This window comes from Myotis daubentonii, chromosome 9, assembly GCF_963259705.1.
Source record: "Myotis daubentonii chromosome 9, mMyoDau2.1, whole genome shotgun sequence".
Lineage (NCBI taxonomy): Eukaryota > Metazoa > Chordata > Mammalia > Chiroptera > Vespertilionidae > Myotis > Myotis daubentonii.
The window spans coordinates 44,619,297-44,763,475 of NC_081848.1; the positions used below are offsets into that span (position 1 = coordinate 44,619,297).

Here is a 144,179-nt window from a genome sequence, read left to right on the forward strand (position 1 = left end):
TATTGTGAATAATGCTGCAATGAATACTGGAGCACAGATGTGTCTTTGATATCCTTTTATATATCTCTTTTAGATATATACCCAGAAATGAAATCACTGGGTCATATTATAGCTCTATTTTTAATTTTTTGAGGAACTTCCATACTGTTTTCCATAGTGGCTTCATCAATTTATATTCCCACAAACAGTGCACAAGGATTCCCTTTTTTCCCACATCTTTGCCAGCACCTGCTCTCTCTTAATTTTTTATGACAGTCATTCTAACAGGTATAAGATTATATCTCATTGTTTTTATTTCCCTAACCAGGCCTGGTGCACAAAATTCATGCATGGGTAGGGTCCCTAGGCATGGCCGGTGATCAGGGCTGATCAGGGCCTTTCGGCTGTTGGCCAGGGCCTTCCTTTCCTAGCTGCCTCCTTCCTTTGATCCACACCTCCCCCTGGTGGTCAGCACATATCATAGTGAGTGATCGAACTCCCGAGGGAACAATTTGCATATTACCCTTTTTATACAGTGGGGCCTTGACTTACGAGTTTTTCCAGATACGAGCAATCTCTCGGACGATTTTTTGCTTTGAGTTGTGAGCTAAAATTCGGGTTATGAGCCAGCTTCAGATACCCCACCGCTAGTTGGCGCAGCGAAAGTCACATTGAATGCCACAGCATCAGCCCAGCATCACGTGTCTCACTCGTTCACTTTTGATTTGACATACGAGTAATCTGAGTTACGAGCTCCGTCACGGAACGAATTAAACTCGTAAGTCAAGGTCCCACTGTATGTAGATGATTGGTGATGTTGAACATCTTTTCATGACCTTTTGGCCATTTGTTTTTTGTTTTGTATTATCTTTTTAAAATATTGTTGAAAGTATTGCATATGACTTCCATTTCCCCTCATTGACTCCTTCTAGCTCGCCCTGGCCCCCTACCTCAGGCCTTTACCACTCAATTGTCTGTGTCCACGGGTTATGCATATATGCAGACAAGTTCTTTGGTTGGTCTCTTCCCACCCACCCACTCACCCACTCCTGCCTTCCCTCTGAGATTTTGCATATCTTCTTGGAAAATTATTATGCAGCTCCTCTGCCCATTTTTAAAAGCAGGTCATTTGGCTTTTGTTATAGAGTTGTACGTATTTTAGATATTAACATTGTATCAGATATATAGTTTGGAAATATTTTCTCTCATTAGGTAGGCTGCCTTCTCATTATGCTACTTGTTTCTTTTGTTGAGCAGAAGCTTTTTGGCTTGATCATTTCTTAATTTTTGCTTTTGTTGTCATTGATTCTGCAAGTGATGCTTTCCTATTGGCTCATGGGAGGACTTCCTGATGAAATTCACAACACAGTCCACAATGTCCCTTAATGCCCTCTGAGAATTTAATCTTCCCCTCTACTGATCCCTTCCCTCTCTCCAGTCATGGAGATTCTGATTCAGTCTTTGAAATCCTTTTATATATCTCTTTTAGATATATACCCAGAAATGAAATCACTGGGTCACTCTGGTTGCTGTAAGATAAATTAGTCTCTTTGGCAGCATGCTGCGCAGTTGTGAAAGTGTAGCACTCATCACCTGATCTTCCTTTCACTTGCAGGAGAAATCAAGGGCTAAGAAGTTCTTGTTATGCCCTAGCCTGTTTGGCTCAGTGGACAGAGTGTCGGCCTGTAGACTGAAGGGTCCCAGGTTTGATTCTGTTCAAGGGACAGTACCTTGGTTGCAGGTGCAGGAGGCAACCAATCCATGTGTTCTTTCTCTCACATCGATGTTTCTCTCTCTCCCTTCCACTCTCTCTAAAAGTCAATGGGAAAATGTTCTCAGGTGAGGATTAAACAACAAAAAAGAAGTCCTTGCTTAGCCCTGGACTTTGCTGCCGTGGGGAAGGGTGATGCAGACACAGTCAAGCTGTTCCTCTAACTTCCATTCATCTAAACTCATTTTATTTTTTTGCTCTAGTGGAGTGTTGGAGCATCTCCTCTGGAAATATAAACTTCTCTTGTCTGTGGGTGACTGCCCCAGCCAGTGTTTTCCAGAAAGTAGCTGACCAAGGCCAAGAGAGGCTGGAGCTGGAGCATAGGCTTTTGTGGAGACCACAGCCGGCACTGAGGTCTATCTGCCTCTTACCCAAAGCACAGGTGGGCGTGACCTCTCCCGAGTCCCTCGGCATGTGGTGCTGGATCCCACAACTACCATAGAGGCATGTTTGTTCATGGATGAATGCTTCATTTTGGGGGAGAAGGACAAATGAGAAACAGTTTCTGTCACCATGATGCTGATGTCACTCCAAAAATCAATTAGTTATATAAGATAATTATTTATTCCAATGTATGACTCAAATTAAAGCTTTTAAACATTTATTTTGTCCAGATTTCATTCTGTAAAATATCTGGCCTTGTTGTGAATGCTATTTTGAGTTCAGCTAAGAAGTTCAACAATAGAAATACATCTTTTAAATGTAGAGATGATATAAATGCATATTTTATCACAGTACAATAATGTGGTAAAAACAATGTTCTTATGAAATCAATAAACTTTTTCTACTTGGAATTGGTTATAGTTTAAACATAATTAATGATTATAGTCAGGCAATTCTTCTAGTCTCTTTTCTTTGCATATATATTTAGAGTAACTGGACTAGGAAAGTTTGAGACAAAGCTGATATTTAATTTAAAAATGTAAAAACTTTAGCATTATGCTACAAACTTTCTCTTCTGCTCATTACCTTCAATCAGGTTTTAAAGAAATGTGAGCTTCTGCAGGAATGCTTGGTAAACCAGACTAATTTGGTGACTGAAGTGAACACATATTTTGCAGATCCCACTTGAAGAATAATTTCTTGGGGTGACCCAATAATCAGTGAGCAAACAGTGGTATAAGTATTCGGCCCTTTCTGATCAGCAGGGGACTCCTCCGTAAAGCATTGTTTGCTCTTGAGTCCCCATTTGGCCTGGCAGAGACTTCATTATCTGTTAACATGGTCCAATGTTTCCCCTTATGCAGTGGTTTTTGCCTCTTTTACAAATTTAAATTCTTCACATACTAACTCTGTCTTACCATCTGCTTCCCAGAAAAACCAATCTCTACATTTTAAATGTGTTTTGTTCAAAGTAGGTTAGATAACTTTAATCAAACTATCTAAACATTGGAATACCAAATATTTAGTTTTGATGTTTTTAGCAAATGTAAATTATTTGCTAACCCAAAGCTTGAAAACAGAGCTTATATATGGCCTATAGATTGCTTTATTTTTAGAGGAAATTTTATATTTGAAAATATATTTTGTTTAAAACTGTTTTACTAACCAATCAATAAGCTAAAACATTTTGCCAATTAATATATATTTTATGTATATGTTACATAAATGCATGTATAATTATGAAATATGTATACATTGAATTATGAAATATGTACAATTATGAATATGTTACTATAATTACATTCATTTTTGTAGCCCTATTAATTCTCAAAAGTGTCTAATTGTTACCTTTAAATGTTTTAATTAAATAAAAGTTAATGTGTTTTAAGAAATTAGAAAAAGTAACAAAATATTTTTAGACAAAATTAAAGATGGTTAGTAGAGTTGAAACTGATTGTTATTTAAAAAATGTGTAGTAGAAAGATAAATGCATACATGTTTGCCAAAGAGAGAGATTACTGCACATTTGAGTTGTTTGAGAAATGCAAATGTTGTTCAGTAACATAAATTCCATCAACATATCTGCCGTTCTGTGATTGTATGAGCATGGACAGAATATGAGACAAGGTTTGAAAAGGGTTCCTACCATTGCCAAGAGTCTGGGTGAACTACTGAAATTTTGTTCATGGGTCACGAAACATCCTACAATAAGCAGAACATTCCAATCTGGTATTTTCCTGACTCAAATGCAAGTTGTGCATCTTTTCAGAAACACTATTAGCTGTTAATATTAGTTGCCTGAAGGGTTAGTATGATTTGGCCATTTTGGGGAGTAAATAGAGAAATAAAAAAGAAGAGCCAAGAAACAAAAGAATAGAAAAATATGTAACATGCATTCATGTTAAGTGTATATGTGATATATCAACACTAATAAAAGAGAAAAATGGTAATTGGCGTACGAGCTACGCTTTTCATTGGCTAATCAGGGCTATATGCAAATTAACTGCCAACTGAGATGGCAGTTAACTGCCAACAAGATGGCGGTTAATTTGCATATGTAGGCACAATGCAGGGAGGCCAAAGGGAAAGCAGGAAGAAGCCCCCTGCCACTGACAGTGATCGGAAACCCAGTGGGGAGCCTTTGCCCTGCCCCCCAGGCATGATCGGAGAATCAGGTGCCTTTTCCGCCCTGGCCAGTGATAGCAGGAAGTAGGGGTGGAGCCAGTGATGGGAGCTGGGCACGGTCGAAGCTGGCAGTCCCAGGAGCTAGGGGTCCCTTGCCTGGGCCTAAAGCGAAGCCCACGATCGTGGGGCCGCTGCAGCTGCGAGTCCCCGCTGCCCGGGCCGAACACCTAGGCCAGAGGCATCAGGCCTGGGCAAGGGGCCGATCCTGCTATTGGAGGGTGATGGGGGTCAACGCCTGAGGGCTCCCAGTATGTGAGAGGGGGCAGGCTGGGCTGAGGGACACTCCCCCCCCACACACACCCAGTGCACGGGGATCCCGGCACCGGCATCAGTGTGACAGGGGGCAGTGCCCAAACCCCCTGAACCCCCTGATCGCCCTGTGGCTCTGTGTGTGACAGGGGGCGGGGCCACAACCTCCCTATCCGCCCTGCTCTGTTCGGGACAGGGGAAGGCGCCCCAACCCCCTGATCAGCCCTGCTCTGTGCCTGATAGGGTGGAGCTCCCCAACCCCCTGATCGCTCTGCGGCTCTGTGTGTGACAGGGTGCAGTGCCCCAACCCCCTGATCGGCCCTGTTCTGTGTGTGACAGGGTGTGGTGCCCCGCCCCCCCCCCCCGCCCCCCCCAACGGGTCCTGCTCTGTGTGTGACGGGGTAGAGCCATAACCTCCCCTTCGGCCCTGCCCTGAGTGTGAGAGTGGTGGCGCCCCAACCCCTCTGATGGGCTCTGCTCTGTGAGTGACAGGGGCCAGCGCCCCAACCCCCTGATTGGCCCTGCTCTGTGTGTGACAGGGGGTTGCGCCGCAACCTCCCCATCGACCCTGCCTTGAGTGTGACAGGGGGCAGTGCCCCAACCCCCCAATCGGCCCTACCCTGAGCATGACTGAGGGTGGCATCGCAACCTCCTGATCCTCCCTGCTCTGTGCATGACATGGGGTGGTGCCCCAACTCCCCAAATGGCCCTGCTCTGAGCCCGACCAGGGGCTGCACCTAGGGATTGGGCCTGCCCTCTGCCACCCGGCAGCAGGTCTAAGCCAGCAGGTCGTTATCTCCCGAGGGGTCCCAGACTGGGAGAGGGCACAGGCCAGGCTGAGGGACCCCCCCCCTCCCCGAGTGCACAAATTTTTGTGCACCGGGCCTCTAGTATGTATATATAGCACTATCCATAAATACATTAAAATAATAAATTCATGAGAACTGGGAAAGTTGAGGAAGCAAAGTTATGTATCTCTTAAAATGTTTTTCTTTTACAACAAACATGCTTATAGACCGAGAAAGGATAGCTAAATAGTAGGAAGATTGAAAAAAATGGAAACATACAGAAGGTGCAGCAAGATCTCTGAAAAGGCAGGGAGGTATGGAATTTACCTTTTAGGGGTTATGATTAAATTTTGATAGGGAGGAGTGGAAGAATGGAATACATTGGTAGAATAGATATAAAAGACAACGTCAGATGGTAAAAAAAAAAAAAAAAAGGAGTAATTCATGTTTCACTGCCTTTAAAGGAAGCATGCAGGTAAGGACTAGAGTAGAGATAATAAAGAACCTGACAAATGCTTGGTGTGATCTTTGTGAGAAATAGATGTGGGAGCTGAACAGGAGAGTAAAATAACAACACTCCAAGTGATATCCGATGATCAGCTGAGATAGTAGATGTTGTGGCACCAATGTGAACAACCCCATGCTTGTCTCCATCAGTGCTCAACAGGGTAAAAGGGTATTGAGTATCAACAGCCATTCACTCTATGAGCTCTGTCTGATTATAAAACCCAAGGACATTCTACTACACTATGCTTTATGCCAGCCACACATTCAACGTTTACTTAATTATCACTTACTAACGTATTTCCTTTCTCATTCCTTTAATCATTTTCTTTTTGGACAAAGTTTTTCCACAACCTTTTCTCGGATTTGATGGGTCTTCACACAGTACACAATGGGATTCATCAGGGGCGGCACTAGTAGGAAAACATCAGCCATGAGGATGTGGATCAGAGGTGACAAATCCCGGGCAAAACGGTGGAGCATGGCTGCACTCAGCATGGGTGCATAGAAGATAAGCACAGCACAGATATGAGAAATGCAAGTGTTGAGGGCTTTGAACTGCTCTCTGGAGGTTGCAATGCTCAGGACTGTCTTTAGGATCATTATGTAGGAAAAAGTAATAAACAACAGATCCAGAATGGTAGAAAGAGCAGCAAAGAGTCCATAGACAACATTGACTTTGTTGTCAGAGCATGCCAGCTTCATGACATCCTGGTGGAGACAGTAGGAGTGTGAAAGCAGGTTTTGATGACAGTATATCAGCCGTTGCAACAGAAAGGGCAGTGGAAAGATCAGAAGAACATTTTTCGAAGTCAGTAAGGCCCCTGTTTTGATGACTCGGGAGCTGGTTAAGATTGTACCATATCTCAGAGGGTTGTGGATGGCCACATACCAGTCGAATGCCATTACAGATAGCACAGAAGCTTCAGTGACTGTGAATAAATGGATAAAGAACTCCTGGGCAAAGCAGGCAGCTGCATGAATTTCATGGACACTGAACAGGAATAGTCCCAAAGTGGTGGGTAAGGAAGAGAGGGACAACCCTAGGTCAGAGATGGAGAGCATGGAAAGGAAATAGTACATGGGTTCGTGGAGGCTTGGCTCTGTCTAGATGAAAAAGAGAATGGTAACGTTTCCCAGGAGAGAAAGAAGGTACATGGATGAGAAGGGAATGGCTATCCAGATGTGACTCTTCTCCAATCCAGGGATTCCAGTAAGGAGGAATTTAAGAACTTTAATGTTTGTGCCATTAAGCGGAGACATGACACACGAAAAGATAACTAACCAGATGCTTACTCAGGGCAGTTGAAGATTTCTTCAATGAAGTTTGACAAAAGATGTCCGTTTCTGGTACAATGTAGGTCATAGATACTAAGGCAATAATCAGAGACTTCTTATAAGGTAGTATATGTTTCTACTGTCAGTTTCGACTGTCAAAAAAGTCAAACACAGTAACAAATGAGAAGAATCTGACTTGCTTCCTCATCCAGTAATTTGTTTTAATTTTGTAAAAGTGTCTGCCAATTTGGACTTTGCACATTTAAGAATCCCAGGCAATCCTTTGACCACATGCAGCTACCCATGGCTAGATCTTATAAAACCAGGTCTCCAATTTGATGATTTTCTTATTTCAATTTTATAAAAACAAAATCTTAAATGGAACAGTAATGTTTACTGTGAATTGTGGTGGGGGAGGTAGAATTCATAAATTGTTCCATACCTATGTTCAAACCTGTATATCTCTAATAGGATAACATATGAAGTAATGACAGAACTGAAAGTTCATAATGATACAGTCTTAGAGTTAAAGGGGCCCTTAAAAACATGTTGTTTTACTCTCTTGCTTGTACAAAACTATTCTAAATCAATAGGTTAACTTTAGTTAACATATTATACCTTATTCCCAGTATTATCATATCAACTACTACCTAAAGCTTTCTACTTCACGACTGAACACTCAGATGGTTTTTCTTTCTTGAATTGATTAATGTTTCTAGAAGTTTCCATCTTTTCTCTGAAGGTGCAGAATCGAATCTTATTTACACAAAATAGCTTCTTTTTTCTTTTTTTACATAGATTCCTTATTTTTACTTGATTGATTTCTGTCTTCTCTCTTTACTAGACATTCAGGGTAGGGAATCATGCTTACACTGTTCACTACTAGGCATTGACTGTGCCTAGTATAGTAACTGGAACATAGTTGTAGCTTAATAATTCTTTATTTCATTAAGTATAATATCTCAAAGTTGAAGACAGTAATACTTTCTTCCATTAGTTATCTCCTTTTCAGAATAAACTTCCTATATTCTGTCAAACAACTGTGTGAATTTTGGTTGTTTGTTTTTCTTTAGATTCTTCATTTGGTACTCCTCAAACAATGACAAACTATTGATGCCTCTTAACATATAACTACAGTTCCTCAAAAGAGTGTTTATCTCTTCCAAATTCATCCCATTACAGGTTCTTTCCACCATTTTCTTCATGATCTAAAAATTAATGACTCACTATTCAATCATCCAAACAATCTCCATCATTTCAATTACCTGTCAGGTTGACTCTTTGACTTTTTCCAAGAATATTGGGAGTATGGAAGAACCTTGATTTTTAAAAAAGTATAATTACTCTTAGTGTTTCTCTATCACATTGTCTGCTGTTTTGCTGGATTTTGCTCTTTACCCAACCTCTAAATGGGTGAGTACCCAGAGTACTGTCCAAGGACCTGACTTCTTTGGAAACCTATAGCTTATTTAGGATAAGTGTTCAGAATTTAAGCGAAAGGCCTAGGCTACAGATAAGGACATGATATCCATCAGCTTATTAAATTACCAGTCTTCTGAAACTCCTTATCTGAGCCATAGAATTTGCTTTCCTAATTATGCTAGATATAGCTAAAATTATTTTACGTCAATAGACTGTGGTCATTTGTGTTCTGGCCTTTGCCTCATCATTGTTTTTAAAACTGCATTGTTCTTTAGAAGTAGGCACTATTGAGATTTAAATGTATAAGATAAGCATCCATAAATTTAATTATTTTATTATCTAGTGATTATTAATTTAACTTTATTATAAATATGACACCCTCTGAATGATGTATATAGATTTTCTCATTTATATTCTTATGCTTTAACCATTTTATAGATAAGAAAACAAGTCTTAGAGAGGTATAGTAACTTGTCCAAGGTCATGTATCTACTTGTCAGGAGACATGAAGAAGAATCATGTAATACTTGAAATATACACCATTCTCACACATATCATCCAGACTGAGCATTTCTAAAACTTGCCTGGACACATATTCCCACCAACACGTGCATTTGTCTCTCCTTGGTAGTTTTGTAAAATTCTAAAACTCCATAGAGACCTGTTGATTTGCTTTTGTTTCAACATCTAGCCCATTTCTTCAGGATCAAAGAGCAATGCAAATTTTGTCAAATAAAACAAGAGTAGAATTATATCTTACCTTGTTTGTATTTTTTTTTTTTTTTTTTTTACAGTATGATTCTCCACCTTAAAGTCAATGGTAGGAAAAAGATTAGAAGCATAGAAGAATCTCTTAGACTCCCTTTTCCTGCTCAGTAAGCACTGTTTTATAAAGTCCAAAGAGCCCTTGGGTTTGACTCAAGGGACATTTATCTAGCAGTGAGCTCATAATGCAGGTTCAGACTGAGGAAATTGAGTTTGATAAGATCTTGGGGGGCCATATTAAAATTCAACAGAAACACTTAGTGCTCTGATCTGATTGATAGAATTTTCTATACTAAGAAAACATCGTGGAAACAGATGCAATCCCTGATGTGAAAGCTAAAATGTAGTCAAGAGAGATAATTTTAGGGTATAAAAGAGAAGGTTTAACTCAGAGTTAAGTTAAACCTTTTCTTTGTGGAATTCATTGAGCCAATCTCTCAGAATCTCAATCTTTTCAACTGAAAAAAATTTTTTTACGAGAGAGAACCAAGATGGCGGCATAGGTTAACGCCGGAGTTTGCTGCTTTGAACAACTACTTCAAAAGTGAAACCAAAAAACGGAAGGGACATCACCCAAAACCACAGGAACGCTGGCTGAGTGGAAGTCCTACAACTAGGAGGAAAGAGAAACGCTTACGGACACTCAGAGGAGGCGCAGTGCTGAAGTCAAATTCTGAGGTGCGGAGTGCACGGAGCGGGCTGGCGGCGGAGGGCGCGGTTGGCGTTTTCAATCGGGAGGGAGTCCCAGACTCTGAGCTCCAGATCCGGGAGAGTCTTTAGGGACCCAGACTCAAACGGGAGAAGCGGGACTGTCTGGCTTCGGTCAGAGCGAGTGCAGCTTTCTCTCTGAGCTTTGCAGCGGGTGCTGGGACTCAGAGAGGCAGAGCCCCTGGGGACAGGACTGAGAGCCGCCATAACTGCTCTCTCCGGCCCACGCTGTTGATCCTGTTCCACCCCCCCTGCCCAAGCCCTGCACAGAGGCATTTGCCGGATAGCCTCAGGCAAAGGCTAGATTAGCACCTCCCTAGAGGACAGAAGTTCTCTCACTGCTGACACAGCTGATTCTCATAGCCACTTGGCCTGGAGGTCAAACCCTCCCTGGAATTAGCTACAACAATCAAGATTTAACTATAAGACTGTGAACAAAGACCACTAGGGGGTGCACCAAGGAAGCATAACAAAATGCGGAGACAAAGAAACAGGACAAAATTGTCAATGGAAGATATAGAGTTCAGAACCACATTTTTAAGGTCTCTCAAGAACTGTTTAGAAGCCGCCGATAAACTTAATGAGATCTACAAGAAAACTAATGAGACCCTCGATCTTATATTGGGGAACCAACCAGAAATTAAGCATACACGGACTGAAATAACGAATATTATACAGACTCCCGACAGCAGACCAGAGGAGCGCAAGAATCAAGTCAATGATTTGAAATGCAAGGAAGCAAAAAACATCCAACCAGAAAAGCAAAATGAAAAAAGAATCCAAAAATGCGAGGATAGTGTAAGGAGCCTCTGGGACAGCTTCAAGCGTACCAACATCAGAATTATAGGGGTGCCAGAAGATGAGAGAGACCAAGATATTGAAAACCTATTTGAAGAAATAATGACAGAAAACTTCCCCCACCTGGTGAAAGAAATGGACTTACAGGTCCAAGAAGCACGGAGAACCCCAAACAAAAGGAATCCAAAGAGGACCACACCAAGACACATCATAATTAAAATGCCAAGAGCAAAAGACAATGAGAGAATCCTAAAAGCAGCAAGAGAAAGAAGCTCAGTTACCTACAAGGGAGTACCCATACGACTGTCAGCTGATTTCTCAACAGAAACCATGCAAGCCAGAAGAGAGTGGCAAGAAATATTCAAAGTGATGAATACCAAGAACCTACAACCAAGATTACTTTATCCAGCAAAGCTATCATTCAGAATTGAAGGTCAGATAAAGAGCTTCACAGATAAGGGAAAGCTAAAGGAGTTCATCACCACCAAACCAGGATTATATGAAATGCTGAAAGGTTTCCTTTAAGAAGAGGAAGAGGAAGAAAAAGGTAAAGATACAAATTATGAACAACAAATATGCATCTATCAACAAGTGAATCTAAAAATCAAGTGAATAAATAATCTGATGAACAGAATGAACTGTTGATTATAATAGAATCAGGGACATAGAAAGGGAATGGACTGACTATTCTTGGGGGGGAAAGGGGTGTGGGAGATGCGGGAAGAGACTGGACAAAAATCGTGCACCTATGGATGAGGACAGTGGGTGGGGAGTGAGGGCGGAGGGTGGGGCGGGAACTGGGAGGAGGGGAGTTATGGGGGGGAAAAAAAGAGGAACAAATGTAATAATCTGAACAATAAAGATTTAATTAAAAAAAATTTTTTTTTAAAAGTCTTATAAAAATGGGTTATTGTGAGAATCAAAAGAGAAAATATGCCTAAAAATTCCCAGAAGTGAAAGAATTTTAGAGACAGGAGAGAGAGTCAGTTAGGACAAGGGAGGTCCAGGGGAGAGGAATGCACAAGTGATGGGCAGAGATAGCTCCAAGCCACCAGACTGTTTACAAGAATGTTACAAGATAAGGGGAAGAAGAAGAGGGAAGCACTGGATGGGCTTTGAAACCTTGAAACTGACACTATGCAGGGAAAAGGGGGGAAATGACCAATTAGGAAAGAATGGGGGACATACAATAAGGAAGGTTCCAATTAGAAAGTGGAATGAACAGACAAAGAAACTATGAGCATTTATAAACTTGTAGACAAAAGAGATTCTCAGGACCAGGTTTTTTCCCATTCTGAAAGAGAGCTGGGCTCTCCCATTTTGGGGGACCCCTCCTGAGTGGGTTACCCACTTGGAAACCCCTCCCTGCATGGGAGTTTGTATATGCTTACAATAAATTTCCACACTTTTGCCTAAAATATTTTAGTCCGTTGATTTATTCTTCAAACTTCGTGAGACAAGAACCTTCAAGGAGAGTCCCAGCTTGCCATTCGGGGTATCAGAATAACCTACAAAACTTATGTGTCATAGGACAAATTTGTAGCTTTTTCTTGGGTCCACGTATTGACCTAAGTCCTCTTCACATACCACACCAATTCTAGTCTCCTCCGGTCAATCAAGAGACAATAGCTGAGACAAATGCTTAAAGAGCAATAATCAGCCAGGAACTAGAAAGTACCTCACAATCAATAAAATTTTTTACAGGGATAAGCACTGTTTTTAAATCTCTTATATAGGCAAAATATGCTTCTGATAACAATTTCCCACTCCCCAAACATAGCCTAATTTTTACCTTCAATTGTTAACAATTATTTATTGGAGATCTACTCTGCATTAGAAACATTCTAGATTAGGCACAAGGGCATAAAAATATAGATATGTTCTCTCCCTTCATTGATAGCATACTTTATTTAGGAAGTTGAAACAAATAGAATAAACACAAGCAACTGTATCCATAATTAAAGATTATAATAGAAAGTATAAGACAGAATAAATGGTAATCAATTTAAGAGATTTTTTTTAAAAAGAGAGGGTCATAATTTGTATTGAGGGATTAGATAATCTATAATGAAATTAAGTTGAAATTTAAAAGAAGTGACAGATATGAAATATAAAATTGAAATCAAGAGTATTCTAAAACAATGGGTCAGATATGAAAACTCACCAAAAATAGAAAAGTTGTAAATGTAACAAATTTTCAGAAGGCCAATGTACCTGAAATTTGATAATGTGATATTGTTGGTGAGGTAGAGGGGGTCAAGGCCATGAATAGTCTTATAGTATGTACTTTATTGCTTTAATTTTATTCCCAAAGAAATAAAAGCTCATATTTTTAAAAGACATTACACCATTCAATTTGTCTTTTAAAAATATCACTCTTAACTTGCGTAGATAGTTAGAAAGCAGCAGGAGTAGTCATTTAGAAACCAAAGATGCTAATGCAATGTTTCCCTAAAAAATTCTTGTAACACATTAGGATGATTAAAGCAGAGGAGACAAAATGAAGATGTAACTTGTGTCTCGATTCAAGAGAACTTAGTATAGATAAATTGAATATAGGGATAAGGAATCTATTTCTGTTAGAGGGATAGACACTACCACTTGTCTGTCTGAATTTGAATTTGTTCCTTTAAAAAGAGATGACATAAGCTATCTATTTTATTTTTTGTTAACTAGCTTGGAAACCCCAGGAAATGTATTTCCTGTTATGGTTTTATGCTTATGTTCAGTATCTGGCCTAAAGAAAACAAAGCTTATGATATTAACAAGAAAAGCATATTGATGATTATTTGTGTCAAATACTAGGTTTTCTCAAACTCACCTTTAATCTCTTACCTAAGATATTCACCCAATTAGGTTTATACTATACATGACTGCTATATCTGCTTCTGACATAATTTTGCTGCAACTCTTATTCTAATCTGCCTAGTTTTTATACAGTACACAATCGGGTTCATCAGTGGAGGCACAAGAAAGAGAACATTTGCCATGAGAACACTGAAGAGAGGAGAGGCATGCCGGACAAAGCGATGGACAATGGCAAGGTTGATTATAGGCATATAGAAGATGATCACTGCACAGATATGTGAAGTACAAGTATTGAGAGCCTTGAGCTGTTCTTTCTGGGATGCAATTCCCAGCACAGTCTTAAGAATCAGAATGTAAGATACAACAATCAGCATAAAGTCTACCATACCACAAAGTGCTGCAAAAAAGCCATAGATGACATTAATTTGGTTGTCAGAGCAGGCCAACTTCATTACATCTTGGTGGAGACAGTAGGAATGGGATAATTGGCTTTTGTTACAATATTTCAACTTTCCCAAAGTGATGGGGAAGGGAAGAACCAGGAGGAAGCTCTTAAAGAGGAGCACTCCTCCTATTTGGGCAACTCTGACAGTAGTAAGGATGGAGCTGTATCTCAGAGGGTTGTGGATGGCCTGGAATCGGTCAAATGACATGATCAGGAGCACTGAGGACTCACATGCTGTGAATCCATGGATGAAGAATTCCTGGGCAAAGCAGGTATTGGCAGAAATTGTAGGAGCATTGAACAATAAGGTCCTCAACATGGTGGGCAGAGAAGATAAGGATAAACCCAAGTCAGACAGGGCCAACATGGACAGGAAATAGTACATGGGCTCATGCAAGGAGGGTTCTGTCTTGATGACAAAAAGGATGGTGCAGTTTCCTAGAATAGCAACAAAATACATGCAACAGATGGGGATAGAGATCCAGATGTGTGCATATTCCAGCCCTGGAATTCCAACCAAGAAGAATGTGGTGATTTCAACATGTGATGTGTTGATATTGTCATGATGCATTGAGAGGGCTCTGCAATGAAAGATTTTTGAGTTAGTAAAATATGAATATCTGAAAATTTGTTAGAAAAAAAGCCATTGTTGAAGGTTCCGGCTTATTTCCAGCTCCCTTTTGACAGAACAAAGCATTTATACGACTTACTATATAGTGTGAAGTTTATGCTATTTTAGACTAAAATCTACCTAAATCATAGATTAAAAAAATTACTTTCGGCATATGTTTTCTATAGAGAAACTAGAAATGTATTTTTTAAAATTTGTCTTTATTGTTGAAATTATTACAGATGTCCCCCCCTTTTTCCCCATGGACCCCCTCCACCCATCCACCCCCACCTTTTCCACACTATTTTCTGTGTCCATGGCTTATGCATATATGCATACAAAGTTCTATGGTTAATCTCTCCCCACCCACCCACTCACCCCTGCCTTCCCTCTGAGATTAATCAGTCTGTTCCATGTTTCTGTGTGTCTGTATCTCTTTTGTACATCTGTTTATTTTGTTCATTAGATTCCATATATGAGTGAGATCATGAAATACTTGTCTTTCTCTGACTGCCTCATTTTGTTTAATACTCTCCAGGTCCCTCCATGTTGTCTCAAAGGGTAAGTGATCCTTCCTTTTTACTGTTGCATAGTGTTCCCTGGTGTAAATGTACCACAGCTTTTTAATTTACTCATCTGTTGCTGGGCACTTGGCTGTTTCCAGATCTCAGCTATTGTACATTGCACTGCTATGAACATAGGGGTGCATATATTCTTTCTGATTGATTTTTCAGGTTTCTTAGAATATATTTCTAGAAGTAGGATCACTAGGTCAAATGGCAGTTTCACTTGAAAGAAAAAAAGAAAAACAAAATAACAAAATACATTTCTAGTTTCTCTATAGAAAACACATGCTAAAAGTAGACTCTAGTCTAAAATAGCATCCTGATTTAATTTTCCCTGTGAAATATTGTTAAACCCTAGTCAATGAATCTAGAATCCTTTACAACTTGCTTTCACATCTTAGATAAGATGTTAGGTAGAATATATGATTACTAGAATAACACTACATGAAAGCAAAGGAATCTGACAACTCAATTTCTTCCTACCTCCTGTAACTCCCACAAAAGTAAGATCGTCTCAAAATCAAACCACCCTTTGTTTTATTCCCTATCTTCTAAAAATTATTGATTATTTAAATACTCTTTTAAAAATGTCCACTATCTTCAAAACATGTAGCTATTTGTAAGGGCAGTCAGTGCAGCAATGTCTGATAGAATATGTTTCATTTCTCCTGGCCAGAAATTTGTGATCAATTGCATCATGCTGATAGGAGAATAATAACCTGAAGTGGTCAATATCACAAATTAGAAAAATTTTAATTCTGCTAAAGGCCAATTTCTGGAAAGGTGAATAGTCCATTTACATAATCTCTGAAGGAAACAATTTTCCTAAAGATATGACTTTTGGAGGCATGATGTTGTATATGGTTGACTGTCAAAAGAGAGAAATACAGGGAAAGTCAGATAGATAAGAATATCTGAGTACTTACCAGAGAGTGTATATTTTGAGAGCACTTTTGATACTGGCTAAAAGATTTCAGCATAAAATTTCAGAAGTCATCCAATTCACCTGATACCAAAGGCTCCACCTTATATAAGAGGGCATGTCTCTTTCTTCTTCCTTAATCATCTGCTCAAGGAGCACTGAGGTCTCTAGGGATTGCACCCAGTTTGTATCTGCTCTGAGAATAAGAATAAACATGTGCAGATGCAGTGAATCCACAGAGATTGTTAATACTTTGGCATAAGTACACCCAGAATTAGGGACTGTTTTGGTTAGAGAGGTTCTTATTTACCAAGTATGGGAGAAATACAGTAAATGCTATGCAAAATCTCTGACACTTCTGTTGGGTATTTGGCTCAGATATTACTCCTCTGCCCTGAACATAGTTAACGCACAGATACTAAGAGTAGAACCTGTGCATTAAAGGAAGTGATGTAGGAGAGACACCTATGACATGTTTTTTGGTCAAGGCTTTACTCCTGAAGCCTAGATTGATTCTTCTAAACACTCCTGGGCATCTCTAACTAATACAGAATAATATTGAAAATTTTACAAAAGAAATAGCATCAATATTATAATACTCTTTCAGACACTAGAAAACTTTCCAACTGGTATTACCAGTGATATCTAAACCAGACAATCTATAATAATAAAAGCATAATATGCTAATTAGACCTGACAGCTGAACAACCTTCCGATGTCATTCCGGACATCCTTCTGGATGAAGCCGAGGCAGTGGGGGCCAAGGCAGAGGCAGTTAGGGGTAATCAGACAGGCAGATGTGGTTAGGGGCAATCAGGCAGGCAGGCAGGCAGAGTGGTTAGGGGAAATCAGGCAGGCAGGCGAGTGGTTAGGGGCCATCAGGCAGGCAGGCAGGCAAGCAGTTAGGAGCCAGCGGTCCTGAATTGTGAGTTGGACATCCCCCAAGGGGACCTGGATTGTGAGAGGGTGAAGGCTGGGCTGAAGGACCCCTCTCCCCTGTGCACAAATTTCATGCCCTGGGCCTCTAAGATATTATAAAAAAGTAATTAATGGGTAATCCTATATAATAAAAGGCTAATATGCAAATAGACCAAACATTGGAACAATCGGAACAACCGAACAACCTGTCACTATGATGTGCACTGACCACCAGGGGGTGTGCGCGGAACATGGCGGGCATCAGCTTTGGTGGGATGGTGGAGCAGGTGAGTGGGGGCACCAGACCAAGGCAGGGTGCCAGTCGCTGTCAATGGGGCGAGCCTCTGGTGGTCACTTAAAATTCTTTGCTCTTGCGTGATGCAGTCTAGCCCGGTGCTAGCACCTGCAGCTAGCACCAGAGCCGCCACTTGCACTTGCTGCTGGTGCCTGGCACCAGTACTGATCACTCAGTGCCATCAGGGGGTGTGAGCTGCAGCTGCTGCCCTGATCGCCCCTGAGGGCTTCTCCACTTCCCCCTGCTCCTGAGGTGTGATGGGGGCAGCAGCCGCTGCTCAAACCTAGTGATGGTGCTAGCCCTGCTCGTACCCACTGCTGATGCTGTCTCTAATCACTCCATGCCATCTGTGGGTGTGAGCAGGGCTGGCGCTGTTAGTGTGTAGGAGCGACAGCAGCAGGAATGGGGTTGCTGGCAGACAGAAGACTGGGGGCCGCAGTGGGAGGGGCTGGGCGGGGGGTGTGGAGGATGGGCTGAGACCCACTCCTGTGCCTACTGCAGCCATGGGGCCCACAGTTCCTTTCAAGGTGCATGAATTCGTGCACTGGTCCCCTAGTATATCTTGTAAACATAGATACAAACATTTAAAAATCAGCAAATGCTGTATAGTGGTATATAAAAAGGATACTATATCTTGACAAAGTAAAGTTTATCCCAAGAATACAGTTTCAAAAATCATGACTATACTTCAAACTGACAGAAAAATAGGGATAAAACCATATAATAATCATAGTAAATAAAATTCAAACACTTTCTCATGACAAAATCTTTGAGCAAATTGAAATAGAAAGGTACTACCTTAATTTGAAAAAGACATATGTAAGAAATACAACACCTAACATTATTTTAATAAAAAAAATTAAACATTTTCCTATTGCCCTAACTGGTTTGCTCAGTGGATAGAGCGTCAGCCTGTGGACTGAAGGGTCCCAGGTTCTATTCTGGTCAAGGGCATGTACCTTGGTTGCAGGCACATCCCAAGGAGGGGGTGTGCAAGAGGCAGCTGATCAATGTTTCTTTCTCATCGATGTTTCTAACTCTCTATCCCTCTCCTTTCCTCTCTGTAAAAAATCAATAAAATATATTAAAACAACAACAACAAAAACAAAAAAACATTTTCCTATTGATGTCAGGAAAAGTCAAGATTGTCTCTATTAGTATTCTGCTCAAAACAGTATGAGATGTCCAAGGTACAATACAAACAAAAAAAAAGAAAATGGAAATATAAAAATTGGAAAGGATAAAATAAAAATGTTTCTATTGGTGATAAAATTTTATATATAAAATTAATAAACATTAAACATAAGTGAAATTTAAAAAGCTGGCCAAATATAAAAACAATGTACAAAATTGAAGTTCTGCATAATTAAGATGGCAATCTTCCCAAATTAATTATATTGGCTCAGCACAATTCTAGTCAAATTCTAGTAGATTTTATTGTGGAAATTTACAAGTTGATTATCAAATTTATATTGTCATTTTGCCATTTTTGGGTAGCTCCAGTAGACAGCTACTGGTTTTGTTTAGTTTCATTTTCACTTATTTATTTATTTTTTGGTTGAATCTTGTCCAAAGCCACGTCTTCAATCTCTCTGGAAAAGGAATTATCTATTATAATAAAAGGCTAATATGCAAATTGACCGAACAGCCAGTTTTGTCAATCAAATAAAATTCATATCCATGGGTATAGTGATCAGTTCTGCTTTAGGATATTAAGAAAGCTATATTCAATTCTTTCCCTATATCTTTAAGTAGAGCTGAAGTTGTAAAAAGTGTCCTCTCCGCCTATTTATCCAACTTGTGACCATTCACCACACCATGTGAGTTGGCTTCATTCAGAATACTAATAACAGCAGAGAAGAGAGTGAGAGTAATGCTAATGACCTATTTCCATCATTTAAGTATGCTAGAAATACTCAATCTAATTGACTTTATTAAGCAATTCATGAATCAGGCAGCCATTATGACAATATCTTAGCTAAAAATGTTTGTTTTTTAAGAAAATATATTAGCTTTGTTGTCACTTGAAATGGAATATGTATCTTACTAAATCAGGCTTTTTGGTTTTCAGAGTGAGTTTGAATTAACTTCAGTCAAGGAACTTTTTAGTGAGGAGCTGATTATACTCTCTATATACATGAGATTAATCTTTTTTAAGTGATTTCCAAGCACTATTTTCACTTGCTTTTATTTTTTCCTGTCCCAAGTAATTAATTTGTAGAATAAGTGAGCTCTATATTAATGAATTTTCCCAGACATAGTTTAATTGCTTCTTTGATTTCTTATCAGATATTTTATTCATATCTTCAAAATTGATTAAAACCATACAGTTTTAATAAACATACAATTAACAACTAGGATGTTACAGATACTTTGATGGATACTGACAAAGACAGAAGTTAATATCTGTTTCTTAAATCATTTGCACATTGAAGATATAGACAATAAAGATAATACTATTTTTTAAGATTATAACAGCAGCAAATAAAAAGTAATGTACAGACTTGGATAAAAAATAACTATCCCAATATACATTTAAAGGAAGGTATTCATGCCCCAGCCAGTTTAGCTCAGAAGATAAAGTGTTGGCCTGCAGACTGAAGGGTGCTGGGTTTGATTCTGGTCCAGGGCGCATGCCCAGGTTGCAGACTCGATGCCTAGTAGGGGGTGTGTAGGAGGCAGCTGATCAATGATTCTCTCTTATCATTGATGTTTCTATCTCTCTCTCCCTCTCCCTTCCCCTCTCTCTAAAAATCAATAAAAACATATTTAAAAGAAAAGGGATTCATGTAACCTATTGCAAGTATTTGAAAATGTAAATAAGAAAGTATTTTCTAATCTATTATTTTTAATTTTAATTATTTTATGTGTGTGAGCCTTATATCTCCAAATATATTTCACAGCACTTTAGGATAGGGGGATTTTTAATAGTTTATATAAATTGTTGATGACTAACACCCATACACATACACACAATAAGTATTTAGGGGCTTTTGAGTGTGTGTGGTTGAACGTGTGTTTTATCTTTCAGTATTCTTCAGAACTGCTGATTATGTCTGAGTTAATTAGAGCAATGTTTCTTTTTCTCCTATACAAACATATTATTTTACTTTTAAAGTTTTTTGTTTAAAAATACTTTAAAAATAATACTTAAAATTATCTTTAATTCAAATTAAGACTTGATTGCTATAGCTAAGGTTGCCATATAGCTAATTGTGTAGAGAGAAAAATCAGTAAAGAGGTGGGCAACTTATGTAAAAAACAAAATTCAGCTGAGTAAATTTGAAAAAGTAATTGACTTTATTAAGCAATTAATGAATTTGAATCCAGCAGCCTTTCATCTAGCTACTAGAAGGGCACTGGCTATTGTACAAATGGGAGGTTTTTATAGGAAGAAGGATTTGGCAAGGGACACATTAACAAAGAAAATAAAAGATTATGTTTAGGCCGAAACTGGTTTGGCTCAGTGGATAGAGCGTTGGCCTGCGGACTGAAAGGTCCCAGGTTCGATTCCAGTCAAGGGCGTGTACCTTGGTTGCGGGCACATCCCTGGTGGGAGATGTGCAGGAGGCAGCTGATCGATGTTTCTCTCATCGATATTTCTAACTCTCTATCTCTCTTCCTTCCTCTCTGTAAAAAATCAATAAAATATATTTAAAAAAAAAAAAGATTATGTTTAGACCAGGACATTTGCTTTTGTGGAGAAGGAAAGAACAAGGGTTGGTATCATGAAGACTGCCTCTTTTTTCTATGGAGCATGGGGGTGGAAGGGATGAAGAGGGCCCATGTGACAGATTACCTTACTGATGCTCAACCAGAAAATTCCAGAGTGGTTGATTAACTTATATTTCTAGGAAAGTTGAAACTGCAATTAAATTGGGCATTAAGTCTACAATGGGTATCATGGGCTTTTAGCATGAGTGATGCCATTTTGACTCTGTGGTTTTCTTTTTTACATTTAGTTATAAAGTTTAACCCTAAGCCTCACTCCAAAAATCACATACTCTAGATTGTTCTTGCTGCTGCATTAAACCAATAGCTTTGCATTTTATGGGCCTTACTAAGTATATGCAGTGTATCATTTTTTATTACCATTTTCAGATTCCCACATTGTTCAGAAATTTCTTACTGATCTGGATTATCATATAGCCAAAATTTCCCATCAACCTTGTTTGTCACATAATTTCACCAGGATCCGATTTCTAATCTGCTGACTCTTTACAGAGTACACAATGGGATTCATTAGTGGGGGAACCAGAAGGAAGATATCAGCTATGATGACCGTAATAACTGGCGAAACCCTTTTGGCAAAGCGAGGAAGGGCAGCCAAGGTGACAATGGGCACATAGAAGATGAGCACCGCACAAATGTGGGAGATGCAAGTGTTGAGGACCTTGAGGCGGCCTTTGTGTGAAGCAATGCCCAATACTATTTTCAAGATCAGCATATAAGACACAGAAATGCACACCAACACTAACATAGCTGTTTGAGCCACAAAGAGCCCATAGATTACATTGACCCTGTTGTCAGAACAGGCCAGCTTCATGACATCCTGGTGAAGGCAGTAGGAGTGAGATAGAAGGTTTTTCTTACAGAATCTCAGCCTCTTTAGAATAAAGGGGAAAGGGAGGACAAGTGAAATACTTATTGAGGCAAATATAAGGCTGATTTTAATGACTCTGACACTGGTCAAAATGGAGGTGTATTTCAGAGGGTTGTAGATAGCTATGAAGCGGTCCACAGACATGATAAGAAGAACTGATGACTCCATAGCTGAGAATACATGAATGAAGAACTCTTGGGCAAAGCAGGCATCAGGGGAAATTCCAGTGGCATTGAACAGGAAGATTCTCAGCATGGTTGGAAGCGAGGAAATGGACAGTCCGAGGTCAGAGAAGGCCAGCATGGAGAGGAAATAGTACATAGGCTCATGCAGAGAGGTCTCTGTTTTTATGAGAAAGAGGATGGTACAGTTCCCCAGGATGGCAATGAGGTACATGAGGCAAATGGGGATGGCGAACCAAATGTGAGCATGTTCCATCCCTGGGATCCCAATGAGGAAGAAGGTAGAGATTTCCACTTCAGAGGTATTAAAGACTGACATTACAGGGCTGTGAAAGAATCAGGATACCGGTCTCAGAAGAGCCTTCCTGCAATGGCATAAGTAGATTAGCTAAAGTGTGTATGCTTTAATCATATGGTTGATACAAATCTTGAGATTGCAGCTATTTTCTTACAATAATTCTTTGAACTAAAACACTGCTGTATTATATGTAAATAAGAGCAATATCAGGAACAATATAAGTAGGATATTAAGAGAAACATGAAATTATATTACTCTGTACAATTAATCACCAACACAATATTTCAAATGCTTTTCTTAGACTTAACATACAGAAAGAAAATAATAAATTTCACAGCTTCTATTTTTTTGGATAATGGTGCCATTAAATTTGACAACTATATAGATAAATATAGGATCAAATAAGGGCATCACTTAAAACAATTGCATTTGTAGTTATCGAATAACATTAATTTTTAAGAAACATGATTCTTTCAAAAATGGGGGCTAGAACAGTTGAATAACCACATTCAAGAAAATAGATCCCTATCTCACTCTTTGCACAAAAATTATCTTACGATATATTATAGACATAAGTTAAAGAGCTAAAACAACAAAGGGAAATATCGGTTGTAAATTTTTGTTACCAGGAAGGAGTTAGATATGGCAGCAAAAGCACAAACAGAAAAAAAACATATAAATTGGACTTCATAAAAATTAAACACTTTTGTGATTCAAATGACATCATCACAAAAGTGATGACAGCCAACAGAATGAAACTCTTTGTAAAGCATATATCTGGACTTGTATGAAGAGTGCAAGAAGGACTACTACAACTCTAAAATAAGATGAAAAGATCCTTAACATCATTAGTCATTAGGAAATTGCAAGTCAAAATTAAAATGTCATACAGCTTCATACATGTAGAATAGCTAAAATTAAAAAGAACAACAATTACAATTGTTGGTAAGGATGTGGAGAAATTGGAACTCTCCTACATCATTGGTGGGGTTTTAAAATATTTACCAACTTTGGAACCCATTTTGGTAGGTTTTCAAAATTTTAAACATAGAGTTACAATATGACCCAGGAATTCCATTTCTAGGTATGTATCCAACAGTAATGAAAGCATATATTTACAAAAATACTTGTACACAGGTCCAATATTCAATCAAGTGATGAATGGATAAACAGTTGTATATTCCTACAATGGACTATAATTTGCCAATAAAAAATAGTGCTGACATATGCTACAATTCAGTTGAACCTTGAAAACATTAGGCTAAGTGAAAGAAACCAGTCACAATAGATAATTATTGCATTATCCCATATGTATGAAATTTCCAAAATAGGCAAATCTATAGAGACAGAGAGTATATTAATGGTTTTCAGGGACTGAGGAAAAGGATAAATGAGGAGGGACTTCTAGTTGATATAAAATATCTTCTTGCATTGAAAAAATATTATAAGATAGTGCCAACAATTGTGTAACACCATGAATATAGTAAAAAACATTGTATTGTACACTTAAAAATATGAACTGTATGGTATGGCAATAATATCTCAATAAAGCTGATATATAATAAAATGAAACTGCATTCAAAAATACTTACCTTTTTATTTATCACTAGACTCTTTATAAGGTTATGATAAACATATCCACAGCAAAATAAAGTTTGAAGTAGATGGACAAAAATCATAGTATAAAATAGTAAAGACTATATAGAAATTTCTGAATACAATTAGAGGAGTATAAAAAGCTACAGGCAATTGGTTGAATAGTTTTACATTTAAGTTTGCAAGTTACTCACTATTGGTATCAAAGGAGGCCCTATGTGAACACAGTTGTTACAAAATGCCTTTGTGCCAAGTGCAAGATTTGTCTTCCTCTAATGTTAGTCTGTTCATTGTCTTCTCTTAACAGATCTTAGAAAGATCTCCACTGTCAAACACTTTGATCCAAATGCAATACCTGCCTTCTCCTCTGTTAAGGACTATTCACAGTTCCAGCATCTAGAACATTTTTACTCCCTCATTTACATCCCCTGTTTCTAAACGATGGCTCCATTATTTCCTAAACACACACACACACACACACACACACACACACACACACACACACACACACACACACCAGAAAGCTTCCTGCTTTCTTATTCTGACTCCAAAAGATAATCTAAAATGAAGTGTTCAGTGATCAATGCAAAGCAGTGATTTGTTTGAAGGACATATATTTTTTAAAATAAAAAGTATGAATTATTTTCCTTTCATAAAAAAGAACCTAGGACAGATTTGACATTTTCAATACTACAAAACTTGTGCAACATCGGTTGTTTCTGCTTTTTTTGCAATACTGTGGGTTTTCTGTTTGTTTTAGTAACTGTTGTTTGTTTCTACCCTGTCTACATAGTAAACACAAATTAATCTCAAATACTTGGTCAAGATTTAACTCAAAATCTAAGTAATGAGTGTAAGAGTAACTCCATGTATGGTGTGTTCTCCTTGATATTTTTGCTTCTTTTCACTCTCTCTCTACTGGCATAGTATTTCATTAGTTAGAAAGGTTGCTTTCTTATTTATCAAGAGAGGAAAAATATAAAGCAAAAATATAAACCTAATAAAAAGCATGCCAACTTAGGACAGACTATGGAGAAAGAAACTCCTAGTGGACACTATTGTCTTCTCACTGCAAACTCAGTGGTGTTGAATATCTGAACCCCGAAACAATTTACATTAACAAGTAAGGCAATACATTCAACATTCAGAAAGTATGTCACTCAAGAGACAAGGTACCTGGCTTTGAATTTCTCTCTGTGCTCAGTCAGTGATTCTGGCTTAGCACTTGGTTGATTGGCATTATTTGGCAGGACTCTAGGCTTCTACCATGTAGTAACAGAATCGTTGGACTTTTTAGAGGGTCAGGGTGATGATATTCATTTTTATCACTTGGCAACCACAGTCAGAAAGATACTATGTAGATTTTTTGCTTGAGCTGCTTCAAAGGTAAATGGTAGCTCTGAATATCAGGAAACTTACCAGTAAGTTGTTGGAACCATATGTCAGAGTGAAGAGAAAGTGCAGGTGGCATGTAGTCACCAGAACTTCAATGCTGTGTGGGCACAACATTTATTCTGACCTTAGAGATTGAGTCCTGCCCCCTGATGCTCTCCTATTGGTCCAGAAAACTTAAGAAATTTCCAGCTCAGCAGACTCTATGTAGAGAAAAACAAAACTCCCTGTGGTGAACCCTCAAAGGCACTGGAGACAAGGAGAGTCATCCAACCCTCTGTAAATGGAAAGAATTAATCCTTTGAGGAAAACACCAATTTTGTCTGACCAGCAGACCCTGCACGACAGATGAATAATTGACACATGATTGCTGTGAAAGAGAGGGCTGATGGACTGCCTGGCTAAAGGAACCAGACAGCCTCGATCACCTGCCTTTTCAGGCTTTTGTTGTAACAGCAGTTTGAGATAAAGTTTATCTTTTAGATACAATCAGTAGGGTAAGTAATCTTGGGAGGACACATGTGTCTGAAGTGTCCTTTAAACAAGGACACCTAAAGATTAAGCATAAAGATTCTGGTAAACACCCGAGGGTCCCCATGTACACAGACTTGTTTGGAAAGTTCAAGGGACAATTAGGGGTGGCCACCTCCCGTCAACTTCCCTAAACTGGAATTTTGATAAACTGGGTGGGTTGCCTTCAGCCAACTCCCCTAGGTTGGAATTTCCTCCTTACAAACTTTCCAACCAAGTCTCCTGTGCTCCCCCACATGCTACCTCTGGCAGAATTATGCTCATGTCATCTATCATACCATACCAGAGCACCATGTGAATTTTAGAGCAGTTTCACAGTGTATGATAACTACGTCTTTATGCATATGCCTCCTCCACTAGATTTGACTCCCTTAAATTTACGGATGTTTTCTTTTACAAGTTGAGAAAGTCTTGAAAATTTAATTTTTATCTAGGATATGCAAGAACAGTGGTTTTCAAGCTGAGGTGCTCATCAGACTTCAGTATGGAGTTTTATAAAAATGCAGTTTTCTAGTCCTACTCCAGATTCACTGAATCTCTTTAACTGATATGTGGGGTTTTTTTGTTTGTTTGTTTGTTTTTTAGTATTATCTTGGTATTTTCTTGATATATTATGCATATATTTCTCATTATTATTATGTTACATATCAATATTGTTTCCACTATAAAATTATGCTTCGATATTTTTTATAAATCCGATGTAACATTCACTCTCCTTGAATGTAGGTTATATCATTATCCTCATAGACATTTGTTTAAAACTTTCTTTTTGTAATAGTTTCATTATCTTGTTTTGCATGCCATGGAAACAACCAAGTTTATTTGTCAGTTTTGTGTTATCAACTCTCATCAGAGGTTTTACACGGAATGGTATAAGTAACAAATTAACTATAGCCATATTAAAGATAACTAACTTTCTTAAGTTAGCTTCATTATCTTAAAACAGTTTTTTTCAAATAGTTTTTTTTTTCTTTGTAATATATTTTTATTGATTTCAGAGAGAAAGAGTGAGGGAGATGTAAACATTGATGCTGAGAGAGAATCATTGATTGGCTGCCTCCTACATGCTCCACACTGGGGGTCAAGCCCCCACCCCAGGCATGTGCCCTGACTGGGAATCGAACTGTGACCTCCTGGTTTGCTCAACCATTGAGTCACACTGGTAGGGCTTAAAACATTAGTTTCTGTTTGACTCGATGCATTCATGAAGCCTCTGCAATCTGTAATAGGCCAGAGCTTTCTCTTCAACAGAGATGAGCCCTGTCAGAGCCCAGGGAAAAGGACTGCACCAACTCTTCAAAGTTCAAAGAAGAGACTCTTGGGTAACTTTTCAGACTACAACAGGCATACTTTGGAGATATCTCAGGTTTGGCTCCATACCACTGGAATTAATCAACTATTGCAATAAGTTCAGTCACAATTTTTTTGTTGTTTCCTAGTGTTTATAAAAGTTATGTTTACACTATAGTATAGTCTAGTAAATGTGCAATGGCATTATGTCTATTTATATATCTTAATTAAAAAAATACTTTATTGCTAAAAAAATAAATGCTAACCATCATCTGAGCTTTCAGTGAGCTGTGATTCTTTTGCTGGTACAGGATCTTGCCTCGATGTTGATGAAAACTCAATATCTGTGAAATGCAAGAAAGCAATGCACAATAATAGGAGTTATGCCTGTATTACAGTGGGCTGAGTCATGATATCCAGGACCATTTTTAGTCAAGAGACAGGTAGTTCCATGGGCCTGCGAACCCAAGATCCAGTGTAATAAGAATTACATGAGGCCCGTGCTGGTTTGGCTCAGTGGATAGAGCATTGGCCTGTGGGCTGATGGGTCCCAAGTTCTATTCTGGTGAAGGGCACATGCCCAGGTTGCGTTGCAGGATCAATCCCCAGTAGGGGGCTTGCAAGAGGCAGCTGATTAATGATTCTCTCTCATCATTGTTGTTTCTATCTCTCTCCCTCTCTCTTCCTCTCTGAAATCAATAAAAATATATATAAAAAAGAATTACATGAGGTTTAATAAATTGATGAATAACATTTCATTATGTTTGTAATAGTTTCGATGTTGTTTTATGCTCTATTTTCTGACTATATATTGATGTTTTCCTTTCTTCAACCATTAATTTAGTAGACTCTGCTTTTGTAAACTGAAATGAAACATTTTGAAGTCAGACCTGATTCTCATTGACTCCTTAGAGTCCAGAAAGTCTTCTTGAGTGTCCTTTCTCTTTATGACAATGTGTTATTTGCACAGGTACATTAAGAACCTGTCCTTTCACCCAGCTAGCTGGAATGTCATTTTGTACATCAAAAAGGTTGTATGTTCAATTCCCAATCAGGGCACATGCCTGGGTTTCAGGTTCTATCCCCAGTTGGGGCATATACAGGGAGTGACCAATTGATACTTCTCTCTCACATTGATATTTCTCTCTTACATTGATGATTCTCTCTCCCCTTTCTCTTTTTCTCTTCCTTCCTCTCTCTAAAAATCAATAAACACATCCTTGGATGAGGATTACAAAAGAACCTGTCCTTTTTAAAATCAGGATATAATTTGAAAAATTAGTTATGCAATCAGGGCCTTTCCTGGAATGTCATACTTGTGAATGTTGCTCATTAAATCACATACACTGGAATGATCCTGGGACTCTTCAGTCTGCAGGCTGCTGCTCTATTCACTGAACCAAACCTGCTAGGGCCCTCACACATTTTTTTTTAAGCAGCTTCCTGAGAGGTTTGGCTCCTGTAGTTTTTGTTGTCTGTTGTTCTGACAGCTGAATATGAGGGTTCGGGCTGAGAGGTCCCCTCACATACCGGAAAATATATGAATTCTTTCTCATCATCACACAATTCTCCGTGTGAAACAGCAAAGGATTCTTGGACTATGGGCTTCAGGGTGGGCTTTGGGCCCTTCTATAGGAGGGATCTGCAGAAAGCAGAGCTGCTCCAGCAGCATGCTGGAGATCGCCTTCTCCAGGAGGTGCGTACTCAGAAGTGGGCTGACACTCTTTTACTTTCTCTCTCCTCTCATGGGCCATCGTTTTTTTTGGTGGGAGTCTTGATGTTCTCCTAACACTTCTTCAGCTGTCTGATATCTTGGCTGACAGTTGTATTCTTGGACAAGCCCCTGCCAGATATGTTGCTTGAGGGCAATAGTTCAGGCATCACTTTTCTTACGTGCCAGCACATACTTGTAATTTTCTACTAAAGCAAGCAGGATGCTCTTTTCCAATTCTGAGACATGTTTGTCAGGTTTTATAATTTTGTTATTTCGCATTTTCCACCCTACTTCTCCTGGCCCTTGGCTATCCTGCAAGTGCGCCCCCTGGTATTTCTCTTTTGTAATGCTGTTGTATGACAAGCTTTGATTACTAAGTCATCCATTTCACAGAGGCATCCACTTAAGACGGGCTAGGCTATCTCAAACACATTGTGAGCCACACAGTTAAAGAGCCAGGCCGTCACCCACACCCCTCTTCTTCCACCAGATTACTTAGATAACTGACCAATAACTGACCATTTGGGCTTTTTGTTTTTTTCTGTTCCCACAGTTTAAATTTCTACTCTTATGTTTTAAATTCACCAATTAAGAGAGACACCACAAAACCTCAGCCCAACCTGATCTCAATAAAAGCAGAACCTGAGGCCCATGACACATTTCTACAATTTCCAACATCATCATCATATGTTTTGGCACAGTTGTTGTTAAGAGATGTTTATATTAATTACATCTCTGGGGATCCAGCAGACTGTGACACTAATCATGAAGATTCAATCTACCCCAGGAGAAACCAGGAGTATTTATAGAGATAGTAATTATAGCCTCTGTATTCAAGATAAATTTGACTTTATGCTGATATATAAGATAGAGATGGAACTCTTCTTGGGTGAGAAATAAACCAGAGAGAGCAAGAACTAAAAGCACAAAAATACAAAGAAAAATTGGAAGAAAGATGGAGGCAATAAAAGGACTGGAAACAGAGAATTACATAGTGATAAGACAGAAATTTAGATAAAACAAAATAGAAAGAAATGGTAGCCAGGAGCCAGGAGAAAAATACGAATATAAATTATGAGTGTTTAGAAAGTAAATTAATGGAGGGTTGGAGGAAAGAGAGAGAGAGAGAGAGAGAGACTTTACCTACAATGGAGGAAAACTTAGGCAGAGACAGACAAAATAAAACTGGATTATTTGGGAAACAGACTACTGGTAACATGATTAACATCATATCGATGAAACTGGCTTATATATAAATTTCAGGTAAGTGTTAATTTTTAAAGTGCAAATAAATAGTAGTTATAGATTTTGGCATAGTTTGTGTTAATATACAAGGGCTAAAGAGAGTAAAATAATTAGAAGAACAATGTATTATTTATGCAAGGGAGAAAATGGATGTCATCCTCTAGAGGTGAACAATTTTGAGATGTATTAAATATCATAATATTTTACTCCAATCTACAATTTTAAGATAAGCTGATCAGTGGAAGATTGTTAATGCAAATCTATTAAAATTCTTGTCAGAGATGACCAGATTTGCGTAGTAGACACTTTTATTCCAGAATTTGCTGCTACTGGAAAATGTTCCTTATATGAAAATCATAAAAGGTACCTCCTTTCTTTGCAAAGTTAGAGAGGTTAGAGGAAACATGTATTGTATTCTGATTGCACTGCTTATGCTCACAAGGGATAACTCTGACAGATAAAAATGAATAACAGGAACTATTCCTCCTGTTTGCCAGGGTCACCATGGTGGTCTGGAATACCAATGATACTATGGAGCCCATATTTATTCTGAAGGGTTTTCCTGGACTGGAGTATGCTCATTCTTGGCTCTCAATTCTATTCTGCTTTGTATTCTTGGCAATACTGGTTGGTAATGTTACCATTCTCTCTGTCATTTGGATCGAGTCCTCGCTCCATCAGCCCATGTATTATTTCCTTTCCATCCTGGCACTAAATGACCTAGGTATGTCCCTGTCTATTCTTCCCACCATCCTTTCTGTATTATGGTTGAATACTCGGGAGATCCAGGCAAGTGCTTGCTTTGCTCAGCTCTTCTTCATCCACACATTCACATTCCTGGAATCTTCAGTGCTATTGGCCATGGCCTTCGACCGTTTCGTTGCTATCTGCCGTCCACTGCACTACACCACCATCCTCACCAACAGCGTAATAGGCAAGATTGGTTTGGCCTGCTTGTTAAGAAGCGTGGGAGTTGTACTCCCCACACCCTTGCTACTGAGACAATATCACTATTGCCATGTCAATGTCCTCTCCCATCCATTTTGTTTGCACCAGGATGTTCTGAAATTATCCTGTTCAGATGCCAGGATCAACAGTGTTTATGGACTGTGCATAGTTATTGCCACACTGGGCGTGGATTCAGTCTTTATACTCCTCTCTTATGTCCTGATTCTGAATGCTGTGCTGAGCATTGCGTCTCCTGAAGAGCGGCTAAAAGCACTCAACACATGTGTATCCCACATCTGTGTGGTGCTCATCTTCTTTGTGCCAGTTATTGGGGTGTCAATGGCCCATCGTTTTGGGAAACATCTGTCTCCCATAGTCCACATCCTCATGGCTAACATCTACCTGCTCCTTCCCCCGGTGCTTAATCCCATTGTCTACAGTGTCAGGACAAAACAGATTCGTCTAGGAATTCTCCGCAAGTTTGGGCTAGAGAGGAGGCTTTAAGTAATCCTATCCTCTAGTTTTCCCACTGAAAAATTGTGGGGCAGCTATTGTAGTAGGTGAGAAATAAAATATTTGGGGTGAAGTCATCTGTTTAAATTCTTAATTCACTTCCAATTCTCAGTTAATTAACAATCCTTATGAGATTCAAGTTTTTCAGTCAAATTGTGATAAGCATGGCCTTTTCTATCCCCAAATTAATTATGAGACTTCTATTAGATAATGTATGTAAAAGAGATTGTTTTGGAAAACTGTAAAATTTGTCAATATTATTAAATTATTATTTGTAATGATAATAGAAATAATTTTCCTTATAAAATGTAACTATGTTTATATGGTTTCCAATGCTTATGCTCTAAAACCCAGAAATCCATCTTTCTCTCTCCTCCTCTCTCTCTTTTTCTAACACATTTGCCCATATTTTGTTTCTCCTGCTAAAATGTTATAACTGATTATGAAACTATTTCTGACTTCTTGGAGCAAGTTTGAAACTTGAGTTTGTGGCAGAACTGAAATGCTACTGTGGCTGTTGGCTACGAGCTGTCTTCACCTCCTCACTGGGCAGTGATGGCTTTTCTCCCACTGCCACTGGAGATCTATCTACTCTTTTAACCGAACAGCAAATGCTGAGGCAGAAACATGGGGAGTTGTTCAAGCAAGCCTGACAGTGCAGGTCTACACATCTGGGCACATGTGTAGATTCCCTGTTCAGTAGGGCAGCATGTTTTAATCTGTGAGTGGGTTGGGAGTTGTGCACAATAACCACCCTCATCTTTTAACAATATTTCCTACTCTTATTCTACATGCTGTGTGGCTCTTTCATATTGTATCTTCCTCAGTATCTTTGTTGTAGATAACCCATTACTCTTTTCTTTTTCATTAAGATGACTTACATATGTGCATTGATTGGTGATATTTTCCTATTTCATACATATTCACTTTCTTCTCAGCTACATTATAAACTTTTTGAGTATGGGGTCATGACTGCTACACTAACATATCCCTATGGGACTGATCTCCCCCAGCTATCACGAGTACTCCTAAAATAGTTGTAAGTGTAAATCTTATTGCCTATTTACTCATCCAATGACACTATACTAAGAAACATGAAATATCAACTGTGACAATTATTGCTTTAAATACTATGGATACATACAAAATGGAATGCATGGGTCTTAATGTTAAAAAAATTAATGTTTAATAGTGGAGATACATATGTATAAAGATTAGTAAAATTAACAGATGCTAGCATTGAAATAAATAAATTGTACAATATTACTACTGGAGAGTGCTCAATTTCAATTGAAGATTTAGGAGTCCGGAATTGAAGTAGTTGACATTTTAGTTGTGCCTTGTGAGTCAAATTTTTTAGTGCCAGCTGGGCTAAGTGTGAAAAATTGGTGTACTTCAGCTGATCTACATTGGCTTATAAAAGACAATTGTGCATATCTTATTCCAACTGCATGTTCTGTAATGTCAGACTGGCAGTTTGGTTTTGGTCATGATGGAAGTATTTACACAACAGAAATTGGAAAACACTAAATTTGAGGGCTTTAAAAATTTTCCTTAAGAGTTGGTTGTTAAGTATTTACCAGCACACGACTGGTCAAGGTGTTCAAGGAAAAGGAGGTAGCATGAAAAGAGCAGAGTTGAGAAAGAACATGTCTGAGTAACATTTTCTCCAAAATCCAGGAGCAACTTAAGACTTGCCCAAACTGTCTCACATTATCTCAAACTTAGAAAGGACTCTGAAGTGGACTTGGACATGCATTACTCAGATCATACTTCAATCAAGAACTTGTGAAAAGGGGGGGGACCCAAATCCTTCTGATCAAGCACCTCCCTCCCTAAAAAACTTGTGGAAAATCTGACGGGAATAAGAAGTACTAATTGGTAGTTGTAGAATAGTAATGGAGACGTAAAGTTCAACATAGAGAATATAGTCAATAATATTGTAATGACTATATATGGTGCCAGATGGGTATTGAAAATATCGAGGGGAGCACTTTATAAAGTATATGATGTCTATCCACCATGCTGTACACATGAAACTAATACAAAATTACAGTGAATGTAAACTAATTTAAAAATAAAATTTAAAGTTCTTAAAAAAATAACTTGCAGCCTAAGCTGCTGTGATGTTATTATCTGATTACGGAATATGTGATGCTTGCCTCATAAAAATCATTATGAAGTGACCCTTTTATAATATTGCCTAGAAATATATGTGTAGGGTTTCTGTTATTCTTAGTTAAATATTTTAAATGGTTCATTAAAGATGCTTTCTGGGCCTGGGTTTTTCTCTCTACAAACCTTAAAATAAGGTTTTCAAGAAAGACATAAATTCCTGCAGAACACCAAGTTCAGATGAAAATTTCTGAGCCAGTCTCTTAAATATTGGTTCTGTTTGTGTCTATGAGTTTTTGTTCATTCATTTTTCCTGTTTGTTCATTTGTTGCTTTCAGTTTAATATCCCACATATGAGTGAAATCATATGGTTCTTCATTTATTCTGTCTGACTTATTTCACTTAGCACAATATTCTCAAAGATTCATCCATGTTGTTGCAAATAGAAGTATTTCATCTTTTCTTATGGCTCAGTAGTATTCCATTATATATATGTACCATATCTTTATCTAATAGTCTTTCAAAGGACACTTCTGTTATTTCCATCTTAGACATTGAGAATAATGCTGCATCATAAAATTATATACTTGAGACCCATATAATCTTATTAACCAATGTCATGCCAATAAATTTAATTTAAAAATAAAGTAATATGCATTTGCCTCTGCATAAAAAAAGCCATCTGATGCTCATGAAATCAGATCCAGAGAAATTAGCCTTATGATGAAATTATTTAATGGCTATTAATTTCATACACCCATTGCAAATACTTGACAAAGTTTTTGAAATCAGTTTCAGCTCAGGGCATAAAATACAGTATCACAGAATTGGTAGACTGGCAGAATAGTAGGAATAATTAATTTAATAAAAATCTGTATCAAAGCACCAGGGAATCAATTTTTGATGATTTGTTATTAATTACATAATACGTTCTAAATGCTATACATATATTAACTCATTGAACATTTAAAAAACATAGGAGACAGATAAAATTATTATGAACTAATTGTATACATAAGGAAACAGACAAAAAGGCTGAGTAACAATGTTCCCAAGGCTACACAGTCAATAAGTGCCAGACAGGGATTCAAAGGTAAGGACCTTTGGATCTACAGACCATGCTCTTTACTGTCATGGTTAAAGAGGTCATGTTCTTTGCCTTCATATTACCCTGAGACTTAAACACAGAATTTTGAGTTTTAGTTTAATTTTGTCCCATTCCCTTCACCACACTCCATCACCTGCTACACCTACAGTCTCCTCCCCACAGCTTAAAAAAAGGTTGTTTTTTTTATTAACCTTGGCATTATTAACAATTGGACTGGATAATTCTTTGTTGTGGGATCTGTCTGCTCATTGTAAGTTGTTTAGGAACATCCCCAATATCTAAAAACTAGATGCCCTCAACATTTCCCTAGTGTGACAACTAAAAATGCCCCCAGATGCGGTAAAATATCCCGTTACGAAAATTTTTCTTATTGCTGAGAATTACTGTCTTAAATCAAGGATTCTTTCAACTCCCATTTCCTAAATGGAGTTCTGCTGAACACAAATTTTAGAAGTTAGTAAATGCTTTCTGGATAAAATATGTCTGGAAAAGTCTGAAACCAGTAGCATGCAATATAGATGTTTATACACAATGGTATTGCAATGCACCGTTTGTCCCAAAAATAATTGACCAAGGCTTTTCTATATATTTGGCCATTAATTCTATTTCAATAGTGGCCTATTGTACATTTTAGGAAAATCTGATACAGGGCGTATAAAGAATTATTATTTTTGAGCAGCTAGTAACTGCTATTTCTGGTTATTCAGAGCACAGCCTTTTTTTTGTACATTATTCTGATTCACTGAGCCTCCATCAGATGAGCTCAGGGACACTTCTCTGTTGCTACCATAGCTGGACTCCCAGCTAGAGAATTTGACATGATCATCTCCTTCCCCCAAGCAAAAGAAAAAGCTCCACTGGCAGTGGCATAATTTTTCCTCCCTGCAGGTTGCATTAAGAAAAAAAAATAGTCCTGAGAGAATGGATTGACCCAGAGGGGCTGCTGAGTTTAGGGTAGTTAAAGCACAGAATATAGTGCTGATGAAGCACATTGCTGGATGGAGTCAAGGATGCTGAACCCAAAAATATTTTATCCTGGCTCTGGAGTTGCTGAAGGAAAATTGGATGCTTCACTCAGGAAATCTATGCTTCCTTGAAGAATAGATCCACCTTAGGATCCACTGTGGCTCTCTCTGTCTATAAGAAGTCCCTAGTCCTGTCTGACCAACCTATAGCAGGATGAATGGCTATCTACATCTGAGGGCTCAGGTGTGCCTGAAGGAGGGCTTCTGAGTTGAGAAGAATGGGTAAAAAATTAGTACCTATTTGAAGAATTTGACCAAGTGAAATTACTAATTTGGGGTAAGTCAGAGATACAGATTGGCATGCTCCTAAAGAAGCCAGACTATCATCATCCAAGTCTGTTCAAAAGGGCTTTGGGAAAGAATGCCATTAAAATCCACTTCCAGGTATAGATACTATAACTGGTTGGTTCATGCATTGAAATCTCCAGTCTCTCAAAACATTTCTATCGCATATTATAATGTTCAAAATGTTAATGATGATAGTCATGATGATTCAAGTACCTCCTCTATTTCTATCTCATGCATATCATACATATTTGGCAATACTGTGAGCCAAAAAAGGAATTTAGGCAAAGTAATTCCCAAGAGAAGTCCTGAGGGGGATATCTTTACAAGTGATACCTTGGGCACTGCAGGTCACATCTGCCTTTGGATCACAGTTGTATATGGCTGATATGTTTAAGATTGTGACTACTTCAGTATATCCATTAAGATGTTGCTTTACTTAAGTCTAAAGTATCTCCTAGGTCTCAGACCCTTTGCTAAATGCTTTAGATACATTTTCTTGAATATCTTAAATATTACATAAGGTAATGCATTTCCCAGTTTTTTGTGTTCAAAGAAGTTTGGTAATCTGTTCAAAATGATAGAAATAATGAATGACAGTTATCATCAGGTTTTCTCTGACTCTAGAGAAGTAGCCACTGAGTACAAGGTGCTTGTATCTATATCCAACAGACCCATTTAGGGGAGATAATTTATGACTAACCTAAGTCAGAGACTTTTCTACAAAGTAGTAGGTGAGAGTGATCTTAGAGGGAAGGCCTGGCATACCTGGGTAGGATGTAGTCTCTGAAGACATTGAAAGATTTGAGAGAGGGTATCAAGGAAGAAGAAAATAATTGTGTGCAACTATCAAAGAGCTAACAATTATTGTTTAGTGATGTTGAATGAGCTGAGGAAAAGTTTGTGATATAAAAGCTAAGATAGTGAGGGAGGTGTATAAAGACCAATATTGCCTAATATGCTATAATTAGTAAAGTATATAAATCACAAGATGAGAATACGTAAAGCAATTCCTCTTTTCATTGTATCTGCTCCTAAAAAGGCAGGAAGTGGTGTCAGAGTGAAAAGGATCCTGTGACTCCTGTAGGAGGGCAGGGAATTAGTTTAAGTCTGTCAGAGGAAACCATAAAATGTAAGTATATCAGTGGAGCACGATAGATTGGGAAACAGATGAATTTTGAAAAAAAAATTGACATCAAATTTACCAAGTGGACATTTTTATTGTTATTTGGTGCCCAGAGTAATTGGAATTGAGTGGCCATCATGTTGCTTAGTAATTGAAGTCTCTAGGAGTCCTCCTATAATGCCTCATCTTCTTCAGTCCTTAATCAACCCTGCCTCTTATGTATCCTAGAGCACAGTCCATCTGTTTGGTGTCCGAGTCCTGAGCACTAAAGCTGTTACTCTATTCTTCTAACATGCCATGTTTCTTTTTGGTTGTTGCCTTGATTTTTTTTTCTAAGGATTGTTTTCTCTCTCTTCCTTCCAATTTTTCTGAGTAGGAGTAATTTATTTTTTGGCAACCCTTTACAGATCAAAAAATATCACTATCTCTTTGACACACATGCTTCAAGTTAATCCTAACCAAACTGAATTAATCGTACACCCTAATTTCACCAAGTTTTTAATTTTTTTCTTTGTTTCATTTAATGACACCAAAATCTAACAAATAACTGAACTTGTCCTGGGTTTCTTTCTTTTTCTCACTTTTAGCATATGATCATTGACCAATATTTTATTTTTTCTCCTTATAAATTTTTATATCTATTTGACCTTTATCATCCCTACTGTTACACTTCACCTTTATCCACTTTTAAAAATCACTACACTTGCCTTCTAAAGGACTTCCCTGCCTTCTCTTTTGTCAGCATTTAGACCATTTATGTATGTTGTTGTCCTTTATAGCAGCAACATGAGTATAAACAGTAGACAACAAACTTTTGTTTAATACAACTGTTTCAGTTGTGTTGAAAAAATATAAAGAAATAACATTTGTTCTAATTTAGCACTGATATAAATTTGGTCAAATGGTTTTCTTAAAAAAAAAAAAGACATTTTGTACCTTCTAAGTTTAAATACAAACTCTATATTTGTGCACAATTTCCTTCAGAAATTCTGGTTCATTTTAATTAATTTTTAGCTCTCATAATCCTCTGAAAAGCCATCAGCCCTATAACTTTGCTCAATTATATTTACTTATAATACTAACACCTTTCTGCATTTACATGGGTGCCAATCAGTTCTTTGTTCCCATCAAACTCATATTTGTTATTCAAGAACCTAATTCAAGAATTATTTTTAATAAATCTTCCCTGACCTTCCTGGTTAGGATAGTTTCCTGGTATTAAACTAACACTTGGCTTGATAATATTAGCTCTTTCTATCCACCAGGGTGTAAGTATTTGAAGGCATGTTTTATATATTTCTCTATATTTTCAAACTGCACAATTTCCTTTTATAAAATATGTTCTCAATGAATGTGCAATGAACAAATAATTAATCCATTGGTAAAATAATAAATGCAGATAGTAATTTACATATAATGAGCAGAAGAGTAATTGAAACAGTAAACAGAGCAGCATGCATTGAGCTTCTTTTTGTAATATTGAGTTTTACTCCAATTGTTCTATGTTTTTGTCTCTCCACCTAGACTGAAGGTGCCTCCATCTGCACAATGTCTGTCTTCAATAGCTCTACGCTGTACCCTCGTTTCCTTCTAACAGGCTTCTCAGGCCTTGAAAGCAACTATGGCTTGATATCTCTTCCCATCTTCTTTGTTTACGTCACCTCAGTTGCAGGGAACATTACTATCCTATTTATTATCAGAACTGAGCCTTCCCTCCACCAACCAATGTACTTCTTTCTGTCAATGTTGGCGCTTACTGACCTGGGCCTATCCACTACAACCTTGCCTACCATGTTCAGTGTCTTCTGGTTCCATGCCCGGGAGATTTCCTTCAATGCTTGTCTGGTCCAGATGTATTTCATTCATGTTTTCTCAATTATTGAGTCAGCTGTGCTGTTAGCCATGGCGTTTGACCGCGTTGTAGCCATCCGAGTGCCCCTGTGCTACTCAGCCATTCTAACCAATGGTGTAATCATTGGAATTGGGTCGGCAATTGCTGGAAGGGCATTGGCTCTGGTCTTTCCAGCTTCCTTCCTCCTAAAGAAGCTTCAATATCGTCATGTCAATATTCTCTCTTACCCCTTCTGCCTGCACCAGGACCTCATAAAGACAACTGTATCCAGCCGTCGAGTCAGCAGCATCTATGGCCTCATGGTGGTCATCTTCTCCATGGGACTGGATTCAGTGCTCCTCATCTTCTCCTATATTCTCATCCTTGGCACAGTGTTGAGTATAGCCTCCAAAACAGAGAGGGTGAAAGCCCTCAATACCTGCATCTCCCACATCTGTGCTGTACTCACCTTCTATACACCAATGATTGGGCTATCTATGATCCGTCGCTATGGGCAGAATGCTTCCCCAATTGTCCATGTGCTCATGGCCAATGTCTACTTGCTGGTTCCACCCCTCATGAACCCAATTGTCTACAGTGTCAAAACGAAGCAGATTCGTGACAGAATCCTCAAGAAATTCAAACAACAGAAAGTTTAGGGAAAAGAGACTCTAAGGCACAACTTTCTTCCCCCTCCTTTCTATATTTATGAGAGTACTTCATATTAATATAGAATTTTGAATTTAAATATTACTGAAAATGCTTTGCCTTTAAGAAACTAGATACAAACTTCAATAATAGTAAATCCTATCATTTCAGTGTGGAGAATAAAGGCATGTTTTGTTTTATTTTGTTTTATATTCATGTTGACATACTAAAGAATATGGTCACCAAACCCAGGTTAGGCCATTCTTAGAAGAACTCTGACTTTCCTTTCAATAATCAGCAATAAATATTTGTGAAACTGAAGCATCAAATCAGCAATTTAGTGAAGTTATTCATTATACTTTATAAAGTTCCTGAATTTCTAAACAAAATTTAGATTTCAAGATGACTCTGGTTCTAATATAGACTCTGTGGTCAAGAGCAACAATATTTCCCCACAAAACTGACATTAATATGAATGTATTTTTAATGCATTTTTGATCTTCTGTTTAGCACAGAAAAATGTTTCCAGAGGAAAAACTTCTATCAAGAGAAAATGACAAATGAATGAAGTTCATACTTTGAGAAGCATGAAAGGAAGGCAACTTGGCCCAAATAATTAAACTGATTTGGGTGGCTCTCAAATGATCCAGAGACTGTGATGTTTCTGTGTTGAGGAATTTATAGAGGCCTTTGGGTAGATACTTCTGAGACCCAGATTTCATCCATTTTGATTTGTTTTCAAACTGTCAGTTATTGAGAGAGAGATGTCTAAGTCTCCAAATATCATAATAAATTTGTCTATTCCTCCTGGTTATGCTATCAGCATTACCCCAGGTATTTTGATGTTCTGTTGTTAGGTGTGTAGATATTATGTAGAAATTTTGTTGTCTTCTTGGAAATCACCTCATCAAAATTTAATGTTCTTCTTTATCCTAGATAGCTTTTTTCTCATTTTAAAATATGTCTTTTCTGATATTAATCTAGCTTGTCTAGCTTTCTTTTGATTAATGTTATCATGGTATATCTTTTTCCTTTTCTTTACCTAAAAATATGTATTTTTAGGGTCATAGTTTGCTAAGTACTGTTTTATTTAAAATTTTTTTTAAAGCTTTCTGGGATATAATTTATATTGCATACATACATCACCTATTTAAAATACATCAATGTTTTAAAATACATTAATAGATTTGTGTAACTGTCAATCAATTTTTATAATCTCAAAAAACATCTCATACTCTTTAGCTATTACCTCCATCCCATATCCTTCACCTGATCCTAAGGAACCACTAATATACTTTCTGGCTCAATAGATTTCCTCATTTTGCACTTTTGTATGTTAATCCTCACCCAAGGATATTATTTTTCCTATTTATCTTTTTCTTTTAAGAGAGAGTGGAAAGGTGGGGGAGAGACAGACAGAGAAACCTTGATGTGAGAGAGACACATTGATTGGTTACCTCCCACCTGCGCCTTGACTGGAACAGGGGATTGAGCCTGCAAATGAGGTACATGTCTTTGACCAGATCAGACCTGAGACCCTTCAATTTGAGGGTTGAATTTCTAACCACTGGGAAAAACTGGCAAGGGCTTCACTTTCACATGCATACAATGACAAAATATATGGTATTTTGTGGCTGATTTATTTCTCTTAGCATACTGATATAGCAAGTATCAGTACTTCAGTCCTTTTTATACTGAGTAATATTCCATTTAATAGTGCTATCTGGTGTTAAAAATGGCTCCTGTCTATTGATCTGTGTAATTTTATAGCATATATTTCACAGCAAGTAGGTCCTACAGCTCAAAGCACACCAGTAGCAAATTGAAATTCTTACACATATAATTGCTTTAAATACATCCTAAATACAATTATAATCATATAGAGACTGCCTTATTTGCATACCTCACAAAACTGCGCCAAATTTCTGCTAGCTACAGATAAGACAAACCCTAGAGTTATGAAAGACTCCAAGCCACTTCTGCCCTTCAGAACTCTCTGACCCAGAGACTACCTTTCATGCTACTGAAAGATATTATTAGGCAATATATGCCCCTCTCCCTTGCCCTAAGAATCCCCTTGCCCATTTCTTTTGGGGTAATGGCCCTGACCACTACCCCTGGAAAGTCTCCTATGTTGAACTTTCCCTACCATACAGTCTGTTCAAGTGCTGTCCCAGAAAGCTCATTGTATACTACTGCTATCTTATGGTGAAACCTTTTCCTTGATCATTCCCCAAATCCATTCAATTATTATAGAACTAGAGGCCTGGTGCACAAATTCATGCACAGGTGGGGTCTGGCCAGCCCTACCCCTGATCAGGGTGGGTGGCCAGGCTGGGTGTGGGGAGGTTGACCAGCCAGCCCAGCCCCAGTTGGGGTGAAGGGAGCCGATTGGGGCCCTGATCAAGCCAGTTGGCCGCCACATAGCAACTGGTCATTCCAGTCATTTCAGTCGTTCTGTCGTTCTGGTCGCTTGGCTTTTATATATATAGATGGGTGGATTCCCAAGATTTCCACTAACCAGATGGCTAAACAAATGTTAAATTAATTTAAGCCATTGAGGAAGAGTCTTCTGACACCCACATTCTGATTCCATCACATTCCTGCAATGTCAATCTCTAATACCTCTGAAGTGGAAATCTCTACCTTCTTCCTTATTGGGCTCCCAAGGATGGAGCATGCTCATATTTGTGTCTCCATCTCCATTTTCCCCATATATCTCACTGCCATGCTGGGGAACTGCACCATCCTCTTTCTCATAAAAACAGGGACCTCTCTGTATGAGCCTATGTACTGTTTCATCTCCATGCTGGCCTTTTCTGACCACAGACTGTCCATCTCTTTGCTTCCAACCATGTGGGTAATCTTCTTGTTCAATGCCGCTGAAATTTATCCTGATGTCTGCTTTGCCCCAGAGTTTTTCTCTCATGGATTCTCAGCTATGGATTCATCAGTTGTTCTTATTATGTCCATCCATTGCTTTATGGCTATTTTCAACCTGCTGAGATACACCTCCATCCTGATCAATGAAAGTCATTAATTGGCCTTGTATTTTCTATAAAAGTATCTCATTGTTCTTCACTAATCCCTTTATTCTAAAGAGGCTGAAATTCTGTATGAAAATCCTTTTATCTCACCCCTACTGCCTCCACCAGGATGTCATGAAACTGACCTGTTCTGACAGGGTCAATATAATCTATGATTGTCTGTGGATCAAACAGCTATGTTAGGGTTGGTGTGCATTTCTGTATTATATGCTGACACTGAAAATTGTTCTGGGCACCACCTCATACAAGGACCATTTTAAGTTCCTCAACATTTACAACATTTGTGTTGTGATCAACTTCTATCTGCCTACTGTCACCTTAGCTATTTTTGAAAATTCATCTTTATTGTTGAAAGTTTTACAGATGTCCCCCCTCCCAATTACCCCCTCCTTCCCACTCCTACCCCCTACCCAGACATTTTGCTGTCTTGCCAAAAATGTTTCATCAGTTATTAAGGTTATCTTAGCTGAAATTTTCCTTCTGGTTCCACTACTAATGAATTTCAATGTATACCCTGCAAAGAGTTATCAGATTAGAAATCTAATTCTTGCAAAATTATATAGCAAGGTTGATAGAAAATTTTAGCTGCAATGAATGCTCAGTTCACTTTACTATTTTTGAACAAACATGGGGATCTAAGAATTATGATGACTAGAGATTGACATAAATATGTACTGTATATACTCAGCAGCCTCATCAATTTTTAAATTATTGATTTACTTTAACAGCAACAACATAGTAGATGGGTTGGGGTCATAATATGCTGATGATTGTGAATCTCACCTCTTTTTTCTCCTTTACTTCTCCACACAATTAGCTATATGTCTATATCAGCAACAGCCATGTATTAAATGTAAAATTAATAGGTGAGCAAATATTTTATTCACTTATATTTTAAATTGTCTGAAATATATTTAATAAACTGCCTTCTTTGGTATGTATATTGGGCAGAGATGCTACGTATCCAAGTTTGTATAACACCCTCTTTTTTTTCAGTTATAGGCCTAAATAACAGTATTATTTTTTAATTGTTTATATTCTACATCAATGTGTACGTGATCAAAGTAGAGAATTTTAACTTCTTTCTTTGTCAGTGTCCAACAAAGTGCCTGGAACGTATGAGTTGTTTATTGTACATTTGCTAAAAGCATAGCAATCCTAGCAAATTTTGAAGACATGAATATAATGCATGATAACAAAGCCAAAAAATCTGTTAGAATATGTCTAAAAACCCCTATTATTGTAGAGTTTATTTGTTCTACAATTACTTGGGACAGGCATTAAAATAAAAACAAGCACAAATAGTATTCAGAAATCATAAAGTAGGTGGAGTAATTTCATATATACTAATATACTATAGATAGGATCTAGTCAGGTTCTCACTAAAAGTTACCTGACTGAACTTAATTTTTTAATTTTTATTTATTAATGGAAGCATCTGCATCCCAACCCATAGGACAATAGTCTGCATAATAAGAACACAGTCAACCAGAATATAGGCCCTTAAATCAATAAAAAATATATTACAGTAAATACCTGACTGAATTTAGACCCGTTTCGAATAAGCACTATTGTCTTTAATCCACACTAAATTCTGAACATTAGAAAGCCTGTATTAATAACGATAGACACTCCATTGTAGTGACAGTAAACCAAGTCATGTTATATTAAACAAACACAACATTCTTATGTAGAACATTACAATGGTTCACAGATATGAAGTAAAAGTTGCAGGAACCTAAAACTATTATCAAGTTCTAGAAGATGTTAGCACCACAACTCGCTCTCTTTGCTTCTGTCAGTATTCAGAATAGAGCAACCAAAACAGTGTGGTGAATGGTTGTCAATTGGAGGAATAGGTAATGGGGACACTTCTTATACCTCAACTGTCAGAGAAGAGAGTGGACTTTCACTATAAGCTCCACTTAGAGATCTAGGGAAAGGATTGAAAAATATAGAACTGGTCAGTATACACATGGATATTTAGCAAAATATAGCAAAACTGAGTCATCATGGTGCTACTACTACAATCACTGTGACAGTATAAAACAAAAGGAGGCCTTTCTCTTCCTAGAAGGGTTGGAGAAATGGTACTTGGGAAGAAGAAACAAATCAAAACAAATTTAATAAAGTAAAAGGAAAAAAACTAGTAGTTGTTTACTAGAACTGCCAATGATAGCAGCCTCACATTCCTGAAGTGACATCAGTGATAAATAACATTAAAAAGCGTAACCCATGGACACAGACAATGGGGTGGTGAAGGCCTGGGATGGGGGGTGGGAGTGGGCTAAAGGGGTCAGTGGGGGAAAAGGGGACATATGTAATACTTTCAGCAATAAAGATTTTTAAAAATTTAAAAGTAATTAGTAAAGGATACACCACAAATCAATTTGCATAGTGGCCTGTAGGAATTTTATTGGGAGTTATCAGAAAACACATGCATCATGCCATTACACCAATAATTAGAAACCAACGTACTTAGCAGGGAATGCAAATTATCAAGAAATGTTAAATCATTTTCAGAATGCTATCTTTATTAAAGCAGACATGTACCTCAATTTATATCATCTTAACTGAGAGCATCTCCACAGGAAGTGGTGGAAAGCCCTCTTCTTAGTCTTGGCAGGGCATTAGAATTTCTTGGGGAGATTTCAAATGCCTGGATAATAAGGCAACTAGACAAGCCAATTAAATAATAATATAAAATTATTTTAACTCATTATTCTATTGATAAATATGAAAGTTGTTTCTAAATTTTGACTGTTACAAATAAAGTTTCTATAGATATTCTTAGAAATGATTCGCTTGTGGCAATTCTGGTAGTTAGACCATAGTATTTCATTGTGATACTAATTTTCATTTTCCCAAATGCAAATTGAACAGTGCCACTTTGAGTACATCGCCCATTTTTAAATATTACTCTACTTACTGATTTGTAGGAATCCTTTATATTTCCTTTGTCAGATATGTGTAATGAGAATATTTATTCCTTGGGAATGGTTTGTATTTCATTCTCTTAAAAGTGTGTTTCAAAAATGAGAAGTTCTTCATTTCAATTAATTATAAGTGATTAATTATTATTACCTTGCAGTTAATCTTTTTATGTCCGTGGTTATCCAAAGTCATGAAAATGTTATTATAATTTTTCTTCTACATGTTCTTCCCTTTTTTGTAATCCTTAGGCGTTAATGATCCAATTGAAATTAATTTATGATGAAGCTCAATATTAATTAATTAATATATGGAAATTGCTCCATTTACTAAAAAGACCTTTTTTTCCCCTATTGAATTTTGTCATTGTCATTTTTTCTATTCTTCTGTGTTGATTTGCAACCTTGGGAATTTCCTGGGTAAAATGGGAAACTGGCCTCCGTTTTCAAAGGGCAAGGAGCAACAGAAGAAAGAGGCAGACCACACCAGAATGGTGTGTGGCAGGTTTAAAAAACAAAGATTAAAAAATAAATTTAAAATAAAAAATCAAGGTAACAAACATGAGATTTGTCTTGGGTGTGTACAAGATCAGCATATCTCCGCACCTGCTTGCAGGAATCTTAAAAGTTTATATACAAACCTTAACTAGATTCAGTCATGTATGCAGTCCTGATGGTCTCAACAATACATTGCTCTCTTCAGGTTACCTCCTTGAAAATGATTCCCACTGTGGGAATGGTGGGCAGAACATAAATTCTAAGGACAGGGGAGGGGGTGTGGAGCTTCTGATTGCCTGGGTCCAGCTTGTGGGTCAACTGGAGGTCATGCCCTTTCAGTTACCTTCTCCAACATTTTGTCTATATCAGACCACTGAATAAATGTTGCTTTAGTTAATTATAAGATATAATGGTGTAGTTCAAAGGTTTCTAATCTTGCCTAATGTAGGTCTTTTGCATTTTGACGTAAAGTATACCATCAACTTGTCAATTTCCACATAGAAACCTACTAGGATTTGAGTAAAATTGTTCTGAGTCAATATGCTCCTTTGGGAAGAATTGTTATCTTAACAATACAGAGGTTTCTATTCAATGAGCATGATCCATCTCTCTACTTATTTGGGTCTTTTGTAAATTTTTTTAAGTTTTCAGTGTAGATATTTTGAAAGTAGTTTATTCTGTTTATTTTTACAATAGAAACATAAATGATTGGCTATCTCCTGCAGCCCCCCCCCCCCCCCCCCCCCCCAGGGATCGAGCCAGCAACCCAACAGGGAATTGAATCGAGCCGTGACATCCAAGTTCATAGGCTTATGCCCAAGCACTGAGCAACACTGGCCGGGTTATTGGGCTATTTTTACATTTTCATTGTTCCTGATCAAACATCTTGATTGTTTGATGTAAATGGTATTCTAAATTATACCACTTGTTTTTTCAAGTATGTAGGAATTGTTTTTTATCTTTTATCTGGCTTGCTTTTCTAAATTCACTTGTTCTTTATAATGATAGATTTCTACATAAATAATCATTTGTAAGTAAACATCTTTACCCTTTCAAATTTTTATACTTTTCTTTATTTTTCTATATTATACTTACTTGGACATCTAGCACAACTTTTAACAGAAGTGTTAATGGGAACATCCTGACCATTACTTGTCAGTGAAGAAACTTGTACAATATTTTTTCATTCTTGTCAATGCTAGCTATAGCATTTTTATGCATATCAATGCAAGGTAGGACCCTCCATTTCTAGTTACTCAGAGGTTTTGTGATGAAAATATATTATATTTTATCTATTGAGGTGTCCAAATAGTAACTCCTCTATGTTAGTGTGAAGTATATTTATGATTTTTGAAAACATATATTTTTAAAAAATATTTTTATTGATTTCAGAGAGGAAGAGGGAGAGAGAGATAGAAACATCAACATTGAGAGAGAATCATTGATCAGCTGCCTCCTGCATAACCCATATTGGGGATTGTGCCAGAAACCCGAGCATATGCCTTGACTGGAAATCGAACCATGACCTCCTGGTTCATAGGTCGATGCTCAGTGTACTGAGCCATGCTGGCCGGGTACCTCCTAAGTTTCTAAACATCAACTCTTGCTATTTTTAAATTCATTCTTTATGCAAAGCAAGAGTTATGCCTTTAAAATGAAAATTAGATGATGTGATGCCTCTTGTAAATATGAGCTCTTCCTTTTTTGAGAATAGAATTAAAGCAATGAAGTAATAGTATAAGACCGCACAGTGACTGGATATTCTCTACATCTCTAGTATCATTAAGTCCCAGCCCCTTTGGCCTTCTGTATATTTGTGAAATTTGCAGAGCTCTTTTTTCCCTGTGATTTTTCACATCTGACCCCTTTTTTCATAACCCCTTTTCATAGTAGTTTTATCCATTGTTTTGTTACCTTTTGACTTAAATCCTCACTTCAAATTATGACCCTGTTTTAAAAAGTTCTTTTATAGCTAGTTTATCTTTTATTCTTTTCTATTTTTATTAGTATTTTCAATCACCCATATATTTGTTTATTTTTTTCCTTTTACTTTCTGACTAAGATGTACAAAGAATGGCAAATTACATCTATTTTATTTATCTCTGTGTATCTAGCATGTTTTGGGATGTGGAGTATATCTCCAGTAAATAATTGTTACTGGATGAATGTATGCGTAAGGTCATGTTTGGGGAAAAGGAAATCATTTGTTGTAAAGTTCAGAAATATGCCATACAGATATGATATAATTTTCTTGTTGTCATTACCAAGGTAGGCATATCACATATGCTCAAATATTTTAAAGTAGGAAAATATAATATAGGATTAAGCAGGTATTTATTGCCTTGGTTTTGGTGGGTGACAAACAGTTCAACTTACCTTCTTAATATGACATCAAAAATTTGAAGGTTATAGATCAAAGATTTAATTTTTTCTTATGTCCATTTGACACATGTCTTTTCCACATACCACATTTCCACAAACCACAGCAATTCTTGTCTCCTATAATTACATCCTCAGTTAAATAAAAAAGCAAAGTCCATAGTGTCAAATGCTTAATGGTTAATAGTTAGCCCATTGATTCTTTATGTAAGGTAAGAGTTACAAATTAATGAAAACATTTTACAGACATAAACATTGCTTTTGAACCTCTGATATATGCAATGTGTGCTCCTAGTCATTTTTAAGCATATTTTTCATTTTATTCTTATAATAAACTAGCTTTATATTAAAAATTCCTATCTGTTTTTTTCAGTTAAAGATACTGAGGCTCTGAGAAATTAATTTCATGAACTTCACACAGATAAGAAATCAAAAGCTAGTTCAAACCTTATACTTTCTACCCCAGGGCAGTATTGTGTTGCCTACATTTCAGCTTTTGTATTCAGAATTGCATTTTTTCCACAATGTTATCATAGTAGGAGATCCTGGTTCCATTCAGGACAAGAAGTCTATCAGTGTCTTGAGTGCATAACCCATGCAAAAGTTTCATAGTGTACCTGTGAGCACAGACAGTGAGTTACCTGCTTCAAAAACACAATGGCGAGGCAGACATAGAATAGGCATTCCCATTACAAAAAAAGAGAGACAAAATAACAAGCAAAGGGTACACGTGCCAAATAAATCTAGAACCTAGCACGGCAAATTCCGTTAGATCTTAAGGTTTGAGATTAATCCTCTTTTGCTCAATGTTTCATTCTCTAGGCCCACCAGGGTGTTGTCCCTGCGTTTTAGGCCCGTGTCTCTTCAATAGGTATTGACAGCCTGTTCCACTGAAATCAAGGAAGTGACCCCACCTTTTGAAACCAAAGAGGAAGGAGCTTTGTGTCCCAAAGGCCCTTGGTCACCTTGGAAGCACTGCTGATCTCTGAACCACCTTTGGGATAATTCCTCCCTTTGCTTGAAGGTTAACACATGTTCTCAGCTTAGTAGCTCTATTGGCCAGTCCTGTAGCCTCCCCAGAGTCCTTCGTTCTGTCCCGTTTCTGTCCCAATTGATATGAACTGACAACTTTTTTGCTGTATACAATTCTCACAAAACTTGTTGGTTTCAATGCAATTAACAGTGGTCCAAGTCATCGGCCAAGGGAGTTCTCTACAGATCTCTGGATAACCCAGTCTTTATTCCTGGTTTCTGCGAAAATGGACAATGGATCCACGAGTCACACCCATAATCTATTCAGCAACTGGTTGTCCAGCCACAATCTTGATGCTGTTTACAGAAGACACATTAAAAAAAATGCAATATGGATATAATGAGAATTTACCAAATCTTCAAGTTCTATTTTCATTTTGTTTAGCAGTTTCTTCTCAATTGATCTCTCTCACATTTTACTACAGGCAGCAAGAAGAAACCAGGCTGTGCCTTGAACACTTAGAAATCCCCTCAGCTAAATATCTAAGTTCATCACTTACAAATTCCACTTTCCACAAAAATACAATTCAGCCAAGTTCTTTGCTACTTTATAACAAGAATCACCATTCTCCCAGTCTCCAAAGGCATTTCCTTTGTTTCCATTTGAGACCTCACCGGAGCACCTTTAATGTTTATATTCTACCAACATTCCATTCCTCTCTATCTAAAACTAATAGAATATAAACACAATTTTATCTAGAAACAGCAACCCACAGACTCTGGCTCTAGAATACATAGAAATGTATCTATATGTATGCCACATATAAACGATAATATCTGTATGGTTTTGACCTACATTTGTAATTTTCTCTGTGTCAATTCTTATCCATGTCACTTTTCCTTGGGCTTCTGTTTTTCTAAATTTAAACCTCAGAAGATTAAATCCCAGGACACCATTATAGTAGAACACTGAGTTAACTCTGTTTTTCAGCTGTCATAAACAGCTGCAGGCTTAATATAAAACTACTTCCCTTGGACTGTACAAAGAAGGGGAGATAGAGCATTGCTGCTCGATATTTTACTCGTGTCTCTATTTGTATTGAAGATTGAAGCATCAAAGGTGAATTTCCTTTTGATTTGTGAATGTTTTACTCAGAGGGAATAGAGATGATCAAAGGTGGCTGAGAATAACTGGGCTTGATATGCATCATGCAGTCCATTTTCTGAATCTAATGGGGGAGGAGGAACCTTGCTACATCTAAAATCTATGTACAAAATTATTACATAGTTGGTAGATAAAGTATAATTTCTACATCTGCTTTGAGTTATAGAGAATGAAATGAACTTTGGAAACATGATGAAAGTATGAGGTGAAAAATGGCATAATGTGGAGAGTTTATTTATGGAGATGAACCCAAGGTAGGCAACAGGGTGCCTAGAAGGCTTATTCTTGGCCAACATCCTGCCACTGAGCAACAGCTGTTACCTGGATGTTTCAGTTCTTAAAAATTACAAATACATCTCTTACCTCTCTCTCTTTCTCTCTCATCTGATCTCAAAATGAATATATTTTATATGTCCATATTGATATATATCCCATAAATATTAAGCTATAATTAAAAGGATGACAATAATAGTCTGTTCTACTTTATCCTGATGTTCATCCACTCTGCCTCAAGTTGGAGACCCAGATAAAGTGCCTTTATTTCATTATTTGAGTTTATGAGTTCCCTGTTCTTTCGCCATTGTTTTGAAGCCATTGCAAAGTGCCCTTCTCTAGTTCCTTTAAATAATTACAGAAAGTAATTCTCTCTCAAGTTAGATTTTATTATTCCAGGTCGTATTGCTAAAAAATGCTGTCTCTAGGTTCATAACCACCTGAAGCCTTCTAGGTTATCTCTACCCACATTTCCACTGCCTTAACCAGGCAGAAGGCATGAACACAGTAATAACTAGCTCTATATGGCAGTAAAATTCACAGGTTTCCTCAGAGGAACTGATGTGGAGTAAAGAGTGAATGAAGAATCTTTCAAGCAGAACTAGAATCCATCACAATCATAACTCCCTAAAATTACCTGCTATGAGATAGTATGGTCTTGGGAAAATAGAGACATCAGTGAAAATATGCAGAGATGTATTGTTCATCTTTCTTTCTGGGCTCTTGAGGTGCATGATCAGCCTGTGTTTGCTCCTGGGCAGGCAATCCCAGAGTGTTTGCACTTTTGTTTGTGATAATGTGCATCTGATTTTCTGTTTGTATTTCAGACAGGATATGAGGCTTGATCCTGGATTTTCTCTATGCCAACAGATGATGAACGAATCATTAGAGAACTTCTGCATTCTCTAATTATGGAGGTATCTTTCACATCTGTGCCTATAAATTTAATTTCTCGTATGATTGTTTTCTTATTATGTCTGCATTGCCATGTGTGTATCCTTTATTTTTCATGTGTCTCTCTTCAGACAGGGGCTTCACAGAAGGTGTGGGGCACGATAAATTATTACATACTTAATGTCAAGTTCTATGTCTTATAACTCTGCCATGGGCTTGCTGATAAGCCTTATATGTGGGGGGGAAAAAGGATTAAGTCTGTATAAGTGTTTTGAAAATGACCCATTCAAGTGAGCGTGGCTTGATTTAAAATTTTAAAAAATGCATGACTAGGCCCTTACAAATAGCAAATCTTTTCATTTTCACTATATATACTAAGAAACTAAGCTAACCATTTTCATAAGTATCTCTCCTTCCAACTGCTTTTTTCCCCCTCCTAGGAGCGAGAGCTTATCCTCCTGTCATTTGGAAGGATGTTTTATCACAACAGGAGCCTTTTTCACCCAGCCACATTTTTCCTCATTGGAATCCCAGGTCTGGAAGAGGTCCATGCCTGGATCTCCTTGCCTTTCTGCTCTGTTTACCTGGTGGCTTTAGTGGGCAATGCCACAATTCTGCTGGTCATCAAGACCAAGCAGACCCTCCGGGAGCCCATGTTCTACTTTCTGGCCATCCTTTCAACAGTTGATTTGGCCCTTTCTACAACCTCTGTGCCCCGAATGCTGGGTATCTTCTGGTTTGATGCACACGAGATGAACTTTGGAGCATGTGTGGCCCAGATGTTTTTGATCCATGCCTTCACTGGCATGGAGGCTGAGGTCCTGATGGTCATGGCTTTTGACCGTTATGTGGCAATCTGTGCTCCACTCCACTATACCACCATCTTAACCTTCCGGGTGCTGGTGGGCATGGGTTTATACATTGTAATTCATCCAGTCCTACTCACACTTCCCATGATCTATCTCATCTACCGCCTGCCCTTTTGTCAGGCTCGAATAATAGCTCATTCCTACTGTGAGCACATGGGCATTGCAAAGTTGTCTTGTGGGAACATCCGTATCAATGCTATCTATGGGCTCTTTGTAGTCTCTCTCTTTCTTATGAACCTGGTTCTAATCGGCGTTTCCTACATGTACATTCTCCGTACTGTCTTTCACCTCCCATCGCAGGATGCGCGGCTAAAAGCCCTAAGCACATGTGGATCCCATGTTGCAGTCCTCTGTGTTTTCTACATTCCCTCAGTCTTTTCTTTCCTCACGCACCGATTTGGACACAACATACCCCGGTATATCCACATTCTTGTTGCCAACCTCTACTTGGTTATTCCACCCTCACTCAACCCCATCATTTATGGTGTGAGGACCAAACAGATACGAGAGCAAGTGCTCCATGTTTTTATTAAAAAATAGGGACTTCTACCTCCTTTGTTTAGCAAGCATTTTGATCCAGCAAGCAAAATTGGTGTGTTCTCCTCAGAAAGACATTTCTTTGCCTAAAGTTAGTTCTGCTAAATTACATTCCAGGGAATTTGATCTGGCTCCTTATTAAGTCTATCGTGTGAAAAATCATCATATTTAAATTTCGAGGACCAATTCCCATTCTGGAAGCAAGAACTCTTTGTATTATTTCACTTGGAGTGAGTGAAGATTCCAAGCAATAACCATTTCATCATTACATTTGTTAACATTGCTTTCCCTCCTCAAGTTGTTGTATATTTTCCCTTAGTTTAAAAAAAGACAAGGAAACATATAACAAATACATTTCTTCTCACAACACAGACATAAAAGTATTATTATAATTTTTTTATCTTAAATGTTATTTTTAATCAAACACGTGAGACATCTGAGTTGAAAGACCTATGACTATTACCCCAGTCTGGATCCACTATTTTTCTTATCCTCAGAGACTAGAGTGATTACCACAGGCTTTTTTTTTTGTCGGTCTTAGAGTCTGAATTTATCATTTCAAATGCAAACATTTTGGTGGGAAAGTGGATTGGAATTGTAAAATTTAATTAATGTAAAGGGTAATTCACTGTGTATCATTCCATAGCTAATTGTTTCATTAAATATTAAGTTTAGAGATCCATCTATCCTGATACGTTTGGGATATAGTTATTTTCTTTTAAAATGTAACAAAATCTTTCATTTGCATTTTATTTGTCTTATCTTTTGATATGTATAAGAATTTGGTATTTTTAATTTAGGATTAATGTTGTGACATCTTTATGAATAGTATTTGTGCATATTTGAAAAATTTCTGAAGATTCTACAATTAGAGGTAGAATTGTTAGGTACTAAGTTACTGATTAAATAAGTCATGTTCTTGCTTTTTTGTGTGTTTCATGCTTATTGTAATTTCCAAATTTTCTGCCCAGTTTTTTAAAAGTCTCATTGCATGTGTTTTTGCGTACACTTAACATATTAACATTTTCCTATAAAGTCTTTCTATTTAATATTTGTATTCATATAATAGATTAAATTTTTAAAGGAAATTACACTGATTATTGTACTTAATGCACACCCTTCTATCTCTTTTATATGTAAGGTTTCTGCATAGTTTTATTATATGTCAACACCTCAACATCTATTTTATTATTGTTTTGTGTGTGCGTGTGTTTGAGCACATATGTGTTAATTTTTACATTTAATTCTAATATAACTGCAATTTATTTTTTTACATAAAGTGTAAGAAAATTAAATACTTTTGTTTCTATTTTTAATATATTTTATAATATAATTGGCTTAAAAATTAAGCACTTCAGAACTGTTTTTTATTCTTTCTTAACATCAAATTTGATTATGTACAAGAGTCAGTTTTTTACTAATATAGTCAGCTTACCTGTTTATTCTTCTACCAGTATCATGATGTTTTGATCAAATATATTTTAATAACTTTTAGAGCTGATTATCCTGTAATTTTCTCATTCTCCTTTTGTTCTTTATAATTTATTATGAAAAAAATGTTGTCTTTTTGCTATTAAAATTTTTTATTGAATAAGTTATTACATATGTGTCCTTATCCGCACATTACCCCCCCATTCACCCCACTCATGCCCTCACCCCCCTGTTGTCTGTGTCCATTGGTTAGGCCTATATGCTTGCATGTAAGTCTTTTGGTTGATCTCTCCCCCTTACCCCCATCCTCCCCTACCTTCCCTCTGAGGTTTGACTGTCTGATCGATGCTTCTCTGTCTCTGGATCTGTTTTTGTTCATCAGTTTATGTTGTTCATTATATTCCATAAATGAGTGATAAAATATTCACTGAGAATTAATTTTGCCCCTCACTTGGATAAGCATGAATGATAAAATGTCCCTTGGTGAAATGTCCCAGCACTCTGTTTCTTAGATTATCTTTCCTCTACATGTCCAGTGTAGAGGTGGGCACATGTAAAGTATACATAAGCTGTGGGAGCAAATGTCAAACAGCAGCCATTGTTTTCTGTAGTTTAGGAGCTTTGTTTATGGCAGCGATAGATCAACACAGTAAAACTAGAAGTCTTCTGATTTTTCTCTGAAGTAACTACAGTTATTTGCCAAAATAAATGTTCACTGATGAAAGAAAAATACCCAGACTTCTGAGATTTGTTAGATAAAACTTCTGAGATGAAGCAAACTAGATATTCAAAAAGCACAATTCCATATTGCTCTCCAGTTAGAATAAGTCTTATGAAAGCCAGATGAAAATTGGTGTTTGGGGTAAAGTATGCCTCACAAAAGTTCTGATGGTTTTGCACAAGAAATTGTATGAGCATTTTCCCAGTTCCTAAGAGTAAATGACTCTAATATCTACATTAAATTCATCCATTTTCCCTCTACACAAGAAAAAAAATTACTTTTGTGGTAGGTGTTTGCTAGACTCCATACTTCCCCTGGAGCAGATAAACAGAGCCTCTGAAACTAAACTTGAGTGCAGTAATGAAATGAATAGCACGAATATACTTAAAAATGACTACTTTCTTATTTTTAATTGAACTAAAACAAAGTTCCACAAACCTATTATAAAGGGCAAGGTAGAAATAATTTTAAGCTTTGCAAGCCATATGATTTTTGTTGGCATTATTAAATTCTGTTCTAATGTAAAAAACACAATTATATTAAATAAAACAAATGATTGTGTCTGTGTTCCAGTAAAACCTTTGCAAAATGGTCATTGAATCTCTAGTTATAATTTCCAAATAATGGAAACAAACCAGATATACTTCAAGGAGTGAGTGGCTAAAAAAAGTGGTAATATATTCATTCTGAGGAATACCATAAGTCATCAGTCAAAATGAACTATTGATAGACAACAACTTGAATAAATGTCCAGATAACTTACACTGAGTGAAAAAGCAGTTCCCCAAAGATTTCATATTATACTAGAGGCCTGGTGCACAGATTTGTGCACCAGTGGGGTCCCTCGGCCTGGCCTGCAGGAATTGGGCCAAAACCAGCTCTCTGACATCCCCTGAGGGGTCCCAGATTGCAAGAGGGCGGTTCTCAGGTGATGCACCCCAGAATCGGGCTCCCTCCTCTCTGGGTGTGTCACCTGAGAACTACAGGTGCCAAGTCACCACAGCTCTGTCAATACGCGTCATAGCTACTGGTTGGAGTGTCTGCCCCCTGGTCCTCATTGGGCGTCATAGCTACTGGTCAGATGGTCACTTAGTCTTTTATATATATATATATATATATATATATATATATATATATATATATATATATTTCCATTTACATAAAGTGATTAAATGATAAAATTATTGAAATGAATAATAGATTAGTGGTTACCAGGATATAGTCAAGGGAGTCATGTGGGAATGATAAGAAAGCCTATAAAAAGATAATTTTGGAGATCCTTATGCTCATGGAAACAAAGAGATGGTCATTGCTATAAATAAGAAATGTTTGGATCTGCAGTTGTTTTACTACTTCTTAAGTTCTTCTGTGTCTATTTGGGTTTAGGTTTGTATGAAGTTGTCGATAAGTGTTTGTTGAATGATTTTTGTGAGGATGCCTACTGATTTTAGAGGTGACTTCTTGAATTTGAATTCATGTGAAAATTATTAAACCAAACCTACTTAAGTACTTGACATAAATCATTATATGTGTATTGTTTTTATTTTTGTGTTTATATCAGTGCAGCTATGTTTAGTTTCCCACATCTATCTTTCTCAGCCTTAATAATTTGTAAGGTTCCTTGACATCCTCAATTTGGGAAAGTATCACATTTTATATATGCTCATTAACAAGTACTAAAACATAAATTATATTAGTTCATAACTACAAATAAGGTTATATTATTTTTAAGCATTGACTATGTTATTAATCATCATAAAAGATCTGTTCCTTGGGTTCAAATTGTTTGTGTCAGGAATTTTTCTTTTCTTTTAATAATAGATCAACACAGATCAGAAACAATACCACTCTGCTTTTACTCTTACAATTTGCTAAAATACCAACTAATATTAAAATGTATTTATATTCTTTTTTCCCCTGTCCAGGTATTATTCAAATTTTCTCCTATTCCAGCCAAATTCAGAATCCCCCATGAAAATATAACCAAGTTCCATCCATCAACATATTTTTTTAAGCATCCTAGAGAATGCTCATGCCTATATTTCCTTGCCCTTCTGTTGTGTTTACATTGTGACTCTAATTTGCAGTACAGCAATTTTTAAAGCTATATGAACAGAGAACACCTTGAATTCAATATTCTTTCTGGACATTCTATCAGTCTTTTCTGGTCCTCTTCACATTCTTGACACCACTTATGTTGACTACCCTCTGGTTTAATGCTCATTAGATTGGCTTTAAAGCCTGTGTAGCCCAGATGTTTCTCATACACATTTTACAGGAATGGAATCTCTTTTCCCCCTATCAATGGCCTTTGACTGCTATGACAGCCTGGGTGCTTTCAGGAATTGGACTGGGTGTTGCATTGAGTGCAGTCATGCTCACATTGCCCATGGCCTCCCTAATCCACCATTTGCCCTTTTGTGATGCCTGCATGATTGCCCACAAAACTGTGGGCACATGAGCATTGCCAAGTTGGCTTGTGCCAATATTTGAGTCAATGCCATCTAGAATTTTTTCAGTGCTCCCTTCCTTGTCCTCATCCTGATTCTGGTTGGAATCTTTTATGGCTACAAAGGCAGTTCTATATTCTGCCTCAAATCCCAAAATGCCCAGACAAGGCACTGAGCACTTGTGGCTCCCATACTGCAGTCATGTTTGTGATTTACACGTCCGCTCTTTCCCCCTTCATTTGTTACAAATGTGTTGTACTCAATAAAGTTGTTAATAATAGGGGAAACAGTGCAGGATGAATGGGAACTTTGTACTCTCTTCCAATTATTCTGTAGATCTAAAATTCAAGAAAAAAAGTTTATCTAAAAAGGAAAAAAAAAAAAAGGAAAAATCACAGGATTTAGAAATTTCAGATTCTTTTGATGATGAACATGGAATTTGGTCAACACAGTCTTAGATCAATTAAAATAGCTGTATAACATATTAGAAATTAAAATCATATTTGAAGGAATCACAGAGTTCTCAAGACTGTCAAGGTATTACAAGAACAAGGTAAAAGAGGAAACAGAACCTGAAAGGATAGCTTGACATTTGTGGTAACGTTTTCTCTAAAAGCACCAACTGGCTCTTGCATTAAATAGCTAAGAAGGCCCTAACCGGTTTGGCTCAGTGGATAGAGCGTCGGCCTGCGGTCTTAAGGGTCCCAGGTTCAATTCCGGCCAAGGGCATGTACCTTGGTTGCGGGCACATACTCAGTAGGGAGTGTGCAGGAGCAGCTGATTGATGTTTCTCTCTCATCAATGTTTCTAACTCTCTATCCCTCTCCTTCCTCTGTAAAAAATCAGTAAAATATAGTTTAAAAAAATAAATAAATAGCTAAGAAGATGAGTCACATTTGTTTTTCCACTTGGGCAATATTTTACTGCAGTTTGGAATTTAGGGTACATTAACATGGACCTAGTTAATGCCATGCAGTGATTTCTATTTCTTTATGAGCTTTTTATGTGCAATAAAGTAAAAAAAAGAATAAGATACTAATAAAATCTAAAGATAGTAGTAGTTATATTTTATGAAAAAACAAGAAATGAGCCCATAGCACACTAGAATCTGAATCCATGTTTTAATATTTATGTTAAACCATGAGTGCACTACTTTTTATTTATGTTATTTCCATGTTTAAAATATTTTCATAATGAGAATTATCCTATCTAATAAAAGAGAAAAATGGTAATTAGCGTACGACCGCTACCCTTCCCATTGGCTAATCAGGGTGATATGCAAATTAACTGCCAGCCAAGATGGCGGCCGGCAGCCAGGCAATTGGAAGCTAACATGAGGCTTGCTTGCTTCAGTGACGGAGGACTCCAACGTTCCCCGCCTGCCTTGCCGGCCTCTGAGCTTGCAGTTTGAAACATTGTTACAAAAATAGAAGCTAAACAAAACCCTAGAAACCTGCTTTCAGCCAGCCAGGTTCTCAGAGCTGGAGCTGAAACAGTGTTTCGATTATAGAACCCAAACAAACCAGATACCTGCTTTCAGGAGCAGAGGCCTAAGAGCTGGAGCCAAGCCTCAGAGCTAAAGCTGGCCCAGAATAAAAAAAAAAAAAGAAAAAAGGAGTGGTTGGGAGCTTTAGTCACCAGCCAGCCTGAAAACAGCCCTCAGCCCCTCATCCAGACTGGCCAGGCACCCCTGTGGGGACCCCTCACCCTGATCCAGGACACCCTCAGGACAAACCAGCCGGCCCCCACCCGTGCACCAGGCCTCTGCCCTATATAGTAAAAGGGTAATATGCCTCCCAGCACCGGGATCAGCGGAGCCATGAGGCCTTCCGGCACCGGGATCAGCGTGACAGGGGGCAGCACCCAAACCCCCTGATCACCCTGCGGCTCTGTGTGTGACAGGGAGCGGGGCCACAACCTCCCTATCTGCCCTGCTCTGTTCATGACAGGGGAAGGCACCCCAACCCCCTGATCAGCCCTGTTCTGTGCCTGACAGGGGTGAGCTCCCCAACCCCCTGATCACTCTGCGGCTCTGTGTGTGACAGGGAGCGGGGCCACAACCTCCCTATCTGCCCTGCTCTGTTCATGACAGGGGAAGGCACCCCAACCCCCTGATCAGCCCTGTTCTGTGCCTGACAGGGGTGAGCTCCCCAACCCCCTGATCCCCCTGCGGCTCTGTGTGTGACAGGGTGCAGCGCCCCAACCCCCTGATCGGCCCTGCTCTGTGTGTGACAAGGTGCGGCCCCCCAACCCCCCCGCCACAGGCCCTGCTCTGTGTGTGACGGGGTAGAGCCATAACCTCCCCATCGGCTCTGCCCTGAGTGTGACAGGGTGAGGCGCCCCAACACCCTAATCCGCCCTGCTCTGTGTGTGACAGGGGGCGGTGCCCCAACTTCCCTATCGGCCCTACTCTGTGAGTGACAGGGGGGAGCTCCTCAACCTCCTGATCGGCCCTGCTCTGTGAGTGACAGGGGGGAGTTCCTCAACCCCCTGATGGGCCCTGCTCTGTTCATGACAGGGGAGAGCTCCGCAACCCTCTGATTGGCCCTGCTCTGTGTGTGACAGGGGGTGGCGCCACAACCTCCCCATCGACCCTGCCTTGAGTGTGATAGGGGGCGGTGCCCCAACCCTCCAATCGGCCCTACCCTGAGCGTGACTGAGGGTGGCATCGCAACCTCCCAATCCGCCCTGCTCTGTGCATGACAGGGGAAGGCGCCCCAACTCCCCAATCGGCCCTGCTCTGAGCCCGACCAGCGTCTTCACCTAGGGATTGGGCCTGCCCTCTGCCACTCTGGAGCAGGCCTAAGCCAGCAGGTCGTTATCTCCCGAGGGGTCCCAGACTGCGAGAGGGCACAGGCCGGGCTTAGGGACCCCTTCTCTCCCCCGAGTGCACAAATTTTTGTGCACTGGGCCTCTAGTTAAATATAAACATAAATAAGTCTGAAGTTATTTATAAATTAGATACTAAAAATTATGAAAGCTCTGCTATGCTAAATGGAGAAGGCAACAGAGAATTACTTGGTGGAATTTTAAACTGCATTTGGTAGGTCAAGTATGTTTTTGATTCTGTGAAAAAACAATAGGGAATTATTTTGACATAAAATAAATGGGAATTATCCACAAAGTTAGTGGTATTTCCTGATTATTATTAACATTTATTAAATACTTACTTTGTGAATTACATACTACCAGAAAAACTACATGTTATCCCTCATTTAAGCTTTACATAAACCACTTGCGGTATATACTATTTCTGCATAAGAATATTAGATTTTAATGAGATTAAGTGTCTTGCTCAACATAACTCAGGTAGTAAGTGGATGAGCCATCCTGGGGATACAGGCAATTACTAGCTACTGCTTTAGGGCTCCATCACATTAGTATATTTGCTTTGAGGTGGTTAAGAGTTCTGATTTGTGTAATGACCTATCTCCTAGGCAAGGAGTGTAATCGGTTTGCATAGGCTCAGGTCATGTCACTGATTCTGAGTAGTTAGTCTCATTATCCCTAGAGGAGGGCAGACACCCTGGGGGTAACCTCTGGGCTCTCCTGTCCTTCACAAATATGGCTCTAGGGAATTCACGAGTCTTTCCCTTGGGGAGCATCATGTAAACCATAAAAAGTCCATTCTCTATTTGGGTTCACAGGCTCAGAATCACCTGTTACACAGCTTGGTAAGTCTACTACCTATTTTTCCAGCCCATGGATAGGATGACAGAGAGCAGGGAAGAAAGGAAAAAAATATGAGTGTCATAAAGCTGTAGAGCAGAACTGAGATTGGGTTCATAACATGAAGGAAGTTCTCTACTTACATATAATTGCCAAAATATGACTGGTAACTCTTGTTTGAATTTTTATCTTTTCAATCAGATGTCTCAACTTGGGATGATTTATTTATTGTTTCCTATCAGGGTGAGGTGCAAAAATAAAATAAAATAAAATAAAATAAAATAAAATAAAATAAAATAAAATAAACTGTATATATGTCCTCTCACATCCCAAGTGTAGGGAAAATACAAGTTAGAGACATTAAAAAACAATAATAGAAATAATTTAGTGCATTTCTAAGCACTGCTTTTTGCAGTGCAGGTAAGAAAAAATCAACCCATACTAAAAAAGAGTGCTGTGCTGTATAAACAGATTACAGTTAACCCTAGAAAAAAGGACAAACGTGCTCTGTCTCCAGGAGTCACATGATTTTGCTAACGGATTCCCATGTGTAGTGTTGTCTACCACCGATCTTTCAGGGTCCAGGTTTTTCAGCATCTGCCGCCTTGGAGGAGCATGTTTTGGTGTATTGATAAGAAACAGCCTTTGGTTGTCATGTCTGTGATTTTTTGTTGCCCAACAGTAATAATACTTTTAGCCCTGTAACCTCTTACCACTCCATATTCTTGGCAGGAAGCACACCTTTTAAAGCATGGGGCACACGTAATGATGAGTTAAAATGAAGGTTCCATAAAATCACTTCTAACAGTACATAACATCTTATTTGTGGTCTCTTTCTTCCATCCCCGCCTCTTCTTTTCTATTTCCCAATTAAAACATTTCACAGTATAGCCAAGGCTTTCATACTTAAGCATCTAAACCAAACCTTCCTTTTGGCATGGAGCATCTTGCTGGGTATACCTGATTTTTAAGTTCAGGCCAATATTTACATATTCCAACAAATCCTTTCACATCTATTTTGCCTTAAGCATAATAGAATTATAAATCATTAAATACTAGATCAGAGGATATTTGCTCTACCTGACTTTCCACTATAATGGGGGAGTGCTATAAAGAATCCCTTAAGATTTGGGGTACTTTACTGGTTTCAAGTGGGTTGGTCATTATGAGATCTAGAATGTTCTTTATAGTCTAATGCACTTTTTGCTCTATTTCATCTTCTCCTTAATACTTTGGTTAATTGATTAGTATTTTTGAACCACTGGTCACTAACATGCATAAATGAAAGAATTAATATACTATTAACATTCTTTGTGCCATCTGATTTTGCATGTAACCCACTTTGGAGATTAGTACATTAAAACCTCTGAAGATCATCATTCAAAGGTAATGAATTTAAACATACCCCCCTCTGATGTGATTTCTCACAGTCTCTGGAGCTCCTTCAGCAATTTAAAAATACAATGACAAAGGAGAAACGATAACTTGTGCCTGTGTGTTATTGTGTTGTGTTTTTGGTTAGGATTTTTAATTCATCAGCAGGCATCAGTTGTCATTAGTACATATGGGGAAAACTCAGAGAGGTTAATAAGCACAAAGGAATATGCTCCTGGTTAATAATCTGTTATGTGGGAAAAGAGCAGAGACAAGGTGATAGAGGGTAACGAATGGGTGTGTGCCATGTGAGTGTGTGCATATAAAAGCCTATTTATTCATTCACACCTTATGCTTTAATTATGAGTGCATGTATACCCACATATACTTGTGTATATATGTATATGTGTGTGTGTGTGTGTGTGTGTGTGTGTATGTAAACCAGGAGATACATAACTAAATGCATATAGTAAAAGATGACCTTGCATAGAATAAATAAATAAATGCATTATGAAACTATTTTAGAATAATAAAATTAAGATTTCTATAATCAAATTCTAGTTTTAAAAGTTTTACTATGAAGATTTCAATTATCTGACAACAAAGTTATTGATGAGGTTATTGATAATGGGATAAACAGGTAAGATATTTGCTTTTTCCCCCAGTACTATAAAGCAACATGGTAACAGATTGGTACCTTCCAATATGAGTCAGCACACATCTGCAATGGACACCTTCATAAGAAATCACAAGAGAGATGTCTCTTTCGAATGATACCCAGCTCCACCCCACCTCCTTCGTGCTGCTGGGAATCCCAGGATTAGAATACATCCACATCTGGATTGGCTTTCCCTTTTGTGCTGTGTATCTGATTGCACTCATAGGAAACTTCACCATCTTGTTTGTCATCCAGACTGAGCGCAGCCTCCACCAGCCCATGTTCTACTTTCTGGCTATGCTGGCTACCATTGACCTGGGTCTCTCCACAGCCACCATCCCTAAGATGCTGGGCATATTCTGGTTCAGCCTCAGGGAGATCATTTTTCATGCCTGCCTCACTCAGATGTTTTTCATTCACATCTTTACTGGCATGGAGTCAGTAGTCCTTCTTGCTATGGCTTATGACCGCTATGTAGCTATCTGTAACCCTCTCCATTATAGCACAATTCTTACTAACAAGACAGTATCCATTATTGGTTTTGGGGTAGTTGGGAGATCTTTCCTCACTGTTTTCCCTTTTGTATTCCTCATCTTGCGATTGCCCTTCTGCGGACACCATGTCATCCCACACACATACTGCGAGCACATGGGTCTTGCTCGCCTGGCCTGTGCAAACATCAGGGTCAACATCATATATGGTTTGGGGACCATTGCTATCTTGGGACTTGACATCATAGCCATTGCTCTCTCTTACATATGCATTCTCCGTTCTGTTTTCCGTCTCCCCTCACACGAGGCGAGACTCAAGTCTCTCAGTACCTGTGGTTCCCATGTCTGTGTAATTTTGGCCTTTTACACCCCAGCTCTTTTCTCTTTCATGACACATCGCTTTGGCCAAAATGTTCCCCGATACATTCATATTCTTCTGGCCAATCTTTATGTAGTTATTCCACCAATGTTCAACCCGATCATTTATGGAGTTAGGACCAAGCAGATCCGTGAAAGAGTGTTCAGAATATTCATCCATCAATAAATAGTGGAGGAATCCCTCCAAGTTTTGTCCAGAGGCTTAAATATTAATATGTGCATCTAAGGAAAGAGGGGAGGCTTTGAAAATGGCAAATGACCACTTAATAGGAAGGAGGTTGATGTCTTTTTTGTGTGCATTTCACCCATTCAGGGAGTAGAAGCTTTTAATTTTAAATACTATTAAGGTAGATGGACAACGATTCTATATGATTATTTTGAAGAATAACATAAGACATGTTCATGATTCTCAGAAATCTAAGTGGTCAAGTTACAGAAGACATTTTGCCACTTCCTCTATGGGTAACAGGTATTCCTTCTCTCTCTCTCTCTCTCTCTCTCTCTCTCTCTCTCTCTCTCTCTCTCTCTCTCCTCCTTTACCTCTTTTGCTCTTCCTCCTATTTCTCTTTCTTTTGTTATCATCTTTCTTTTTTTCTCTCTCTTTCTCTCTCCTTCCAATATTTCTCTGTCAGCCTGTTTTAGTGTATCTTACTATAGCTTTCTCCTCCTGCCCTGTCCTTCCCCTCCTACCTTTGTTTAGTATTCTGTTCCATTTACTCTCAAAACATAAACAGCTTTTTTTCTTATTGGTTTCATTGAGTAGTCGATTGATTCAGTAAATGGATTACTTTAGATAATGAGGAGACCGAATTAAGTCCCCAAATTAATGAGCATGCCACAGGACCAGAATGTGATGAGCATGGGGGAACAGCATTTAAAAATATATTCATCAAAAGCTACATTAGAAGGAATTAGAAACAAGAAAGTGTAGGTAAAGGCAGGAGGCCTGGGAACTAAGCAGAAGGAAAATGTATTCTTACAGGTATTAGAAATTTAGTGTTTAAAACTAAATACATAAGCATCTCATTAAAATAGTTTTTATATGGTTTATAGAAGCAGTATTCATTTGGATACAATTTGGTCATATCAAATCTCTCTCTCCTCTTCTTGAAAATAATTTTTAATTGCCTGGTCTTGTTTATACACGTTGGTTGTAAAAGTAATTTGCTTTACAAAAATCAACTGTGTGTTTGTTAAGAAAACATAGAATTTCTGCAATGCAATATGCTGAGAGTGAAACGTATAGATCTACAAAATACTACCAAACTGCTCAATAGGAAGAGCCTATTTCTATTTGGGGAGTGAATACACGCTCAGATAGCAGGCATAAATTAACTATTGTTATGGACTCCCAGGACTACTTTTCTATTAGGTACACAAAGGCATTTCCAGAACAGAAAACAACATGAGGATGATCGGAGAAATTTGATAAAACCTTATTTTTGCAGATTCATATATAAGGTGGAGCAGTAGAGTTAATACAGAGATTGAAAGGACCAAACAAGTAGGGTAAGATTTACATCAGGTCATGTACCACCTGTTTTCTATGTTAAAGAATTTGATATTTGACTTTACTTACTAGATTTATTACATGAGAGGTTCTCTCATGTATAAGCGAGGGGCAAATTATATTGTTATGAGGAAAAGAGAGAATCTGGATACATAACATGGACTTAAGTTGTAAGAGAATATTATTATTTTGTTGTTTCACAGATAACTGCTATGTTTGGACCTTATTGAACATTAGTGCTTTCACATTATTCTTACATTTAATTGTAAATTTTAAAATTAAAACTATAAGTAGATCCTCTAATATACTCAAAGTACAGTGATACACTTTGAACATTATTGGTTAATGGATTTCATTCTAAGATATACACGTATGGATTATAAGACTAAGAAAGAGGTGCCCACAAATTTAGGTACGGGAATCCAACCATAGTATATTTGAAATCAGTACTAGTATGACCTTAAATTTAAAGTAAAAATACACAAACAAATTATTCAAAATCATAAAATAGGTAATACTTCTAAAGCTCTTATTGTGTATCAGGCATAGTTTTATATACTTTATATATATAGTTTGATTTCATTCTAGCAGCAATCCTCCGGTATAGGTGCCATTTCTATGCTGTAACAGGTGAACAAAATGAGAAGTGCAGACTTAGTTTGCCCAATGTCATGCAGCAGTGAGACATGGAGCCTGGATTCCAAACCAGCCAGTGTGATTCCAGTTCAATTTTTACAACTATACTACAATGTAATGATATGTATAATTTAAATGAAATACTTTTTTTTCACAATGGAACTTTTCATGATTCAGTATTAAGTGAAAATGTGTAAGTTATAAAATTGTATACAATATGCAGAATTTCAAAAAATGTAATTTTTACATATAAATTTATCAGAATTTAAGCAATTTATGCCTAGGCAGTGAGATTTCTTTTTTGGAAGTTTTGTTAATTACCAAAATGTTTAATTTTGGACATATGTGATTTTATCATCATAAGATACCATTAAACCATGGAAGAAATAAAAGATAATTAAATGAAAGTAACATTTGGTATCTACTATTTAATCATTTCTTCTATTTCACATTTTTGGTTTACTTTTTAACCTAACTTAAAAATGAAAGCTTTTGCCAATGTTCCTAAATACACATAACACTCCTGTATTTCACATCTTAATTATTGACCATCACTATCCCATTTCCAACACCTTAAGGAAATAAAACATGGATTTATCCTTGACACATCTCTTTCTCTCACAATCCACATACAAATTTTGAGTCAACTGCCTTTACTCTGCCTTCAAATTATATGCAAAATCTGAGCATTTGTTGAGATAAAGCCAAGCTTTGAGTATTTCTTGAGATAAATCCAAGTTATTAATTTAATTACTAAAATTCAAAATAAAAGATCTGTAAAAGAAATAAGATATATATTTGAGATTGTGTGGCAGGAAAATACATCTTAAAAAGAACACAGAAGATAACTTGGATTTTATCAATATTAAAATATTTTATTGTTTAAGGAAACAAAAGATGAAAGGGCAAACCACAGACAGGGAAAAAATATTTATAATACATAGTTCTAACAAAGGTTATGTAACCAAACACATAAAGATCCTATCTAATAATAGACTAACATGGTAATTAACCATACCTCCGCTACGCTTCCCATTGGCTAATCAGGGTGATATGCAAATTAACTGTCAACCAAGATGGCGGTTGGCAGCCACGCAGATGAAGCGAACAGGAGGCTTGCTTGCTCCAGTGATGGAGGAAGCCAAGGTTCCCCGCCTGCCGCAGCCCAGCTCTGAGCTGCACTCTAAGCAACAATGTTGCAATTATAGAAGCTAAACAAACCCAGAAACCTGCTTTCAGCCAGCTGGCCTCAGAGCTGGAGCCGCAACAAAGTTTCAATTACAAAAGGTAAATAAATCCCAGAATAAAAAAAGAAAAAAAGGAGAGACTGGGAGTTTCAGTTGCAGGCTTGGCTCACCTGGAAAAAGCCCTCAGCCTCTCATCCAGGCTAGCCAGGCACCCCAGTGGGGACCCCCACCCTGAAGGGAGTGCGGGCATCTTGAAAACAGCCCTCAGCCCCTCATCCAGGCTGGCCAGGCACGCCAGTGGGGACCCCCACCCTGAAGGGGGTATGGGCAGCCTGAAAACAGCCCTCAGCCCCTCATCCAGGCTGGCCAGGCACCCCAGTGGAGACCCCCACCCTGAAGCGAGTGCGGGCAGCCTGAAAACAGCCCTCAGCCCCTCACCCAGGCTGGCCAGGCACCCCAGTGGGGACCCCCACCCTGATCCGGGACACCATTCAGGGCAAATCAGCCGGTCCCCACCCGTGCACCAGGCCTCTATCCTATATAGTAAAAGGGTAATATGCAAACTGACCCTAATAGCAGAAAGACTGGGAATGACTGGTCACTATGACACACACTGACCACCAGGGGGCAGATGCTCAATGCAGGAACTGCCCCCTGGTGGTCAGGGCACTCCCACATGGAGGAGCTCTGCTCAGCCACAAGCCAGGCTGATGGCTGCCAATACAGTGGTGGTGGTGGTGGTGGGAGCCTCTCCTGCCTCCTCAGCAGTGCTAAGGATGTCTGACTGCAGCTTAAATCTGCTCCCTGCTGGCAAGTGGACATCCCCCAAGGGCTGCTGGGCTTCCAGAGGGATGTCTGATTGTCATCTTAGGCCCAATCCCCTGGGAAGCAGGCCACAGCCAGCAGATGGTCATCCCCCGAGGGGTCCCAGACTGCAAGAAGGCACAGGCCGGGCTGAGGGACCCCCCGCCCCCCCGTGCACAAATTTTTGTGCACCGGGCCTCTAGTATTCTATAAGTCCATTATTATGAGATAAAAATATAAAAGAGTGGGCAAAGAACTTGGACATGTACTCATAAAAAAGATAAGTAATATCAAATTAATACAAGAAAAATGCCTGGAAATTTTAATCATAAAGAAAAATACAAGTTTTCGCTTTAATAAAATAGCCTTTCATGACTCAGTAGATGCAGACAAATGATTGACAACATGAAGTGGTGACAATACAAAATGACAATACAAATAGGGAACAATTATAAATCTCATAAATTGATGGTGGAGGGTGAAAAGTATTATAATGTTAAATGTACATTCTGCTACACCCCTCCTATGACCTAAAAATTTCACTTTGTAAAGCATACAAAAAGGAGAAAATAATACAACCTGCTAAATAAAATTATAAGGGACAGAGAATGCAGCAATGGATATTGAGAAGTGTTCTGAAAAGAAGATGGAAATAAGATACTTTCAGAGGAGAGCCAACATAAATACATATTTTGACATAGTTATTGTAAGAAAGTATTTTTCTAACTTAAATTTCATAAAATTTCACAATGAAAATCAGTTAGTAGTGTCATTATGTTTCCATTCCTTATTTCTGTAATAATATTTTCTTCACACAATCATAGATCTGCTTAGTTCTGACTCCATATATGACAGGGTTGAGCATTGGTGGAACTATGACATAAAGATTGGCCAGGAGTATGTGGATATAGCGAGGGACATTTTGGCCAAAGCGATGTGTCATGAAGGAAAAGAGGGCTGGTGTGTATAAGGCAAGAATCACACAAACATGAGAACCGCATGTGCTAAGAGACTTGAGTCGGGCTTCATTGGAAGGAAGACGGAAAACAGCACGGAGTATCTGAACATAAGAAAGGGCAATGGATATAATGTCAAACACTAGATTACAAATTGCACATAAACCATAAATAATATTGATCTTGATGCTGGCACAAGATAGGCGAGCAAGACCCATGTGCTCACAGTAGGTATGAGGAATGACACGATTCCCACAGAAGGGCAATCGCAAAATGAGAAATACAAATGGAATCACAACAATAAGTGACCGCACTACCACTCCAAGACCAATCACAGACACAATTTTGTTGGTGAGGATGGTGCTATATTGGAGTGGATTGCAGATGGCCACATAACGGTCATAAGCCATTACCAAGAGGACTGATGATTCCATCAGTGTAAAATTGTGAATGAAAAACATCTGGGTGAGGCAGGCATCAAAGATGATCTCCCTAAGATTGAACCAGAAGATTCCAAGCATCTTTGGGATAGTAGCTGTGGAGAGACCCAAGTCAATGGTGGCCAGCATGGCCAGGAAGTAGAACATCGGCTGGTGGAGGCTGCTTTCAGCCTGGATCACAAACAGAATAATGAGGTTCCCTATGAGTGCAATCATGTACACAGCACAGAAGGGTAAGCCAATCCAAATGTGGAGCATTTCCAGTCCTGGGACCCCCAGCAACAAGAAGGAGGAGGGGTGAAACTGAGTGTCATTGGGAAGAGACATCCTGATAGGTAATGCATAAGTCTTCAGAAATTTATGTTCATCCAATATACGAGTCACCAGGGAGTGTTCCGTAGCTTTGAAGACCTAAATATAATTTAAGAACACTTAAGCCAACTTCTCTCATTATCGCTATTATCACCAATGGAGTTATTATCACCAATAGAGTTATCACCAATAGAATCTCCCCTTCAAGTTTGACTAATGTAGGATTCTGCCAGCTTATAAATATAGTGATGACAATTAGTTCCAGTTAATTAAATGACAACACACAGGGATAATAACTATCAACAAAAGAAGGAAGTCATCAACATTTATTACAAAATATAAAATGTACTTTAAAGGGTTAAAATTGGTCCATCTGATAGTATTGAGCCATGTTTTTATTGATTTTTTTTTTCAGAGAGAGAGGTTTTTTGATTACCTTGTGAGTCCCTATTAAGCTTTTGTTAACTTGATTTGTGTTAGAGCACACAAAGATTGATGGAACACATCCTCTCAGCATTCTGTATCATCATTTAGGGGGACAGTATAATTTTGTGTTCAAGAACAAGGGCTCTAGAGTCAGAACACTTCTATTGTTGCTAAATACTTCTAAAAGTGACATTAGAAAAGTTATTTGGCCCAGCCGCTGTGGCTAACTGGTTGAGCGTTCACAAGGAGTTCATGGTTCGATTTGCAGTCAGGGCACATGCCTGGGTTTTGAGCTCAATTCCCAGGAGTTATGCAGGAAGCAGCTGATTGATGATTCTCTTTCATCACTGATGTTTCTATCTCTCTCTTTCTCTCCCTTCCTCTCTATAAAATCAATTAAAAAATAAAGAAATAAAAGTTATTTGCATTTGTGCATATATATAAGTAAAAGGATGGGAATTGTTCTGTATGTATCTAAATTTAGAGAATACTAACACCATTAATTTCATTATGGATAATTATTTTTAAATCTCTTCTGTTTTTAAAGTCCATAAAGGAAACTGTACAAATCTAAGCTTTTCTCTGTCTAATTAATCCTCTCTCTCAATGCACTGCCTTTCAAAATATGAGAAAAGATGAGAGTTACCTTGCACATAACTCAGGGAAAATTAACATTTGTCATCAAATAAAAGCTCTCGCAATCTTACAGTATTCTACCCTTAGGTTTATGTATATATACATTGAGCTAAAGCATTTTTTTATGATTTCCCTTTTTTTGGTCTTAATATAAACAAACCTCTCTTTATATATTTTATGTATATTTGTGATTCCATAACCATTCTCATAATTCACATAAACTATAACCTTCACTTCTACTTGTTCTATCTTATTACACAATTTAAACACATTTTATCAATAGAAAATATGTGGACAAATTATGTAGTGAAAACATTCACACTGAAATAAATATAAAGGTCCAATCACATAAGATAAGTCTTGTCCTTATTTGCAATCAGAAATTAAAAATTAAAAATGATTATAATTCATACATTATATTTTTAAACAACAGAATATGAAGATTTATGATAACGAGTTAGTCTGTGTTAAAGAGCGACTATTGTGCACAACTGATTGGAGAAATTAACCTAACATTTAGTGAAGATTGTTTAGTAATCATTATTATTAAAGGCAAAAATTTGGGCAGAGCAATTTAACTACTTGCCATAATAGGGACTAATATTCACATATACACATGGATGTACTAGTATATATAGTGACTCTTATTGAAAAAGTGCCTGTAATAAAGTAGAAGTTGAAACATTGAAAGTGTCCATTAATAAAGCAATATTAAACTTAAAAATCTGTGGCATTTTTTTATGTAGTACTCAGAAGCACTTAGAATAAAGTATATTTATATAAACTGACAGAAAAACATCTAAATGAAAAAACAAAGTAGAAATTTGATTTTTTTCATTAACATTAAAACACAATAAAAGCAAACATATGCATGTGTATTTATGAATGTGGTCATATAAATATACACATTTATATATAATTATGAATATTATTATATAATTATGTATACTATTATATAATACTTTATATATATGTATATATAACCAAATACACACACATATAAGTATATATATATACTTATATATACAGAAACGATCTAAAAAGGATCATATTTAAGTTAGGAGATGTCTAAAATGTGGGATGGATGGAAAGGTATACAGACAGCATAATTTAGTTGTATCACTATGATTTGATTTTTTTAACAGTGCCAATGTATTCTATATATTCATATATTACCTGTGTATTTTGAAGTAAGTAGATTAATAATGCAGAGTTACAATTGTATTCATCAGACAAAAAGGAAATTACAAATAAGATTTGGCCTTCCATGTCATCTAAAATATTAAGAATTTTTCTAAACTCTTGAAATACAGTTTCCCTTATTTCTCCACATAGAGAACTGTTCACCTATTTAATTCATGGAAGTGATGACATGTGTTTGTTCTTCATGATATATCTCCACACACCAAACCTCTCAGTAACTTGGTTAGAATCAAAGACTACTCACATGTCAGCTCCTTGAGTTTATTTTTCTAGAAACTTTTATCCATCAATCATGCCCATCTTTAGTGTCCCTATGGTCTGTGCTCTTACCTGTCTCCTATCTCATCACTTTTGTTTTATATTTCTGCATATTTTTCCTTTATTATATTACAAATTCTTACTTGGCAGAGGACATGCATTTTCACACATTTGCTGTTCCTATGAATGAATAAAGAAAAAGAGAAAGGGAGAAAATAAGAGATTTCTATTCATTTTCTGGTAAATAATTTCAGTATAAATTTAAGACAGTGAAATCACAGTGAATCTATTTTAGTCCATACTATTTCTAAACACTGTACAATAACAGTTTCCTTGATTATAATATTAAATCTTTCAAACACACCCAGGATCACTCTCCAACAAAACTGAATTCTGTCTGCATTTTGTCCCTTGTCTAAATACAGGATAGAGAAAAAGAGAGAATGGAGTGAAACTCATGTTTGCTTTTGGGGAGGAATAAAGTAAAGTATAATATCTTCTACATAAATTCTATACTGTATTCCTATCCATCTCTTAATAAAAGTAAAATAAGTCTGAGTGAGTTGGTTTATACTATGTATTGTATTATTTTTATTGAAGACATTACCATTTAAACCTTAAGGGAATTTCTGGATAATCACAACACAGATTAAAAACAAGCTAAGAAGATTCATTTAAGTTTCCTTAAAATACTCTACTATATATTCAAGGAGTTGGAATGTGAACCCAAGTATAATTATATTTGGGATCTTCACATTATCCCTTAAGAGATGAGTACTCCATAGGATTTTGTAAATGTAAAACAACAATGCATGTAAGGCTGCTTTGAGGAGCATGAAACATTGCTCAAGTATCGTAGATTTGCTCAGAATTGTGATTGATGCATCTATACTCCCAGCCTTGCTTCATCAGCCTTCCTCTGATGTACTGAACTAAGCAGAGAAACCCATGCCTGGATTTATTCTCAAAGAAAGTTGGAGTCTAACTAATCCCAACCCATAGCAGAGTAAAACAGAGGTAGTTACTCAGGCGTCACAAACCCAAATGGGTTCAGTTTTCCTAAGAAAATTTACACTAGCCTGTTTCTCACTAGAGTGCTGAAACCACGACACAGGTGAGAGTGACTGCACATTGTCATACCTCACCAGGGGTTCTGTGCGGATCAGGATGAGCACCTACCTGGTTTGAGGAAGACATTAGTTCTCACAAGACTTGCAACTTTTCTGAATGGCTCAGTTATAGACTTGTCTCCTAATTTCTGAGACTCCCATGGGTATGGAGTGGAGATGGCCTCCCTATGGTGTCAAGGAAATAAACCATTGGGAGTTGGAGATGTGAATTCAGAATTCAGGTTCTAAGTCTTTAGAGTTCACTTTTTTAAAAAAAACTTTTTATTTTTTAGTTGCAATTGATATACAATGTTATATTAGTTTCAGGTGTAAAATCCAGTTATTAGATATTTTATGACTTACTAATTGCATTTTAGAACTTAATAACTTATCATCCCATTTAATCTAGTACCCAGCTGACATCATACACAGTTACTAGGATATTATTGACTATACTCCCTATGCTGTACTATACATCCCCGTGACTGTTCCGTAACTACCAATTTGAATTTGTTATTCCCTTCACCTTTTTCACACATCCCCCTCCATCTGGCAAACAATCAAAATGTTTCCTGTATCCGTGAGTTTATTTCTGTTTTGTTCGTATTGTTCTTTTAAAGATTAAATTTTTGATAGGCATTTATTGCCATTTATTATTCATATTTTATATATTTTTCCTTTTCTTAAAGAAGATCCTTTAACATTTTATGTAATACTGGTCTAGTGGTAATGAACTACTTCAGCTTTTCTTGTCTGGGAAGCTCTATCTGTCCTTTGATTCTAAATGAAAGCTTTGCTAGGTAATCTTGGTTGTAGATTCTTGCTTTTTATCACATTGAATATTTTGAGCCAAGCCTTTCTGGTCTGCAAAGTTTCTGTTGAGAAATCAGCTGGGAGACCCCTTGTAGGTAACTAACTGCTTTTCTCTGCCTGCTTTTAGGATTCTGTCTTTGTCTTTAACCTTTGGCATTTTAATTATGATGTGTCTTGGTGTGGGCCTCTTTGGGTTCATCACATTCTGTGCTTCCTGAACTTGTATGTCTATTTCCTTCACCAGGTTAAGGAAATTTTTCATTATTATTATTTCACATAGGTTTTCAATTCCTTGCTCTCCCTCTCTTCTCCTCCTGGCACCTTAATGATGCCCATGTTGGTATGCTTAAAGTTATTCTAGAGACTCCTTAGACAATCCTAATTTTTTAAAATTCCTTTTTCTTTTTTCTGTTCTGATGGGGTGTTTTCTGCTTCCTTATCTTCTAAATCTCCAATTTGATCCTCTGCTTCATCTACTCTCCTGCTGATTTCCTGTAATGTATTCATTTCAGTTAGTATATCCTTCATTTCTGATTGGTTCTTTTTTATGCTGTTGAAGTTCTCTCTAAGTTCAACTACTCTTCTCCAAGTTCATTGAGCATCCTTATAACCAGTATTTTGAACTCTACATCTGGTAGATTGCTTTTCTCCATTTTGTTCAGTTCTTTTTATGGAGTTTTGTTCTGTCCTTTTGTTTGGCGCATGTTTCTTTGTTTCCTTATTTTCTCAGTCTCCCTCTATGTTTCCATGTATTAGGTAGAGCTGCTACATCTCCTGGGCTTGGTAAAGTTGCCTTATATAATAGGTGTCCTGTAGGGTCCAGTGGCACAGGCTTCCTGATTACCCAAGCTGGACACTCCGGGTGCACCCTCTGTATGAATTCTGTGCACACACCTGTTGTAGTTGAGCCTTGATTGCTGTTGGCATGTCAATGTGAGGGATTTAACCCCAGGACGATTGACTGCAAGGACTAGCTTCTATAACCATGGAGGATCAGCTGTGCAGGGGCCCACTTCATGGAGCAGGACTTACTGCAGCTGACCTCTGGTGCTCATTGAGTTTCCTTCTTGAGTGTATTGATTGTGGAGGTGGTTGGTTGGTGCTTCAGTGTGGTCTGAAGCTGTCCACTAGATGCACTGGCTTTGGAACCTCCTAGAACTGTGGTCGGCAAACTGCAGCTCGCGAGCCACATGCGGCTCTTTGGCCCCTTGAGTGTGGCTCTTCCTAAGCCTTAAGAGTACCCTAATTAAGTTAATAACAATGTACCTACCTATATAGTTTAAGTTTAAAAAATTTGGCTCTCAAAAGAAATTTCAATCATTGTACTATTGATATTTGGCTCTGTTGACTAATGAGTTTGCCGACCACTGTCCTAGAAGATGCAGGCCAAGGTCAGCCACCATCTGTATTTACCTGGGGCACTAGCCATCAGCTATAAAATGATCTGTAGATGGCTGCTACTTGTGCAGGGCTTGGAGGTGCCCAGGAGAGGCCAAGCTTAGTGAGAGGTACAGTGTGACTTAGTGAGAGGTACAGAGCATACTGAAGCCTGATGATACTTGTTTGAGAAATTTTAAGCAAGTGTGAAGCATGAGCCAAGACAGGCCATTCATATAGAAAAGCCACTGGAAGCAGCATGGGTGGGCCCACAAGTTAGGTGGGCTGGGGTCTCAGGGAATTATCAGGGTAGAGCTTCTGCCTGCTCTGTGGGGGAAAGGCTCAGAAAAGGAACAATGGCCTCTGCCAGCCATTCTGTCTGGGAGAAAGCTGCCCCTAAAGATTTCATCCTGATACTTCAGTTCCTCCCCTTAGTTCCCTGGTTCCTTCCGCTCTGTTGTTCTAGCACTAGAGCTCAGAGCAGCCGTGGGCAAACTACGGCTCGCAGGCTGGATCTGGCCCGTTTGAAATGAATAAAACTAAAAAAATAAAAAAGACCATAACCTTTTATGTAATGATGTTTACTTTGAATTTAAATTAGTTCACACAAATACTCCGTCCATGCTTTTGTTCCGGCCCTCCGGTCCAGTTTAAGAACCCATTGTGGCCCTCGAGTCAAAAAGTTTGCCCACCCCTGGCTCAGAGTGATGAGTCCAAGAAAGTCTGTGTATGGGCCCTTTAAGATAAATGGCTGGGACTCCAGCAGTCCTCTGTCTCACTCACCTACAATCGCTACTGGTTTTTACAGCCAGAAATTATGGGGACCTCTCTTTCTGGCACTGGGACTCAGGGGATCCTGGGGGGGGGAGGGGAGGCTGGGACTCCTCTCTCCTCAAGGGGGACTTCTGCAACTGAGATACCCTCCCTATGATTTATTTATTTATTTATTCTCACCCTAGGATATGTTTCCACTGATTTTAGAGTGAGTGGAGAGAGAGAGAGAGAGAAAGTGAGAGAGAGGAAGAGAGAGAGAGAGAGAGAGAGAGAGAGAGAGAGAGAGAGAGAGAGAGAGATTGGTGTGATAGAGAAACATTGATCAGTTGCCTCCTGTATGCACCTTAACAGGTAATCGAACCTGCAGACTAGTAAGTGCCCTGATCAGGAACTGAGCTCACAACTTTTTGCTATATAGGACTTTGCTCCAATCAACTGAGCCACCTGGCCAGGGCCCTCCTGTTTTTTATCTGCCACATGTGAGTTTGGGACCAGCCTGTTCCACACCTCTACTTCTCCTACCAGTCTCCAAATGGCTTGTTATTTATATCTTTAGTTGTAGGACATCTGTTCAATTAGATTTCAGTCAGTTCTGAATGATGGTTGTTCTGTAGTTAGTTGCAATATTTTAAAAAAATATTTTTTACTGATTTTTTACAGAGAGGAAGGGAGAGGGATAGAGTTAGAGACATTGATGAGAGAGAAACATTGATCAGCTGCCTCCTGCACACCTCCTACTGGGAATGTGCCTGCAACCAAGGTACATGCACTTGACCGGAATCGAACCTGGGACCTTTCAGTCCTCAGGCCGATGCTCTACCACTGAGCCAAACAGGTTAGGGCATTAGTTGTAATTTTGATGTAGTTGTAAGAAGATTCAAGTACTGCATTTATATATGCTGCCATCTTGACCAGAAGCCCTAGCGTTAACAACTTCATACCAGGAGAATTCAAGAAGGGTTGGGGGAGAGAAGGTGAGTCTTTCTTTATATTTCTCCGAAATCATATGTATGTACCAAGGAAGGAAATCTAGTGTATAATCCCTTCATTTTAAATAATGCCTTTTTATTTCTATTACTAGAGACCCAGTGCACAAAAATTTATGCACCTGGGGGGAGGTCCCTCAGCCCAGTCTGTGCCCTCTCACAGTCTGGGACCCCTCGAGGGATGACCACCTGCTGGCTTAGGCCTGCTCCCCAGGGGATTGGAGAGTGGGCCTAAGATGGCAATCAGACATCCCATGGCAGCCCGGCAGCCCTTAGGGGATGTGCACTTGCCATCAGGGAGCAGACCTAAGCTGCAGTTGGATATCCTTAGCGCTGCTGAGGAGGCAGAAGAGGCTCCCACCACCACCGCTGTACTGGCAGCCATCAGTCTGACTTGTGGCTGAGCAGAGCTCCTCCATGTGGGGGCTCACTGACCACCAGAGGGTGGCTCCTGCATTGAGTGTCTAACCCCTGGTGGTCAGTGTGTGTCATAGTGACCAGTCATTCCCAGTCTTTCTGCTGTTAGGGTCAGTTTGCATATTACCCTTTTACTATATAGCTTAAAGACCTGGTGCACGCGTGGGGGCCGGCTGGTTTGTCCTGAATGGTGTCCCATATCAGGGTGGGAGTTCCTCTTGGCCAGCTTGGGTGAGGGATTGATGGATGTTTTCAGGCTGCCCGCACCCCCTTTGGGTGGGGGTCCCCACTGGGGTGCCTGGCCAGCCTGGATGAGGGGCTGATGGCTGTTTTCAGGCTGCCCGCACCCCCCTCAGGGTGGGGGTCCCCACTGGGGTGCCTGGCCAGCCTGGATGAGGGGCTGAGGGCTGTTTTCAGGCAGGCCAAGCCTGCAACTGAAGCTCCCAGTCTCTCCTTTTTCTCTTTTCTTTTTTTATTCTGGGATTTATTTACCTTTTGTAATTGAAACTTTGTTGCGGCTCCAGCTCCGAGGTGGGCTGGCTGAAAGCAGGTATCTGGGGTTTGTTTAGCTTCTATAATTGCAATATTGTTGCTTAGAGTGCAGCTCAGAGCCTAGCCGTGGCAGGCGGGGAACCTTGGCCTCCTCCATCACTGGAGCAAGCAAATCTCATGTTCGCTTCAGCTGAGTGGCTGCCGGACGCCATCTTGGTTGGCAGTTAATTTGCATATCACCCTGATTAGCCAATGGGAAGTGTAGCGGAGGTATGGTTAATTACCATGTTTGTCTATTATTAGATAGGATAGAAAGACAGAAAGAAAAAACTAACATTAACCATAATGTAACCTTGATATTTCATTTAACAGTATTCCATGATTTTCATATTTATATGATTTTGAATATTTCAATCATGTTTGACTTTAAATTTTTATATTGTGTTGTGATATACATGTTAATTCTCTTCATAGTTCATCAGAATAAATTTAAGTAAAATATTTAATTATATCATGTTGTGATGTACATCTTAATTCTTTTCATAGTTCATCAGAATAAATTTCAAGTAAAATATTTAATTATATGAAATAAAATTGAATTTTGATGAACATGTAATTGCACCTAAACATCAATGTGGAAAATTTGATATCTTTAAGCATGCAATCCTCTCAGCAATCTAGATTTAGTGTGCTTTCACATGTACTCCAAGCTCCTTTAAGATATCTGAACAATTTTTTAAAAAATTTATTGGGATGGCATTGGTTTATAAAATCACATAAGTTAGAAGTTTACAGTTCTGTACTATATCATCTGTATATTGAATTATGTATGAACCACATAAATTCAAATCTCTTTCTGTCACCATATATTTGATCCCCTGTACTTACACTCCACTATCTACCCATCCCACCCTCCTTCTCCTCTACTAACCACCATAGTATTGCCTGTCAAGCTTCTGTTTGTCTTATTTGAACATTTTTAAGTCTTTTTTAATGTCAATGCTACCAAATTTTAAAATGCAGAACTTGAAATTATATCATTTTATTTTTACACTTAATTGCATTTTTTATGTATATCTTAAGTATGAGACTTCTATAAATCACAATGCAAATTTGCCTACTCCCTAAAATTTCTGTGTAAACCTAAATAAATACCTGTGTCACTTTAACAGTTATTTGAAGACATGCAAAGAGGTGGGAAAAATTTTGAGTTGCCTGACAAGCACATCCCCAGCTGGATTTGAACAAGGTGAGAGTCTAGCTTTTGATTTTTAGCTGCAAACAAGTGTCATTTTTGTATTCTATTCAGTGCCATGTTTTTTTAATGCTTTTTTTTTTTTTTGACAACTCCACTGTTTAAAATGGCCCCAAGGACAGCACTGAAGTATAATGGACTAAATATTTTATTTATTTATTTATTTATTTATTTATTTATTTATTTATTTATTTATTTATGAAATGCACTGGAATAAAATAATACTTTGCTAGTGTCCTTAAGTGCAAGAAGGTTGTAATGTACTTTATGGAGAAAATACCTGTGTTATATAGGCTTCTTTCAAGTATGAGTTATAACACTGTTGGTTGTGAGTTCAAAGTTAATGAATGAAAAATATGGTACACCCAGACAAAGGGAGAGGGAATTTGTCTATCTGTATATGAAGCCATGCTGGAATGTACTAAAGAAAATTCTGTTGTGTGTGGTAAAGGAATGAAAAAGAGGCTAAATTTGTGGGTTCATGAGATAACAACTTATTTAAAAAAAGGTGAAGTGGACGGTACTGTTGCAAGGTCAAAGATATCACCATTATCCAGAGTCAGAAAAGCGTCACATTCTTATTGACTGTGCTGGCTAGCTAGCACATTTCAAAAGGCATCAAGGCATGAAGAGCAGTCAACCTACTGCTGAGGCAGGTTCTGCTTATCAGGAGGCCAGAGAAAAAATTTTTAAATGTCTGCTAAGTGTACAGGAGAAGGATTCTGTGAAAGAGCAGGTTTTCAACACTGATGAGACTGGCTTGTTGTGTAAGATGTTGTGAATGAAAGTATATAATGCAAGTGGATGCCTAAGCTCCTGGCTTTTAACCATTTAAAGATCATGCAATTAATAATTTGTAAGAAATATGTATTAAATGAGGTGTCTTTAAGGAGAAACACACTTAAAACAAGATTGCATATTTATTGATTGACAAAATGTGACAAGAGGCTACAGGAAGCTAGTTCTGCATTTCCCTTAGGAACAATAGTTGTATTTTTTAAATTTAGTGTTCAGAATGACTTTATAGAACACTAATGGGAATAATGAGAATCGACTATGTGTTCCTGCAAAAACATATATATGTGTGAACACACACATCCGCACAAACATACTGTCCGGGGGTGGGCTTGCTCTCTTTCCCCCATGGGAGAACTCATGGGCTGAGGGAATCTCTCCTGAGCAGAGCAGTGCTAGGTGGGAGGAGGGGTGATGTTGGTAAAGTAAAACTTTACTTCATATTCTTTCAATCTGTCTTTTCTCCTTCTATGCTCCACCGGGGTCATATAACCTCACCTCTGGATGCTGGAACTCTCACAAAGGTCTTTTCATAGATTTATGGTTGTTATCTTGGTGTTTCTATGGGGGGGAGGGGGGGGAGGGAGGGAAGGGGGGATACTACCTCCTATTCTGTCATCATATTACCCTAAATTTCACTTTCTGCCTTCATTTCCGTAGAAGCCAGAGCTCCTTATTTCTCTCTCTTATTGAGTTAGAGCCAGATTAGACACTAGATCCTCAGAGACCTGTGTCCTTTACAAAATGCCTCTAGGGGATTTTTCCATTGGAAGCTCCTCCCAGGCAAAGAGTAGTGCCCTCATAAAAATCGAGCAGGTTGAGACAAGATAGAGACAGGATTCCTGGTGCTCAGCCCGGTGAGTCTTCCCCATGTCGCAGCTCTCAGAGCATCCTTACTTCACAGTGATGGATGAAGGAAGAAAGAAACTTAGGAGAGGAAGAGAAGAGACACAGGATATGCTTTGGGGAAAGAAGACTAAGGCTGAAACTTAGGAAACGAATAGGATCACATTTTAAAAGGGCCATATAACACTAGATTTCAGCCTGAATCCTTTTGTTGTGCATTTTAGAAAAATCAATTTCTTGATATCTAAAAAATGACAGATAGCATAGTATTTTTTGGAATAGGTTCAAAAATATTTTAAATGAATTACTTGTTTAAAACTATGAACACATTTATCTTATCCGTATTTTATAGGTAAAAATACTCTTTGTTTGCTTTCTTTTCATTACAGAGTGAATAAGTTTTAAAGTTAGTTTCAACGCAATTAGTCTGATGGTGGAGCTCATGCTTTTAAGCATTGCAAAGTTCTGTGCTATAATAAACCCACAGAATGATGAGGATTTAAACTAGTTCTATCAGAATACAACAGATGTACTGATTTTAAAGATATTGAAGAAGTAGAATCAGTTGTGTTTTTAAATGCTTGGGAGGGGAGGAAGATGCTATTCAGATTTTTTCATCTAGCCAGTTCATGGAATAATAATGATGCAGGACAAACAAGTACAAAAGTTCATTTTTCTGTATGTCTTCAAATTATTGCTACACTGTCTTTTTACTTAACCAGCTAATAAGGCTCTATTGCTGAACACAATTATCTGAATTGAGAGATATAATTTCCTCATTATTTTGTTTTTGACTACAGAATATAATACCATCCTTCCCTCTAAGAACAACTAAAAAAACCTCACAAACCCCAGAAAGGCAGCTTATTCTCTTGTTTAATGATGAGCTCTGTCCCTACTAGCCAAAGTAATTCTATTTCTTGAGAATCTAGTGCACATAGGAATGATGAAAAAAAGGAAAACATTGTTTTCTTACTTTTCTGAGACTATTTGCCTACATTTCTGATCTGAGATGTTATTTATGAATACAAGAGCTTTATTTAATACAAGAACTTGCCATTGGAACTTACACTGATAAATCACAGAAAATTTTGCTTTCATAATTGGATCCTACTTTCATTCCTTATGTTGTCCATGTCACACCTTTTTTGCTGTCCTATGACCAGGCCAGAACATTATATTAGAAAGACTTTATTCCTTTAGACATTTCACAGAGTGTCTCACTCAAATGACATCTAATGCTCTTATATCCCTTTCCAATATTTAACATTTACTCCTAGGAGTTTCTTGTTTCCTCACCCATATTGTACTTTCCTTTTATTACATATTTATCATGAACAGAAAGGGCACTCTTCTTGGCTTTGTTTCCCATGTATCAGTGTCTTCATAATATCACAATTGTCTTAATGAAACTGTGATCATAATTAGTATTGTTCTTTGGAATCCTCCAGTGATGCCAAATCATGAAAAGGCACTTTTTACTATAAAACAGCTATACATAATGAATGGTCAAATGCTCTGAAAATACATACTCTAAGGTACATGAAATTACATGAAAACAGTGTAAGTATCATTGAAAATGATTGATTCAGTTTGTTCAGAATATACTTTCTATCTAGTTTCTTCTTCAAAATATTTGCCATGTATCTTAAACACTTAAAGTACAATTGCTTCAGATTTATAGTGAGGATACTGATATCTCTTTTTTAGATATATGTGAGCTTAAAAGACACTGTGTTTGAGTAACTGTGTGTGAAAGAGGGGGCTCTGTATATATGACAGGAGTGTGAGGCATGGATTATATTTTTCTTATGTCCATTATCCTTCCATTTCAACTCAATTATATTCTCTCCACTTTCTACTTACTTTTTATACACCTTTATTAATTATAAGCATTTTAAGCATTTGGCAAGTCATTTAAGCTATTTCAGGTTCAGATCAATATGTAAAAATTCAAGTTAAGAGTGTTTATAAAGATTAGGGATGATATTTGCAAAGGTTCTGACAGCATTGAAAGTGGTAGGCAGTACCTCAATAAATGGTAGTTGATAATGTTGTGTTCACTACATTTACTTCATATTTGTAATAATAAGAAATAAATATTAACAAATGGGTTGATTTTAATCTTTTAGATTTATTTTTAGTATTTGAGAACACATCTTAATGAATCTGGGTGTTCATCAGCACTTAATGCCCATCTTGTAATTTAACTTGAGTGTTACTATTCAACCAACCAAATGGAATTAATAGAAATAACCATTTATAGAGGCTGATAGAGCCCTTTGAATGTTAAAATTGAAAGTAAATTATGTTGGTGATGATAAGAAAAGGTAATTAATGAAGCAGGTATTAACGCAAAATCTTAGCATATTACCAATGAGGAAACCATTGCAAAGGAGACCATTCTTCTAACAGAGGAGGAAACGGTGCCAAGAAGGATGAATATATTATGTAGAATTTTTATTACAATCTACATGTAACTTCTTTTAAAGCCTTCTTATTGATAATTCACATCTTCACTTTGCTTTTTACATAGTACATTTCTAATTGTGTGAATTAACTAAAAAAGAGAATATTCACAACTGTCATTTTTCTTTAGGTCTAAAACATTGCAGAGTTTTACCTGGTAACCTACATACAGGTTGGCAGAAGCACATTTGGAAGGAACATGGACTTATGCATTACCTATCAGGATGTCCCTTCTCAATGACACTCAGTATCATCCCGCCTCCTTCTTGTTGTTGGGAGTCCCAGGACTGGAAATGCTCCACATTTGGATTGGCTTTCCCTTTTGTGCTGTGTACATGATTGCGCTCATAGGGAACCTCACCATTCTGTTTGTGATCCAGGCTGAGAGCAGCCTCCACCAGCCGATGTTCTACTTCCTGGCCATGTTGGCCACCACTGACTTGGGTCTCTCCACAGCTACTATCCCTAAGATGCTTGGGATCTTCTGGTTCAATCTCAGGGAGATCATCTTTGATGCCTGCCTCACCCAGATGTTTTTCATTCACAACTTCACCGGTATGGAATCTGCAGTCCTCTTGGCAATGGCTTATGACCGTTATGTGGCCATCTGCAACCCACTCAGGTATAGCACCATCCTCACCAATAAGGTCGTTTCAATGATTGGTCTTGGTGTGGTAGTGCGGTCATTTATTTCTGTGATTCCATTTGTATTTCTCATTTTGCGATTGCCCTTCTGTGGAAATCATGTCATTCCTCATACCTACTGTGAGCACATGGGTCTTGCTCGTCTGTCTTGTGCCAGCATCAAGATCAATATCATCTATGGCTTGGGTGCTATTTCAATCCTAGTGTTTGACATTGTAGCCATTGCCCTTTCTTACATTCAGATACTCCGTGCTGTTTTCCGCCTTCCTTCCCGTGAAGCCCGGCTCAAGTCTCTCAGCACATGTGGTTCTCATGTTTGTGTAATTCTTGCCTTCTATACGCCAGCTCTCTTTTCCTTCATGACACATCGCTTTGGCCGAAATGTCCCTCGCTATATCCACATACTTCTAGCGAATCTGTACGTTATAGTGCCACCAATGCTCAACCCTGTGATATATGGAGTCAGAACCAAGCAGATATATAACCATGTGAAAAAAATACTATTTAAAAATAAGTAATTGAAAAGAAATAGTGCCTAATATATATGAGATGAAATGCCTTCTTATATTAAATTCAGTAAATTTAAATGTGCTTGACATAAATGTTTCTCTATTTTGGCTCCTTTCTGTAAGCATTTTAATGAGTTCAGACAGTCAAAAGTCTAAGCTTTATTGTCCAATTAATATGGCAAAATATGGCTCATCAGTCTTTATATGTAATTTTTTTAATCAATGGTATCAGTAGATATTAAGTAGGATTTAAAGAATGTGTCATATTTCTGTGCAATAGCTATTCTATATCATTCTTATGGATTAAAATACGTATATATACATATTGATTTCAGAGAGGAAGGGAGAGGGAGAGAAAGGTAGAAACATCGATGATGAGAGAGAATCATTGATCAACTGCCTCCTGCACGCCCCCTGTTGGGGATTAAACCTGCAACCTGGGCATGTGCCCTGACTGCTAAATGAACCCCTGACCTCTTGGTTCATAGGTTGAGGTTCAACCACTGCGCCACACTAGCCAGGTACAGTATTCTAGTTTTATTCCAGCTGTGAATGATAAAATTTAAATGTATTAATCTGTAAATGTTTTCTTTTAAAATTTTAAAGGCTACCTTATATGGCTTTTTTTTTTTTAAACAGTCTTTTATATGTCTCTAAACATTAACTTTTCTTTATATTTTAATGGCCTAAAAGGTAAGTTGAAATCAGTGGCAAAAGCACTGAAATTATCTTTAAGTCCATTTTCTCCTCAGGTATATTTATAATATAATGCCCCAAAATACAGAAATATGTAAATTTCCATAGAAGTAAATTTATAGTTCTAAATACCTAAATGTCTCTATGTTAATTAATGAATTACATCACTAATTAATTACTTTTTCACTAAAATCAGGTTTTGATGGCTTTACCAGTGAATTCTACCAAATATTAAAAGAAAAGAAAATTACAGCAATTACCTAAATCACTTCCAAAAAAAAAATCACTTCATTTTATGAAGCTGGAAATACCCCAACACCAAATCCAGCTAAAGATATTATCCAAAAAATAAACAATTTTTAAAAAGCTGAATATGTCTCAAAAATATTTCTCATGAACAGATGCAAAGATACTTGATAATATATTAGAAAATTGAAGCTAATAATTTATAAAAATAACTATATAGCATGAGCAAGTGGTGTTTATTCCTGACATGCAAAGCTGGTTCAACATTCAAAAAACAACCAACAAAAACAACGTAGAACATCAGCTTGAGGGAGAAAAAATTCTATTCGTTGTATGAATGATTAAAAAAATATTTTTTAAATGTGTTTTCATTGATTTCAAGAGAGGGGTTGAGAGAGTGATAGAGAGATAGAAACAGTGATGAGAGAGAAACAGTCATCAGCTATCTCCTACATGCCCACCACTGGGGATCAAGCCTGAAACCTGGCATATGCCCTGACTGGGAATCAAACCAGTGATCTCTTGGTTCATGGGTGTATGCTCAACCACTGACCTATCCTGGCTGGCAAGAAATATCTTTAAAGAAAACATGGCACATATTTATAACAACATTTGTAAACAAGGAATAGAGAACTTTCTCACGTTGATTTAAAAATAATCAAAATCTACAACTAAATATCTAATCTAATAAAAGAGACACATGCGAATTGACCACACCTCTGCTATGCCCCAAGCCATGCCCACCAGCCAATCAGAGTGACTATATACAAATTAACCCAACCAATATGGCAGCTGGCAGCCACGGAGCTGGAGCAAGCAGGAGGCTTGGTTGCCTTCGGTGATGGAGGAAGCCAAGCTTTCCGCCTGGCCTGGCCGGCTGCGGCCTCCACTCAAGGCAACAAAGTTTCAATTATAGAAGATAAATAAATCCCAGATACCTGCTTCTAACCAGCCTCCACTGGGAGCTTGGGTGGCTTGAGGTCGTGGCCAGCCTGCAAACAGCCATCAGCCCCTCACCCGGGCTGGCCAGGCACCTCCGCAGGACCCTCTACCATTCAGTTGCCGGCCAGCCTGAAAACGGCCCTCAGTTCCTCACCCAGGCTGGCCAGGCACCCCAGCAGGGACACCCATCCCTGAAGGGGGCTGTGACCAGCCTGCAAACATCCATGAACCCCTCACCAAGGCTGGCCAGCCACCCCAGCGGGGACACCCATCCCTGAAGGGGGTGTGGCCAGCCTGAAAATAGCCCTCAGCCCCTCAACTAGCTGGCCAGGCACTCCAGCGGGGACCCCCATCCTGAAGGGGTGGGGCCAGTCTGAAAACGGCCCTCAGCCCCTCACCCAGGCTGGCTAGGCATCCCAGCAGGACCCCCACCATGATCCAGGACATCCTTCAGGGCAAACCAGCCAGCTCCCACCCATGCACAGGGCCTCTATCCTATATAATAACAGGGTAATATGCAAATTGACCCTAACAGCAGAACGACTGGTCACTAGATACACACTGACCACCAGGTGGCAGACCTTCAGTGTAGGAGCTACCCCCTGGTGGTCAGTGTGCTCCCACAGGGGGAGCTCTGCTCAGCCATAAGCCAGGCTGATGGCTGCCAGCACAGCAGTGGTGGTGGGAGCCTCTCCCACCTCCTCAGCAGTGCTAAGGATGTCCTACTGCAGCTTAGGCCTACTCCCTGCTGGCAAGTAGACATCCCCCAAGGGCTCCCAGGCTGCCAGAGGGATGTCTGACTGCCAGCTTAGGCCCAATTCCCCAGGGAGCGGGCCTAAGCCATCAGGTGGTCAACCCCGGAGGGGTCCCAGACTGCGAGAGGGCACAGGCTGGGCTGAGGGACCGCCCCCCCTGAGTGCACAAATTTTTGTGCACTGGGCCTCTACTCTATAGGGTGTCCCAAAATTCACACAAGATGTGTAATAGAATTGAATGGCAAATCTTGCTTGAATTTTGGGACACCCTATATAAAAGCCTAAGCAACCATTTGACCATTCAACCAGTAGCTATGATGTGCATTGACCATCAGGGGGCAGGCGCTCAACTCACAGGCATGAAAACATGAAACAGACTAATGAATCTCAAAGGGAAGGGGGTGGGGGAGGGCAGGAAGAGATTAACCAAAGAAGTTATATGCATACTAGAGGCCCAGTGCATGGATTGGGTTGAAACCACGTCTCTAACATTCCCTGAGAGGTCCTGGATTGCGAGAGGGAGCAGGCCAGGCCAAGGGGCCCCACTGGTGCACGAATCTGTGCACTGAGCTGCTAGTATGCATAATAAAAAATAACCCAATTAAAATTTTAGCAAAATATTTGTCTATACACCTCATAAATATACATATAGAAAATAGATAAAAAGATACTCAACATATATTTCCATAAGGAATTGCAAATTTTAAAAGTACAGTAAGATTTCACTACCTACCACTAAAAATGATGAAAATTAAAAAGAAGTAAAGCAATACCAAGAATAGGTGAGTATGCAAAGCAATGGAACCTTTCATCAGTTTTGGTGGGAATGTAAAATGGCACAGCAACTTTGGAATAAAGTTTGGAAGTCTCCTACAAAGCTAAAGATAGTCCTGCCATAAAATCCAGCAATCACACTCCAAGGAATTTACCCAACTAGTTTGAAAACTACATTCACACAAAAACTTGCACATATACATTAATAGTATTTTTTTCATAATTGCTAAGAATTAGATACAATGAAGATGCCCTTCAACAGATAAATGATAAAAGACTATTCAAATTGTGCTATACCCATTGTATATAACACAATGGTAACTATTCTGCATCAATAATAAATGAAATATCAAGCTATATAAAGATGTAAATAAATTTCAAATGCACATAGCTGAGTGATTTCACTTAGAAAAAGCTAATCTAAAGAAGATCCATATTATATTATTCTAGCCATATTATATTCTGAAAAGAGCAAAATTAAAGAGACAGTAAACATATTCATGTTTACCAGAGGAAAAGGAGTGAGGGTTGTTAAATACGGGGGGAACATGGGAATTTTTAAGTTGGTGAAATATTCTGTATGATACTATACATTTGACAAAACCCATAGAATTATACAACTTAATGTAATTTTAAAAACACCATTTACTAATAGGAAGATCCCAAAATGAAATGCAGATTTTGACAAGTACAGTGCATTATAAATATAGGGAAAAAGAACAACCTTATTAAAGTGGATGGGGGAAAATGTGTTAACCTAAGTAACTTTGGGAATGAGTGGAATCTGAGAGACGAAAGGCAAAAAATAACCATGTATAAGCATTGTACTCCAGTGAATAAGTTTTTCCCATGGGGATTATAGGTTAACACTGCTAATACATATGCATACTGTTATTAAACAGTTATGCAAATGGATGGCATATGGTGGTGGCCGGATTTATTTTTGGGGAGGTGGGGGAGGGCAAGATTAAATCTTTATACAATTAAAAAATTCCTAAAGAGATTTATTTTTACAATCTATTGGAGGTTTTCAGATCAGTGCCAACTAGAAATTAGGAAAAATCTCCATACATGTCAAAAAGACCAAATACAATTTTTTAAAAAATATATTTTTATTGAATTCAGAGAGGAAAGGAGAGAGAGAGAGAGAGAGAGAGAGAGAGAGAGAGAGAGAGAAACAACAATGATGAGAGAGAATCATGGATTGGCTGCTTTCTGCATGCCCACTGCTAAGGACTGAGCCCCAAACCCAGGCATGTGCCCTGACCGGGAATCGAACTGTGGCCTCCAGGTTCATAAGTCAATGTTCAACTATGAACCATGCTGGCGGGGCCGAGTATAAATTTTAGTAGTTAATTTGAAATGCAATTAAACTGCATTTCATAGATTCTGTGCAAGATGTGGTTAAGCTTAATTTATACTGAAATGCTTCTCTTCTATAATTATGAAACTTTCTCTAATTTTAACTAAATCTAAAGCCAAAAGGTAGAAATACTTGGTTCCTATCCTGGAAGCATTTGTAAGTTAGAAATATTTGAAGCATGCCCTTAGGATGATCATCATTGATTCTGGGTATCTACATTGTTATAAAACAACTCAGAGATTCAGTTCTGTTCCAATCAAGGAAGCCTCCAAAGGTTATTTCAAATTTAGACTCAACAGAGGTAAATGAGCAATTGACCCTGAACTTATGTTCAATTATACCCGTTATCATTGTTAGAAATGGCTTTTCTATCTTCATTGAATTGCTACATTGGTCACTTTATGCAATTGAATTTAGGACATGAAATGTGCCTAGTTCTGTCTTTTTTTCTATTGTGTTCTACTTATCTATCATTGTGCAATTGCCACACTATCTTAATTACTATAGTTTAGTAAATTTGTAGTCCTTTATTGTAAGTCCCCCAGTTTTGATATATGTACTTTTTCCAATGATTTTAGGATATTTCTATAGTTATTTTAGAATAAGCTTACTTTTTTTGGTATTGATTGAAGCTGTCTTAAATTTATTGATAAATTTAGGAAGAATTGACATCTTAACATATTTGTCATCCAAACCATGAATGTTATATAATTTTTAAAAATTGTCTCCTTAAATTCTTTCATATTTTATAATTTAAATGTTTATTACTAAGTACTCCATGTTTTCATGCCATTGTAAGTGATATTTCAAAATTTTACAAAATTATAATTTAAAATATTAATTTGTAATTGTTTGCTAATAGTATTGATGCTTATACCTGAGCAATTAATAAGCTAAATGATTGCTTCTACACTTTTTAATTTTTTTGTAACTGTTCAGGTAATTTCTAAATAGGAACATTTACTTTTTCATTTCAGTATTACTTTTTTTTTTTTTGACATATTTAGCTTGTTAGACCCTCTAGCAAAATTGATGCTAGTTGATGTTTTTGCCTTTTTTAAACCCAAGGGACAAACCTTCCAGTGTTTCACCATTCAAAATGATATTAGCAATAGGTTTTTCATGGATTCCTTTCACCAAATGAGTAATTTCTATTTTTTTTGCCTAGTTGGATAAAAGGGTTTTGGTTTTTACTCTCATATATGAATGCTGAATTTAATAACTACTTTTTCTAATTCAATTATGATCATCTTTTTTGCATTATTTGTTTATATAATGAATTACAATTTTTTGACTAAAAATTCTAATAATCGCTTCATCAATCACAGCATGGAAGCACCCATTTCATCAAAAGATAGCTATAACCACAGTCTTATTAAAGTAAAAAAGGGGAAAATTAGCACCTACAGAATGGGACTATGCTGCACAGATGAGCTTCATAAGTGGATATCCTCTTGACCATCATATCCAAAGTTTCTTACATTTCAATTTCTTGCCCTTTATTAAAATAACATTTTGAGGGTTTCTCTTATGTACCTGATCAACTCAGGTACGAAGGTAACTTGAAAATGTTACACAAGTTATGGTTACTGGGAGGGTAACCAGATGAGTATTTCACAAAAGAGTGAGCTAAAGATGACCATGAACCACTCTACCAGCAGAAAAAATTCTTTCTAACTTCCACAATTTCCATGGAATATTAAATGAGATAGGCAATAATTTTAATATCTCTGGTAGTTAACTAGCCTCACATTTCTTTCATTATGTTGTTAAGAGTTTTACTGGTATGCTATTACACATAGTGATACTCAGCCATCCCTTATATTTCCCCAGAAATACCAAAGAAGACAGTAGCGCCTTTTCCAAGAGTTCTCAGGAAGATGTCCTGTCAGTGATACTGCCTCACATCCCTTTGCCTTCCATCTGCTGGGTATACCAGGTCTAGAAGATTTTCATATTTGGATTACCTTCCCTTTCTTTGTTGTTTATTTGATGGCACTTGCGGGAAATATTAAGACTGAGCAGAATTTTCATCAACCCGTGTTCTACCTCCTGGCTCTTATTTCCTTTATTGATCTAGGCCTTTCGACTTCAACCAACCCCAAGATGCTGGCCATCTTCTGGTTTAAGGAGATAGGCTTTAAAGGCTGCCTCATCAAAATGTTCTTTATCCATACCTGCACTGGTATGGAATCTGTTGTACTCTTGGCCATGGCAATTTACCACTTTGTCGCCATCTGTGATCCACTGAGATATACTACTATTCTCACCAAAAAATGATAGTCATCATGGCCTCATTTATAGCGAGGAGATCAGTACTCCTTGTCATTCCCCTCTACCCTCCTCTTAAATGATTATCCTCGTGTAGGCACTACGTTATCCCTCATACCTACTGTGAACATATGGGAATTGCCCATCTTGCCTATGTTAATGTAAGAGTCTACATCATCTATGGCTCTTTTTCGATTGCTGCCCTCATCTTTGACTTAATCCTTTTTGTCCTCTCCCATGTTCTGATCTTACGAGCTGTTTTCTGTCTTCCTTCCAGAGATGCCTGACACAAAGCACTTAGTACATGTGGTTCACATGTATGTAACATTTTAGCCTTTTACACTCCAGCATTTTTCTCCTTTATGAGTCACTGCTTTGGTAGAAATGTCCCTAGCTACATTCACAGACTCCTGGCCAGTCTATATGTGGTGTTCCTCCTTGTTTCAATCCAGTCATTTATGGGGTCAGGACAAAGCAAATTTAGAACAGAATTGTAAGAATATTTGTAAAGAATGTGTGACCCAAATGTATTTGGAAATTGATATTCTCTCCAGGTAATATTTCGCTTATACATCTCTCAGGGTGCCCCAAAATGAGACTATGTAAAAGTCACTCAGGCATTACATCAGCCTTTATTAGAATCTCTTAAGCTCAGACTCAATGATTTCTTTATATTATTTGACTTTCAATCGATTATACTGTTTTTTCTCACTGAAAGTGACTGAGGACAGTAAGGCTAAGTAAAACATGTAATGAGATTATTTAATGTGTGGGTTAATGATGTTCTCCATGTCACTAGTATTTGTCTATTCTTTTGCCACTACCATGCTCTCTTAATTATTGTGGTTTTTTAATAAGTCTTGAAGTCCAGTTATGTCAGTTCTCCAACTTTATACTTTTCCTTCAATATTGTGTTTGCCAAGTTGTTTTTTTTAATTTTCACACAAATTAAAAATCAGTTTTTCAATATTCAAAAATAATTTGCTGGGATTTTTATTGGAATTATGTTGAATCTACAGACTGATTTAAGAAGAATTGACATATTGACAATATTGTCTTCCTAACTATGAACATGTGATATTTCTCCATTTGCTTATTTCTTTGATATATTTCCTCATATTTGTATAATTTTCCACATATTGATACTGTACATATTTTTAAAGATTTATACCTAAATATTTATTTTTTAGATGCTAATATAAATTGTATTATATTTGTAATTTCAAATTCCACTTCTTTATTGTTGTCGTGCCGGGGTCCAACCCCAGCAGGTCCAGGGGTCCCCAAAGGTGTGGACGGAGTCGGCGAAGAAGGAAGGACACGGAGACAGTGTTCAGTTGATCAGCAGCCTAGCCAGGATCTCCAGCCAAGTTCTGGTCTCGATCTCCAGAGAGGTTCTGTCCAGGTCCAGCCAGGTTCAGTCACCAGGTTCTAGTCAGGTTCTCTTGCCATGTTCTATAGTCAGGTTCAGTTCAGGATCCCCCGCCATGTTCTCTCCAGCGAAGTTCCTCTGTCTGCAGGTTCTGTGTAGGTTCTGTCCTCCTGGCTCTCTTCTGAGTTCTGTCTCTCGAGTTCTGTGTTCTAAGTTCTGAGTTCTGTCTCTCTCTGTCTGGTTACATCTGTATTTATACCAGTTGATTCAATCCTATCAATCTCTATTACAAAGGTTAGGGCGTTTCTTATCTCCATTCCAGGGAGTAAAGATTATGTAGCTTAAGCATGATTGTTCGTAGTTAAAGTGATTAATTACCCACCTGGCACTTAATTGAGGGGTTTTATTCCCTCCCTAACTTCAGGGGAAAATCCCTACCTGGGGATTCAACCTTTCTCGGAGAGGTGACCTTGGTTAAAACACAGCACCAAGAAGGTGAGCAAACATATTAAGAACCGTATGCCATATATGCCAGGTCCCTTGAAACAGCAAGGATGGACCGGCTCCCGGCATTGTCGTATAGGTAAAAGTTATTAAAAGTGTAAAAACTATATTAACTTTGTATCCTGAAACCTTGCTAACATTGCTCACTACTCCTAGGTAATTTTACTTATGATAAATGTAGGCCCATGTTCACACCAAGTCTTGTACACAGATATTTATAGTTGATTTACTCATAATATCCCAAAATGGAAACCAACACAAATACATAGCATGATGACTTGATGGACAAATTCAGACACATCCACATAATATAATACTATTCAGCATTATAAAGGAATAAACTAAGAATACACAACATATATGAATGAATCTTAAAATAATTATGCTTAGTCAAAGAAGTATATACCAGAAGAAAAGAGATATATTATTTTATTACATCTACATAAAATTGTAAAAAAATTAACCTAGCAGATATAAGCAGTAGTTGCTAAGAAAAGTAGGATGGGTTTAGGGAATGATAATAGGCATGCATTTCATAGGTACATGAGGAAATCTGAGAGGATAAAAGATATGCTTATTATATTTATTATGACGATTGTTTCATAGTTGAAAACATATGACAAAATACATTAAACTATTCAATTTAAATGTGTTCACTTTGTTGTATGTCAGATATTAATAAAGTTATAAAAACATTTTTTAAGAATCCTCAATGAATGCCATACTAATTCACAATATAAGCCAAAGGTATTAGTGTTTCCTAGCTATTCTATATGTTGGGTGCCTGAAAATTCCTTGAACTTTTTGTCCTATTATTCTCTTTGAACATTATTCACAAACTATATTGACTTCGTCATTTCTTTCAGATTTTATGAACAGTGAAAACAGTGCTTTTGCCTTTCTATTTCCTCACCCTAAAATACTCTTTTATCAGAGATTGCCTTGTTAAAACCCTTCATTGCCTTTAAATACTCTCTCGCATATCATCTGACAAGTGATGCTTTTCCTAACAACTCTAAATATAAATATACCCTTGTTAGCCTAGGTAGCTAGATATTAATAAAGGAAGAAAGCAAAGAGAATCAGACATTATTAAGTTAATAAACTAGGGAGCTGAATTGGACAGCAACCCTGCTTCACTAGAAAGTAGCAGTATTCATATAAGGTCCAGACTTATTTCCTGAATGGGGCAGGAAAGATCATTACTGGTCATGAGCCAGGATTATTGAGGGAGAGATAAAACAATAAAGGGGGAATTCTCTGCTGGGCACTTGCTAGTAGAAGCCAAGAGGTGCTTCTACTATGAGGCATGCAAAATAGGAGCCAAGATCAGACCTGTCTAGCCTGGGAAAAGGATCAGATTAGATAAGGGACAGAGAATCCCAGAAGATCTAGGAAATGGATTGGTTAGGGGGAGAGCCCAACACCAGCCTTCAAAGGATGAGGAAGTTGATTGGTTAGTTTGAAAGTGCACGTGGTCTGCCCAAACCCCAGATAATATATACAAGCTTAACAAAGGCAATCTCTCTCTCTCTCTCTCTCTCTCTCTCTCTCTCTCTCTCTCTCTCTCTCTCTCTCTCTCTCTCCCTGTAACACATGTTCATTCATGCACTCATGTGTTCCCCTATTCTTTCTGTAACAGCCATGCAGGCCTAACAGCCAAGTGCCAGCTCCAAGCAGGAGCTTGTATACTGAAATGTAGTGCCAGGTGGAGTGCAAAGACAAAGCTAGCTGGACAGAGACAGAGGCTGAATTCGACTAAGCTTTGTCATGGCAAAGAACCTCTGAACACTGGCTCTGTTTCTGGGCCTGATAAAGACAATGCTGGACTTTTTCCAAAGTGGAACTGACAGAGATGAGACACCAGGAACCGGGGGCAGCCTTCTATTTCTATTCCAGTAAATCTTGCAACTCTGTGAAAAGACCCCATTTTCATCGGCCACACCTTCCACCACATACACAGCACTCCCCTCATTCCCTTTTTTTTTTTGTTTTTTTTAAACATAGCATTTATTTTTAACTGTTACATTATATTTATGCTTAAAACTTTGTGTATTGAGGTAGTCCAGTGTGGTTAAAATGCAATAACTCTACTACAACTAATCTCTCCCACAGATTAAGACTAAAATCTGGACAAAAATACAAAGAAGTTACCTATCAAATTAGAAAATCAGGCAAGTTGAAACAGGGAGTCAAAATTTGAAGAACTGACTGGTATCATGTATAATCTAAAAAAAATGTTCCCCTATGTTCTTTCCTTCCACTGGTTAAAGAGCAAGCACCCAGCAGGGAAATAGCAGGTTACACAAGCAATAAAAGGGAGGAAAGGAGGGAGGGAGGAAGGAAGAGAGGGAAGGAGGAAAAAAGATTTGAATTTAGAGATTAAGTGTGAAATCCCTATTTTTTCCCTTCTTTCCTTCCATTTCACTAACTATATCAAGTAGAAATAGTCTAAACACATTGATTTATGATGGAGCTAGTGAGGTCAGATAAAAGAGCAAAATCCAACTATATGTTGTGCACAAAACCCCACTTTATATATAAATATGTAGTTAAGTTAATTTGTCAGGCAAACAGTATTTAAAAGAAACCAAAGTGGCTACATTAATATCAAACAGAATTCAGAATAAGACATATTGTAAAAAATAAAGATGGATGTTATATAATGATAAAAGAATCACTTCTTCAGGAAGACATAACAATACTAAATGCACATGAACCTAACTGCAGAGCTCCAATTACATGAAGGTAAACAGATGGAATTAAAAGGAAATACAACCAAATCCACAGATATATTTGGAGAATTCAAGATTCCTTTTTCAGTATCCAATAGAATAAGTGGAGAGAAAACAAACAATCAAAAGGTATTGGATGTAACTGAAAAATGAATTAGACTAAAATTTATAGCATTACATACTATTTAAAAGGCAATATACATACACACGCACACATATATATATAATCTCCAGCAACCAGAATGGCAGAACGACCAGAACGACCGGTGGCTATGATGTGCACTGTGGCAGCCAACCAGCCTGATCTGGGGCCCAATCAGCCTCTTTCCTCCCTCCCTCCAGCCAGCCTGGCCCCTGATTGGCCCCCAACATCCCTATCAGGGGTGGGACTGGGCGGTCAACCACCCGTGGCCCCTCCCACACACCAACCTGACCCGATTGGCCCTCATCGGGGCGGGCAGGCCAGACCCTACCTTTGCACAAATTCGTGCACTGGACCTCTAGTATGATAATAAGTATACCTTACTTTTACTTGCCATCCTTTAAGAAATTTTTTAAAAATCAGTTATTAACTCCACTAGAGGAAGTAATCTTTTGTTTATTATCACATCCTTTAAGACTAGGTAAGTGCCTGGTACATAACGATGATTGCCAAAATCAATGCCATCATTTTATTTTACTTATATTGCAGGAACAATAGTTCTGCTTCTTCAAATTTCCACAAGTTCAAATGATGCCCAATGTTCACACCAGCAGTGTGAGTAAGTCATGTTACAATCAATATTCATTCTCAAGGAGTTCCCTAAAATGCACCCTTCTCATCAGTAGCTAGGTGGAAAGGATATGGCTTACCACACATTTTTCTCTTTTGCTCACTTCTCTTTAGCTTTCCCTTATGGCTATAATGAGAGTACAAATTAACCAAATCTTGATTGTCATCTGAATTATCTATTTTTAATTTTTTTGGTTAATTCCCACCTGATAGTATATTTTCCATTGATTTTAGAGGTAGGGAGGGAAGGAGGGAGGGAGGGGGAGAGAGGAAAAAAAACACTGATGTGAGATATATCCATTAGTTTCCTCTGCACACACCCCAACTGGGGCTGGGTATTGAACCTGAAATAGGTAGATACCCTTGTCCAGGAATCAAACCCTCAACCCTTTAGTGTGCAGACAGATGCTCTAACCACTGAGAAATATTGGCCAAGGTGAATTATCTACTTGTAGATTCTTCCAATTTACAAAGCAAACAAAAAATACCAGCCACTGTCAGAAGGATGCTTTTATTTGATTAACCTTATAAGATAAACTAATGTGCATGCTTTGAAAAGACATGGAACAAATACATATTCAGGGAAGGAATGATATTGAAATAATCTTACCTTTATTAAGTGTTAAAATATGGTAGAAACAGTGCTAAAAACTTTGCAATCATTAACATTACACAGTTATTATATTTTTCTCTTTTATAGATGTTTAGATAGATTAAATTATATATAACTATAACATACAGAAGTAGTAAGTGGAAGAATTAAGATTATAGTTCCTGATCTTGCTGATCCTATAATCCAAAAAATTTATAGCAAAGAAATTATTGGAGGAGGGAAATAAGTAGAAAAGTAGGGCCCATAAGTCTCAGTTGGTTTTATTCATGAATAATTGTAGGACGGATTTTCGGATCTGTTTGGTCCTTACTCCATAGATAACAGGGTTCAGCATAGGGGGTACCAACAAGTACATGTTGGCCAGCAGGATGTGGGTGTGGCGTGGAACATGCTTGCTAAATCGGTGGGTGAGGAAGGAGAAGAGAGCAGGGATATAGAAAGTAAGGATGACACAAACATGAGACCCACAGGTACTCAGAGTCTTCAACCTGGCATCTTTAGAAGGGAGCTTGAAAACAGTACGGAGGATCTGTATATAAGACAGAGAGATGCATGCCACATCAGTCCCCACAATTAAGATAATGACTGCCAAACTGTAAAGGCTATTGATGGAAATGTCAGCGCAAGCCAACTTCACCACAGCCATATGCTCACAATACGTATGGGGGACAATATTGGTCCTGCAATATGGCCACCTCTTTACCAGAAAGGGATGTGGTGTCATCAGCACTAACCCACGCAGAAGTGCCACTGTGCCAACCTGAACTACCACAGAATTTGTTAGAATGGATGAGTGTCTCAGAGGATTACAGATTGCCACATACCGGTCAAGTGCCATGGCCACGAGAAGCCCTGACTCCACCCCAGAGAAAGCATGGATGAAAAACATCTGAGTGAGGCAGGCATGGAAGTTGATTTCATGGTAATTGAACCAGAACACAACCAACATCTTGGGAAGAGTGGAGGTTGACAAGATGAGGTCTGTGATGGCCAACATGGAAAGAAAATAAAACATGGGTTCGTGAAGAGCAATCTCAGTTTTGATGATAAAAAGGATGAGTATGTTTCCCATGAGGGCAACGACATACATTGAGCAGAAAGGGATAGATATCCAAATATGCATGTCTTCTAGACCAGGTATGCCCATCAGGATGAAGACACTGGGATTGGTGAAGGCCGTGGAGTTAAAGTCAAGCATAATGATTCTGACTAAATGAAGACATCTCTTTCCCTCTTTTGTCCCTGGAGTAATCAAAGGCACAGATATTCTGGTAAATATACAATATAGAATTACTCAGTGTAAAAATACAACCAAATAAATTTTAATTGCCCCTTGGTAAGCACCTCTGAAATTAGAATTATTTCATCCCTCATTCCCAGATATTAATCTCATTAAGAACTAGTTGGAGCAGAAACTATCTTCTCCAACTGCTTACTACTTTGCCTTTGGCTCAGAACCTGATACTAGGTGTTTTCCTTCTGTCTATGAAAGCCAGGCTAAGTGAACATCCTGAAAAATAGCACCAGTTCCTTGCATCCTAATAAGACAATGGGGAAAAACTTTCATATCATCTTCATTGAAAAGTACCCCTCCAAAATAATTATGGACTTTGAGACGTTTTGCATGACGTATACTCTAAATCAGTGATGGCGAACCTTTTGAGCTCGGCATGTCAGCATTTTGAAAAACCCTAACTTAACTCTGGTGCCATATCACATATAGAAATTTTTTGATATTTGCAACCATAGTAAAACAAAGACTTATATTTTTGGTATTTATTTTATATATTTAAGTGCCATTTAACAAAGAAAAATCAACCCAAAAAATGAGTTTGCGTGTCACCTCTGACACACGTGTTATAGGTTTGCCATCACTGCTCTAAATCAACCATTTTCAACCGGTGTGCAAGAAGAATTTTTAAGACATCCAATACCTGACTATGTAGTTAGGGGTACTAACAGTTTTTCCTTACATTGTCAGATAAAAAATGACAGCCAAAACAATGATAGCCTTCCATGTGAATGAATCAAAATTATATTTATATATATTTTGTCAGACCGGCAATAGATACATTTTTTGATGTTTCACAGAATTTTCATAATTTATGTGTTCCATGAGGTCAAAAAGGTTGAACATCACTATTATAAGTATATATTTATGAAAACAACATATAAAGGAATAATAAGCTCACCATATTTACAATATTTTTAATGACAAAACTTTTTGAAATGTTCCTCCCTAATGAATTTTGGCCATAAAAGAAACAACATCTAATCATCTAAATAGCTCTAAGACAGGAGAAAAGCCATTAACACACCCAAAAGGTATGCTGCCTGGATTTTCTGTTATCTCTAGAAAAATGTGACTTGAAAAAATATCCATGTTTTCATAGTAATTCAGATATGTAGTTTAATGGTTACTCCTATTCTTGGATATATATATACCAGTCTATCCAAAATATGTATGTCCTCAAAAGAGTAATCATTAAATATTTATTTTTACCAAATTTATATTGAGATGCTAACTACAGTACAGGAGCTTCTCACGATACCTAAGAATTCAGAATACACTATACACTTTGGGGAAGAAAGATTGGTGAGCTCTAAATCAATCAAGTAATCAAATGGGGTTTTTCCCACACCAACATGCAATTACAGACACCAGCTGGCTCAGTCATTTGCTACTTTTTGTGTCATAATATGTACCACAAAAAATGTTAAGAGTCATTAGCAAGTGTCCAGTTGCTGATTTGTATAAAATATTGTGAGGTAACCTTATAATTTTTAATTTATAAAAGAAACATGCACTTTACATAAGCTAAATTTCTCCTAAGTCACATACTCAGCATGTGCTAGAAGGATATAATACACCCTGATTCACTCTAAAATTTCACCATTATTCCTCTACCATATGTAATCAAAATAAAGGGACAACAGATGGTAATGTTTTTTCCCAGGCATTATCATGAATGATTCTCATAGGGCACTTAGAAGCAGTAAGGACATATGTGCTTACTTATTGTTTTATAAATGTGGTGTTATGGATTAAGATGGTTTATAGCAAAACCATAAAATAATCCTAAAATCTTTCTATTCCAACATCTCAGTTGATTTCATTGTGATGGTCATTGTGAAACTAGTGGTAAGCATTTTATTTCTAAATTAATTATTCTTAACCCCAGAGGACACATTTGCACCACTTCCTTTTCCAAAGTCGGTACCAGTTGACTGGTGCATGACATCCTAAAGGAAGGTAAAGGAAAAACTCAAGAGCATCCTGCTCTAACCTTACAAGTGGCTTGTTCCAAGTGGCAGGACTACACTGATTTACCTGTCAGCACGAGGCAGTCCAGAGAAGTCTCTAACTTATCTTCAGAGGTACCACGCCGTCAGCCTCTGCTGCATGCTCTCAGTCTATTTGCAGCACAGCTGAGTCTCAAGAATCCACAGTAACTTTAAATATTTATTCCTCATCTCTATGAAGCTCTTCCTCATACCAGGATGCTACAGTCTCTTCACTATTGCCTCTCATTTCTTTGGCTAGTTGTTAATACATGAGTTGTTAATGCCTCCAGATTAATTGTGTTGTGTTGAATCAAAGCCAGGAACTCAGTTTTTGAATCATTACCTATATGGAAGGCTCATGCAGGTTTTATAGCCCCACTGGGGGGAAGCCCCAGGGGCTCAAACTCTAAAACAGATGTTTTTTCACCTTCTGAGAAGTGTGATACCTGCGGGAGAACACATTTTCTCTATCCCATGACATCAGTTGGTAATGAAATTTGATGTGAGCGAGATTAAAGGAGATTTTTAAAGAAACAGGTTATTTACACAAGTGCCTCTGACTCCACTAGTTAGTTAAAATTAGTTCAATCAAACCTAGTTCAGTTAAAATGAAGGTTGTAGTCATATAGGGGACTTAGCTAAGAAGGCAACACGAAAGAAAGTAGTAAACTAGATTCCTGTGATACTGTCAGACTTAACATGCATGGTTCTCTCTCTCATTCTGTGTATAAAATAATCATGTGTATTCAGATATATGTAGTTCTATACACATATGTAAACACATCCATTCACACATATATGCAATAAATATACACATATACGTACTCATAAAAATTATTGCACCTATACAAAGCATGGTGATATTATATATTATACACAAAATAAATATACACACCTATATGTATTTGTGTATGTGTGTGATTATAAAAATTTGATGTTCAGTAAATATTTATTTAATGCCTAAAATGTACCTGAGTCTATGTTAAATGCTTTGGAAAACAGCCCCCAATTTGGTTACGTTATAATCCATTTTAGTTAAGGGTCTTTGAGAAACTAATGATAATGGCCCAGGAAAGGAGATAATTCTTTCATATCATAACCCTTGATTTCTGTAGCTTGGTTTTACTCTCCTCCTGAATCTCTTACCCTCTGGTGACCAGAGGTCTTATAGGTGCTTTCTGCTGCCCATGCATAATTGTCCCCTTTGGTGGCTTTGAAGCCAGTGGCCTAAGCTCAGACTTACTCAAATTAATTTTGGTTTAGCATCAAGGCCCCACCCAGCACTTTCTTTTTTAAAAAAATATATTGTATTGATTTTTTACAGAGAAGAAGGGAGAGGGATAGAGAGTTAGAAACATTGATGAGAGAGAAACATCGATCAGCTGCCTCCTGTACACTCCTTACTGGGGATGTGCCCGCAACCAAGGTACATGCCCTTGGCCAGAATCGAACCTGGGACCCTTGAGTCCACAGGCTGATGCTCTATCCACTGAGCCAAACCGGTTAGGGCAGCACTTTCTTTTACTTCACAAAAATTCAGTCAAACTGGATCATACGCTTAAATGTAAAATTCAAAACTAAGAAACAAAAATACAACATAGGAGAAAATGTAGATGACCTTGGGATTAGCAATGATTTTTATTTATTTATTTGTTTTAGAAAGAGAGGAATGGAGATAATGAGAGAGGGAGAGAGAAACATTAATTTATTGTTCCACTTATTTTATGCACGCATGGGTTGTTTCCTTTATGTGCCCTGACTGGGGATCGAACCTGAAACCTTGGCTTATCCAGAGGATACTCTAGCCAACTGAGCCACCCAGCCAGGGTAGCAATGATTTTTTTGATACAACACCAAATGCATTACATAAGAAAAAAATAATAAGTTGGACTTCATTAACATCTGCTTTGTGAAAGAAACTATGGAAAGGACACGACTATTAGTCACATGCTGGGAGAAAATATTTACAAGGATATATCTGATAAACAACTCACAAAAATATAAAAATATTTTAAATACAAGAAAATAAAGAACCCAATTTAACAAGCAAAAGATCTAAACAAACACCTCACCAAAGAAGATATACAGATGGCAAATAACACGTGAAAATATGCTCAATACCATTATTTTATTAGAGAATTGGAAATTAAAACAACAGTGAGATACCACAACACCTCTATCAGGATTATCCAATGTCAACACCAAATACAGATGAGGATGTGGAACAACAGGAAATCTCACTCATTGCTTGTGGGAATGCAGAATCATACAGCTACTTTGAAGGACAGTTTGGCAGTTTCTTACAAAACTAAACAAACTCTTACTTTACAACCCAGCAATCACACTCCTTGATACGTACCCAAAGGTGTTAAAAACTAGTGCCCACATGAAAATCTGCACATGAATGTTTATAGCAGCTTTATTCATAATTACCAAAACTTGAAAGCAACCAAGGTGTTCTTCGATAAACTGCAGTATATCCAGATAATAAAATATTATTCAGCCCTAAAAATAAATGTGCTTTCAAGTAATGAAAAGATATAAAGGAATCTTAAATGCGTATTATCTACACTAATAAAAGAGAAAAATGGTAATTGGCGTATGACGCTACCCTTTTCATTGGCTAATCAGGGCTATATGCAAATTAACTGCCAACTAAGATGACAGTTAACTGCCAACAAAGATGGCGGTTAATTTGCATATGTAGGCACAATGCAGGGAGGCGAAAGCGAAAGCAGGAAGAAGCCCCTGCCACTGACAGTGATCGGAAACCCAGGGGGGAGCTAAGAGCTGGGGGGCAGGGCAAAGGCGGCCCCCAAGCCATGATCAGAGAATCAGGCGCCTTTGCCGCCCTGGCCAGTGATAGCAGGAAGTAGGGGTGGAGCCAGCAATGGGAGCTGGGCACGGTCGAAGCTGGCAGTCCCGGGAGCTAGGGGTCCCTTGCCTGGGCCTAAAGCAGAGCACACAATCGCGGGGCCGCTGCAGCTGCGGGTCCCCGCTGCCCAGGCCGGATGCCTAGGCCAGAGGCGTCCTGCAGGGGCAGGGGAGGAGCCCATGCGATCGCGGCGCCCCCTCTGCCACTGCGGGTCCCTGCTGCCCGGGCCGGACGCCTAGGCCAGAGGCGTTAGGCCTGGGCAGGTGCAGAGCCTGCAACCGCGGGGAGCTGTGGGTCCCCTGCCCAGGCCTGACACCTCTGCCGGAGGCCTCAGGCCTGGTCAAGGGGCTGATCTGGTGATTGGTGATTGGAGGGTGATGAGGGTCAACATCTCTGGCCGAGGCATCAGGCCTGGGCGGGGGGCTGGGGGTCCCCTGCCCAGGCCGATGCCTGGGCCAGAGGCATCAGGCCTGGGTGGTGGGCGGAGCAGGGGATTGGGGGGATATGATGGTCCCCTTGCCTAGGCCTGAAGCCTGGGTCAGAGGCGTCAGGCTTGGGCGGGGGGTGGAGCAAGCGATCAGAGGGAGATGGGGGTCCCCTGCCCAGGCATGATTCCTGGGCCAGAGGCCTCAGGCCTGGGCGGGGGTCAGAGCCAGTGATCGGGGGGAGATGGGGGCCCCCTGTCCAAGCCTGACACCTCTGGTGGAGGCGTCAGGCCTGGACAAGGGGCCGATCCTGCAATTGGAGGGTGATGGGGGTCAACGCCTCAGGGCTCCCAGTATGTGAGAGGGGGCAGGCTGGGCTGAGGGACACTCCCCCCCCCCTCACCCAGTGCACGAATTTCGTGCACCAGGCCCCTAGTTAAATAAAAGAAGCTAATCTGAAACAACTACATACTGTTTGTTTCCAATTTAGTGATATTCCGGAAAAGCCAAAACCATGGAGACAGAAAAAGAAATCAGTGGTTTCAGGGACTGGGGGGAGAAAATAATAAATAGAGGTAGCACAGAAGATTTTTACTGCAATGAACCTATTCAGTATGACACTCTACATGTTATGATGTATTTGTCAAAACCCACAGAATGTACAATACCAAGAGATAACCCTAAGTAAACTATGAACTTTGACTGATATTGATGTGCCAACATATATTAATTGATTGTAACAAATGTATCACCTTCCATTTCATGTGGGATGTTGATAGTAGGGGAGGCTGTGTATGTGGGGTCAGAGAGTATATAGGAACTCTCTATCTTCTCAACTTTGCTATGAGCCTAAAACTGTTCAAAAATAAAGTTTATGTAATTAAATGCATACGTACATATACACATACTTACATAGATAATTAAAAATTTTAGAGAATGGCCAAAACCGTTTTGGCTCAGTGGATAGAGCGTTGGCCTGGGGACTGGAAGGTCCCAGGTTCGATTCCGGTCAAGGGCATGTACCTGGGTTGCGGGCACATCCCCAGTAGGAGATGTGCAGGAGGCAGCTGATCGATGTTTCTCTCTCATCGATGTTTCTAACTCTCTATCTCTCTCCCTTCCTCTCTGTAAAAAATCAATAAAATATGTTTTAAAAAAAAATTTTAGAGAATGAATGGAATGTTTAATAAAAGAGAATATGTTGAATAAGTTTTAATATATCTATATCATGTAATAGTTTTTTAAGGTGAATAAAGATTGGATATTGATAGTGGGGTTATCCTTAAGATTTTCAAAATTATAAAGTAAAATTTAAGTGTAGAGTACATGAGTTCATTTAAATATATATTTCCATTTCTAAAAATTTCAAAACCACTTACATTTGCCTGATCCTAAGATTTTCTTTTAAATACAAGTAAAGGAAGGATTAAAGGTATAATAAGATAGACAACTTGGTCACACTGGTGAACCTGAGAGAGGTCTTTGATAGCATATAAGGAATGGACGAAGCAAATAAACGTTAGGTAAGTATCTAGTGTCAAAAAGTAAACATGAACTGTCTACATTATGGACAATTATATAATTCATAATATACTCAAACCATAGTTTCATGAAAAGAAGACTGCAAAATTCCCACTGTGATTTTGGTAAGTATATTCAATTTACATTAAATGTTTTTTTCTTTACCTTTTCAGTGCTGTTAAAATTTTACAAAAACAAAATAAAAATTCAACAGCATAATCAGAGAAAATTTATAATCACTGTCATTATGAATAAATTGAGATGCTCTATATCATATAAAGCCAAGTTAATAACAGATGCTGCAGGAGGTGGGGAGCGAATTGGAGGAGGCGGTTATAAGATAAATAAGTCCTAGGGATATAATGTACAACATGAAGACTATAGTTAACATTGCTGCATGGTATATTTGAAAGCTGTTATAAGAGTAGATCATAACAATAAATTACTTCTCATCACAAGGAGAAATTACTTTTATTTTTTATTATTATCTATAAAGACTAAACCTTTTGTGGTGATCATTTCACAATTATGTAAATCAAATTATCATGCTGTACACCTTAATTTACACAGTGATGTATGTGGATTATTTCTTAATATAACTGAAAAAAAATAACATGCTGCATTTGTCCTCAAAAGTAATCCTAGTTGTTCTTACAAAGTTTGGAAAAGAAAACTTATAATTGGTTTGTGTCCTGGTGATGGATGTAGTTAGTTCTCCTGTTTTACAAAAGAATCTACTCCCCTGGAGGTCTAGGAGAGCTTTGACAATCCCCAAGGGGCAGTTTGTCACTCTACTGCTTCTCAGAAGGGAGAATAAAGCTTTTCATATATTGTTCCTATATGTGTTTCCTTATGAGCATTCTGAATTGGGAACTTTATCTTACAGTTATTTAAGTAGTAATTTTAGACTTAGAGAACAAAAATATGTTTGTGGTTTTATGTTTACTTTTATGTAAATATTTAGTATGTAAATTACACAATTTAAATAAAACCATAGCTTTCATTATATCTAATTTGAGCTTTCAACTTCATGTTACAGAATGCTTCTTTAAAGATATTTCAGTGAAAAGCATTATAAAAATATACAGATTTGTATGTCAATTTATACTTCAGAAAGCCATGTATTTGTCATATTTATGTTTTTAAAAACTTCCTAATTGTCTGAATGACTAAATGGTATTTAAAATGTCTGGTACCTTTGTCCAAAATTTTATCTATTGGAAACTATCAGCCATCCATGTTAAGAGTTCATAATTTAAAATTTTATATTACTAAGTTGTCTGTGTGTACAGTATTTCTAAATATTCAGTATTAAGGCTATACTTTTTAAAACCTTTAAAAAAAGTGACTTTATTGCAGAATATTCTTGTTGGATGGGAAAGTTTATGCAGATTTCCATCTGACCACTATAACTTCCATTTCTTTTTCTTTTCTTTTGTTTTATATTTTTTCCAAACTAAGATTTATTAAGGTATATGCTATTATTAAAACAAAACATCTCCTAAAATCTAGCTGTGGCACATACTAAGTTATATAAAACCTCTACATTACTTAGAAAACTCAAAGACTTTGTTACAAGCTAAAGTATTTTTAAATACCAAAGAGTATTTGATAAGCTGTCTCAATTTCTTTAAATGAAAAGAGATTTAAAATTTTCAGATACATCCTTTGCCAGTGATTATTATTCTACTTTTAGTTCCTAGATCATTAACTGCTAAAGCAAGAAAAAAATGCTGTCTCTCTATATATCAGTTACTCAAGGTCAACGTACATATTTTAGCCAATAAATAATAGAATGAGCAAGCACTTGCCATTAAAATTATATATATATATATATATATATATATATATATATACATATATATATATATATATATACCTATTTATACATTTTGAACTTGATTCTAGGTTTCTAGGTACTGGGCAGACGTGAATTAAGAAATGACCCTATACTGAATATAGGCATGTCTCTCACAAAATAGCACACAATTGCCAGGACTACTTTATTTCATATATTAACCATACTCTTTAAAATAAATATGACAAAATTTTTACCTGGAAAGTTTGTCTTCTCAGATAATATAGATTTAGTTGAATATAAACAAGACCATAGTTCCATGGTAACACCTGTCTTGCTGATTAATTTGTTAAAAAATCATACAAACTCAAACATACATATTTGTGAGTACTTTAAGAATACTTTGCCGGATAATTTTGGTTTTAACACCATAGATGATAGGGTTCATCATAGGAGGAATCAGAAGATAAATGTTGGCTATAAAGATGTGGATGTGTGGAGCTACGTTATGACCAAACCTGTGGGTGATAAAGGAGAAAAAGGCAGGTGTATAAAACACTAAGATGACCCAAACATGTGAGCCACATGTGCTCAAGGTCTTGAGTCTGGCCTCCTTTGATGGGAGACGAAACACAGCATGAAAAATGAGAATGTAAGAGCAGATTATCATTATGAAGTCCAGCCCACCAGTAAGGAAGGCAAGAATTAAGCCATATAATCTGTGGACCCTGGTATTAGCACAGGCCAGTTTGATCAGGGCCATAAATTCACAGTAGGTGTGGGCAATAATGTTGGTTTTGCAATAGGGAAGCCTCATCAGTAAGAAAGGATGTGGAGTCAGCAGGATAACGCCACGTAGGACAATGGCCAGACTCAAAGCCATGATCACTCCATGTGTCAGGATGGTGGAATGCCTCAGAGGGTTGCAGATGGCCACATACCGGTCAAAGGCCATAGCCAACAGGAATCCCGACTCCATGGTGGACAAAGAGTGGATGAAAAATATCTGGATGAGGCAAGCTTTAAAGTTGATTTCTCTGTCATCGAACCAGAAGAGACTGAGAATCTTGGGAACCACCGTGGTGCAAAGCATCAGGTCATTCACAGAGAGCATGCAGAGGAAGAGATACATGGGTTCATGAAGACTGGGGTGTGTCTTGATGATGAATACAAGGACACAATTCCCCATCACAGCCAGTAGATAAACCAGGCAAAAAGGGATGGAGATCCAGACATGAGCAGCCTCCAGCCCTGGGATTCCAAGGAGGAGGAAAGTAGCTGGGTGGACATTGGTTCTATTTGGAAATAACATTTCAGAGTCGCTAAACCTGCTCTAGCCTAAGTGTTGTGAAATTATTTTCAGTAGATTGAGCAAAACATATATTCTCTGTTTATACCTAAAATATGTGATACCTATTTTGACAATGAGTAGTAGGAAATTTTGCACCTGTTTCAAGTATGTGGTGAAGAGATGTGGAATTAGCCAGTAATATTTGCTTTAAACTCAAAATCCAAAAGATAAAAGAAAGAGTAGACTCTGTCTTAGGGAAATGAAAGAACAGGTCATGTATCTCATTTCTGCTCCACTATATAAATACCACCTAATAAGTGCTGCAAATATAACATGTGCTTATTTAAAAGACTTATAATTTTATTAAACATATAAATTAATAAGAACAAAAGAGGCTGATTTTCAAATGAGAATTAGAAAGTTATTGCTCTGATTATGTCTCCAAAGCATATTTTCACCTATGAGGCCCATTTATTTAACTTCATTAGAAAATTATTTATATATAAGCCAATCATAATATAAAGCACATTGCTATTTTAGGTTAAAAACAATGTTATTAAACCTAGTATAAGTCAATTTATGTGAATATGATCAGATTGATAAGCAAAGACAAATTTGAATATATGGACCATTTAAAGAGAGCATGATTTTTAGTTTTACTTGATCTCTATGTTACTATCACGTTATAAAGTGTGAACTAAGCATCCAGCCATATTTCCTAGACACATCTCCATAGTGGTGTCCTACTGTGCACTATCTCAGTATGAATAATTTCATTCATCATTATTCTATGTCTTAAATATCTTTACATCTCCAAAATATTTTGTTCAGCTGTTTAGACTAGTAAGTCCATAAAAAGTTACTGAATGGCTGCCTTTCTTTTACCCACCATGTGTTGGATACCCTGTAAATGACCTTACAATGTAGCCACTAAAATATTCAAGGCTGGCACTGCAAGAGAAGTGTCTGAGCCTGCTTCAGCCCTATGGCTGGAGTCCATTTGGTGCTCATTATCTATGCTGCATAGAGTGTGAAATATTTTTAATTCCTCTCCTGTTTTTCTTTCCACTAGCAATGCTGCTGTCTCATGTAGTCCTGCTACCTCTTCATCTGGCTGGTCTTTTTGCCTGGGTTGCACTCTTCTCTCAGAAGGCTACAAGACAAATCAGCTGCCTCCCACTTCTTCCTCCAGTGCCTACGGTCTTTCAAGAGGGCTATACAAAATGAATGCCTCATGTGAATGGCTGTCGATGGTCATAAATGAGAGCACCTTTCTTTGTTCTGATTGGGCAGATGACATCCTTTGAGGGTTTTGCAGCCACCAGAGGACTAGCCTCAGGAACTAATAATTAAAAAGTCTCTGGGAAGGCATTAGGGTCATAATGGTGATTATTTACTTGTACTTTGGTGAGAGTAAACATATACTGATTATATAGGCAAAAAGTTTTCTTTGCAGCATGAAACTGATTTAGCTTTCCATAGTCCCACATTTTTCAACAGTAGAATTATGAGTCAGTATGGTTTAGAGCAGTGATTTTTTAACATTTTTCATCTCATGACACACATAAACAAATGACAAAAACGTATTTTTTGCTAACCTGACAAAAATAGGTATGATTGTGATTGATATTCAAAAAATAAAAATAAAATAATTATCTACCCTATTGGATCCAAAGTGATTTTTAAAAAAAATCAGGTGTCTCTAATTATACATTGGGTTATCAGGTACCAAATATCAATAAATTAGACACAACCTTCTTCTGCGATGTGACCAATAAGAGACATCTCTATTTTATGACCTATGTATTTATGATTCAAGACAGGGTATTCACACCAGAAGGCTATTGTTGTGTTGGCTCTTGTCATTTTTTATTTGACATTCTTAAGGAAAAGAGGTCAGTTCCCTGACTAAATAGTCAGGTTTTGCATATTTTAAAAATTCTTGCAGCACACTGGTTGAAAATTGCTGGTTTAGAGCAATGCTAATAAAATATTATCCATGCAATACCTGCCTCAAAATCACCTGATTGATCGTATTTCCCCCCAGATATTTTCTAAAATTTCATATTTCTAGGTATTGTCTATTATATCAATTATCTGATATTATTTTCTTATCTTTAAAAGGTGGATAATAATATCTACTTTTCAGGAGTAGATTATTGTGTAACTGCCTACTTGTACTTCTGAATCCCTTTGAAATAAGTGGGAAATTATCTACACAGACAGAGCTCACTGTGCCAAGTGTCCTGACAGACTTAGTCTGACCACACAAAAGGAGAAGAGACTCCATCACTGTTGCAGGTGTTAAGCCTGCTACCTGCTACCTACTTTTCTTCCTCCCCTGAGGAACAAACTGAGATTTGCATTTGATACTTCAAAGTATATAATGGGAAATTTTGGAATTTTACTTGAGAGTTAAATTTCTTTTTCTTTATCTTTTCTAAAAAATGAAAACTGTGCCCTGCCTGTGTGGCTCAGTAGTTGAGCACTGACCCATGAACCAAGAGGTCACTGGTTCCACTCCTGCTCAGGGCACATGCCCAGCTTGTGGGCTTGATCCTCAGTAGGGGGTGTACAGGAGGCAGCCAATTGATGTTGCTTCTCTCTCATAGAGGTTTCTATCTCCCTATCCCTCTCCCTTACCCTCTCTCTAAAAATCAATAAAAACATTCTAAAAAACTGAAACCTGCCCTTTTAACATCTACTTAAAGATATAATGAACAACATAAACTGATGAACAAAAGATAGATCTAGAGACATAGAATCATAGAACAGACTTGTCAAACCTCAGAGGGAAGGCAGGGGAGGGTGAGTGGGGGTAGGGGTCGTTGAGGGGGTAAGACATCAACTTGTATGCATATAAGCATAACCAATGGACACAGACAATAGGGTGGGGGGTGGGATGAAGGCTGGGGCTGGGAGGCAGGGGCAGGCTGGGAGAGAACAATGGAGGAAAGGGGGACATATGTAATACTTTCAACAATCTCTGTATATAAAGAGCCAGGGTCTGTAACATCCAAAACGACCAAAAGCTCAACCAAACACTGGAAGTTAGTTCTGCAGTCAGTGCCGTGGGCGCCGCAGTGACCCAGCACTGACTGCCAAGGGGGCTGTGGATCAGGCCCGGAGAGAGGCCCAAGGAGAGAAGCAGTGTCTGATCCGCAGCCCCCGGCAGTCAGTGCTGGGTCGCTGCGGTGGAAGTCAGCACTGATTACTGCTGCTGTGGGTGCAGCGACCCAGCACTGACTGCTGAGGGGGCTGTGGATCAGGCCCGGAGAGAGGCCTGGAGAGAGAAGCGGGGTCTAATCTGCAGTCTCTGTGGCAGCTGTTGATCAGCTCTTGCTTCTCTTTCTCTCTGGGCCTCACCAGCAGCCTTGCTGATCAGCCCCGCCTCTCTGATCAGGCCTGGAAATAGGCCCAGAGAAGCTGACTGGCATAGAAACTGACCAATCAGAACCAAAACTGGGTGAAGTGCGAGGAGCTAATGGCTGCCTAGGAGGTGGAGCTTTTGACTCTGACTAGCATAGAAACTGACCAATCAGAACCTAATCTGAGTGAACTACAAAGGCAGAGCCTAAGATGGGGGCTGAGGAGGAGTTTAAAGGGCAACAGCTGTTTGGTGTAAGGAGTAAGAAAGCAGTTCAATTTTTTAATGACCGGTTTAGCACTATAGTGCATATGGCTGGCTATTAGTCCAGATATAGGATATGTGTTTTGTCTGCCAAGAATATCTCCTCCTGCCGAAAAGGCTCCCCTTCGCCCCCCCCCCCTTTTAAGCAATCCTATCCTATATAATCTATCTATACCAGGGGTGGGCAAACTTTTTGACTCGAGGGCCACAATGGGTTCTTAAACTGGACCGGAGGGCCGGAACAAAAGCATGGATGGAGTGTTTGTGTGAACTAATATAAATTCAAGGTAAACATCATTACATAAAAGGGTACGGTCTTTTTTTTTTTAGTTTTATTCATTTCAAACGGGCCGAATCCAGCCCGCGGGCTGTAGTTTGCCCACGGCTGATCTATACTAATAAAAGGGTAATATGCTAATTAGACCGGGTCTACTGGCCTTCTTCTGGACGTCTGACTTCGTTCTGGACAAAGCCGTGGTGGTGGGGCCAAGGCAGAGGCAGTTAGGGGCGATCAGGCTGGCAGGGGAGGGCAGTTGGGGGTGAGATCAGGCCAGCAGGCAAGGGCAGTTAGGTGTGATCAGGCAGGTAGAGGCAATTAGGGCCGATCAGGTCAGCAGGGAAGAGCGGTTAGGGTCGAGATCAGTCCAGTAGGGGAGGGCAGTTAGGGACGATCAGGCGGAGGGGTTAGGGGCAATCAGGCAGGCAAGCAGAGGCAGTTAGGTGTGATCAGGCAGGAAGGCAGGTGAGCGGTTAGGAGCCAGTGGTCCCAGATTGTGAGAGGAATGTTCGGCTACTGGTTTAGGACATCCCATAAGGGGTCCCCGATTGGAGAGAGTGCCGGCTGGGCTGAGGGACAGCCCCCTCCCCTGCACGAATTTCATACACTGAGCCTCTAGTAAAGAATAATAATTTTTTTAAAAAAGATATGCTGGCTTCCTTTTGGAGCCATACAGAAAAAGGTATATCTACTTCTTATCATGGTCCTTTAAATATGTGAAGACATCTATAAATGTCCTTAGGCTATGCTGTGTTTTTATTTTAAAGAGATGATGTGTATATCCCTAATCATCTCATTTTCCTTGATATTTTCCAATTTTTTCACGTTCTTGAAAGAAGGGTGCTTTAGCAGAATATGATGAATCACAAACAGGGAAGCAATTTACATTCCTGTGATCCTGACTTGAGATATGTTGCTTCACAAAAATTGTAGAGACTTTCTCCAACATTTATTATCATATCAGAAGTCCTTGTGATATACCTATGGTAAATATTTCCTACTGTCTTATCCTAGAACATAGTTGCTGAATGATTTCACCTTAATTATGAGAGGTAGGTATAAAACTGGTAAATATTAAACTGTTTTATGAGAGTGATTCTAAAAAGCCATAATGCTTTCAATAGGAATTACAGGTTATAATAATAAAGAAAAACATTGTCATTTACACCTGAGAGCTAATTTTTAATTGTATCTTGAATTTCATGGCCTAAATACAGAGAAAATAAAATCAAAACAAGAATTTGTCAGTAAACTGCAACTCAAAATAGGCATTGTTGTGTGCCTAGAAGATTCGTGGTGTAATTATTTGTAATCCATATTAGACTTAGACTAAAAGGGACCTTACACTTAATGCATACATGCAATTGCAGTTAAATTTCTTAACAGCATCATTCCTGAGTCTAATCAGAAGTCAGATATTAAGGTCAGAACTATTTCTAAAATTATTTTTCTTAATCCCAGAAGCTATCCAATGAAGTCTTAATCCAAATACACATAGAAACGTCAAATGTCTAGTCACCCAGAGAACATGGCATTTCAACTACTTCAGCTAAGTCCATGGGTTTTGTTCGTTTGATGGTTTTTTTGGTTTGTTATTGAATGATTCAGACTCAGATTTGTAATTTAATGTTTTCATTGTATTATCATAAATTCCCACATGAACACACTTTTTTTTAAAAAAAAGCTTAATTTCACAACATATTTGGCATTCTCTTACTAACTTTACTCTCTATTTTCAACCATAATAAAAACAATAGGAGTGGACAATATTTGTGATATGTTTACTATGAATCAGATATTGTGATTAGTGCTGTAATTGTATCAGTGGTTCCTAACAGAGTTGATGAACTTTAAGGAGCATTTTAGAAATGTCTTGGTGTGGTTTTGTCATTGTCACAATTTGGGAAGCACTATTAAATTTAGTAAATGTAAGCCAGAGAGAATTCTCATGCAATACATAATTCCTCCATACTTCCAACCCTCCATAAATGTTCTGTATCTGAGAGAAATTTCAGATACGCAACTGAACATTGCGTAGTTAAAAAATACTTTGTATTATGCTAAGGGAAATAAGCCAGTCAGAGAAAGACAAAAACCATGTGATTTCACTCATATGTGGAACCTAATGAACAAACTGAACTAACAAACAAAATAGAGACAGATTCATAGATAGAGAGTGGGCTGTCAGCTCTGAAATATGGGCAGGCAGAGGGAATGGGGGGATTAAGCAACAAAAGGGGGGAAAAAAGAATAAAACCAGAGTGTAGAGATTGTGGTGGGGAGGGGAGGGGGTGAGGTGGAAGAGGGACTAAGGGGATAAATGGTGGTAGGAAAAATAAAACAAATACTATAATGTTCTGAATGTATATTTTTACTGTGCTTTGTATTTACTGTTCTGAATGTAGTTTTTAAAAAACCTTTGCTATACTAGTTACCATAAATTATTTTTTCATGATTTTGAAATGAAAACATGAACTTGATATTCTAGAATAGTGGTCAGCAAACTGTGGCTCAGCAAACAACAGCTCGTGAGCCACATGCGGCTCTTTGGCCCCTTGAGTGTGGCTCTTCCACAAAATACCGGCTCTTCCACAAAATACCGACTTCTGTGTATGGGCTGCGAAGTTTCAATACGTGCGTGCCCGCACGTGGTATTTTGTGGAAGAGCCACACTGAAGGGGCCAAAGGGCCACATGTGGCTCGCGAGCCGCAGTTTGCCGGCCACGGTTCTAGAAAATTGTTGTGTTAAGACTATGAATAACGGGGAGAACCAAGATGGCGGCATAGGTTAACGCCAGAGTTTGCTGCTTTGAACAACTACTTCAAAAGTGAAACCAAAAAACGGAAGGGACATCACCCAGAACCACAGGAACGCTGGCTGAGTGGAAGTCCTACAACTAGGAGGAAAGAGAAACGGATACGAACACTCAGAGGAGGCGCAGTGCTGAAGTCAAATTCTGAGGTGCGGAGTGCGCGGAGCGGGCTGGCGGCGGAGGGCGCGGTTGTTGTTTTCAATCGGGAGGGAGTCGCAGACTCTGAGCACCAGATCCGGGCGAGTCTTTAGGGACCCAGACTCAAACGGGAGAAGCGGGACTGTCTGGCTTCGGTCAGAGTGAGTGCAGCTTTCTCTCTGAGCTTTGCAGAGGGTGCTGGGACTCAGAGAGGCAGAGCCCCTTGGGACAGGACTGAGAGCCGCCATAACTGCTCTCTCCGGCCCACCCTGTTGATCCTGTGCGACCCGCCCAGCCCAAGCCCTGCACAGAGGCATTTGCCGGATAGCCTCAGGCAAAGGCATTTGCCGGATAGCCTCAGGCAAAGGCTAGATTAGCACCTCCCTAGAGGACAGAAGTTCTCTCACTGCTGACACAGCTGATTCTCATAGCCACTTGGCCTGGAGGTCAAACCCTCCCTGGAATTAGCTACAACAATCAAGATTTATCTATAAGACTGCGAACAAAGACCACTAGGGGGTGCACCAAGGAAGCATAACAAAATGCGGAGACAAAGAAACAGGACAAAATTGTCAATGGAAGAAATAGAGTTCAGAACCACACTTTTAAGGTCTCTCAAGAACTGTTTAGAAGCTGCCGATAAACTTAATGAGATCTACACGAAAACTAATAAGACCCTCGATCTTATATTGGGGAACCAACTAGAAATTAAGCACACACAGACTGAAATAACGAATATTATACAGACGCCCGACAGCAGACCAGAGGAGCGCAAGAATCAAGTCAATGATTTGAAATGCGAGGAAGCAAAAAACATCCAACCGGAAAAGCAAAATGAAAAAAGAATCCAAAAATGCGAGGATAGTGTAAGGAGCCTCTGGGACAGCTTCAAGCGTACCAACATCAGAATTATAGGGGTGCCAGAAGATGAGAGAGACCAAGATATTGAAAACCTATTTGAAGAAATAATGACAGAAAACTTCCCCCACCTGGTGAAAGAAATGGACTTACAGGTCCAAGAAGCGCGGAGAACCCCAAACAAAAGGAATCCAAAGAGGACCACACCAAGACACATCATCATTAAAATGCCAAGAGCAAAAGATAAAGAGAGAATCTTAAAAACAGCAAGAGAAAGAAACTCAGTTACCTACAAGGGAATACCCATACGACTGTCAGCTGATTTCTCAACAGAAACTTTGCAGGCCAGAAGGGAGTGGCAAGAAATATTCAAAGTGATGAATACCAAGAACCTACAACCAAGATTACTTTACCCAGCAAAGCTATCATTCAGAATTGAAGGTCAGATAAAGAGCTTCACAGATAAGGAAAAGCTAAAGGAGTTCATCACCACCAAACCAGGATTATATGAAATGCTGAAAGGTATCCTTTAAGAAGAGGAAGAGGAAGAAAAAGGTAAAGATACAAATTATGAACAACAAAAATGCATCTATCAACAAGTGAATCTAAGAATCAAGTGAATAAATAGTCTGATGAACAGAATGAACTGTTGATTATAATAGAATCAGGGACATAGAAAGGGAATGGACTGACTATTCTTGGGGGGGAAAGGGGTGTGGGAGATGTGGGAAGAGACTGGACAAAAATCGTGCCTATGGATGAGGACAGTGGGTGGGGAGTGAGGGCGGAGGGTGGGGCGGGAACTGGGAGGAGGGGAGTTATGGGGGGGAAAAAAAAGGAACAAATGTAATAATCTGAACAATAAAGATTTAATTAAAAAAAAAAAGAAAGAAAGAAAAAAACAAAAAACAAAAAAAAAAAACAAAAACAAACAACCAAAAAAAAAAAAGAGAGCATGCTAAGTGCTTCAGGCTAATGCTAATGCTGAAAATTTGACTAACGGCATTTCTGAAAACTTGGAGCATTGCATCAATACATTTATTTCTCCTCATGTGCAAGAATGCCCATGCTGTGTTTGCTTGGCTGAAATAAATTGTTCCAAGACATCCTGCAAAAAAAAAAAAAAAAAAAAAAAAGACTATGAATAACAAGTTTTTCAACATTTTTAAATAGAAAAAAAATTCCTTTTTTTTTAAAAAAAATATGATACCTCACCAAATGCAATATTTCTCATGGCATTTGAGTAATCAATAAAATATGCCAGGATTTCCAGAATTTATAACTTTCGCATTCACATTTTTCTATGCATAAGTACAAGAACCTGACTACTTTATTATCTCATCTAGTGTAGTCATATATATATTGCTACTTTTACTTTTATATTAAACTGATAAGAACAGATACTACACTTGATCTTAGCCAAAAAGCCGAGAAGCGATTACTTTTATATTATTACTAGAGGCCCAGTATATGAGATTTGTGCACTTGGGGGTCCCTCAGACTGGCCTGCGCGCTCTAACAGTCGGGAAGCCCTCGGGGGATATCCAACTGATGGCTTAGGCCCGTTTCCTGTGGGGAGTGGGCCTGCTCTCAGTTGGACATCCTTAAAGCTATTGCAGAGGCCGGAGAGGCTCCCTCCACTGCCGCTGAGCTTGCAGGCCCACCATGAGCCCAGTTCAGGGCTTCTGGCTGAGCTGTGTTTCCCCTGTGGGAACGCACTGACCATCAGGGGGCAGGTCCTGTGTTGAGCGTCAGCCCGTTGGTGGTCAGTGCATGTCATAGTGACTGGTTGTTCTGCTGTTTGGTTGATTTGCATATTTGCCTTTTATTATACAGGATTTGGGTACATACTTTTTTAAAAAACCTACTATTTTTTTATTTAGGAGGGTAAAATATACATTAGAAAACTTTGTTGTGTAAAGGGGTAATTACATTTTATTATGTTCAGAATTATTAATGTATATTATTTTATTTAAGACTCAAGTTCACAACCAGAGATTATGGATTATTACCTTTGCATTATATATGAACCTTAATCTAAATCTCACATCTCAAACTACATAAAGTTTTCAAAGAATTATTTAACAGAAAAATTTCATAACCTCAAGTTAGGCAAAGTCTTAGATATGACACAAAAAGCATGATCCTCAAAAGAAAATTAGATAAATTAAACTTCATTAAAATTAAAATTATTTCAATATAAAGATATTCATGGTTATTTAAGTCCCAAAGACTATACTAAATACAAGGTTAGGAAAGATAAATAATACTAATAATTAAAAGTTTTGCTCTAATTTTTTCTACTTCTTCTGTATCTGCTATAATTGCTACTGCTCACTGAAGTCAATATACTTACCAATCTTTACTATCCAATATTAATCCAAAATTTAGATGAAAAGTTTTCTACTTCAAGGCAATGCTGATTCATTTTCAACATTTCCTGTTTAATAAAAACTCTCATCTTTGTTGGTGATTTGGGGAATCACAAACCTTGCAAAGTCAAACACTTTTGACTGCTAACAATTTAAAGAATCCTTCCCTGATTCTTTTGGTTTTAACACCATAAATAATAGGATTCATCATAGGTGGAACGAGAAGGTATATATTGGCTATAAAAATGTGGATATGTGGAGCAATGTGGTGACCAAATCTATGAGTGAGAAAAGAGAAAAAGGCTGGTGTGTAAAACACCAAGATGACCCATACATGGGAGACACAGGTACTTAAGGTCTTCAGGCGGGCAGCTTTGGATGGAAGATTAAAGACAGTGAAGAGAATAAGGACATAGGAACAGATGATCAATATGAAATCCAATCCCCCTGTCAGGAATGCCACAATTAGGCTGTAGGCTCTCCGAATCTTGGTTTCAGTGCAAACCAGCTTTATCAGGGCCATAAACTCACAATAAGTATGAGAGATGACATTAGTTTTGCAGTAGGAAAGCCACCTCAGTAGGAAAGGGTGTGGACTGAGGAGGACAGCGCCTCTGAAGACAATGAACATACCCAAGCCTACAATCACTGTAGGTGTTAAGATAGTGGAATGTTTTAGTGAGTGGCAGATGGCTACATATCGGTCAAAAGCCATGGCCAAGATAAATCCAGATTCCATAGTAGACAGAGAATGGATAAGATACATTTGTGTGAGGCAGGCTTCAAAGTAGATCTCTCTGTCATTGAACCAGAAGAGACTGAGCATCTTGGGAAGTGTAGAAGAAGTAAGCATCAGATCAGCCACTGAGAGCATGCATAGAAAGAAGTACATAGGTTCATGCAGTTTGTGGTCTGTCTTGACAATTAATAAAAGGGCAACATTTCCCATCAGTGACAGTAGGTAGACCAGGCAGAAAGGAATGGAAATCCATTTGTGGGCAGCCTCCAATCCTGGAATTCCAAGCAGTAGGAAGATGGTTGGTTGAAGACTGGTCCTGTTATAACCTGCCATTATCCAAACAATGGATATTCCATGATCCTGTCCAAATTAAACATCATAAAGATTTTAAATATATAAGGCCAACATTTTACTGTTATGGCTGGGGAAATATCTTAACATCCAATAACATGCAACTGGCTATTGAATTAATTTCTTCAGCAATAAATTTTCTCAATGCATCAATACATAGGGCTCTGATTTTGGGGTAAGAAAAGTAGTAGAAAGGAATTCTCTATCCTTCTTTTCTCCTCCTCTCTTTCTCTCTCCTCTACTTTTTCTTTTTTTTCATAAAGTGTTATCCAGTTGGCTACATACATTTTAGCAATATTATGTAGTTTTTAGAGGAAGTGTCGATATATTCCTGAATACCAAAATAGAATTTCCCACCATTTTAAACAGCCAAAAAATAAAAGCCCAATCACCATGAATGAAATCAACAATTTGTATATTTAACTCCTGCTACCACCTCCCAAAGATTGCACCAATTGTTATAAGGAGAAAGGAGATGTTGGGAATACTAAAGAAAAATTGGCTCAATAAAGAAGTGAGGACAAAACTGATCTTATATTGGAAGATGAGTAATTGAATTAATAAAGGAAGGAGCCTTATCTTCATAAAATCAGCCAAACAGAATGGTAAGAAATCACTTTGCGAAGATAATCCAATATAGAAAATGGCTAAGTCTGGAAAGTGCTGGTGTTCAGGTTACTAGATATTTGTCCTCTTTTTAAAATGATCAATTAAATTCTGCCAGAAGGTACATAATATATTCTTCAGTCATACAATACACTTGGTGCTGACTTTTGCTTCCCAAGTAAACTTAAACGCAACTCTTGGCTCAAGATAGCAGGTTATCAGAAGTGTGTATTGGGATATATTGTTTTGGAAAGGTATCCTAACAATCCTAAATTTTAAATTGATAAATCATTACTTTGGTTCAAATATTTGTATATAATAAGCTTATATAATATTAGGCATCCTTTGAGTATGAATAGAACAAAATTTAATAAAAACAAATATGGTTTTTAGTAATTGTAGTTCAAGACTAAATTCTAAGGCTAGCTTAACAAAAATTATGAACAACACATACATCTCAGCTTAAATATTAAGTTAATCTTCTTCTACCTTATTTTTTGTCAAGTCAAGAAATTGTGCCATCTTTCAGACAACCACAAAGGCTAAATCTTCACTGCTGTGACTGGACCTAGGACCTTCAGCCTAGGCTCCACCATTCCCTTATCAGTGAATTGTCCCTTCTCATCTTATTCACAGCTCCTCTGTCTATAATCTGGTTAAGTAGATGGTCTCAGTACTTACCTTGAGGCTCTGCATAATATTGGATATAATTACAACAGGGCCCATTACATTTCTTGTCCTAGGGGAGCAGAGGCCTGCAAGGAATATCCTATGTATAGACTCTTTTGAGATTGCTATTTGATTGTAGGCAGTTTCACTAATCTCAGTCTCAAAAGGCACAATTTGGTCTTTTGGACTCAGTCTTATGGTGTCCATGCCACTTGAATTCTGAGCTTAGACATCAATAGGAGATAGTATCTGGACTCCAGGTCTTGTGAGATCATTGGTTTATTGTACCCATGGTTTTAAGCACTAAAAGCTTTCTTACAACACATGTAATGAGAGCTAGTAGTAAAGGATATTTTGGAGCAATGAATTTATGAATAATCACGGTGATTATATTAATTTTTACATGCCTCTAGATATTCTTAAATAATTCACCTGAATCAGTTTTAGTTCTGAAAATCAACTGAAGCTCCAGGATATTTTATAGTATGTTTCTACTCTTGATTTCCCCTGAAATTTGTTAGATTGAATACAGTTGTATACATTATTCCCATTTATAAAAGCATTATTATGTGTGTTTTAGTTGGGATGCTACACAATGATTGTATATATTTTGCTACATACATGTTCCTTCTCATTCTCCTGTGCTCTGTATTTCAGGAAAAGTGAACATTACAGGCTATGTTTCTCAGGATCATAGATCATCTCTCTTTAGACAGGGTTTGTTTAATGTGCTAGGACAATTCTTTCTATTTCTCTATTTCTTCAACTGTATCTATTCCATGGCTCCATATTTTGCCAGAGGGTACTTGCAGGGTTTCAGCTTCTAGTGAGAGACTCGTATTTCTGAGATGCGATTAAACTAGTGGTGCCTCTGTGTGTTGCTGGCTAGAGTTGTTGTGGATTTTTGTGGTTTCTAATTTCTGGGAGTCTTCACTGTCAAATATTGGGTTTATCTGAAGTTCTATAATTTGTGTAAATAATTAAGTGTATTAAAGATGCTCTGTAATAAATAATATTTCCTGGTTTGATTCTAACACAGATGCCACTCATAATAATAATAGTGCTATTTACCTCAGAGATTCATCGAGTTGAAGAAATGATAGAGTGTTGTCCTCATAGTTATCTCTTTAAAAATATTAGAAAGGGAATAATCAAAAGATACCAACAATCTCAATAGAAAAAAATGTCATATATGAAAAACTCAGAACTACTTTGTGATAAACGATGAAATACTGAAAGCTTTTCCTCTACGGTCAGGAGCAAAGCAAGAATGCCCACTTTTACTATTTGTGTTCAACATAATACTGAAAATCATAGCCAGAGAAATTAGACAAGAAAAAGAAATAAAAGGCATCCATATTGGAAAAGTAATATTATATGTTTGCAACTAAAATAACCTTATAAAAAGAAAACTATAAAGATCTGTCTCCCTTTCTCAGACACACACACACACACACTAGACCTAATAAATAAATTATCAAATTACAAGTTACAAAATTATCATGTACAAAAACAGTTGCATATCTCTACACTTTAAATGAGCTATCTGAAAAAGAAATTATACAATTTCATTGACAATAATATTTAAAAATAAGAGGCATAAACTGAAGTTAAGATTAAAATTTATACACTGAAAACTACAAAAAATGCTGAAAGAAATTAAACACAAATAAATGGAAATACATATTGTGTTCATGGATTAGAACACTTAATATTGTTAATATGCCAATCCTACCTAGACTGATCTTCAGATTCAGTGCAATTTCTATTAATGTTGCAAAGATAGTTTTCGTAGAAATATAAAAATCCATATGAATTCTCAAGTGATCCTGAATATCCAAAAAGAAATCTTGAAAAACATGGAACTTACTAGAAAGCTATAGTAATCTAACTGGGATAAAAACAGATATGTAGACTACTGAATAGAATAAAAGGCCCAAAAATAAACTATTACAAGGATGTTTGAATAATTTCTACAAAGGTGCCAAGACCATTCAGTGAGGGAAAGGCAGTTTTTCAACAAATGGGTTGAAACAACCAGATATCTACATACAAAAGAACAAAGGTGGACTTTTATCTTACGTAAAAAACAACACACAAAACAAACAGACAAAAAAACAAAACAACCTCAAAATGGATCAAAATCTAAACAGAAGAAGTAAAATTCTTAGAAAAAGAAAGAAAACTTTTGTGATATTAAATTTGACAAAGATTTTTTTGGATATAACAAAGGCAACAAAAGTAAAAATTGATAAACTGGATTTCACCAAAATTAAAAAGTTTTGTGCATCAAAGAACACTATACACACAGTGAAAAGGTAAGCCAGAGAATCAGAGAAAATATTTGCAAGCCTTATATTTGATAAGCAATTAATATCCAGAATATATATTTTAAAAATCTTAAAACTCAACAACAATTTAAAAAATCACTGGATTAAAAAATGGGCAAATAATTTGAATAGGTTTTTATTCAGAAAATATGTTCAAATGACCAATAAACACACAAAAGTATGCTTAACATCACTAATTATTAAGGAAGTGAAAATTAGAACCACAATGAGATACCATTTCAGAATGGTATTATTAAAAGAATAGCTATTATTAAAAATAAGAAAGAAAAATTATTAGTGTAGATGTGAAAAAATTGGAAAGAACATTTGTGCATTTCTAGGAGGAATGTAAAGAGATATAATTGCTACAGAAAAAGGCATGACAATTACTAAAAAAAAATTAAACATAGAATTATGTGATCCATCCATTTCACTTTTGAGTATATACCCCAGGGAAGTAAAAACAAGGATTTAGACAGATTGTTGTATGTTCATAGCAGCATTATTCACAATAGCAAAAGGTGGAAACATCACAAGTCCCATCCACAGATGGATGAGTGGATAAAAAAAATAAATTCACATAACATTAAAAAGGAAGAAATTTCTAACACATGTTAAAACATGGGTGAACCTTGAAGATATAATGCTAGGTGAGCTTGCCAGTCACAGAAGGACACATATTTTGTGATTCTATTTTTGTGAGGTACCTAGCATAACTAAATTCATAGAGACAGTAGTGGAATGGCAGTTGTCAAAGTATGTAAAGAAGTGGGAATGGGAAATTAGTGTTCTATGAATATGAAGTTTCAATTGGGGAAGATAAAAAAGGCTCTGAAAGTGAATGGTGGGGCTGGTTGCACAACAGTATAGCTCAGTACTAATTCCACTGAACTATATACACTTAAAAACAGTTAAAGTGATAAATTTTATGTTATGTATATTTCACCACAATAAAAAAAAAACCACACCAGTGAAATGCTCTTTAGTTACATTCCATACTAATGCTAATAACATGAGTGAAGATATTAGTTAGACAGGTGAATAGAACTTTATGGACTTTTCTTTGTTATTAACATAAAAATACATATTAGCAATGATAAATATCAGGAGAGGCTTTTTTTTCAGTTATACAGTGAGCTGCTCTATAAATAAGAATGTGAAGGGTATTATAGTGACATTTGGCAGTAAAAGGTATTTTTAGTAAAAGGTATAAAAGAATAGCATATATGAGCATGTGCAAATGCCATCAAACAAAATATAGCCTGTTTTCTTAACAATTTAGTCTAGAGCAGTGGTTGGCAAACTCATTAGTCAACAGAGCCAAATATCAACAGTTCTTCAAACTAGACTCTCCCAGGCCGAAAACCGACTTCTGCGCATGGGCCACGAAGTTTCAATCGCACTGTATGTGTGCCCACACGTGGTATTTTGTGGAAGAGCCACATTCAAGGGGCCAAAGAGCCACATGTGGCTTGCGAGCCGCAGTTTGCCAACCATGGGTCTAGAGCACCCTAATGTGACACCATCTCCTTAGTTCATATGATAAAAGAGTAGAAAGGCGTCCCTGAACAGGCAGAGAAAGCTGCAGAAAACTTGCCCTAACAGAAGATGAGTCAGTTTATGTTTGCCAGATACACCTGCTATCAAAGGATTCTAAGTAGCTTAATTACGGTCTCTTCATACTTATTTTTGTCTCAGGGGAAAAGAAGAAAAATGATTGAATTAATGGTAATGGAGGGATACATCTCAGGGTTACAAAAATTAGTCCAAATAAATCTAAACTTATTTAAAATACATTTTTTGAACACATTATAAACAAATGAATGGTGAGTGATGTCAGAGGAATGACAATGTAAGAAATCCCCTTGGTCTCTCCCCTTAAAGTTTCAACAACTTGAACAGCTATAATTCAACAAAAGATTCCCTGCTCAATGCAGAAATATGCCCAAAAGGTCCACAAATTGAAACATCTGAAGGTGGACAAGTGGGAATGGAAGGGGAAGGGGAGAGGAGAGAAGGGCTTAGATGAGCCATAGAAACAGCCCTGCTGCCTGGAGCCCACAGCAGAGCTCAGGTGGGAGAGGGAACAAATCCAGTTATGGCTAATGTTCCCTTCAGCTGGAGGGACCAGAGAGATTCCCTGGGCATTCCCGCAGAGATGAGTAGTGCGAGCTGCAGCTGACCCCAACTACCTGGGCAAGGCCAGAACATGGGGGTGCCGTTGTGACTGTTGGACTCTCAGCAATTCAGGCAGAGAAACAAAGTCACAGAACTCTGCCAACCCATAGCCCAGAACTCGCTTAGGTCACCCTTGGTGTGAGGTTGAGGAGCACATTGTCTGGACATCTGACCACTGGTGCTACAGAATCGCTTTTTTCTCCTGGAGCAAAGGGTGCACTCTGTGAACAGTCAGTCCCAGGGACGTCCTGGAAGACACACAGATCAATGGAACAGAATTGAGAGCCCCAAAATAAAACCACATGTATTTGGGCAACTAATTTTTGACAAAGGAGCCAAAAATACACAATGGAGAAAAGAAAGTCTCTTCAATAAATGGTGCTGGGAAAATTGGAAAGCCACATGCAAAAGAATGAAACTAGACCACAGTTTGTGCTCAGGTACAAAAATTAATTCAAAATGGATTAAAGACCTAAGATACAAGATCTGAAACAATAAATTACATAGAAGAAAACATAGGTACTAAACGTGTGAAGCTTGGCCTTAGAATTTGATCCCAAAAGCAAGGGAAGTAAAGGCAAAAATAAATGAATGGGACTATATCAAACTAAAAAGCTTCTGTACAACAAAAGACAAAACAAAAAGGCACCTAACCAAATGGGAGGTGATATTTGGAAACAACAGTTTAGTTTGCAAACAAGGCATTAATAACCAAAAGTATAAAGAACTCATACAACTCAATACCAAACAAACAAACAATTCAATTTAAAAATGGGCAAAGGATGTGAACAGACACCTCTCCCAGGAAGACATAAAAATGACCAATAGACATATGAAAAGATGATCAACTTCACTCGCTATTAGGGAAGTACAAATCAAAACTGCAATGAGATACCAACCACCTCACACCTGTTAGAATGGCTATTATCAACAATATAGATAATAACAAGTGTTGGAGAGTTTGTGGAGGAAAAGAAACCCTCATTCACACTGGTGGGAATGGAAAACAGTATGTGGTTCTTCAAAAAAATTAAAAATGGAGTTATCATATGACCTAGCAATCTCTCTTCTGGGTATCTCCCTGAAAAACTCAAAAAACATTTATGCATAAAGATGTATGCTTCCCTTTGTTCATTGTATAATTAATCATGGTTTCCAAGACATGGAGACAACCAAAGTATTATTGATAGACAAATGGATGAAGAAGATGTGGTACATAAATACAATGGAATACTACTCAGCCATAAGAAAAGATAAAATACTGCTATTTGTGATATGAATGGACCTTGAGTATATTATGCTAAGTGGAATAAGTCAGTTAGAAAAAAACTAAGAACCATATGATTTCACTCATATGTGGGATATGAAACTGAAACTCATAGATCATATGAGTTACCAGAAAGAAGGGAGTGGGGGGCAGTGAAATGTAAAGGGAGCCAACTTGATGGTGATGGAAGATGATTTGAGTTTGGATGGTGGGCACACAAAGCAATATACAGGTCATGTATCATAGAAATGTACACTTGAAATACATATGATCCTATTAACCAATGTCACCGATAAATTTAATAAAATAAATAATTGAATGAATGATTAAATGATTTTATCAACAAAAGACATTAAAGGTAATTACTATATTCTTATCACTGTTCTGTTGCACTGCATTAAAGCTATCCTATTCTCCAGAAGAGCTTAAAGTTATCAATATATGGCATACTATGAAAAAAACATAATATACAGCAAAGGAACTAAAACACAAGTTGTGGTGTTGTTTTGGGGTTTTGTTTTTTGTTTTGTTTTTGAGGTGTTAGTAGATTTACCAAATAAATGGCTAAAAGGGAATGAAATCAAATATATTCTTTATATAAATAACAAAAATACAAATAATACACAATTGCAAAGATGGTATTATTTGTGCCCATTATCATATTAAATAAGATATGGTATTTCTTAAAGCAGTTTAAACAAAGGGTACAGAACATAGAAAATTATAGTCATAGTGGAAGAATTTAAATATGGTTTATTTTGTTTCCTCTATGCCATAGCACCGATCTTCTTTATATGTTTCATTTAATTGCTATACAATTATATGAGGTAGATGCTTATTTTATCTCTGTTTTTAAATATTATAAAATTGAGGGGAAGGGGAATCAAATAGCAATAAAGCTAGCCAAGCAATGAATACCAGACTTGACCTGAAGCAGTCTAACTATAAAGCCTGGATACTTAAATATTAAGTGAATAGACTACCTGGAAAAAATGTCATGAAGTCTAAATTCTAACACAGTAAGAATGTTAGTTTGCACATCTATTAGGAAGTCAAAGAAAGATTATCAAATATTTCTGGTACTCCAAAATTAAAAGCTTCACACTCTCCCCATATTTGAATTATGAAGCGAGAATGGTGAATTCAGAGATGTTAGTCTGCATGTTTGACGATGGGTGTGAGCTTCTAATGATAATAAGCAAGGGGAGATAAAAAGTTTCAAAGCATAAATATCAAAGCACAATTTTTACATATCCAAATTATAAAACAGGTCCACAGACTTTAGGTTATATTTTTAAAAAAATAATAAGAAATAGATAACTGGGTTGGGAATCTAGTGTCAATGAACATGTAAGTCCCTGGTACTGGGACAATATTTCAACATTGTTGCTAATAAGAAATTTCAGATCTTGTTTCTTGATACTGGATTCCAAGTCATCTAATTAATAAATGAGGCAGAATCAATGCACATGGTAGCCTGGTAATTTGGTAATATTGACTAGTATTTATCAAAATGGAAATTCATGACCTCAATTTTAACAGACAACAAACTTCATGATATTAACTTATTTTAAGAAATACACTCCTCCTCTATCAAAATTTCTCCAGAAAATGGGTCAGCCTTAATACTAAAACTAGAGCCTTCACACCAATTCAAGTTCGTTTGTTGAGACATTTGCTCAATATCATTTAATATTTAAATATTATTTCTACTCCTTTACCTAAATGAACAATAATTCTATAATTTGATTGCATTATAGAGGAGATACAACACTGATCACCTATTCTATGAAATCACAGTTACACACATAATCAAATGGCTTCAAATTGCCAGGTATATACTGGACATCATTAAGTTCTCTGGAAATTTTTTCTCTATTATTTACTTTTCTTTTTCCTCTTCCTTTACTGTTTACTCTGTATTTGTAATCACCCTCTAAAAAACACATACCTAAGAGGAAATTAATTTGTTCTCCAACATTTAATAAATAAAAAAGCTGAAACAACTTCTCAAATTAGAATTTTTGGGATTTATAGACATCTAATAAATAAAATACCTTTCTGGTGGTAAATGCAATTCAGTTTGTGAGATTGACAGCAGTTGTTGTCCTTACATTATCCCCATTTATTCTTGAACCAATTCTTTTATTGATTGATCCAACTAAAATTAAGCAACTTTGACCATTAGTATCCTAAGAACACGTTCGCGTATTTTCTTGGTCCTTACTCCATACACAATGGGGTTGAGAAAAGGGGGCACCAAAAGGTACATATTTGCAATAAAAATATGGACATGTGCAGGCACATGTTTTCCAAAACGGTGAGTAAAAATGGAAAAACCTGCTGTGGAGTAGAAGACTAGAATAACACAAACGTGGGATCCACACGTGCCCAAAGCCTTAAAGCTAGCGTCTCGCGATGGCAGGCGGAATACAGAGCGCAGAATAAAAGTGTAGGACACAGCAATGAGAACCGCATCACAGGAGCCGATGATTGTAGCCATACTGAGGCTGTAACGTTTGGTGGCTCCTGTGTCCATACACGCCAGCTTCACCACAGCCATAAACTCACAGTAGGTGTGGGCAATTCTTCGAGTCCTGCAGTAGGGCAGCTGTTTGAGCAGGATGGGATGTGGAGAAAAGAAGGCTACACCCCGAATCACCACAATGATACCCATTATAGTGATGTGAACGTGGGTGAGAATGGTGCTATGGCGCAGTGGATGACAAATGGCCACATAATGGTCAATGGCCATGGCCAAAAAGAAGCCTGATTCCATGGCAGTAAAGCTGTGGATGAAGAACATTTGGGCCAAGCAGGCATCAAAGGCAATGTCTTGGGCTCCAAGCCAGAAGAGACAGAGCATGCGGGGCAGCGTGGACGTGGAGAGGACCAGGTCAGTGACCGACAGCATGCACAGGAAGAGGAACATGGGCTCATGGAGGCTTCGCTCTGCCCTCACCACAGCCAGGATGGTCACATTCCCCACCACAGCCACTATGTACATGGAGCAGAAGGGAATCCCAATCCAGACACGCAGGTGCTCTAGTCCTGGGATGCCCATCAGCAAGAAGGTGACAGGGGAGGGAAGAGAAGTGTTGAGAGGAAGCATGATGATTTTTTCTTTGACTTTTATCAGTGCTTCTGAAGATAAAGTTGCTATGTCAAGATGATCACAACCAGGTCCTTAAAACATGGAGATTTTGTTCAGAAGGGCCATTAATGATGTGCTGTTAAAAACAATTCAAATTCATAATCTGGAGTATTTAAAGTCACTATAATAAGATTAATAAAATTAGTAATAGCATACCAAATTATTGTTTTTAGAAATATAGAAAGACAATACTTATATCATTTCAGAACCTATTAGTCACTTTGTCCTTTCATTTCCAGTAAAATATTCCATCTGCAGTCATACTTGTCCTTAATTCAACAAATATTTATTGAGAAGTTATTATGTTTCTCCTTTAAGCTCTCATACAGTAATTCTCTTATAGGAGTGAATTTTCCATAACTGGCAGTGATCAAATCAGAGGCCTTGTGAAAATTGTAGAGCATTCTTTAAAAGACCCTTAAATGGGACTAGAAATAAGTGGTCTCTTTAAAAAAAAAAAAAGAAAGAAAGAAAAAGCTGGAACCGGTTTGGCTCAGTGGATAGAGCGTCGACCTGTGGACTGAAAGGTCCCAGGTTCGATTCCGGTCAAGGGCATGTACCTTGGTTGCGGGCATATCCCCAGTGGGAGATGTGCAGGAGGCAGCTGATCGATGTTTCTCTCTCGTTGATGTTTCTGGCTCTCTATCTCTCTTCCTTCCACTCTGTAAAAAATCAATAAAATATATTTAAAAAAAAAGAAAAGAAAAGAAATAAGTGGTCTCTGTCTCTCTCTGTCTGAACATGATATTGAAGTCTTTTGGCATAGCTTTTGAAATAGGATTAACTCAAAATGCATCTTCAGCCTTTCATTTTCCCCTCTGCATCTGTTAGTAATCTGACAAATAAAATATTCTGATTTATTATTTTCTTCTATCATGTTCCCTTGAAGTAGGCATATATTAAGTTCTTTTTATATCACTATATCTTGTTAAGGATAGTTTATTTCTTAACATTAACCCCACTCACTACCTTCTCATCTTCATTGTCTTAGACAAAGATAATTTCACTGTGCAGATAAATCCTACCTGTGCCTTTTCAGTTGTTGATCCAGAAACCCACATTCTAAACCATGCACAGAAGTCTACTCATTGAATTGGCAAATTGACCCAATGATGTCAAATCTCCACGGCAGAGATTCCCTGGAATAAAGTAGTTGAGCATGAAGCAGAAAGTGGAAGGGTTAAAAAAAAAAAAAAAGGAAAAAGAAAGTACTCTTCAGTCACCACAAATACTTCAGTTGTAGAGAAAATCTTGGTTACTAATTTCCTGTTTTTGCCATCTACCCTCAAGGCAGTACTCAGTACTTGGATAGTACTATCATTAACACTTAAGAAAAATCTACTTTCTCTGTCTCAAACCAATTGTTATACAGTAAATATAATAGGCATCAATAAGAACTTGCATAGAGATACCTATGCTTTCCAGAATCATGCCAACACACTTACCTTCTCCAAATGCCGTTAACTGGAGTAATATTATCTAGGTGTTTATATTTACATTTCTGGGCTTTATTAAGTGAAAAACACTTGGACAATGCAAAGATGGCTTTTTAAAACAAACTATTGAGATTTAAATAAGTAATTACACTTTAACTTTAAGCAAGTGATTTATAAGGCAAAAACTTACCTCAAATGGGAAGATAGAATGAATTATGTAGAAGTGAAATTAAGAAAACAAATTTAATTTAATCAAGGAAAGCGTTCTTGAATAGATAGCACTTATGTTGGAGTGTAAAGAATATATGACTTCAGCCCATGGGATTTTAATATAGATGAATAGGTATTGATATATCTATCTTTCTATCTATCATCAATCTATCCACATATGCACACACATAAAGAAAGGAATATAGAGTTCCATCAGGAAGGACATTCATGTTGTAATGAATTAAAATCTAAAATAATTGGTATGCTAAGATTACAAGAAGATAGATCCAAGTGAGATGAGAAGGGCCCCACATATTCATGTATAATCACATAAACAATAGAAAATTTTATAATCCAATCTCTAGATTAAAGGCTGTCACTCAGGTATTCAATAAGCATATGTCAGAGCAAATATAATACGGAGCACTACAAAACATATTTGTAAAGTGAACACACATACATACACTAGTTCCTGAAACACTTTTTTTTTTGTACAAACATGCATGATATAATCTATGTGATACCTTCTTCCTAAAAATACCAACCTGTAGTTGAGTCCAAACATTATAAGGCATTCATATTTTTGTTCCTTAATAGATTCATACAAAATGAAATATGGTCAAATGAGAGATCATTTTTACTTCTATTATATCCTTAAATAAACTTTTGCTTCCTAGAATCTAATTTTGTATTCATTTCATTCATAGAGAATGAGAAATGTTCATTTCCTCTGTTTCAAAGGATTGTATCTCTTACCTTGAATCTAAGTCAGTTGTAAAATTTAAAAGATGCTATTTAAGGGAGTCCCAGATACTCTTAAAAAATAATTTAGGTTACTCAGACTATCTCTTTCTCTACATCCCTCTCCAGTTTCATAACAGCCTTAATTAGCTCAGAGAGAAACTGATTCAGAGCAAAGAAGCAACCTAAAAATGGAGCTTCTATACGTAGTAGAAACATCAATGTAGTAATCTCAGAGGAAAAGCAGGAATAACACCTGACACAAACAGGTCCTTATGGAGTCATTGGAGTGTTTGTATTATTGGTAATTCATAATCTTCTTAATTTTAGGGATAGTAATGTACCTGTGCATTCCCTTAGGGTTATAACTATCTCTCAGTATTTTGAGTAATTATCAACCAGTTAAGAGTACCAATTCTAAAGGGAACTGAAAAGACACAGAAGACATTCTTTTTTCTTAAATATGTCAACTGCATTCAAATATCAACTTGAGACATAAACCTTGCAGGTAAGAAGAGAGTTAAAAGATATATTTGAAGTGTTTGGAGGCGGGATAAAAAATTCTGTATCTGTCAAAACTACCCTTCCAAAATGAGGAAAAGATTAAGGTATTTTCAGAAAACAAAAGCTAAAGGTGTTTATTACCACTAGGCCTGCTCTATAAGAAATACTAAAGGGAGACCTTTATGTGGAAATTAAAGGAAACTAGAGAGTAACTCAAACATATACAAAAATAGAAAGTTCTTTAGTAAAGATAAATACATATACAAATAGAAAAACCAGCATTATCATAATTTTGGTTCATAACTCCACATCTTATACTTCTACAGAATTCAAAAGACAAAAGCACAAGCAAAATTATAAATCTACTAGAGGCCCGTTGCAGGAGGATTCCTGCAATAATAGGGCTTTGCTCCCGTCTCTGTGGCTCCTACCTCACCCTTCTCTGCAGGGCCTACCTCACCCGTCTCTGGGGCTCCTACCTCACCCTTCTCTTTGGATCCTACCCCGCCCGTCTCCACGGCTCCTACCTAGCCCATTTCTGGGGCTCCTACCTCGCCCTTCTCTGCGGCTCCTGCCCTGTCTGTCTCTGCAGTTCCTACCCCACCGATCTCCACTACCTCAGCTCCGTTGCTTGGCTTTCTTCTACAGTGTCTTCAGTCTTCACGCCCAGCCAGTATATGCAAATTAGCTGCCATTTTGTTGGCAGTTAATTTGCATATCACACCAAATAGCCAATGGGAGGCATAGCGAAGGTACGGTCAATTACCATGTTTGTCTATTATTAGATAGGATGTGAATGGGTACACAATACATAAAGATGTAATTTATCACATTAATAACCAAATGTGGGAGTAGAACTCCAAAGGAGTAGAGCTTTTTGTATGTGATTGAAGCTAAGTTGCTATCAATTTTAAATATATTGTTATTAAACTAGGATGTTATGTGTAATTCCTGTGCTAACCAAAAAGAAAATATAAAATATGCACAAAAGGAAATGACAAGGACTCAGAAGGTGTCATTACACAAATCAACTAAACACAAAGGAATGCAGTATGGGAGGAAATGAAGGGCAAAAATGTTATAAGACATACAGAAAACAAAAATGGCAATAGTAAGTCCTTCCTTATGAGTAATTACTTTAAGTATAAATGCTTTAAACTCTCTGGTCAAAACACATAGAATGTCAGAATGAATTAAAACACCAGGATGTAGACTTCAATTTACCAGTTTGGCAAGTGAGAAGTTGGAACTTGACACTTTGCCTTAAAGGTAAAAATTTGAACTAATTGAAAAATCAACAACTCTTCTTATATCTGTACAACAGGGTGATCTGCTACCCCCAAAATTAAAGAAATCAATAAGTGAAGATAGAAAATCACAATTTAACAGAGCAGAAATCTCCATAAGAAACAGTGCCAAGGCAGGAAAGTGAACTGTTATTAACTAGTTGCTGGAGGCTTAGTGAAGGCAAGCCTGAGAGATAAACTCTAGGGCAGTGGTTCTCAACCTTCCTAATGCCGCGACCCCTTAATACAGTTTCTGATGTTGTGGTGACCCCCAATTTCATTGTTGCAAATTGAACATAATTAAAGCATAGTGATTAATCACAAAAACAATATGTAATTATATATCTTTTTTCTGATGGTCTTAGGCAACCCCTGTGAAAGGGTCATTCGACCCCCAAAGGGGTTGCAACCCACAGGTTAAGAACCGCTGCTCTAGGGGGACCCAGTCATTGCTGAGTCCTACAATTTTGAGTTTTGTCTCCAGGAGCTCACAATGTCCTCTGAATGATACCACAGAAAAATCTGCTCATGCTTTTGGCCGGGTAAGGGGAAAGGAACCATTTTGAAAAACACCAGACCATTCTATTCTTCTTCACAAAGTCTACTTGCTAGATTTTTTTAAAAGGAAGAGAGGAGAGAGAAGGAACGAGAGAGAGAGGGAGAGAGAGAGAGAGAGAGAGAGAGAGAGAGAGAGAGAGAGAGAATAGAGAAACATCAATTGATTGCTTTCCACTCACACAGACCAGGGATGAAACCCACAACCTGGGTATGTGCCCTGATCAGGAATCAAACCCACCACCTTTTGATGTATAGGATGACACTGCAACCAACTGAGCCCCACCAGCCAGGGAACCTACTAGGTAATGATTTACTATACTAAGTAAACTTGATAAAAAACACTAAATCTCACACATGAACTTCTATATTCATTATTTTACTATAGTCTTGACATAAAAAGAACTGATTAATGTAAAATATATAAAATTGAAAATAGATCATATATGAACAGTTATCTGAATATGATAAATATGCTATAAGATGCAGTAGAGAATAACACCTTTTTTCTATTCAATATATGATGCTGAGTAAATGAAATATTCATATGGGAAAAAATTAACCTTGATTCCAACCTCACACCATGGAAGAGGAACAGAGTTTTCCAACCCAAAATATACCTCTGTGAGATACTGGTTATTTTAAACTAGTTATTTTTAAGAAATAAAAGATTCAGGAAAAACCACTGACCTTCCCCTTAACTGCCTGAAAGTATTTAGAGACCTGCTCCAGCAAGGAAGCTGTCATCATAGATAACGATAGTTTAATATGAACTAGTGTGCGATAGATATAGTGAGGAACCTAGAAGGCCCATTTGATCAATGTCTTCTCTGTGTCTCATTGTTAGAGATGTTCCAACAAAAACATTTGTCGACATTAGAATGTCAAATCTGTAGAGAATTTTAATTAATATTTATTCATTTCAAAGAGAGAATATGCCTGGAAGCAAGATCTCAACAGACTGAGAAATGTGCTTTGGAGAATAATACTTTGCAGTTTCTTTTATGCATTTGAGGTTCAGGAGGGAGCATAAGGAAGATTGCATGTAGGTGGATGAAAGCAAAGTGGAGATTGGATTATAAACCAGTTAAGAATATGAGTCTCAGGGTCATGCTTTAGTAGGAGGGGTTTGAAAGGAGGCATTTCAAAGGCATGTCAAACTAGATTCACAGAAACAGTGAACAAGGCTTGCTTAAGGCAAATATGTCTTTTATTGAAGACGTTATATATTCCATGGTGACTACCCATGGTGATAGGGTGATGGGGACGGGGGTTGAGACACAAGGAGGAGATGGGGGTGGGGGAGTTAAAGTGCTTAAGCCAAGGCCTTTCCTAGGGTGTCCACAGCAAAGGCAAGGTAGAGAAGGGTGAACACTTTAGGATTAGCTAGTCTGAATAATTTGGATGGACTTTGAGTATAGGAGTGGCTTCTACTTGCCTGGTACCTAGAATGATTAAGACAGATGACTACTGCCTCCTGGAGTGCTTGGACAGATAAAGAGGGTATGGATTGGTTTGTTTGCACAGCACAGCTATGCTCCTGGCTGGGACCTTTGCTATCTCTAAGAATATTCTAGCCCAGATAAGGAGGGGCAGTCTCTCCCCAGGGAGAAAGGTGTTTTAAGATGTCAAAAACCACAATATACAAAAAAATTACATAAATATATATTATATATATATATATCTGAAAGTGACCCATAATTTGAGATTTCTTGGTTCTTATTTCTTGGAATCAACTCAGAGGTACTAAGTTTTTCCTGGCTACCTGCCCTCAAGCAAGGGTTTTCTTTTTCCCATAAAAGAGAGCTGGGTTTCAGCAGTGTAATGACCTCTCTAGGGCAAAGTCTGAAAATTGCACTGGGATCAGATAAGATTCTAAAGCCAAGAAAAGCAACAGCTAATGACAGTCCATGAAAGACACTTAGTAGCTAATACCTTTCAGAATCCAAAGCCTGGCAGAAAAGGGCTCTTCCATCCACTGATTCTACATTCTAGCCAGCTATCTGTTTTTCTGGGTAAGTTTCTTCTCCATGAATTGGGGCCTGTGTACTGCTTAGAGTTTCTAAATGCAGCAAATTTTTAAAAATATTTTTTTATTGATTTCAGAGAGGAAGGGAGAGGGAAAGAGAGATAGAACGATCAATGATGAGAGCGAATCATTGACTGGCTGCCTCCTGCAGGCCCCACACTGGAGATTGAGCCCACAACCCGGCATGTGCCCTGACCAGGCATTGAACCGTGACCTCCTGGTTCATAGGTTGACACTCAACTACTGACCCACACTGGCCAGGCTAATTGCAGCAAATTTGACAGAAGTGGAAAGTGCATTGAATTAAATAATCTTGATCCTGCATCTCTCAGTCACAAACTTTCCTTTGGCATGTCACCTTTTTCCTTCTTATGCAAGTTATAAGAAGATAGATTATACTCATGTCATTTAGCGATAGAAGAGATGCAAAGATGATCTATTACTATCTTCTTAATTATATTTGAAGAAAACTCAGAACTGGCACATTCCAGTTAATTAGTGGCAGAGCAAGATGAAAATAAGGTTTCAGCTTCCTTTTCTAAAGTTTTCCTACAAAGTAGCTCTAATATTGCTTAGTTTATTGGAAAGTGTGTGTTTGCAGTTTGAGCAGGAGAACTTTAAAAAATATAAGTCAAAGCTAGAAGCATCCTGTTACTTAAAGAGCTTTGGTGTCTGGTCTTGTTGCTGCTATAACTACAACTCAGATCCTGTCCCCTGAAATACAGTCTATTCTTTATCTAGGGCATTAAAACCTCATTTGTTTGTTTTTCTGCCTGTGTTTTTTTTCTTTTTCTTTTGTCTCTTGTTTCTTACTTTACCCTGTCTCCATTTCCACTTAAGATTTCTTTTTATTCCTTTTTCTTTCTCTTTCAAGGAGTCCAGCAATAATACTTGCTGATCTGATTACCATAGAAAGACAAGTTGCATAAAATGCCTGCTTTGGATGTCTTAGAAGCTATTTTTAAAAATCTAAACACTTTCAGAAAACTGCTTTCCCTATTTACATGTTTTCCATCTACCAAGTAAGACTTTTACGGGGAATATGATTATTTTTCAGGTGAAGTGGCTAAATCAATTTAAATAAGTGAAATACTAGTATGTTGACTCTACCAAGGTCTCCACATCACTAGAGGTCATTTCATCTGCTACATGAATGTCCAGTCATATAGATCAAATTGAGGACAGTTATTCTGTTCCAGAATTTTCATCATCTCATGGATTTTTGATCTTTTCTTCAGAAAATTTCCTCATTTCTGAATTTTGTTGTAGACGTCCTTAAGAAGGTAGTAATGTGTCTCTGTCTCCACAAAAGTTCTCTAAAAGTTCTGACAAACACTAGCTACCAAAAATTAAGCAAATACTTTCTTCCATACTTTGCACTGAATTTTTCATGTATAAACTTATTTAGCCCTTCCAATAATTCAATTATTAATTAATATTATTATTCCCATGTATAGTTACATAGGCTAAAAAAAATGTGAACAAGATTCCATGTGAGATAAATGCGTAGATCCAGCATTAAATTATATTATATTTCTAAATTCCTATCCCATGATTTTAAATACTGGCTTTTTGTTGTTGGTTGGTTGGTTTGTTTTTTATGGGAAATCAGTCAGATGCAGCCACAAGAAAAGACAGAGGAAAGGCTTAGGAAAATAAGGTCACTAAACCAACAGGTCCTAAAGACAGGAGGCACAGCAGGCCTTGCAGGAGCAAATAAAAACCACCAAGGTGATAGGGTGATGGGGATGGGGTTGAGACACAAGGAGGAGATGGGGGTGGGGGAGTTAAAGTGCTTAAGCCAAGGCCTTTCCTAGGGTGTCCACAGCAAAGGCAAGGTAGAGAAGGGTGAACACTTTAGGATTAGCTAGTCTGAATAATTTGGATGGACTTTGAGTATAGGAGTGGCTTCTACTTGCCTGGTACCTAGAATGATTAAGACAGATGACTACTGCCTCCTGGAGTGCTTGGACAGATAAAGGGGGTATGGATTGGTTTGTTTGCACAGCACAGCTATGCTCCTGGCTGGGACCTTTGCTATCTCTAAGAATATTCTAGCACAGATAAGGAGGGGCAGTCTCTCCCCAGGGAGAAAGGTGTTTTAAGATGTCAAAAACAACAATATACAAAAAATTACATACATATATATGATATGTACATATATACATATATACATATATACATATATACATATATAAGGTGATATATTATATATTTATATAAATAATGTTATATATTTTATATTATATACTTATATAAAATAGTATGTTATATACTTTATATTATATAATATATACATATATTATATAATTAATATTAATTTATATGTTATATAATACACAAACTATTCTATATAGAAGAAAAGTAATTTGATGAATTCATTATCATCTGTAATTGTGTACTTGGAGCTAAATTTTACTTTTATTCTTACATTGTCAGACAATTTATAAATAACCATGTAGGATATATCATCTTTTATATATCAAAGCTATGACCTTTGTCTGTTCATGTCACAATAACAACATATATCCATATTTATTACCGTCACTTCTAGAGAAACCACCTTTCCTAATCTCATTTTATATGGTCAGCAAAGGGAATTTCTTTTCAAAAAATTTATAATTGTTTTAGTATATATCTCTTTATTGCCTTAGATATAGTTTATTGATGAACGTAGCTACTAAAGCTCACATAACAAAATCTCCTTCTCTTCATCAACTTTTAAAGTATTTTATTACATTGGGGACATTAAAGTTATACCCAAGTGTATATATTCCTACTGACTGTGAACCTGTTAATTTTTTTCTATAATTTTACAGCAGTAATCCCTCTAGTTTCCCTTTAAAGAAAAATATACAAAGTCCCATTTACAGTGGTACTCCCTATTCAATGTATTTGGCTATGACAAAATCATAAAGAAGATAAAACTTTTGAATGATGTTAAGCTTGTAGAATGGTTAATGAAAAAGAAAAAGGGGTATATAAAGTTTCTTAAGCTTTAGTGAATAGATTTCTAAGGAAAAAGTTGAAATGTTATAAAAATATCAGAAGTTTGAAGTGAGTATGAAGTGAAACGATATAAGAAATTTCATTTCAATTTATTTTTATTGCCAACTCATAGCATTAAAATGAAAGAAAGCACCTTTGTTATGTTGAACTTCATTATAAATAGTAGCATGGCCCATAGCCAACCCTACCCTTTTGTATATGAAACACATTGATATCATCAATATATTTAAGCTACAGGGTTTAGCCAATAGGTCAGTTTATATGTGTTATTATTCTATCCTAATTGATTGTGCCTTTAACTCAACTGACTTTTTTCCTATCTTCTCAACTTTTTGTCTCATATAAGATCTTTGAGTACTTACATCACCTTCTACCCCCTTCTGTTACACAACCACTGTTAAATCGAGCAGACCATAATTATCTTACTAAATCGAATATGTTCCTCTACTATGGATAAAACTAACTCCAGATCACTTCCAAGAACCGGGATAATGAGCCTGCACATAGGCATATCAACCAATATTTGCTGAAAGAACAAACTTCTTCACTCCCTCATCTGAGAGTCAATTTGTTAAATTTGTGGGGAGGTATTTTGATTCCTATTCTAGGGAAAATGGAAAGATTTGGAAAGGCTGCCACTAGCTGGGGATCTGAGCTTTGAACAAAATTAACAAGGCTATGAAATTATGGACCTAGTTCACCATTTTAAGTGTCACAGAGAAATTTTGCCTAATCTGAAGTGTGTCTGAAGTTAGGAGGTGGATATAGACAAAAAAAAAAAAAAAAAAGGTAATCATCTGTGATACCACCCGAGAACACTTCATTAACCAGCAAGATCAATGCTGCTAGAATCATAATTTACATTTCTACAATTTCTAGGTGATAAACACTGTATTTACCTTCCTCACCCACAAACACCCACATTGACTTTGGAAAAAGATATCCAAGCATTCTATTCTGATACTGACTTAAATGGATTCCCAAAGATTCAAAGTTACGTGGCCACCTTTTCATTATGTTTTTCATGCTTTAGGAGAAATGGTGAGGAAAATTTCCTTCTTTCTTCCTATCCATAATTTTTTCTCTGAATAGGTAATGCTGTCAGTGAGGAAAGGATTTGTCAACCTGATGGAATCGACCAACATGTCATATCTGAACCCAAAGACAGTGATCCTGATTGGGATCCCTGGACTAGAGCATGTGCAGTTTTGGATTGGATTTCCCTTTTTGGGTTTATGCCTAGTGTCTCTGCTAGGGAACATTTTCTTGTTAATCATCATTCCTACGGAACGCAGTCTTCACCAGCCCATGTACATCTTCCTGGCAGTGCTGGCAGCCACTGACCTAGGTCTCTGTGTAGCCATTGCTCCAAAGATGTTGGCCATCTTCTGGTTTGGCTCTTGTTCCATGGCATTTGATGCTTGCCTTACTCAGCTCTTCTTCATTCATGCCTTGCAGGGTATGGAATCTGGCATCCTGTTGGCCATGGCCTTTGACCGCTATGTTGCCATCTGTAATCCTTTGAGGCACACATCCATCCTCACACCTTTCTTTCTAGTTCAGTTGGTACTGATGGTGGCAATCCGGGCAACGGTGCTTGTTGGGATTTTACCCATTCTACTTAAACGACTGCAACTTTTCCAGTCTGTGGTTATTGTCCATTCCTACTGTGAGCACATGGCTGTGGTCAAGCTGGCTGCAGAAGATGTCCATATTAACAAATCATATGGGCTCTTTGTAGCTTTTGCAATTTTGGGATTTGACATGATCTTTGTCTTCATCTCCTACATTCTCATTTTTCAAACTATTTTTCATCTTCCCCAGAAAGAGGCACGACTTAAAGCATTCAACACTTGTACTGCCCATATTTTTGTCTTCCTGGAGTTTTATATTCTTGCCTTTTTCTCCTTCTTCAGCCACCGTTTTGGACATGTGTCACCCTATGTCCATATCCTATTGTCTACCATCTATCTTCTTGTGCCCCCTGCCCTTAACCCCATTGTCTATGGTGTGAAGACCAAAGAGATTCGCAGGCGGGTTGAACAGATTTGTATTCTGAAGCCTGACACCTAAGAGTGATCCAAAAATATTAAGAAATAGGAAATATATGTATTTATTTGTTTAAGATGAAAACTCCTTGCACTATGTATACATGTGCACTATGTACAAGAATCAGTGGTGGAGGAGGACTCAGTGCCTGACATCTGAGAGGAAAAGAAGCCTTTTATCCAGACCTGGATTCTTCTTCAAATACTATTAGCAACTGCTTGAAGGGCTCCCAGGGAGAACTTTACAGCTGGGGCCAAGCAATCAATAGAACTTTGAGAAAAAAATAAAATAAAAAAGCATAAGCTGTTGTTTATTGCCACCAAATGTTGGGTTGTTGTATTACACAAAAATATTTAAATATAAGGAACAAATGTTGAAGAGTTTGATTTTGCAGTAACAAAGGTCTAAAGCATGCAGCATTTACTTTGAGAGTAGATGGACAGAAGCTTAAAGGGTACCAATGTTAATGAAGGCTTTAACTCAGTGGTTCTCAACCTTCTGGCCCTTTAAATACAGTTCCTCATGTTGTGACTCAACCATAAAATTATTTTCGTTGCTACTTCATAACTGTAATGAATGGTAATTGCTACTGTTATGAATCGTAATATAAATATCTGATATGCAGGATGGTCTCAGGCAACCCCTGTGAAAGGGTTGTTCGACTGCCTAAGGGGTCGCGACCCACAGGTTGAGAACCTCTGGTTTAAATAGAGTGACAATATTGTTACTGTGTACCAGAGAATACAGGGATCTGTGCTTTGTGGTGGTGGAACAATTGACAAAACTATCAACTTTTTAAATGCAGAAAATAAAAAAAATATATATCTAATGAACATTTCAAGAAAATGTTGAGAGTACCACATCTAATAAGATGTATAGAAAAAGATGAGTCAAGTAGGACTCAGAAAAACCATACAGGTTTATGATATTTCTGAGTTTGAACATAAAATGGTTTCTCATTTACTTTTTTCTAGGCATTATCTCCTCTTCTTTTTTAGGACACAAAGTTTTCTTTAATTATTTTTTTTGTGGGGGAAGGAACACCACATTTCAACTCAATTAAGGAAAACATTTTTATTAGTACAGAGGTTTGTTTTTGACACTCATCATGCCAAGAATTTATGGGGAGTGGGTTCCAGTAGCTCAGGCTCATTTCCATTGATTCTCACAAAGTGTGCTTCTCTGGGTGGAGCAGGCTGACACTTCAGTTGAACCTGATACACTCTTAAAGTAAGAACTGGCCTCTGGAAAACCAGTATGCATGTTTTAAGATTCCTTATTATTCAAAAATACTGCCAGGTTAA

At 37.8% G+C, this 144,179-nt stretch overlaps 13 protein-coding genes and 5 pseudogenes across 13 annotated transcripts; 8 read left to right on the top strand and 10 right to left on the bottom strand.

Moving 5' to 3' along the window:
* Window positions 1-6,180: 6,180 nt before the first annotated feature.
* On the bottom strand, window positions 6,181-7,137 carry LOC132242113 (olfactory receptor 51A4-like; annotated as a pseudogene).
* Window positions 7,138-13,706: 6,569 nt separating this feature from the next.
* LOC132242114 (olfactory receptor 51A4-like) lies at window positions 13,707-14,633 on the bottom strand. Its single transcript, XM_059711029.1, has one exon. It carries the CDS (start codon window positions 14,541-14,543, stop codon window positions 13,707-13,709), a length of 837 nt encoding a protein of 278 aa, XP_059567012.1. The 5' UTR covers window positions 14,544-14,633.
* Window positions 14,634-21,556: 6,923 nt separating this feature from the next.
* LOC132241863 (olfactory receptor 51A7-like) lies at window positions 21,557-22,498 on the bottom strand. Its single transcript, XM_059710826.1, has one exon. It carries the CDS (start codon window positions 22,496-22,498, stop codon window positions 21,557-21,559), a length of 942 nt encoding a protein of 313 aa, XP_059566809.1.
* A 5,049-nt stretch (window positions 22,499-27,547) lies between these two features.
* On the bottom strand, window positions 27,548-29,279 carry LOC132241864 (myb/SANT-like DNA-binding domain-containing protein 3; annotated as a pseudogene).
* Window positions 29,280-30,749: 1,470 nt separating this feature from the next.
* Window positions 30,750-31,697, top strand: LOC132242115 (olfactory receptor 51L1). The gene has a single exon (XM_059711030.1). The coding sequence runs from the start codon at window positions 30,750-30,752 to the stop codon at window positions 31,695-31,697; it is 948 nt and encodes a 315-aa protein (XP_059567013.1).
* A 7,213-nt stretch (window positions 31,698-38,910) lies between these two features.
* LOC132242116 (olfactory receptor 51G2-like) lies at window positions 38,911-39,855 on the top strand. The gene has a single exon (XM_059711031.1). The coding sequence runs from the start codon at window positions 38,914-38,916 to the stop codon at window positions 39,853-39,855; it is 942 nt and encodes a 313-aa protein (XP_059567014.1). The 5' UTR covers window positions 38,911-38,913.
* A 2,597-nt stretch (window positions 39,856-42,452) lies between these two features.
* Window positions 42,453-43,074, top strand: LOC132241866 (olfactory receptor 51A4-like; annotated as a pseudogene).
* A 9,401-nt stretch (window positions 43,075-52,475) lies between these two features.
* LOC132242117 (olfactory receptor 52J3) lies at window positions 52,476-53,411 on the top strand. Its single transcript, XM_059711032.1, has one exon. The coding sequence runs from the start codon at window positions 52,476-52,478 to the stop codon at window positions 53,409-53,411; it is 936 nt and encodes a 311-aa protein (XP_059567015.1).
* Window positions 53,412-63,804: 10,393 nt separating this feature from the next.
* LOC132242118 (olfactory receptor 52E2-like) lies at window positions 63,805-64,746 on the top strand. Its single transcript, XM_059711033.1, has one exon. It carries the CDS (start codon window positions 63,811-63,813, stop codon window positions 64,744-64,746), a length of 936 nt encoding a protein of 311 aa, XP_059567016.1. The 5' UTR covers window positions 63,805-63,810.
* A 4,758-nt stretch (window positions 64,747-69,504) lies between these two features.
* Window positions 69,505-70,446, bottom strand: LOC132242119 (olfactory receptor 52E2). Its single transcript, XM_059711035.1, has one exon. It carries the CDS (start codon window positions 70,438-70,440, stop codon window positions 69,505-69,507), a length of 936 nt encoding a protein of 311 aa, XP_059567018.1. The 5' UTR covers window positions 70,441-70,446.
* A 14,053-nt stretch (window positions 70,447-84,499) lies between these two features.
* Window positions 84,500-85,444, top strand: LOC132242120 (olfactory receptor 52E2-like). The gene has a single exon (XM_059711036.1). It carries the CDS (start codon window positions 84,506-84,508, stop codon window positions 85,442-85,444), a length of 939 nt encoding a protein of 312 aa, XP_059567019.1. The 5' UTR covers window positions 84,500-84,505.
* Window positions 85,445-90,968: 5,524 nt separating this feature from the next.
* LOC132242121 (olfactory receptor 52E4-like) lies at window positions 90,969-92,966 on the top strand (annotated as a pseudogene).
* A 5,762-nt stretch (window positions 92,967-98,728) lies between these two features.
* On the bottom strand, window positions 98,729-99,685 carry LOC132242122 (olfactory receptor 52E4-like). The gene has a single exon (XM_059711037.1). The coding sequence runs from the start codon at window positions 99,674-99,676 to the stop codon at window positions 98,729-98,731; it is 948 nt and encodes a 315-aa protein (XP_059567020.1). The 5' UTR covers window positions 99,677-99,685.
* Window positions 99,686-108,749: 9,064 nt separating this feature from the next.
* Window positions 108,750-109,694, bottom strand: LOC132242123 (olfactory receptor 52D1-like). The gene has a single exon (XM_059711038.1). The coding sequence runs from the start codon at window positions 109,692-109,694 to the stop codon at window positions 108,750-108,752; it is 945 nt and encodes a 314-aa protein (XP_059567021.1).
* Window positions 109,695-118,735: 9,041 nt separating this feature from the next.
* Window positions 118,736-118,829, bottom strand: LOC132242487 (U2 spliceosomal RNA; annotated as a pseudogene).
* Window positions 118,830-119,889: 1,060 nt separating this feature from the next.
* Window positions 119,890-120,840, bottom strand: LOC132241867 (olfactory receptor 52K2-like). Its single transcript, XM_059710827.1, has one exon. It carries the CDS (start codon window positions 120,832-120,834, stop codon window positions 119,890-119,892), a length of 945 nt encoding a protein of 314 aa, XP_059566810.1. The 5' UTR covers window positions 120,835-120,840.
* Window positions 120,841-130,069: 9,229 nt separating this feature from the next.
* On the bottom strand, window positions 130,070-131,014 carry LOC132242124 (olfactory receptor 52D1-like). Its single transcript, XM_059711039.1, has one exon. It carries the CDS (start codon window positions 131,012-131,014, stop codon window positions 130,070-130,072), a length of 945 nt encoding a protein of 314 aa, XP_059567022.1.
* A 10,940-nt stretch (window positions 131,015-141,954) lies between these two features.
* On the top strand, window positions 141,955-142,899 carry LOC132242125 (olfactory receptor 52A1-like). The gene has a single exon (XM_059711040.1). The coding sequence runs from the start codon at window positions 141,955-141,957 to the stop codon at window positions 142,897-142,899; it is 945 nt and encodes a 314-aa protein (XP_059567023.1).
* Window positions 142,900-144,179: the final 1,280 nt, after the last annotated feature.

Excerpts from the sequence above, each read along its gene's own strand:
- LOC132242114 (XM_059711029.1), bottom strand. The coding sequence starts at position 14,543 with ATGTATTTTGTTGCTATTCTAGGAAACTGCACCATCCTTTTTGTCATC.
- LOC132241863 (XM_059710826.1), bottom strand. The coding sequence starts at position 22,498 with ATGTCAGTCTTTAATACCTCTGAAGTGGAAATCTCTACCTTCTTCCTC.
- LOC132242115 (XM_059711030.1), top strand. The coding sequence starts at position 30,750 with ATGGTGGTCTGGAATACCAATGATACTATGGAGCCCATATTTATTCTG.
- LOC132242116 (XM_059711031.1), top strand. The coding sequence starts at position 38,914 with ATGTCTGTCTTCAATAGCTCTACGCTGTACCCTCGTTTCCTTCTAACA.
- LOC132242117 (XM_059711032.1), top strand. The coding sequence starts at position 52,476 with ATGTTTTATCACAACAGGAGCCTTTTTCACCCAGCCACATTTTTCCTC.
- LOC132242118 (XM_059711033.1), top strand. The coding sequence starts at position 63,811 with ATGTCTCTTTCGAATGATACCCAGCTCCACCCCACCTCCTTCGTGCTG.
- LOC132242119 (XM_059711035.1), bottom strand. The coding sequence starts at position 70,440 with ATGTCTCTTCCCAATGACACTCAGTTTCACCCCTCCTCCTTCTTGTTG.
- LOC132242120 (XM_059711036.1), top strand. The coding sequence starts at position 84,506 with ATGTCCCTTCTCAATGACACTCAGTATCATCCCGCCTCCTTCTTGTTG.
- LOC132242122 (XM_059711037.1), bottom strand. The coding sequence starts at position 99,676 with ATGCTTGACTTTAACTCCACGGCCTTCACCAATCCCAGTGTCTTCATC.
- LOC132242123 (XM_059711038.1), bottom strand. The coding sequence starts at position 109,694 with ATGTTATTTCCAAATAGAACCAATGTCCACCCAGCTACTTTCCTCCTC.
- LOC132241867 (XM_059710827.1), bottom strand. The coding sequence starts at position 120,834 with ATGGCAGGTTATAACAGGACCAGTCTTCAACCAACCATCTTCCTACTG.
- LOC132242124 (XM_059711039.1), bottom strand. The coding sequence starts at position 131,014 with ATGCTTCCTCTCAACACTTCTCTTCCCTCCCCTGTCACCTTCTTGCTG.
- LOC132242125 (XM_059711040.1), top strand. The coding sequence starts at position 141,955 with ATGGAATCGACCAACATGTCATATCTGAACCCAAAGACAGTGATCCTG.